Source organism: Alexandromys fortis, unplaced genomic scaffold (assembly GCF_014885135.2).
Source record: "Alexandromys fortis isolate MF-2015 unplaced genomic scaffold, M_Fortis_MF-2015_v1.1 scaffold_25, whole genome shotgun sequence".
NCBI lineage: Eukaryota > Metazoa > Chordata > Mammalia > Rodentia > Cricetidae > Alexandromys > Alexandromys fortis.
Window position 1 is genome coordinate 3558014 of NW_026067904.1, and position 134774 is coordinate 3692787.

A 134774-nucleotide genomic window follows, 5' to 3' on the forward strand; every position below is an offset into this window, starting at 1 on the left:
GCCATGTTCAGTGAGACTGTCTCAGAAACTAAGGTGACTGCTGGATAGGTTTCACAGTGCGAGATGCTATGCAGACCACTGGAGGAAAAGCCATCAGTGGTCTTATCTATTGACGGGCCCCGCATGCTCCGACACTGACTGCCAGGCAAGATGCACCAGCCACTAGTAGAGCAGTGGCATGGGCCTCACAGGCTCCAACAGGAAACCAGCCCCTTTCTGGCTGCATCTGAGGCCTGCTCCACAGGAGGCAATCCATGCCTGGCAAGCTTGGTCAAAAGTCTGTGACCCTGTGGGGTGACCCATTACTATTGTTTGGCTAACCGGATAAATAACTGCCTTATAAATATGATTATATTATAGTTTAGTGCCACTTTCAGTGGTGGCGAGGGCTTTTGGCAAGGGGCAGTAGTAAATGGAAAGACTGATGACTGACCAATGAATGCACTGAGACTAAATGTCTGTGGTGCTCTGAATAAGAACGGCCCCCAAACGCTCATATAGCATGGCCTTGCTGGAGGAAGTGTGTCACTGGGGAGTAGGCTTTGAAAAAGTCCATGTCAAGCCGTTTCTCTTCCTTTCTCTGCTTGCAAATCATGATGTAGTTCTCAGCTACGGCTCCAGCACCTACCTGAATGTCAGGTTCCCCACCAGGATGATGATGGATTCTGAAACTGTAAGCCCCTAATTAAGTGCTTTATTTTATTCGAGTTGCCTGGGCTGTGCTGTCTCTTCACAGCAATAGGACAGTGACTTTAAGTGCTTACTCCTAAATGGGACATCTATATCACATGCACACACACCACAAGGCTCAGGGAGCCTGCAGAAGCGCTGAAGGATGGGAAGGAGTGCTGGGAAATGCTGTGAGTGCATGGGACGCGCCATGGTGACTGCGCCAGAGTGCCTCACACAAGATCACTCCAGCATGGATGGGGGGGGGGCAAGGAGGAGCTACTGGCAGTGGATGCTGCCAGGGAAAGAGTCATCTTCTGCAGTTGAACCACTGGTGGGTTGCCCATGCTTTTGCCCACACCTATTTGCATACGAACCCAATGGGTTAGAAAACAGGAGGCATTAAAATGGGAGGGAGATTTGTTGTAGAGGTCTGGAGAGAGCTGGGGGCTGACATGATTAAAATACATTGTATACATACATGACATTGTCAAGGTAAAATTTTTAAATATTAAGGAAATAAAGCGGAGAGCAATAAAAATACCCAGTGTTTTTATAATATACTCTCTGCCCCTCTGCACACATGCGCGTTTCTGTATGCACACACACAGAGAGACAGGCAGTAGGGAAGGAATCAAATACAAAATAAACTTACCAAAAGAACTGAAGACTCGGGCTGTGAAAACTATATAAACGCTGTTGAAAAAGGTTTTGTGAGACCCATTAAACAGACACCCACCATCACAAGAACTTAATCATCAGGACAGCAATACTCTGCAGACTTATCTATGGATTTAATGCAACTCATATCAGAATAGTGTCTTTTGTGGAAACCGACAATCTGATTCTGAATTGTATTTAAATGAGACTCAGAACAAGCAAAACAGAACTGAAAAGCTGAAGGCCGGGCTTCCTCATGTCCACACCTTCCTCCTGGGTATGTGTCCTAGGTTGCTTTTCTGTTGCTTTAATAAGCACTCTGACCAAAAGTAACCTGAGGAGGAAAGGGTTTATTTGGCTTACAGTTATGGTCCATCATCCTGGACAGCCCAGGCAGGAACTCAGAGCAGGAGCTGGAAGCAGACACAGCAGCAGAGACCGCGCAGACACATTGCTCACCAGCTGGCTTCCTATCACTTTCTTTCTTATATAATCCAGGGCTGTCTGCCCAGAGAGGCACCACGCACAGTGGGCTTGGCCTTCCATTGTGGAAGTGCCTGCAGGTCGATCTGAAGGAGGCAATTCTTCCCCTGAGTTTCCTCTTCCCAGACGACTTTAATTTACTTCCCACTGATACAGAACTAACCAGCACGCTGCAGTAACCAAGATGTATGGTGCCAGCACAAAAACAGACATCTCCATCGGTGGGAGAGGATCAACACCCGGCACTGAGAAACAATCAACTCACGAGAGATCAGAAGATGAAATGCAATAGAAAAAAACTATAAAACCTTAAACTTTGAGAGCTCAAGTCAGGCAGCACTCCTTAGAAAAGAACCCGAATGCAGCAGAAGACAGCAGCCTGAGGAGCTGGCTTGGAAGACAGCACCTGCCCTGCAGCAGGAGGACCTGCCTGAGCCTCAGAACCTGTATTAAAAAGCTGGGCACGGTACTGCACGCTTACAATCCCAGCACTGGGTGCTGGGCAGAAACAGCTGAATCCCAGGAGCTTTCTAGCCTAGTGAGCTCCAGGTTCAGTGAGACAGCTGTGTCAAAAAGGAAAGGCAGGGTGGCTGAGAAAAAGACAACTGACATCAACTTCTGGCTTGTGCACGCATACATGTACACACACACACACACACACAAGTTCTTAAAAACTTAAAACAAGATAGCAATCGCAGGGAGGTGAGAATTCTCGCAGCCCTGGCATTTGGCAGCAGTCAACAGGGGCAGCACACAGGCAGCAGAAGCAGCATGTAGCAGCCCCTGGTGTTGTAACTGCAGTCTCAAGAACTGTGTTAGCAACTTTCCCCATTGCTGGGACAAAATACCTTTAAACAAGTTAAGGAAGGGGTCTACTTTGGCTCCCAGGTTCAAGGGTACAGTCAGTCATGGCGGCAGGACCAGGCCTCAGTCATGGCGGCAGGACCAGGCCTCAGTCATGGCGGCAGGACCAGGCGTCAGTCATGGCGGCAGGACCAGGCGGCAGCTGTTCATATTGCTGCCACAGTCAAGAATCAGAGGCTGAGCAATGCTGGTGCCCGGCTTTTTCCTTTGTATTTTAGTCCAGGATCCCAGCCCATATGATGGAGCCAAGTATATGGGGTGGGTCTTCCCACAATTCTCCCAATCTAGAAACTTCTTCCTAGACAGACCCATGGATGTGTCCTCGGTGATTTTAGTTTTGGTTGTGAGCCCAGCCTTTAACGGCTGAGCCATCTTTCCAGCCCTTCTAGGTGGTTTTAGAACCTCTCAAATTCATGATCAATACTAAGCATGCAGTACTAGCCTGTAGCGTCGGCTTGCCTCGAATTACATGCACCAATTGTAGAGAATTGCAAATGAAGTGACCCACGTGGGAGGAGCCGCCCCCAAGCGTGGCTCCATCTCCTGTGGCCTGGATCTAACAGAGGTGTGGCTGCCCATAGAGGGAGGGTCACTCACCCTTTGCTGGCTGACCTTCCCTCCTGCCACCAGCCTTCTTACCGATGCTGCCGATTCCTTTGCTGAGATCCAAACCAGCATTTGCAGGCTTCCATCCCTACGGACCAAGAGCTACCCAGGATCCTCCCACACACAGTTTTAGCTCCGCACTGAGATGCTGAGGCACTGAGCCTCACGGACTGAGCGACTCTCAAGTGTGGACTATTAAAACCTCTCAGGTTGTCAATACTTCAAAGTAAGTTAAGTTAGCTTAGTCAATTTCCATCAGTTCTGTTCCTTTAGAGAGCCCTGACTTATACAGAGCTTAAATTCCATTTGTTTTTATACTAGAGAAAGGAGAGCCCTGAGACATAATTATGAGACAGGGAACTCCGCGGATGCCATTGAGTTCATTTCCTGTTGGCCATCTACTGCTGGGCATGGGGCCTACCCGTAAGAGGAGTCTGTTTCCCTTGGAGAACACTAAATTTTCATTTGCAAGTGGCTGTCAGTTGGAGATGGCTTCTGGGTGAGGACGGGAATATGCGTCCACTTCTCCTTCCAGTTCCAGGGCCCACCAATTCCATTTTTTTAAACTTATTCAGCAGAATAAAGACAAATGTGCCTTAAATGGTATACCTTTTATATACAGAAATGATCCACTCTCAAAAAGTTTGAAACAAACAAAAACAGTCTTTCTTTCTTTCTTAAAGCCTGGGCAACCCACGAAGGCCGCGTCAAAGCCCTAACACTGATAAGTTTCTCAGCAGTCAGTCAATAGGTCTGCATTAGATCAGCAGCAGGAGAGGACATAGACCTGGAGAGAAAGACTGAAGTCTTTTTTCAACCCCGATCCAGGCAGTTACTTCAACTGAGTAACAGGGTGGGTGTCACTTCCTAAAGCGTTTGAAAAGTGGGTGCACGTGCTTGGAGGAAACTTTGCTTCGGGAGGAGTGGTATTCCATATACACAGTGTCATCTGCCCCAGACATGGAGCTCATGGTGCCAAAGCGTCGGGATGCCTGTGGGAGGAGGGAACCAGGCGAGGTTAACCACCAAAGGAAGGGCCTCTTACAACATTCATAATCAAATTCAATAGTGTGTGTGTGTATGTGTGTGTGTGTGTGCATGCGTGTGTGCGTGTTTATGTGTATGTGTGTGCGTGCACGTGTGTTTACACACATGTGGTGGTGGTGTGCATGCTAGGTAAGCACTCTACAGCTAAGCTGAAGCCCCAGTCATTTCAATATACTGTTTTTAAAATAACACTCTGTGGCCTGGTGAGTGGGTGAAGTACCTGCAGTGCAGACAGGGCAACCCAAGTTTGATACCCAGAACCTACAAAGAGGCACAAGGGGAGAAAAGACTCCAAAGACTGTCCTCTGCCTCCCAGAAATGTGCCCTCCATACATACAAACACACACACCGTATGCGCACAGATACACATAACAAATTTTAAAACAGCCTTCTGCCTTCCACTTTCTGTGTCTTAGGCACTGCATATATACTAACTCCCCTGACCCTGCAACAATTACAGACTTAACCTACAGAACAGGAAACCGAGGCACAAGAGCATCTCTTGAGCCAGCTGCAGCTCCTAAGAAAATTGGGACTAGAACACTGCCCAGGCACTGACGGGACAGAGCACTACAACGGCTCCCTTAATGACAACTCTTCTTTCTTTTGTGGTTCTGAGGGCAAAACCAGGGCCTGGCACTGTAGACAGACATTTTGTCACCGAGGCACATCCTCAGTCCCTGAACAGAATCTTAAAGTTAGGGTGGCCTGGGACTGGAGAGGTGGTTCAGCAGTTAAGAGCACTGGCTGCTCTTCCAGACTAGGGGTTGAATTCCAGCACCCACTGGAAGCTCCCAACTGTCTGTACCTCCGATTCTAAGGGACCCAATGTCTTCTTCTGGCCTCCATGGGCACCAGGCCCACATGTGGTACATAGACACACATGCAAGCAAAACACCCACATACATTAAATAAAAAAATAAATAAAAAGAAAGTTAGGGCGGGAGTCTCTTAAAATCTCCTAAGACTTGATTGAAGGCTGTGAACCAATGGGAAAGCCAGGAAATCCTGGGTTGACTCAGCTCCAAAGCCATGGGCAAATTTGAGTGTCTGTAAAATGGGGGTGGCCAATTCTGCTCCAAAGCCGGGTGTGGAGCTGGCGAGGGAGGCACACAACTTTAATCCCAGCACTTGAGAAGCAGAGGCAGAAGATCTCTCTGAGCTCCAGGCCAGGCAGAGCCTGGCCCAGAGCCAATTTGCACCGGCACCTGAAAACTCACCCCACGTCCTCCGCAGGCTCATCTCAGGGTCACCAGGACTAAAATCCAAAACTCACCTTGGCAACCCTGGACTAACATGCACTGCCTGGCATGAGAAAGGTCTCGGCTGGGCCTTGCTAGCACTTGCCAAAGCAGAAGCTGCTGCTTCCTTCCCGTCATGCTCTCGCTAACACTTCCCTGTTGGCTTCACTATCACTGATTTCTGAAATGGGCATTCCTGCAGCAGCTGATTCAGTTGCACTCCCCTCCTTAGAGGGCCAGACTCCTCCTCATGATGATCCACTGATTACACTGCACTCACGCCTGGGCCCAGAGGGTGCTTACTAATGTGTGCAAAGAAAGTCTTTTTAGAGAACTCTAGGGTTTCCCATGCACTGAAATTATGGTTTGAGTTCAAGACTCATCTTGAAGGCTGAGCTCTCTCTCACTGAGGAGGAAAGCAGGGTGAGCCAGGAAACCCCAGGACAACAGATAGAGCACTCACTAGCTTGAGAGCCTGCAGGACTGTCATCCCAGGGCCCAGTTACCAGGCTGTCGTATGGACAGACGGGATCCCAGTCACTGCTGCAGTAAGCCCCTCTATCTGATGATACATTTACAGGAGACCCACTTAAAAAATAATGGGGTTGTTTCTTCAGAATTTTTAGCTTTCCCCCAATCCTACTTGCTCACATGCTCACAGGCTTGTGTGTGCGTGCACGTGTGAGCATATTATGTATATACACATGTGCCCACATACAGTGGATATCCTCCAGAAGGACCTCTCTCTCTCCACTCACCTGGCCGGATCTAGAGCCAAACTCTCCAGCCACCACCTCTTCCTCTGCATCCAGATCAGAGGCCGCCAGGACCTTCTGCAGGAGCTGCTGCTGCTCCTCTTTGGTGGAGAATGCCAACTCTTCCTCCTCCATGCCAGCGAGCTTTGTGATCACCTACAGGAGCAATGGCAGACACTGTGCTCACCTCCCACTGCACCTGCTCCTGGTCTCCTCTTCCCACCTCCACTGGTCCAACCAGAGCTTGACTACTGGTTAAGACAGAGACTAGGATACTCCAAATAGGTATACCACAAGAGGAATCTTTGAACCAGGAAGGGCAGGAACACACGGAAAGGTACATGCAAGGCCACTCCAACCACTCACTACCTGGCACCTGGGCTTCCAGCAAGGAGTACTTTATTCATACAGGATGTAAAGAATTCACTGACCAGGCCTAGAGATAGCTCAGGAGACAAGAACACAGGCTGTTCTTCCAGAGGACCTGGACTCAGTCCCCAACACTCACATGGTGGCTCATAACCATCTATAACTCCATTCCAGGGAACCCACATGGTGGCTCACAAACCTCTACAACTCCATTCCAGGGAACCCACATGGTGGCTCACAAACCTCTACAACTCCATTCCAGGGAACCCACATGGTGGCTCACAAACCTCTACAACTCCATTCCAGGGAACCCAAAACCCTCATCTTGCCCCTGTGGGCACTAGGCACACACATGGTACACAGACACACATGCAAGCAAAACACTCATAGCAAAAATTTAAAAATAATTGACCAGATTTTCTCTCAGAAGCAGAATGTCCTCCTGGTCTCATGTCTGTTGCTTTAATAAACCCCCTGACCTCAAGCAGCTGTGGGGGAGGGAGGATGGGTTTATCTGCCTTACATTCCAGGCCACAGTCCACCACTGAGGGACGTCAAGGTAGGAGCCTAACGGCTGGCCTGCTTGCATTAACTCTGACCAAGGAACTCACTTCACAGCTAAAGAAGTGTGGCAGAGCTGTTCTATTGAAGGCTAATAATGGAAATCTCACCCATGCTTGAAGAGACCAGTGAAAATACATCTGAATAGTGGCTGCTTCTGCCCTATTTTAAGAGCAGACACACAGAGTAACAGATGTTGCTATTTTCTTTCTTTGCTTATTTATCATCTGAGATAACAGCAGTGGTGAAGAGCTGCAAATCTCTATCAGGACATTTGTCATGAACACTGAAAAACAGCATTACTAAAGGGACTGCCATCTATTAAAAAAAAGACACAATGTGTGTGGTATGTGGCCACACATGGGTGGCTGATTACGTTAGGTGGAGTCACTCCTTTGGAACTTCAGTGTGGCACAAGGAGATGTGACTGAGTGTCAAGCTGACACAGGGACACCTGTCAACTTGACTACATCCGGAACGAACTAAAGGCAAGCTACTGGGCACTCAGCTTATTTGAAGCTGAAAGATCCACACTAAATCCAGAAGATGCGGACCTTCTAGTGGCAGCTCAGAGCAAGGGGCATGGAAAGGGGAACTTGCTTTGGCCTGCTTGCCCTCGCTCTCACTGTCCAGTCCATCTGTCCCACTTCTGCAAGTCAGCACTAAATAACCAGGCCAAGCTGAGCCCGCTGAGACATGCAGCTTCGATGAACTACCCAGACCACACAGAGCAAGCCAATCTAGTGATAAACACACCTATCACATCAGCTCCGTTCATGTAGAGAACCTAACACTAAGACCCTGGAGCGTGGCATCCCGACGGCAGCTTATTCGTAGACTGCAGTAGGGCTTTTCTTCTCTGCTTCTAAAGACATTCCATTCGTCCCTCACAACAGAACCTTGGACCAGGCCTCTCCAGCTAAGGAAGACATCTCAAAAAGGAGCCCCAGGTGTTCAGATTCTCAGTGACTGTAGGGCTTTGGAACCTCAGGACTATTAGTTAGTACAGTGTTGCCCCAGCAATTTACAGAGACGAAAGAGCAAGAAGCCTGCATGAGTGTTGTCCCAGGCTGGTGCCCCCATCTTTGTCAAAGTCTAACCAAAAGTAAACAAACACATACCTTAAAGCTGTAACCTTGGTCTACTAAAAATCTCTGTCGCTTGGTAGAATAAGCCATCTCCTGTGTGTCCTGGGACACCAGCGAGTAGAAAAAGGCATTGTATTCCTCCGCAACCATCCCTACAGGACAAAGGTGAGATGAAATCCACATTAGCCACTGAAACACGGGGTCCCGGCTAGAATCCAGCACTGCAGTGGGCAAGCTCTTTATCCAGCCTGTGATCGCCCTGACTGCAGGGGATGTCATCAAAATTAACATTCCGTCTGCTCTGAAGATCACCATCAAGTGAGGGAGAAAAGGGCTGAGGACATTGCTTGGCAGCAGGAAATTTGCCCTAGCATGCTTAAAGAGGGCCTGGGTTTAATCCCCAGCATGGCAAACCTAAAAACAAATAAGCTTAAAAAGAAACAAAGAGGACAAGGAGATGGTAAAGCGGATAATGGCACACAAGTTGCCAAGCTTGGTGATTCGAGTTTGATCCTGGAAACCTGTTAAAACAGCCATCAAAGGGCCACAGTGATTGGTCTGCAAAGGAAAGCAAACACGCAAGTTCCTTTCAGAAATGAGGTTTAGTATAACGAGAGAGTCTCAGGCCATGGCTGCGTCTCAATGCGTGTAGGAACCATGCAGTTGCCTCAGCCTAGCTGTCTTGAGAGGCATGCATCCGAGGTTTTTTCAGGTTAGAGACCCTGACATGGTATGGTGGAAGGAAACAATCAGACAGAAACGCTACAATATATGGTGGTAGAAACAGGAGGCCTTAAAGGGAAGAAGAAACTTCCCTGAAAGCCTGAAGAACTGCAGCGAGAGTGGGAACAGAGAGACAGCTGTCATGAGAGGACCACAGTGTGGAGGCCAGAGCAGGGTTCAACTTTAAACTTTGTTTCTGATTTGACGTGTATGTTTGCATGTCTGTGTGAGTAGATGCCACGTGTATGCACTTAAAAAGACCAGAAGAGAGAGGGCTGGAGAGATGGCTCAATGGTTAAGAGCCCTGCCTGTTCTTCCAAAGGTCCTGAGTTCAATTCCCAGCAACCACATGGTGGCTCACAACCATCTGTAATGGGGTCTGGTGCCCTCTTCTGGCCTGCAGGCATAGACACAGACAGAATATTGTATACATAGTAAATAAATAAATAAATAAATAAATAAATAAATAAATAAAATAAAAAAGACCAGAAGAGGGTGTTAAGATCCAGTGGAGCTGAAGTTACTAGTAAAAACAGTCATCAAGCCAGGTGTGTTGGCGCAATGCCTTTAATCATTTGGGAGGTAAAGACAGGCACATCTCTGTGAGTTCAAGGTCAGCCTGGTCTACAGAATTCCAGGACAGTCTCCAAAGCTACAGAGAAGCTCTGTCTTGAAAAACCAAAAATAAAAATAAAATAAAAGCCATTTAAAGATACCATGGAGAACATGGACCCCATGGCATGAGAAGTCATGAAGATTCTGTTCTGGGCTCTGAGTTCTGCTTTGGGCCCTTCCCATCAAGGTTTCCAAGCTTGAAGCAAAGAGCACACTGTGACTGGACACACCAGCAGCTCACCCCCACTCTTTCTAACCTGCCTGAGGCAGCAGGGGAAAGGCAGCCTTTACCTTTTTTGGCTCGGAGTACGCGCCCCAGCCTCTGGGCTTCCTGCCGTCTGGAGCCACCATGGGAAGAGATCTGAATGAGGACGTTTGCTTCTGGCAGATCGAAGGATGTGTCACCGACCTGCAGAAATAAGTAGCTTTATACAGGGAACGGTGAGAACAGAAGACCATTAACTAGTCCAGATTTAAGTTTTCGATTTCAGTATTCTGGGAATAGAATTAGGGCTTTAGGCAGGCCAAGCATGTGTTCTCCCACTAAGCAACCTCCCCATCCATCCCTGGGTGAGACTTGAAGTTAGTGTTGGGGATAATTTAGAGAAACATCCTCTTTTCCTCTTCACAGTGGACCTCTCCAGAGCCTAGCCATAATTTTCTCTTTGTGCTGCAGAAATGGATGGGTCTGTACAAAAACTCGTCTTACTTGTAGACAACGGCAGCAGCACAGGTGGGACAAGACAACGAAGGGCACCACGCACACAGACCTCACTGAGCACCAGCTCCTCAGCTGGGGTCTCAGCCCAGAGAGGTCCCTAGTCACAAACAGGAAGACCGTTCCCGGCCACGACCACCTGAATCTAAATGGCAGCTTCTGAAACTATGGGTTATGGTGTCTGAGGTGCTTGCCTCCCAGCCTGAAGACCTCGTTTCAATCCCTGGGACCCGTGGAACAAAAGGAAAGAAGCAATTCCCACAGGTTGTCCTCTGACCTCCACACATACAACATGGCAAATTTGTGCTACCCCTCTCCCAAATAAATGAGTGAACAGGTGTGAGTAAACACTTTTAAAGGTTTCTGAGTGTTTATCAAGTGCACACTCTCACTACAGACAGCCTCGGTTCCAAACACACAACGCACACACTGTGCTCTGTGCTTGTCCTCACCTTGAAACACAAACAAAAGTTGCTGAAAACCTCGACTGTGCGTACAAACTTCTCTGTTCTTCTACGATGGTGTACTTACAGAAAACAAAGGCTTTGGTATTTTCCTACAGTCATCCCCAAGCATGTGAGTGTTGAATTAGTACATCTTTGTATTAGAATGTTTAACTTTAAAAACTGTTGTTTTAATGCTTAACTCCTGAATTTCATTTAAAAAAAAATCATTCAGTAAATTTGGGTTTAGGATTAGAACAGAATTTCCAACAATCTCTGAAATGGCTCCAAGCACACTTCTGCTGTTTTGAACTATGTATTTATGCAAAACTGCATTCTCAGCACTGACAATTATAAAAAAAAAGAATCCATCAACTCTGAAAAACACTGACAATGTTCTACAGTCTACAACAGAATCTTCTATATCCTGCGGTGTCCGCTGAGATCTAATCTTCAGTAAAAGCAGCAAGCAAGTCCACCACACTGATGGGAGAATTCCCTTTCATCTTTAACAACAGTCTCACTGCTGTAGTTGGTTCTGGGATGCTGACCACTACACTACAGAGACAGATTCCTATGTGCTTATGAGTTTGTAAACCAGGAACCCAGATTCCAGGACAGTGACAGGTGCCATTCTTACTTCCCAAAAAACACAGACTTCAGGATGTCAGACTCTAAAAACTTGAGCCAGCTTGTTGAAATAGGAGCAGCGGGGCTGCATCTCCGGCACCCGGCCGCCCGCCCGCATGGCTAGCTTATGTCCAGAAATAATTACACGGAAGCTGTATTCTTTCAAACACTGCCTGGCCCGGCTAGTTCCAGTTTCTTATTGGCTAGCTCTTACATATTGTTCTAACCCATTTCTAATATTCTGTGTAGCCCACGAGCTGGCTTACCAGGGAGGATCTTAACCTGCGTCTGTCTGGAGCGGGAGAATCATGGCGACTCCTCCACCAAGCCTCCTTCTCCCAGCATTCTCCTCTGTTTTCTCCACCCACCTAAGGGTGGGCCTTATCAAGGGGTCTAGGCAGTTTCTTTATTAATAAGAAATCACTCCCACATCACCAGCTAACCGAACAAATGTATCTAGGGCTACACCTCCCTGGCCCCAGCAATTGGACCCGCCTACTCCTCCCTGGCTGCGGGCTTGTTGTGGTGTGAAACTTTCTTCCAGGACTCCCACCCTGCCATGCTGCGGCCATCTATGTGTGTGCTCATTATGTAGGGGCTCTCCTAACAAACAAAAGAACACCTACTGCCGTCTCTGCTGAACCCCAAGCCCCAGACCTTTCCTTTCACACACATAAAAATGTCTTGGGTGAAGAAATCACGAGTGAAAAAAGGTTTAAAAGACTTGTTTTACACCACTGGGTCAGACAGTGGTGGCACAATCCTTTAATCCCATCACTTCAGAGGCAGGAAGATCTCTGTGTTTGAGGCCACCTTGGTCTAGAGAGTGAGTCAAGTATAGCCAGGGCTACACAGAGAAACCATGTCTCAAAAAGCCAAAACAACAACAGCTAAATAAATAAATAAAGACAGGAAGGAAGGAAGGAAGGAAGGAAGGAGGGAGGGAGGGAGGGAGGGAGGGACGGAGGGAGGGAGGGAGGGAAGGAAGGAAAGGGAGGGAAGGAAGGAAAGGGAGGGAAGGAAGGAAAGGGAGGGAGGGAGGAAAGGAGGGAGGGAGGAAAGGAGGGAGGGAGGGAGGGGTAGTGTATGCCTTTAATCCCAGTGCTTAGAAGGCAGAGGCCAGCCTGGTCTACAGAGTGAGTTCCAAGACAGTAAGTGCTAGAAACCAGACTATAATAAACAAACAGAAGAAAAACCCTGGATCATATGGTGTCAGTGACACCACCCTGAAGCTTGGTCGACCAAGTCCACTGTGGCACTGGCCACCCACCATCAAGGCACATCAGGCACCAGGACAGAAGCTTCCCAAAATCCAGCATCTCCAGCTCCAAAAATGAAGCATCAACCAAATACCTGCTTTTGCCACAGTAGGTAGCACACATTAGTGCCTTCTATAAAGGAAATACAATTTAAATCTCTACTTCGCAGGGAGATGTAGGACAAACCCGAGGAGCAAAACGTCCCCACAGATAACCTGTATGACAAAAGAACCCTCTGTTATTTCATACCTCCCAGAGCTGCCACTCCCTAACCGTCATCCTGGGCTGGAAAGTAAGCACAGGAGGCCTTCAGCAGGTATGAACCATGTCCAAGAGCTCAGGTGCACCTCACGGGCCCAGCATCCAGTGCCACATACCTTGGAGATGAAGATAGTGTTGATTTTGGGGTTGTGCTTGAAGTTCTGGAGAATCTGCATCCTCTCTCCCTGGGACGTGGGCCCATAGATGAAAGGTCTAGAGAATAACAAGGGGTTTTAGAAACAACACAGGATCACACATGGGATTAGAAACTACTTTTGCTAGCCTGGCGGTGATGGCACACACCTTTAATCCCAGCACTCAGGAGGCAGAGACAGGCGGATCTTTGTGAGTTTGAGGCCAGCCTGGTCTACAGAGCTAGTTCCAGGACAGGCTCCAAAGCTACAGAATTCTGTCTCGAAAAACAGAAAGAAACCGCTTTTGGGAAAAGCACTGACTGCTTACCTGGGCCCACAAGGTAACTAAAGCAGGGTGCAAGCTTGGCATCTTTGGTTGCATTTCATGTTTGTGTCCTCTTCTTTCTCCTTTTTTCTGTATACCAGCCCTAGCTGTCCTGGAACTAGCTCTGTGGACCAGGCTAGCCTCAAACTCACAGAGATCTGTCTACCTGTGTTCGTTCTTCCTTCCTTTCTTCCTTTCTTTCCTTTCTTCCTTTCTTTCCTTTCTTCCTTCCTCCCTCCCTCCCCCCCCCCTCTCTTTCTCTTTTCAGTTTTTCGAGACAGGGCTTCTCTGTAGCTTTGGGGCCTGTTCTGGAACTAGCTCTTATAGACCAGGCTAGTCTCAAACCCACAGAGATCTGCTTGCCTTTGCCTCCAGAGTGCCGGGATTAAAGGCGTGTGCCACCACCATCAGGCCTGTATCCTTTTCTTAAGGATAAATTCTGCTTGACTATACATAGACATGTGTGGTGGTTTGAATGAGAACGGGCCCCACAGGTGCGTATGTTTGGACATTTGGTCCCCAGTTGGTAGAACTGTTTGGGAAGGACTGGGAACTGTGTCCTTGTCAAAGGAGGCGGACCACTAGGGCGGATTGGAGGTTTCAAGTCTCCTATCATTCTTAGTGCCCCCTCTGCCTCCTACTTGAGGATCAAGATAGGCGCGCTTAGCTGTTCCTACTGCCGTGCCTTCTCCACCATTATGAGCTCTCTCTTTTTGATTCCATTAGTCCAAATTCAACACTCCTTTTATAAGTTGCCTTGGTCATGGCATCTTTTCACAGCAATGGAACAGTAACTAAGAAACCATGACAGTTGCTTAGGAATGTCTGCCTACCCGACCTGTCTCATCCTAGCAAAGGATGAAGGCACACTTGTCCAGCCTGTATGTCATGGCTTTTGTTTTATTTTATTTTGTTTTGTCATGTTTGGTTGTTCTCTCAGAAGCCTGTTCTTTTCTAATGAAAGACAGGAAGAGAGTGGATGTGGAGAGGAAGGGGGAGCTGAGAGAAGAAGAGGGAGGGGAAACTGTAATAAGATATATTCTGTGAGAAAATAATTTATTTTCAATAAATGTAAAATACTCAAGAAAAAAAAAGGAACAACAACCAAAAAGGACGAAGTACATACAGATGTTACTGTCCTACACTCACATTCTCCTTGGATTAGAGAAGAGCGAAGCCTGTGGCAGGACAGACAACCCCTCCACACATGATTGTGAGCATAATTGTCTACATGGGAAGACTACATATCCTAGAACTGGTGAGCTGCAGGAGCCAGGTATAACACTATTCACAGCTTATCAGCCCACCATGGAGGACGCAGGCTGATCCAAGGATGCTGGGTCATACCTTGGCCAGAACTGCTTAAGTATGTGTGCCTCAGCCCTTGTCTCAATGCATCAAACTCTTAGGTGGATGAACCTGGGGCCACTGGACACCTCCTCCTATTTCTCTTGCCAAAACACGCTGACTAAATAAACCTGTCTCTGTTTTTTACCAATCCTTGTCTGTTAGGACCGCTGAAGTCTGGCCTTGTGCCCTCAAAGTCCAGCTGCTAACACCCGAGGAACTCCTGTCATGTCGGCAGGTCAGCAGAGCTGTGACACCGAGTGCTGCAGACCTCTCTTCTCACCAACACCCCTCCCCCTCCTTCCCCCGGAGTACAGGCCCAGGCTCACCACTCTCCACAATTCCTTCTCTTGTTTGTTTGTTTTGTTTTTCTGGTTGGTTTAGTTGTGTATTGTTTTGTTTTAAGATATGGCTTCATAGGTACTGCAGGCTGGTCTGGAAATTACAATGTAGCCAGGCTGGCTCAAACTCATGATTCTCTTGCTTGTCTTCTGAGTACCAACAAAACTTGTGAGCATCATGAATTCTAGCACCTTTTCAGGTTTGCTTTTTCCTGCCTCAGGGTCTATAGCTCGAGGCAGAGTCTATAGCAAGCAGAATCCTTGATTTTACAAAATGGTGGGAACAACCAAGAAAAACACTGTTGCACCTAGCCAAAGGGCAGCTGAGAATGAAGACGCTGGAGTCCGTCCTTCAAGAAGTGAGCAGAAAGGAACCAGCCTTGAGCTGTTCTCTCTTTTGTTTTCAGCTTTCCACCACAGGGCAAAGACTATCTGACAACCTTGCCGTCTACTTCCCCATGCACTTGGGAGCCATTCCCTTGCTTCCTTTCTGGGAATACTGGTGGCCTGTTTCTGGGGCTTCTTAGTGACAGTAATAGCTACGACAGGCACAAGGCACTCTGGACACACCACTGAACTGGATACTTCATAAAACAATACAAAAGGAAGCCTGCAGATTCCCAATTTCTACATGGGAACTGAAGGTCAGGTCAGGAGCCCTAGAGTAGCTGTCCAAAGCCTGGGCCCACAGCACAGCTGCTGCTGCTTCTGTCTCATGCACTGTGTCCCATAGTGTGCCTACAATCAAATTTCTCATTTGTGGGGAGGCTGGGCAGGGCCTGAACAGCTGCACAATCAGACAGGGGCCTTTGGACAGCCCAGATGTCCCTGGCACTGTGAGGATCCAGGGCCCTGCATAACCCTAACATTTTCTGCATATCACGCTAGAGAAAAGGCTGGGAAGGTTTAGGGCTTCCTTCTGCCCACTCCCACTGTCACACAGCATCAGTGTCCTGCAGTGGACTGCAATGAAGAAGAAGAGAGAGGGGCGATAAGAGAATGGAACTGGAAAGTGAAGATGGGTCCCAGAGTGTCGTGGTTTGAAAGAAAATGGCCCCCAAAGGGAGTGCCACTATTGGGAGGTGTGGCTTTGTTGGAGGAAGTGTGTCACTGTGAGGGCGGGCTTTGAAGTCTCACATATGCTCAAGACACTGCCCAGTGTGTCAGATCACTTCCTGTTGCCTGCAAGATACAGAACTCTCAGATACTTCTCCAGAACCATGTCTGCCTGCACACCACCATCTCCCACCATGATGACAATGACCTGAACCTCGGAACTGCAAGCAAGCCACCCCAATTAAATGTTTTCCTTTATACAAGTTGCTGTGGTCATGGTGTCTCTTCACAGCAATAGAAACCCTAACTAAGACACAGAGGGAGACAGGTAAGAGAAAGGAAATGAAGAATTCAAAGATGACAAAGTTTCCCTCCTTCAACCTGCCAGATCACGTGCCCAGCTTTGAGACTGTAGATGAAGCTCCAATGCAAAAACTGCTCTGGGGATTTCTAAGATGTGTCTACAGACAGGATTTCTAAGATGTGTCTACAGAAAGCTCCACGAGGGCAGCAGGGACAGCTCTCGTCCTACAGGCCAGAGAAGAGTGGAAGAATGAGGAGCAGGAGTCCAGCAGGAAAGAAAAGTGAGAGGTCCATGTTGCTACTGAGAGGGGGTCATGCTTACAAAAAGAATTTGGGGAAGAATTAATATGCAGAAAGCCAAAGCAACAAAGCAAGTATAATTTCCAGGAAAAACAAAACATGTTCATTAAAAAAAAATGCAATCAGAGCATACTATAGAACCCTGCCTGGACAATGCTGGCACAGTCAGAACAACGTAACACTGACTATTCGTTTAACCCCCAGCTCAGACTGTTATCATGTTAGGAGGGAGGAGTGCAGAATGTCATATGCAAGAAACCTAAACCTCAACTCTCACACTAGAAGTCAATAGGCAATTTCTATAACGACAAACCAAAAATTGACACCAAGCTACCAGCTAAAAAGTAAAAAAAAAAGTAAACACAAAAGAGTTGAAAGTGGCTCCTTCAGGGAACTGGGTAGGCAAACAGGTACCAGAAACTGCTCATCTATCACAACAGACCACAGCCCTGAAACATGAGCCCAAATGAGCCTCTCTTCCCTTCAGTTAAGTCTATCAGGTCACAGAGATGAGAAAAGCAAGTATACCTGGGATACGAGCCACTCCACCTTGCCCTATTGACCCGGGACCGTACAATCTGGCTTCAGCTCCAATCCCAGTTCTCACTTAGCCTGAAACGTTGACTCATTGGTCTTTGGAGTCCAGTACTGGGAGATCAGACTCCTCTTTTCTACAACTGCTAGCCTCTGACCCTCACTATATGCTCCTATGTCTTGCCAGCTACTGAGAAAGGGCAGAGAACAGAAATCCTTAGATCCCAGAGAGTTCTTGAGAAGTCACAGAAACAGGCACCCCCATACTCTCAATGGCAAGGGGATTTGGAGGCAAGTCAAAAATTTTATCTCTTACTTGTTCAACCGAATGGCATATTCCTTCAAGGCAAATACGTTGTCGGCAAAGACAATAATCTTGTCATTCCTCCGCTCATGGAACTTGATCAGAAACTGGCAGGCTCGGAACTTGTTGGGATTCATGGTGTACAGCAGGATGCGCTTCTTAGTTTTAATTGCCACATATTCCCGGTAGAACTCAGGAGACATCGGGCACCAAACCTGAGACAGTAAGAATGAGGGATAAGGGGATCATTTTGCAAAACAAAACATCACACCATTAAGGACCTTTGATGCTGTTTATTTAGCAGAATCAGCTTAGAAAAAAAATTCAAGTATCAGTGGCTTGGATGGCTCAACAAGCAGAGGTACTTGGACTTGCAAAGACTAGTGATCTGAGTTTGATTCTCAGACTCCAGAAGGTAGTAAGAGAGAAACAATCCCAGAGAGCAGTCCTCACCCTACACAGGCACACTGAGGCACACTGAGGCATGTGTATGCCTCGTGCGCGCGCACACAGACACAGACAGACAAGAAATACTTTTTTAATTAAAAAAAAAAACAAAAACAATGGTAGGTGAATTTTTATCTCAATATAAAAGTCATTCTTTATTCCATGACTCCAGTTTCATACAATCAAATGTCTAAAAATACTAAATGGAAAAATCCACCATACACACAACTCACAAAGTTTAAACTGACACCATTTGAGTAATGAAATCTTATGCACACCCATTCTACTACACCCAGACTGTCAACCATCTCCTGCTCTAATTATCTGCACTGCACTTGATTCCTGCTCATGAACCGCTGTCTTAATTACTGCACCGCCTGGCCCAGTACTTCGATGCTTGTACTTAAGTAACACTCGCTTAGGAATACTACTAATAGCCTTAAAGTACACGTGCAGTGATGTGGGCAGCTTAAATATACCACAGAGATGCCATGAAGTTCCTCCTCTAGTTGAAAGTACTTGACTTAGGAAAAGAAAAGATAAAACTCATGCTGAGGTTGCTAAGAGCCACAGCAAGTGTGATTCTGATACCATTAAAATGTAAAGAAGAAAAGGAAACTCCAGCTGGGTTTTCTGTCAAGCCTCACAGAGCAGAAGTTAATTACATAACAAGTGCTTAGTTACAAAGCAAATGCCATTAAGTCAGGAGATTCAGACTATGCAGTATCTGACATCTAGTGAGGGTCTTAGAAAAACTGACCATGGGTAGGAAGGGAAAACCAGAGTACAACTATTAATCAAATTTAATACACAGGGCCATATCTTTAATCTCAGAACTGCAGAGGCAGCAGCAGGCGAATCTCTGTAAGTTAGAGCCAGCCTACATCCTATATATAGCATGTTGTAAAACCATGTCTTGAAAAACAAACAAAAACCACAAATAGAAAAAGACAGTAATTAATACAACCATTTCAAATAATAACTTTTAATATTATTGGCCTCTGAGTGGGTGAAGAAACAGTCATGTTAAAGTACTAAGATGGATGGTTTTGTCATTCGTTCAAAAACTTACCTTTGACTATGGATTTTAGCACACACTCATGCAGGTATTCACTAGAAAACAGTATTAGAAAAATGTGTCCTCAGAAATAACACCATAAGGACCAATCTATTTTCTTAGGACTTTGGCACTGGAATTAGTTTAAGAGGTTGCCCACTCAGGCTGCTGCAGCAATGCTGCAGGGCAGGAGTGGACAGAGTACCCAGAGTTCGTCACAAGAGGAGCAGAGACATGGTCTGTACTGGCTGGCCTACTTTACCACATGGCAAAGACAGGATTCCACGGCACTCTGCTCTGAGGTATGGCTCGCCTATCAAGGGACTATGGTAGGGCATGCTCATTTAGACTGGGTCCTGACCTGTTTGTCTGCCCATGAGGAATGGGAGACTCCTCCCACTGGAGGAGTCCTCACTTTGCAAACCTCCCAGGAGTGCAAATACCTCGGCACACTGGACTTTGGCGATGTACCCGTTGTTCTGCAGCTCCATCCAGTTGGCTTCGTAAAGCTTGGGCCCAATCAAAAAATTTAAGTCAACAATTTTGTCGTCTTCCCGAACAAGGGTTGCAGTCAAACCCAGCTTACAGTGGGCCTGCACAATGGTCAAAACCCGCCGGAACATTTTGGCTGTGGATAAAGGGAAGATTCACGTCATCACTTCCTACACTGAGAAGGGACCACACACAGCTTGAAGCTTGGCACTGATCTGCCGCACCATATGGCTGACCCTGGGACTAGAGAGCTGAACTCTGGTTCCAGACAAGAACAACAAAGCAAGAGTATTTCAGCATGGCTTTTAGAACTGCTCAAAGATAGAAAGAAGAACAAGGGATAAATGACTTCAAGGAGTTCCAAGTTCACAAATGCCAGAATTCTCCTACCAACACTGTCTAGAGTCCAGACAGCAGTAGCAAATATGACTTGACTTCAAGCCACACAAATCATCCATCCTGAAGCTTGTCGCCAGGTTACAGCTAGGGAAGCTGGGATGTGGGGGTAGAGAGGAAGCCAGCTCTGCTCTGCCTTCTACCATTCCCCCTTAAACTACAGAGCAAACAGAGCTCACGGAAATGATGAAGCTCAGTCACTAGTTTGCTTGAGCATCCTTCTTCTCTGATTCCCACAAAGATACCACTTAAATCAGGCATGGTGGTACATGCCTTTAGACTCAGCACTCTGGAAGCAGACACAAGAGGATCATTCAGAGTTTGAGGCCAGCCTGTTCTATATAGTTAGTTTCAACACAGCCAGGATTACAGAGTGAGACCCATCTCAACAAAACACCCAACAATACCAATGAGACTTACTTCCATCAAGAAGCAGCTTTCATTTTCTTCCTTTTTTTTTTTTTTTTTTTTTTTTGGGTGGTTTTTCAAGACAGGGTTTCTCTGTAGCTTTGGAGCCTATCCTGGAACTAGCTCTTGTAGACCAGGTTAGCCTCAAACTCACAGAGATCCGCCTGCCTCTGCCTCCCGAGTGCTGGGATTAAAGGCGTGCACCACCACCACCTGCCTATAATTCCTGATTTTATCAAATAAACAAATAAATAGGAAACAACTTTTTAAAAATTTTGTGTGGGTATGCTTATGTGTATGAATGCAGCTACCCACATGCTACAGCACACGTGTGGACATTAGAAGACACCTCATCCTCCACCTTGTCTGAAGCAGGGTCTTTTTGTGGTACTACTGCATATGCCAGGGGATTCTGTTGCTGCCACTTCCTGTCTTCCCACAGGACAGGAGTGCTAGGATTACAGATAAACCTTAGCACATCTAGCGTGTCTGTGGGTTCCTGAGACTTGAACCCTGGTCCTCCAATTTGCAGGTTTCCATGGCCACAGCTTTTAAAACTTTTAACACTTTGGAAGAAGACTAAGATGTTTTAAGTTGGGTGACCAATGAGATGGCTTAGCAGGTGAAAACACTTGCTGCCAGACCTAATGACCTGAATTCAAAGTCTGGAATCAACATGGTGGAAGGAGAGAATCAGCTCCTGCTGACCTCCAAACCCTGAACATGGCATACACATGCTCTCCCCAAAAGTAAATATAAATTTTTTTTTAAAGAGTTTTGGGCTGGGCAACACGTTTTGAGGACAGCCCACCCCCACACCTCACAGGGAGCTGTTACTCTACTTCTCAATAAAACCTGCCTTGCCTGCTTTTCCAAAGGAAGAAAAAAGTGTTTAACTCATGGAGTCGGAGCTGTAGCTCAGTGGAAGCTTCACAAGCATAAAACCCTGGCTTCAATCTTCAGTACACACAGTGTCATGTTTATTCTATAATATAATTAAAGATGGGGCCAATGATTCTCTAAAAAGAAACCCAATTGTTGGAGAAAAGAGGCCGCTTGTTGGTTCCCAGCTGCCCGGCTAGCTTAGACCCAAAATAATCACACAGAAACTGTAATAATTAAATCACTGCTTGGCCCAATAGCTTTAGTTTTTTATTGGGTAACTCTTACATATTAATTTAACCGATTTCTATTAATGTGTGTATTGCCAATGGCAGTGGCTTACCAGGTAATGTTCCCAGCGTCTGTCTCAGGTGGAAGCTCCATGGCTTCTCCCTGACTCTGCCTTCCTTCTCCCAGCATTCAGTCCAGTTTTCCCTACCTACGAAAGTTCTGCCCTATCAACAGGCCATGGCAGTTTCTTTATTCATTAACCAATAAAAGCAACACATAGAAGGACCTCCCAATCCACCCAATTGGAAGATGAAGAGGACAGAATATTCCAAAAGACAAATCAAACCAAAGAGTCACAGAAGAACAGAATGGACAGACTCCAAGTAAATGATCAGTTTTAAGTATCATACACAAAAACAATTTTTGAAAACTTCTATGTGCAAACACAACAAAAATGATACCAAAACACAAAAGGAGGCACAAGCAAATAAAACGTTCATGTCATGGTTATCTCTGAGCAATGATTGCTGACCCAAACAAGTAACAGCAAAGGATCCCAGGCTTTCCTTTCTAACAGGAGCATTGGAGGCCCAGGCAAAAAGTGCAACACAGTGTGGGCCTGGGAGGCAGAACAGCTAACAGGGACAAAGGAGAACTTGATCTGAATTTTTTCGAATCTGCATCTTCTAGGCCATTTCTGGCAGCTACCACAACTGCCCCAGGGGAGTGAGGCACACTGTACCGAGAGGACCCTTCACAGTCACAGATGGAGCACTGAGCACATCACCCCTCTGTCAACAGAGACCACCACCCTGACTTCTGCTGTCAAAGAAGTCTGCCTTCTCCTTGAATTTCACATAAATGGCATCACCTTCCTCCCTCTGGGTGAAGTTTGCATCATTGTTATGTAAAGCTAAGTCTACAGTTCATTTGGGATGTCTCAACTATACCTCTGAATCTCTAATGCCAAGGAAAGTGCTCAATAAATGCTTGTTAAGTCAGGAGGACTGGCCGGGTGGTGGTATATGCCTTTAATCTGTATGAGGCTGGGAGCAAACGTAGAGGTGCATGTGTTAGGCAAGCACTGTACTAACTAAGCTTTTCTAGTTCATTACAACACAAGAGTATTAATAAATTGCCCCAACAAGGTTCCTTCTTAAAAGACCAGTAAGAGAAAAGCTTATCTTTTGAGACCTCAAAGATAAAGCGCTTTGCTGGATCCAATGTAATCAAAGTAGGACGTCAGGAAATTTCCTGATTTGCTCACATCTCTATTTAATAGCAGCTCTTGGGGCTTGACTGCCAGTCAATAGGGCTTGCAGTGTTACTAGTTCATCCTCTGTTGTCAGAGCAAAATGAACACTAAAGTACAAGACTAGGTAGCTCCACTTGTGTGGACTCTTGTGAGAGCCTCACAGTAGATACAGCATCACACATGCAGAAAAGCTCCCACGGAGTCCGGAAGCCTTGCTCTTTTATAACCACTTGCTCTTGCAGGAGCTAACTGGGATCCCGGGAGAACAGAATTAATCCCATCTGCCGGTGATACACACAACCAAAAGCCTTCTCTTAAAGACTCCACCATCTTTGAGAATTGTCTTCAATATATGAAATCTTTCTCTCTCCTTCCTTCCTTCCTTCCTTCCTTCCTTCCTTCCTTCCTTCCTTCCTTCCTTCCTTCCTGTTGTTTTGTTTGTTTGTTTGTGTTTTGTTTTGTGAGACAGAGGTTTCTCTGTATAGCCCTGGCTGTCCTGGAACTCACTTTGTGGACCAGGTTTACCTCAAACTCACAAAGATCCACCTGCCTCTGCCTGAGTACTAAGATTAAAAGCAAGCACCACCATCACCTGGCTCAACACAGGAACTCTTACACAACACACTCAAAGGCCTGAACTCAAAGCTTGGTTTCACTGTTTTACCCAAAGACAAACCAGTGATGTTGGGAACCAGACCAGAGAACAGAGACCACACTATGAACTTTAGGACTATGACCTGATACTAGGCTCCCACACGCTTGAATTTGAGATTTTAGTTAAGAACAGCAGTATTCATTAAGTACACTCTCAGGAAGAGTACACTCTCAGCCCTCCCAGGCTTCATACCCAGCCCAAGGGAAATACTTTAGAACAATCTTAAACTCATTTAAAACACGACTTTCTACACCATCAGCTTTAATCCTGGCAGACTTGACACCCATACTCTTGAAGGTTGAGCTTCTAAATTATCATAAAATAAATGTGATAGGGAAGGGGTATCAGTTCCATGAACTGTAATATATATATTTGGATAGATAGATAGATAGATAGATAGATAGATAGATAGATAGATAGATAGATATTTCTATGTCTACACCAAAATCAGGACATAGATCAACTCATTGCTCCCTCATAACTGCCTAATATGCTGGTCATTTGTGTCCTCCTTGAGTGCTGCCCCAGCAACCACTGGCCTGTTCACTAACATGTGGTATCTTTTTGACAATGTCATATACGCGTAACCACACACTTCTTTCAGCACCATGCCCCTGAAACTTAGACAAGCTATTGCATGTCCATTCCTCTTTACTGACAAGTTGTGTTCCGGTGTACAGATGTGCTGTCGTCTGCTTATCTAAACATCCCCAGATGACCACTGAATTTTGGAGATTATGAATAGAGTTGCTATGGAAACATTTAAGTAGAGATATTTCTACATAAATCTGTTCTCATTTCCAACAGTGTACAGAAAAATCATGTTGTGATTTTACAGTGGATGTCGATTTGTTCTACAGAGCAACCATCAACTCTGCAATGCCTCTGATATAAAACCTCCTCTGCACTGATCATGCCAGGATTCTCATTTTAGCCATTCTATTTGGAGTAAAGTGACATCTTGTGTCTTAACCATCATTTCCCTGAGGGCTAATGATGCTTATACCGTTAGTGCAGACACAGCATGTAAATATCCTTGCTAATGTTGTTTCCTAACGTTCTGAATTCATCTGACAATGCAAATCAGTATGTCTAAAGTCTAACAGACTCCCGGTTGTCCCTTGGTAGGTAGCAAGCTGTCTCCAAAGCTATCTCATTTCAATGAATGCCCTGCTGAGCTTCCTTCACTCAAACTAAAGCCTTAGTTTCATCCTTGATTTCGCCTTCCTTTCTGCCCTCATATTTAACCTGTTCATGGGATCTCTGTGGCCTGTCCAATCAGATTGTCTTCATCCTACTGTCTTCTCCCTGGCTCAAGCCTTCTCTTGGGACTCCATAAGTCTACTCCTTTCATTGCTCCCAAAGTGCTTATGCTCAGTAGCCAGAGTGATTCCTATTGTAAGTCAGCTCAGGTTACTCTCTGTTTCCGATCCTTAGATGGCTTCTTCCTCAGAGATGAGCGGTATAAGCCACATCTCCACCCAGGTCTATGAGCCCTGAAGCTGCTCTGGCACCTGCACCGGGGCAGCCTTGACTGCTCTCTCAGAACTTCTCTGGGGACACTGTCTGAGCATGCCAAGGTCTTTTTTGTTTTGTTTGTTTTTTGAGACAGGGTTTCTCTATGTAATGGTTCTGGCTGTACTGGAACTCACTTTGTAGACCAGGCTGGCCTCAAACTCAGAGATTTGCCTGCCTCTGCCTCCTGAGTGCTGGGATTAAAGATGTGTGCCACAACCTGCCAGTGCATGCCAAGTTCTTTACCACAAGGCCAGTACCTTGTCGTTTTCCCTTCTCAAAGACATCCAGTCTCTGCTGGACCATCTATAAGCACCTCTATTAGCATCTCTAGTTATCCTCAGACATATACAGACCCTGGAAAAGCTCTCATTATATAAAAACGACACCAGTGGTGGGCAGCCCATTTTCAGTGATCTGAATAGGTTCTCTGTAAAAAATACTGTTGTGTTTCATTAAATGAAGGCTGAAGTATCAGTTGTCAGTATGTAATATAAATCCAACTTCTCCAATTGCAGGCGTATCTTTTTCTTACAACAGTGTCAGTGATACAATCTATCAATCTGCTGTAAAAGTCACCCATTTAGAGTATAATCCAGCAGGTTTTAGTAAAGTTCTAGAGCAGTGCAACCCTGACTGTGGTCTAGCTTTAGAACATCTCCTGCATCTCTACTTTCAGTCAGTCCACATTTTCCTCTGCATTCTAAGGCAACCCACGCTGCGTTCTGATTCTAAATCAGTGGCTCTCAACCTTCTTAATTCAATGACCTTTTAACACAGTTCCTCATGTTGTGGTGACCCCCACAGTAATAATATAATAAAATATTTTATAATAATAATAAAATTATTATTACTACTATTTCGGAGAAAGGGTTTTTCTGCGTAGCCCTGGCTGTCCTGGAGCTTGCTCTTTGCTAGTTAGTAGATAGAATACACAGCAGTCACCTGCAACCCCCAATGGGTCAGCTTTTATCTGCATAGACAGTCAGCGTCCACCTCCTTACCTGGAATGGTGTGTACCTCGTCAAGGATCATGAGGCCCCACTCCTGGGTTTTGAGCCACTCCATTACTCTCTCAGCCTCCCAGGACCTTTTGGTGGTGTGGCCCAGCATAGAATAAGTGCTAATGGCAATCGAGCAGCCGATGGGCTTGTCCTTGGCATCCGAGGTGAAGCGGCAGATCTGGCTGTCATCGATGGTTGACCACATCTTAAACTGGGCTTTCCACTGCTCCACAGACACAGCCGAGTTGCCCAGGACCAGGCAGCGCTTTCTGACAGTACACGCAGCAGTCACACCAACCAGGGACTTCCCAGCACCTACAAGCAACCAAAGGGTGATGCTACCCAGCAGCAGAGTGAAACAAAGGTCAGGAACAGATAGAATGGTCAACAGGACCAGAATCTAGGCACAATCCATAAACTGGTCCTCAGAGACAGTATCTATAAGGCACTCACTGCTTCAGGCTGCGTTCTTCATAAAGAGATGACCCACTTAGTACTTGTTTATGAGACTTAGTAGAAGGCCCTTCGATAGCGCCTTATATGTATCTCACATAAATGGTAAAATGTTAGAACCACCAATGAGAAGGATGTTCCTGCTATCATCAGTTTAAAGAAGGGAAGGCTGGAGCGAAGAGCATTTGCCCATGGTCATAGGTACCCAGCACACAGTGTAGGCAAATGACAGCTTTAAACTAATAGGACAATCAAGGCTCAGGAAAGCACAAAGTGTGCACGCTCCTGGCAAAGTCAGAGAAGACAAAATTCTTTGAACTTCTTGTTAGTCCCCAGAAGGCCCTGAGCGTAGCTCGCCTGGGGAACTACATTTCCCAGGAGCCCCTAGCGTTCCACGCAAAGGCTGCGCAGGCAAAGAACGTGGTGTCTGACGCACGTGCGTGGGGAACCCTTTAAAAGGCTGGAAAGCCGTCTGTTCGTTCTCTTTTCCCCTTCTCTCCCGCACAGAAGGCCCTTGTGCGTAACTCGCCTGGGGAACTACACTTCTTTAGTTTCCCCTTCCATTAGAAGATTAAGATGAAAAAAATCAAACTGTTTAACGATTTCACCTTTATCTCTGACATGATCCATGAAGCTTTCTGAAGATAACTGAAGGCAGAGGCCCATCCCTGCAAACTGTGTCCAGGTTGGAGTTCCCGGATGAATCTGTAATGGCCTCTGGTTGTGGACCTAGGTAGACCTGACACTGATTGTGAACTCTGACGAAAGGGGGTGTGTGTGTGCAAACGCGTGTGTCTGCTGCCTTTCCGCAGACCCATCACAAGCCATCCAGAAACAAGCAACACTTCTGGAGAGGCAGCCTCCAGATTACATTTTACAAGACTGACTTCTGATGTGGGAGTGATTTCTTATTAATAAAGAAACTGCCTAGGCCCATTTGATAGGCCAACCCCTTAGGTAGGCGGAGTAAACAGAACAGGATGCTGGGAAAAAGAAGCTGAGTCAAGGAGTCGCCATGATGCTCCCACTCCAGACAGACGCAGGTTAAGATCCTCTCTGGTAAGCCAGCTCATGGGCTACATAGACTATTAGAAATGGGTTAGAACAATATGTAAGAGCTAGCCAATAAGAGGCTACAGATAATGGGCCAGGCAGTGTTTGAAAGAATACAGTTTCCTGTAATTATTTCTGGGCATAAGCCTGCCATGCGGGCGGCCGGGTGCCGGGGACGCAGCCCTGCCGCTGCTCCTAATTCAACAGATGGCGCCCAGACGTGTGGCTAACTGAAACCACAAAAAGCCTGAGAAAGCTTGGGAGAGAATGGAGTGAAGCATGTTTTCTTGGTAGCAGAAATTTCGGGTCTACTCTGCTTGCTAGAGGCAAGCAAGCACTCTCATCTAAGAGAGGCTTCCTGACTCAGCTTTAGCTGCAAAACCCTGCAGCTCATTAAGAGGTCCTGCCACGAAACACTTAAACGGTTTTGATGAAAAGCTGACCGCATGCTTTTCGATTTTCAGCTGTAGCAGGAAAAAAGCTGTGCCGTTTAAAAATGCTGGCTTTCTGGGCCATCCTGCTAGGGCAAACTCTGACTGAGGCAGGAGGGCCGGCTACAGAGAGAGGACTTGAATGTTGTCTGTTGTAGCTCGCTGGCTGGCAGGGACCTTGAAACGCCATAGAATTGTGGCTATAAATATGGCTACAGCCTGTATCTCCGCCATGAGGCTGGAAAGCTAAGGAATGGACTGGATCTAGCTGGCAAAGCCACGGCTTTAATCCTACTCATATTGCTCAGTAATTTAAAGGCTCGTGTGGTCAGAAAAAGAGAGATATACAGTAAAGAGATTCAAAGATAAAGAAAATGTTTAAATGATTTACAGTGTGTTAAAAATATATGCAAGCTAAAAGTTAAAAGTTTTAAAAAAAAAGTAAGAAAAAGAGAAGTTGTGTGTGGTAGTACACGCCTTTAATCCCAACGCTTGGGAGGCAGAGGGAGATTGACCTCTGTGACTTCAAGGTGTGGTAGCACACGCCTTTAATCCCAGTGCCTAGAAGGCAGAGACAAACAGATCTCTGTGAGTTCAAGGTGTGGTAGCAAACACCTTTAATCCCAATGCCTGGGAGGCAGAGACAGGCGGATCTCTGAGAGTTCAAGGAGAGCCTGGTCTACAGAGTTATTCCAGGTCAAAGAGATACAGAGAATATAAAATAAAAGTAAAAATAAACGAAATAGAGGTTAAAATAAAGCGTACAAAGATGGAAAATACACAGAGAATCTTGATACTGTATACTATTATGCTCTCTTTGAATTGTTTGAATGCTGAGGAAGGAGCAACAGATGCTAAAAGATATTTGTTTATAAATGCTGCTGAACTAATCCATCGTAGAGATTTTGATGCCTTGACTTTGAAATTTGGATCTAAGGACATGATACTTTGGAAAGGAGTTTCTTATTTTGTTTTCACAGAGGATGAGACCCTGTTCATTTCTTCTATTCCGATATGGTATGATGGACCACGCCCTCCTGAACGGTTGCTGTGAATACCTTCAGAAAATTGCTTCGCTCAACTGCCAACTGAGATGAAACTAGCACACAGGTTATACCATGAAAGACCTAATTAACGACGCCCCCATTCAGCAGGAAGCAGTTTGGAGAGAAAAAACTGCGCCCATGTTCCCAAATATTGTTTATAAATGTTCTTTTACATTTAAAGGGGGAGATGATATAGGTATGAATAATTTACATTGATATGGATTTTGCTTTAGTGATTTAAATTTAAGGTTAATTTTGTAATGTATATAGGTTGTTAATGAATAATCATTAATAATAGTTAAGTTTGTAGTCATGTTAGTTAAGATTTTCTAGATGTGCATAGATATATTTTAGATAGGCATTCTTCATATTTTTCAAAGATTATAGAATATGGCATTTTAAATGTTTTAATAACTTAGGACTTTTCATGACAATGAGACAGTCTGCTCCTGGCATCACCAATCTACTTCAAGAGGAAGATGGGCATCGAAGAGGATCCTTATGGAGTTTGATAGCCATTTGGGCAAGAAACTGCTCTTGCCTGGACTGTTGCATAAACTGGACACAGAGAACCCGCAGAGAGAGGACTGCTGAACTTGCCTAAAGGTGAGATGACCTTTTGGGGTTCCTGCTTCATGAAAGAGTCTGTGAGACATTCTGCAGGACACAGCAAAAAGTGACTGAACTGTCTTTGGAATTTCTTGCTTGATGAGAATGTCTGCTGGATACTATGGGCCTGTAGGCCGAAGATGGATGCCCCAACGGTACAGAGGAACTTTGGGTGACTGTCCAGGCAGCGAGATGTCTCTGTCATTTCTAGAGTTTTCTTATTTCTTGTTTGATAGGTAATATTATATCCTTCTGGAGTCTTTGATGGAGTTGAAGAATGATTAGTTATAGTTTTCCTTAGTTATGATAAGAGATAAAATAGATATAAATATTGTAACTGTAATTCTTACTTGATAACTGTTTTGTTATATGTAATTTTACTATGTTAAAGTTAAAGCCTTTCTTTTTTGTTTAAACAGAAAAAGGGGAAATGATGTGGGAGTGATTTCTTATTAATAAACTGCCTAGGCCCATTTGATAGGCCAACCCCTTAGGTAGGCGGAGTAAACAGAACAGGATGCTGGGAAAAAGAAGCTGAGTCAAGGAGTTGCCATGATGCTCCCACTCCAGACTCAGGTTAAGATCCTCTCTGGTAAGCCAGCTCATGGGCTACATAGACTATTAGAAGTGGGTTAGAACAATATGTAAGAGCTAGCCAATAAGAGGCTACAGATAATGGGCCAGGCAGTGTTTGAAAGAATACAGTTTCCGTGTAATTATTTCTGGGCATAAGCCTGCCATGCGGGCGGCCGGGTGCCGGGGACGCAGCCCTGCCGCTGCTCCTAATTCAACAGACTTCACTGGGTAGGAACTGTGCTACATGCCCAGCGGCCCCGCCAGCACTGCTGTCTACCCGTACAGCACGCTCCTCCATTATTAGTCAGGACTTCATGGGTTCCTTAGCGAAGCCATTCACAGTCATTCTCTGTGCCAACTGAATGAGCTCTGATATACCCGCAGGGCCTTGACTAACGGCGGCACAAATCAAGCACCTCGATAAATATCAGTTCAGTCCAGAACCAGGAACAGGCAAGGGGCTAGCAGGGAGACACACCGAGTAGGGCCGGAGGCAGCCAGCAGACAAAGGCGGGGCCTCCTCCACTCAGGCCTCACTCACCACAGGGAAGAACGATGACTCCGGAGCGTGCGCGCCCATTTCCAAACATCTTCCGCAGGCTCTTCTCCTGATAGGGTCTGAGCACGGCTGTGGGCTTCAGGTCAAAGTTGATGTCAGGGTTGAGAGAGTCATTCCGGAAGTCATACTCTGCCAGCAGAGGGTACTCTAAGTAGATGCAGCGCTTCTGCAGCTCCTCGATCATTTCCTAGGAGCCAGCAGAGGACACTTGAGAATCTCAACTCCAAAACGCATTCGAGACAACATTCAAAAAGGCCTCATGATCAATATCTGGAGTTTAGATGAACACAATTTCAGATTTTACTTGCCAACAAGAAGGTTAGCACAGAAAAACAACACAAACTAGGAACACGGGCAAAACAATTTTTTTTTTGTTTAGTGGGTTGTTTTTTCTTGTTGCTTTGGTTCTTGTGAGACAAGTGGCATCCAGCCAGGGCCAGTCTTAAATCCACTGTGCAGTCCAGGATGACCCTGAACTGCTGACTCCTCCTGGCCTCCGCCCTTCCAGGCTCAGATTTCAGACACACACTACCACACTATTTATATGGTGCTAGTGACTGAAACCGGGACTTAGACACACTAGGAAATATTCTACCAACAGAGTACCATCCCTGGTCTCCTCAAAATGAACTTTAATCAGAACCAAAATGGATCCTGTGGAAACCAGCCTCCTAGCCCCAAGAAGGACATTCAGACCATAATCACCTCAGGAGAATATAAGGGGCCAACTGGTAAGAACAAAACCGGAAACGTACAGGGATCCCTTTCTCTCGGAGGAGAGGGTGCAGACACATGGCTGGACTGGTAGACAAACCAGGAAGCATTCACTAACCTGCTTGACTTCAAAGGAGACTGTCTGGGTCTCTTCTTCCTCTTCCTCATCCTTGTCCATTTGCTCATAAAAATCAAACAGGTCTTTGGGGATGTCAGATTTGGCATGTGGATCTACCACCTGGGAGGTAGAAGGCCCACCACTGCCTTCTGCAGTCTTAGAAATCTGGAAGAGAAAGGCAGTATGGGACTCTTGTTACCAGCCATGAACTGACGCTGTAAGGGGCAACAGCAGCAGGGCGGCTAGCCTGTCATTGCTGGGTTACAGGAGAACTGAGGTCCTAAGTTCCCAGCCCCAGGTAACCCAGAAGCTCACGCACAGCAGATCTGCTTGTGAAGGTCTCTGTGATGAGTTCTGTAGACTCCCCCTCAACGTTCCTCAAGCGACATTCGCGGATCACAGGGTCTTGAAGAAGATGCTGGATGACATCAGGGTGGGAACTTTCAACAAAGTATCTACAAGCAGGGAGAAGGGAAGTCCCTACTGACGGGCACACCATTTCCAGAACATTCTGCATCTAATTCAATTAGATGATCTGAAAATTATAGCCTCATGACTTCCCACACCTTTGTCAGATCAAACAGCTACAACTGAAGACATAACACGCTGAGAATCACAGGAAGGAGCACAGCTGAACACAAGGCATAAATGCGTGCAGTCCGAGTATGATCACTGCTTTGCTAACGTTCTTCTCTGAAACATCTATATAGAAACTACTATTGTATGTGGATAAATAACACTGCAATTTTAACTTCTAGAATTTTTTTTCTTGTTTTGTTTTGTTTTGTTTTTAAGTCAGTGTTTCTCTGTGTAGCCCTGGCTGTCCTGGAACTCACTCTGTAAGCCCAGGCTGGCCTCGAACTCAGAAATCATCCTGCTTCCGCCTCCCAAGTGCTGGGATTAAAGGTGTGTACCACCACGCCCAGCTAGAATTCTTGATTATCAGCTAGAAGTCAACTGGACTACAGGGTGAGGGACTCCTTTCCCTTCCTAAGTCCTCTCAATTTTCCATTTTTGTCTCAAGCAGAGCCGGAGCCCAGCCCTACCCACAGTCCTCCCTCCTCCCTGCCATCAGAGGGCAGTACGTCTACCTCCTCTTACCTGTTGTGCTTCAGGACCAGCTTGACTTTCCCATAGCTGACCGTACACAACTGCAAGAGAGAACACCAGCAAATCTCAGTCCCCAGGACGCCATGCCTTAGCACAGCCACGTGGAGAGTTGACTTGCTTTAGGAAAACCCCATGTGCAGTCATATCTGCCTAAAGGGAGCTGTTTTAGAGATGAAAGAAGCTCCTCCTACCTAACTCACATGCCTAGCTAAAAAGCACTGCTGTGTTCCCCGTTTTACTTCCCCCTGCTTGTCCACAGCCCCCATCCTGATCTGGAGGCTCATCCTGCCTTATCAGAACTAAAGCAGCTCCCAGAAGTCATCAGGCACACAGTGAGTACTCCGCAGTACCTGCTTACAAGGTAAGTTCAGAAGGTTAGGCCTTCCCACCAGTGTTCTCATTTTCCCAACTGGGCGGGGTGGCACACGCCTTTAATCCCAGCACCTGGGAGGCAGAAGCAGATCAATCTCTGTGAGTCCAAGTCCAGGCTGATCTACAGAGGGAGTTCCAGGACAGCTAAGGGTACACAGAGAAACCCTGTCTCTTGGCAAATGAACTCAAGACCATGAAGCTACATCCCTAATCACGTCCACCTCTATTTTTAAATTTTGAGACAAGTTCTAATAAATCCACCAGCCCAGCCTTGAACTTTCAGTTCTTGTCCCTGGACAGCTGGGATCAGAGGCATGTGCCACCATGCCCAGCACAATGTAAGCTTCTTGGTGACAGGGAATATAGTGTAAATCCTCTCAGGTTCCCAATCTGCTGGAAGGAATCCTGTCATTTGTGTGTTGGCAATGGTAACTGGCAATCAGATTTCGAGCTGCCCTCAGACCGCCGCAGCACTGCCCCAATGCCATCATCCTGGTAGGCAGCTCCCCACCGAGACCGGACCTAGCTCTGCTGCATTCTCCTTGGGCAACCCTCTACGTCGCCACAACACGGCAGAACTCTGCGGAGTCCAAGGCTTCTCTGGGAGTGGATACATGGTATTCTGCTTACAGACGTAAAATCCAATGTGGAGCCCTTCCAGATTCGCTAATGGTAACAAAACTACTTACCGCCCGCTTCTTTGATTCAACTGCCACGCACCTGGAGCCCTCCTCACTTCAACATTTTAAGTTCTGACTTTCCCTAGTACAATTCATTTACCATGGGTCTAGAGTAAGTATTTAACCTTAAATGGAGCTCACTACCTAAAACACCATACAGAGATTCATTTTCTCAGAGTTCTAGATGTTCATGATGAATGGACCAGGCCCAGATAATTGAGACTGTGGCAAGGTCTCCTGACTGGTAAAGAGCCACCTTCTCTCTACAGTCCATGAAGAAGGGATTTATGACAGCTGTATGATGTCTCCTAATAAAGACAAGCATCTTCCTGATTGTGAGGTCTTACTCTTATGGCCTCATTTAGTCTTAAAAAAATTCAGGTATATCGGGGTTAGAATTTCAAAAAATAAATTGTAGATATACACACACATACATGCATACTTATAAATGTGATCTCTAGCACCACCCATTCAGAGCTGGTTTTCCAAATAACCCTTGTTAGTAGACTGGACCTGAATTATTATTTCAGGGCTAGGAGTAACTCACAGGAAGCATAGCCTCAGCCAGAACCACAACTGGATCCAAAGCAGCAGCAGCTAGGCAATCAGCTACTGTGCTACCAAAGGAGATACAAGCCAGACATTTTGATGGCAATATCAGTACCTGAGCATACCACTGCCACATTATGAAGACAATTAGAACTGCTAGCAACTCACCTTAATAAACTGGATGATGCCATCGGGAACTCCAGTCTTACTGAGCTTTCTGAGGTACTCAGTGATGTCGCTGGTCTGCAGCCCAACACTGACAGCTGCGTAGAGGGAGTAGGCAGTTAGCTTGTATTCATGGACATGAGTAGGCCGGCACACTGGCTCTGCAATTGCCACCAGGAAGTCTTGGGCATACTTGTAAACTGGAGAGAAGGCTTCCAGAAAAATGTGGCCATCAGGAGCCTAAAAATATCAAGTAAACACAACAGGCAAGGATATTAATGGGCTGCAGAGACCACTAGGCTCTCATGTCATTATCAAAAAGGGTAAGCTGTCCACTGCTAAGATATCCTTGAAACCAGTCCTTCCGGCAACCGCAAGGGTCCTAGTACTTTAATTAGACATAGAAGAGTAGAGAGAAAAGGTTCCCAATGTTCCATACACAGAAATCCTTTTTTTATCTACACGGGAAGTAGAAAAAGACAAGATTGACCTTGGGAGAGGGTTGAAGGGGAGGGGAGAAGCAGGGAGGGGAGCAGAGAAAAATGTAGAGCTTAAAAGAAATCAATACAAAAAAAAAAAAAAAGAAAGAAAGACATGCTACATTGAATGACTGACTGTATGTGGTGTAAGTGTGAGTACATGCATGCCATAGTTCCAATGTTGAAAGTCAGGGGACAACTTGCCAAAACAGGTTCTCTTCTCCTACCATGTGGGTACTGGTACAGACTCAGGTCTCACTCTTGACAGCAAGAGCCTTTACCTGCTGAGTTATCTGGCATTCACCACTGTGTGGTGGGCTGTGGAGAAATGGAGAGCGAACGACCAGGTCACACCAGCTATTCCAATGTGCACGTATAGCCCCAGCCACTTAAGAAAGCAGCATTCCTGACTCTTGAATTTTGGAGGTGTGAGAATGTCCAAGATTTAGCTGCCACCCAGACTTTTCGGCTATGCTTACCACCCAGAGGGGCCTGGAAGTATGGTCGCCCTTCAGCGGCATCTGCTGCCTGTAGTCCTTGGCTCCATACTCATCCACTTTGGTGCTGGACTCATCGACCTGTTTCCCTGCCGCTGAGGGCACCGCCTCCTGAGAGTCGTTCCCAGGCGTGTCGTCTTCGTCTTCCTCTTCCTCCTCATACTGCCTCTTTTTGGACTTCTTCTTGTCTGCGACAGAAGACACAGACGTGAACCCAGCAAGGTTTTACAATTCCCTCCGCACTACACAGGGAACGCTAAGTTCTCCTGAGCCAGCGCTCTGCATCCCGGCATCACCCCCGGAATCCCGCAAACGCTTCCCACCCGGCTCCACAGCGCATCTCCTGGACCCAACAGACCGGAGCAAACCCTGAGACAAGGACCGCTACAAAGAGTCCGTACCGCGGTCTACTCGGTCTCTTTTGCCCATAACAGTTCCAGGATCAGGGAGCCACAGCGCTCCACACCGCGTAAATTCCTGAAGAGTAACTTTTAGAGGAACTTCCGGTCTATACCGGAAGTACAACCCCAGACCATCGGAAATCCCACCTCTGAAGCTTTGGACCGGAAGAGTCGCTACTCTGCCATAGCTAATCTAAAGTGAGCCGTGACTATGTATTGTTCATCCTCCGCTCATAAGTTTTGCTTTGAACCTGATGTGGTTCTAGGGGCCTTGCACTAACTTGCCCTGTAGACCAGGCTGACCCACAACTCAGAGATCTGCTTGCCTCTACCTCTCGAGTGCTGTGATTCACTATGCCCTGCCTTCGCTCTGGTGTTTGTTGAGGCCACTGCTTAGATCGCTAAGGTAGGACAGTGAACAAACCTGGTTTCCTCAGGCCCCTATGAGCTGGGATTACAGGCGTGTTCCACCACACCTCGTGTCTGGAAATTAAATTCTAAACGCGAGAGGTGAGAAATACACATTGTTTTAAGGAAAATAAAATGGGCAGTAGCATTCTAAATGGAGTGGCCCTGGATAGAGGGTGTGGCTCAATTTTTTCTATACCAGAAACCAAAGAATAATCTTGGGGCCTCACCAAGTATGATACGAACAATAGCTCGGCAAGAAAATTCTTTTTGAGAACCCAAAGGGACTAACAAGGACACCAAGTAGTCAGTTCGCGCGGTTTTTAAAAAGTTTGGTGATTATGTCTTTTCCCCCATTGACTGGGGTCAGATCTCACAGCTTTTGACAAGTGTCCAGTTTTAAAACAAGACACAAAAGAAGGGGGGAAAGGGTCGGGTCAGCTGCTTTAAGTCATCAAATTCTGGTCAGCAGTCTCTCTCTCTCTCTCTCTCTCTCTCTCTCTCTCTCTCTCTCTCTGTACGCACTGAAACAATTGTAAACAACCTGTGTGCACTTGCAAAACAATTGTCAGCAGCCTGTGTACGTGTGTGTGTGCGCGCACACATGTCCTACATCACATAAACCAAGTGTGGTAGCTCATGACTGTAATCCCAACACCTGGAAGGTGGAGGCAAGAAAAGTTCAAAGAAATACTTGGCTACCTCATAGTGTATATACATGCTTCCAAAAATAATAGTAGAATGGTCCTAGAATTGCTCTAAGTAAACAAAATGATGACTGGTTTCATTCTGTGCTTATTTTGAAAGAGAAGTGGATGGGATTTGCTGACTGAGATAATATGGGAAGGGGGAGGAAGGAAAAGTAACATCCAAGATGTTTGGTTTCAGCAGCTACTAAAATGATGTATCTGAGGCAAAGTGCAGATTCGGAAGATGATTTGCAGCAAGTAAGATGTAAGTGGCAAGTCAGTTTGCTGTTCCAGAATACAATGTCAGAGGTGGCATGATTTAAACAGCAAAACTTAGATAAGAAGGTAGAAGGGTGTGAGAAGGGGACCTGAAAGAGGCAAGAGGGAGGAAAATAAAGCATGCCATAGTATGAAAATGTTACAATGAAACCCATTATGTTAACAAAGTGAACAAGCAACCAAAAATTTAAAAGAGAGCTGGGAAGATAAGTTAGCGGGTAAAAGTACTTGAGCAGAAGCACGAAGCCTGATGCAGGATCTTCAGAACCCGCATAAGTGGGGCAGGCGTGATGTTAGTGCAGGCACGACGTTAGACTGCTGTGGTCCTGGCGCTGAGGAGCAGAGAGAGGAGGCTCCTTGGGGCTTGCCAGTCTCGCCAATGAGCTCCAATTAGTGAAAATTCCTGTTGCAAACTAAACAAGGTGAAGTGGAGCTGTGGGGAGATGGATCAGTGAGAAAGCACTTGCGACAAAGATGTAAGGATCAGAATTTGGAGCTAAGGAAGACTCATGGAAAAGCTGGAGAGATAGCTTCATGGCCGAGAACACTTGTTGCTCTTCCAGAAGGCCTGGTTTGCTTCCCAACACCTACATGGTGGCTCACAGCCATCCCTACATCCAGTTCCATGGGATCCAAGGCTTTCTTCTCACCTCTGCAGGCACCAGTCACACATGAGGTGGACATGCATTCATACAAATAAATCTAAACAAACAAAATTCAAAAACAGGTAAGCCAAGTAAACTGCTTCTAATAATGACATGAAGGAAGCAGACAGTAGGCTCCTGGAGCAAGCCCAATCACTGGGCTCTGAATTTAAGTGAGAGACCCTGCCTCTATAGGTGAAGAGGAAAGGAGGACAGTAATAGAGGAAGACACTGGACATCAGCCTCTTGCATTAATGGGTGTATACACACACACACACACACCAAGCAAGCATGGGGAAGTAAAAGTCAGCAGAATTAGTGGATTTAGTTCCCTTTGGTTTATACTGCTACTGCATCTATATTGAAAATGTATTCACAGGACTGGAGAGATGGCTCAGTGGTTAAGAGCACTGATTGCTCTCCCAGAGGACCCTGGTTCAATTCCAGTACTCACATGGCAGTTCACAACTGTCTGCAACTCCAGTTCCAGGGAACCTAACGCCCATGGAAAAACACCAATGCACACGATATAAAAAAAAATAATTTAAAAAATGTGTCCTGTGTCTATGAGAGCAGTCTTCACAGTGGCTATTTTCCTTCTTTGTGCCTCTACCAGCTTTGCATTCTATGGGCTGAGCAAGGTCTCCCCCCTTTGGAGACTTCCTGATCATATCCTTGTGGGGAGGGAGAGGATCCTACATCCATTGGGAGTGTGGAAGTAGGCATAGCACTGAGATCGATCCAGACGGAGGACCTGTCTTCATACTTTCAAAGCCACTTGAGTATTATTGATCATACTGTTGGAGGAACTCAGCTGTGGCTATCAAATGCATCTAGAACAGTGAACCATAAACAGATGTTTCCAAAATTTGATTCTCCCCACTCCAGGGTTATTGCTAGTTGAGATCTGCTTTCAGACCACCATGGACAAAGCTATCTCTCCCTTCGCATTTTCCCACCTTCATCAGCCTCCTGTCTCCTGTCCCCTTCAGTTTATTAAAACCCAGCAATAGAGTTCCTCTCAGATAGTATCCAGAGTCATACAGTGTGACAAAACTGGAATTCACTCTTATGCTGGCCCATCTGCCAGAGGAATCACTACCTCACCAAACCCCACAAATGGAGTTGAGACTCATGAGGGCTGTAGGACTGCCTGGTTTTCACCCATCTTTCCTTTTGAAGTGGCATCTGAATCCCCTTCCCCTTCTGCTTTGGCTTTTCCCCCACCTCTGAGGATTGGACTCAGGTCCCCAGGCTTGTGGGGCAAGCACATTAACCCACTGACCTGGCTCCCCAGCCTGTTGTTTGTTTTTAATCACTGCTACATTCAGTCTGGGCCATCTTACCTCCACAAGGATCTACTAAAGAGGCTTTGTGGGCATTACAGGCTCAGACATTGAGAGTTTCTAGGTAACTGTTAGGTGTTCCAAAGAGCAAGCAAGCAAGACAGAATTTTTGTAGACACATTATGTCCAAGAACATATCTGTAGACACAAATCACAGTGGGAATAAATACCAGCTTTATTAACACTCAAAGTGCCATCATTTATGTCCATCCCATAGTCCAGAAGGTTACTGAGAGTAAGCCTCTGTACCACAATCCGTCCAAAGATGAACAGGAAAGAAAAAGTATGTCTCACTGTACTAAATATCGCAGGCCTTCATGCATGACAAATCTAAATAAAGATGTGTCAATAATACACAAATTGCCATATAAACAAAGTCATTATCACTAACAAAATATAAACATGGTTTCTTTTATATTAAATTTTTAAAAAGCTATTTACCAGCAAGAGAAAAATACATAGAAATTATAAAACTCAAGAAATTTTACACATTTTTACAAGCACAATTTTGAATAAACAACAAACCCAAAATGTGTGTGAAATGTGGTACATACTACACTGTGTCTGGCTTCTGGTAGGTTCTAATCACATGGGTTCCTTTCAACTTAATAATCTTAGTGATAGTCAACTTCAACCGTGGGCTTTATTCCTAACACAGATCATTTATAACACCACATATTTTAGAAGGCTTCCATTGAACACTGAATACAGAAACACTGTCAGATGGGAAACCTAATTTCCAACTCTTTTTCTGCCAGTTGCTTAAAACACACAGTACAGTATAAAGACATACCGCGTATTTTGAGATTCCTAACAATGGTAGTCAACTGTGAAGAATCACAATATGCCAATGCATTGTCTTATACACTCAGTCTAACTTTGCTCAGTAAGAGAAAAATTAAAACCTGAAAACTTGGAAATAAAGGAAATATTCAAAAACAAAAGCCGGACAGGCCTAAAGTAATGGAAATATAAAAATCTTGACATGTCTTCAAGACAATTTAATTTCTTACATTTTTAACAGCTCCGAGAGGTCAAATGCCATATTTGTGGAGTGTGTTTTGCTACTGTTTAACAATCCCCCACCCCAACCCCCAAAAGAATGTTAGTTGCAAGAGTATTTTAACTGAGCTCTAAGCAAAATCTGTATCTGATTTTGGAACTACAAATGCTTAAATGGTTAAAACCAAAATTTAAAAAATAATTTTGACCAGCCAGATGAAAAATATAGTATATATATAGTAAATAATTTTTGAGAAAGCCTTTACATATATTTAATTATCATAAAGTTCTTTAAATTGTAGAAATGAAATGAAAATAAGAATTTACTAAGATATATACATGTGCCTACACACAGAAAAGGGCATCTCCAGACAAACACATATCTCTTGATACAGAATACTTTCAACCTAGGAACTGATTCAGAATACAGGATAAAATTAGAACGCAACACTGAACTCCTGAGTTCCTCGACAAAGACAGAACCACACAAGGTAACTCTGCAAAAGCAAGAAGGTCCTACTAAGTGTTGTAGCAGCGTAGTAACTGAGGGCTACATCTGGGAAGAAGTGCAAACACGAAGACAGTAGTTCAATGCACACACACATGATCCTCAGACACTCAACAATTATTGGTCATATAAATCAGTGTACAAATTAAATGTTTGGAAAATGTGCAAAAAAGTCAACATTGATAAGAAACATAAAATATTTATACATAATTATAAACTGCCCAGTATTCAACTGAGATTAAAAACATTTGCTGAAAATAATACATTAAATATAGAGAATTTAATGGATACATTTTAAATTTACATTAAGTCAAAGGGTAAATTTACAAATTGATAATCGTAGTTTGTAAGATAAAAGTTTATTTTCAAATTTATCCAAGTTTATTTACAATGAGTAAAAACAACCACATGAGATATAAGAGATGTCAGACATTAAAAGTATTTTTTGGTATTAACTTGGTTATGATATTTTAGAATGCAGGTTAAATTTAAAAATCAACAGCAATAGAAGAAATGTAAACCTTTTACTTACTAATTATCAAAAAAAAAAACCAAAATTATTTGTTTTAAAGAAGTTTGGCCCACTTCCTTTTGCCCATAAGCCTTTCTGGCTTGTAGCTTCCCACCAGTCTACTCTCCTTACTACAGGTGGGAAAAAGACTCTTTGGAAAAATGAGAACCTATCAAATACATCCTGGAGTCGAAGCATCTACTAGAGTTTAACATACAGGTACTTATCTTCCCTTCTAAGTAATGCTAATGCTAAAATCACTGATTACACAGGGTTGTTTTTTTTTTAAGAAGTTATAAAATATACAAATAAATGAACACAAAAGTGGTTTTCAGAATAGTTATAAACTTTTCTCAACTGGCATTACAAGATTCAGAAATTCAAAGCAGGGGACAAATTCTGTAAGCTTTAAAGAACAGAGAGCAGATGCTTCTGTATGTTCCAAAATGTCTATGGCACAAAGCAGACTTTAGTTCATAACCTACTTTTCTTCACAACATTGTCGAAATGTCCCTTTAAGTCAAACACAAGCTCATAAATGTTAAGAGACTATAAAGAAAATAAGCCACCAATCTGAGGAATCAGATGTCAATGCTAATCTACATACATCAGTGGTCAAATGACATTAATAAGATTGGCACACATACGAACTTAAGTCTGCAGTATCTATACAGCTTCATGATAGTTTAAGGAAATTCTGCATGTCTAAATGCAAACACTGAGCACCTGTCCTTTTCCTTGAAGGATTGGCATACAAAGCCTACTGGCGTCTGCTCTACCACTTATCTCCTACTAGTTTACTCATGGGCAGATTTACAGGACTAATCATTTTGGCTATATGTGCAGGGAATACAAAAGCTTTGGTTTAAAGTGATTCTGGTAATACAGACTGAGATACAAACAAACATCATCAGGCAGAAGGACAGGAGTATTCTCTTGTTTAATGTCTTTGCTGTTAGGAAACAATACCTTATGACTAATACCTTATGACTATGAAAATGCACAACACAAAAAGCATGAAGAATTATATAAGACTGTATACAGGCAATGGATACAAGCTATGACTCCTCCCTTGACGCTCAACCTTGACTACACTTAGTACCTCTATCAAAAGACCTGTCTAGGTTCTCCTGAAAGCTTGCCATCTCCAGTTCTGAATGGATGGTCCTGGCATTTCCACAGCTCCTAATGCATCCTGTCTAGTTGATGAGAGAAGTCAAAGCAACACTAAAGATGACTATGAAGTAGGAACAGTGACATCACAGCACGCCTTCCTTAGCCAACCAAAAAGAGGTATAATAATATTTCCTTTTAATGACTTGGTAAGCTAAGGAAGCTGGTTAGGTTAGATAATGCCTGGCAGAATTTCTATTCCAAAAAGTTCATGAAGAAATATCTAAGATTGAATATTTTCTATTTAAGAATTATATATAAGCTAATTATTATACACACAAGCACACAAATTGAATTTTCAGCTACTTTTAGCAACTAAGAGCTTGGCAATTTACAATAAATACCTTTATTAAACAATCATTTGTACTAACTACTTACGGAAAATATACTGGCATGCCTACTTGAGGATGATTATTCTCACCCCAAATTAGTAGATCATACATTTTCAGTTGTTCTTCCAAGAATAGAGACAGATCTAACTGAACAACTAACTACACCTTCCTTCCTACCCCTGCCCCAGCTCCAAACACACAAACACACACACACACACACACACACACACACACACACACACACACACACACACACCACGCACTTCACATAACAGTAAGCTAGAGTATTAGTCAAAATACTAAACACTAAGGATTAGAATTTGCTGTCCCTGGATTTCTTGCTCATTGCCTCAACTTTTGTTAAAGGAGTTCTTTAGGGCAAGACAACAACCCTAGTTCTATGAAAATCATACCAAATAATAATACACAAAAACTTGGACAGTGCCAATATGACTGAAAATGAAGTAACCAACCCAAAAATTAATTTCCTATGTCGTTTAGAATGAGAATACTTTTCTGCAGTTATTTCAGGACTTCACATCGAGTGGAGATTGCAATCAGACACATGCTGCTGTTTCTCTCCTAACTTTTTTAGAGGAGGTAGAAAGGGTAAGAGTAAGAAATAAGCATTAAGAAACACATATGGACCAACACACAGTCTAACGCCAAATAAACTCTTGAGGCCTAGTGATTTTGGAAAACTTCATTTTGTTAGGTAATTTCGATTACAGATATAAAATAAAATTAAGGCATACAGAGAAAAAGGCACTACTAAAAATTAACAAATTGCTTTTCATTGAAGTTTAACCAGTGTTAAAGTTAAATAAATATGAATGTTACATCTAAAAGTAAATGCCAAACTTAATGATAAAACAATAGGGTCTCAAAAAATCTGATCTAGCATAATAAACACTTGGCACGAGTTCAACCTCTATCAAATATTTTGGATATTTCAACACCCCAAAAGAAAGTTTGGGTTTTCCCCCCTTAAAACCAAATTAAAACTGTAACAACAGCAGGGTCAGAGAGAACCCCAATACAGTGTGGTAAGGAATAAATATCCCATTGTGGTGGAACAGTCTGGGTTTGTGTTGTATAGTAAGAACAGGTGCTGACAGAGAGGTTGTCTAACCTGGGATGTGGGGATAGTCTTACTCTAATCCTTCTTGTTAATGTCTTTGGAGTCTACAATAGCCAACAATTACCCAAACAATGTCTTCCTTATTATTCCATATAAAAATGCTAGCATTTTAAAGGGCACTGCTAAACTTTCAGAGTTAGGGTATGCCATAAACTGTCTGCCCATACGCATCCTCGACTGTAACTTCCTGAAGGATATTAATTTAATATGACATAACACATCACAATTATTGAGGAAAAAATGAAAAAGATTGACCCTATTTTTTTAAGAAATGGACAAAGCTGGGTACAGTGGCACATGCCTGTTTGCCCAGCACCTGGAGGTGGAGGCAGAGCACTGAAGTTCCAGACCAGCCTGGAACCACATAGTGAGGACCCTGACTTCAAAAACAAATTAAAATAAGACATATATTTGTACACCTGGTTGACTCCAGCTGAATTTATATAAAAGTTCTCAGACCCCAAATAAAACCTTTGGCATGAACTGTGCCATTAGCCAAGGAGTCTGCATCATGCTGGGTCACCTGCCAATCTATTCAGGTTTGATTTTATTTTCTTAGCGATTTCACATATTTTATAGCAACCCTATTTCAGAAACAGTACATATCAGACCTGAACGATGTCAGAACTTAGTAGCAGAAAGATACTCTAAAGATGTATCTTTACTTTTATGTAATTTCTATTGGGAACAAGGTAAGACTCAAATGAAAGTCAATTCAGTTTAATCTGGAATGAAAGTTTTAATTTCTTTTATAGTCCAGCATGTGCATTAATATTTGACTTCTCACATGTTGTAGATTGTGCCTCTTAATACTTTCTAAGGCAATAGTTATAGATGTTTCTAAAGTTAGAGATATATTTTTGTAAACAAGGAAAAGTGCTGAAATTGTTCAAGGCATTCATTCTGAAAACCTCAAAGTACATAAAACTTCAATACATTTAAATACCAATCCATCCAAAATTGTATTTGTTATGTTTTCCAACTCTTTTATTCAACTACTTTTGTTTACACTGCAAAATGTCTTCCACTTGACTCAGTCCTGTCATGCCACTTTGAATCCCTCAGGGTCTAAGCAGAAGGTGCTTCCTGGAAGCACACCTGACGCTGCTAGTGGATCTGGGTCCAGCACCAGAAGTCTGCTACTGGCAATGCAGAATGCATTTAAAGGCACAAAGTCAGCAGTCTGGCCATTTTCCAGCCACAAAGAAACATTGCCGTACCAAAGAATCAGTTGTACATTAAAAACACAAAAAAGATTTAGGCATGAAAAAAAGGAGTGTAATATTTTACTTCCTTTGACAAAACTGTTTCCTTTCAAAAAAATTCTTTTTTTAAAAAAATTTACTATTGACCTTCCATGTCCCATACCCCTATCATCTACTTCGAGCTTTTTGGCTCTAGCAGGGTTTGCTTTTACACACAAACACACACACACACACACACGGAGCATTTGCTTTTATATACACACAACTGTGTGTGTGTGTGTCTGTACTTTTATACATATGTATGTGTATGTATATACACACATACATGTATATATGTGTGTGTATATAAACTTTCATTGTGTTTTTGGTACCTTCATAACTGGTCTGAAATAAATTCACATCATATTCCATATAATAACTCTGTAAACTATTAGTCTATTTTTTAAGTCTTTATAATTTTATTTTTCTTATAAAGCAAAAGTATTCTGATACAACTATTTACTATTGAATTTAGAAAAGAAATAGAAGACTGTAAAAAAGCTAACAATTGCTTTGATTTCCAGTGTGCAGGTATCTTTTTGAAGAGTGTTTGTCTCTCTTCTGTACTGCACATTACCCTGATGGACCAAAAATGAGCCAAAGGGAAATCACAACCAGACTAGAGACAAAGAAACAACAATACAAACAAACAAAATAAAACCCCAGCAATCCAGGTACCATGACTTTGCTCAAGTAGAAAAGATGTCCTCACTCCTAAGAGATAAAGAAATTACAACACACCCACACATTAGGTTTGCTGAAGTGGGAGGCACCTGACGTTTAGTCTTTGTAAGGGCTTCCTTTGCTTTACAGTGTGCAGGAGAAGTGTTAACTAATATTTTCTGCTTTGACTCTTACACTACTTCAAATTTCAAAAATTATTACAGGGTATGCCCGATAGGCTCTTGATACATTAATGCCAGATCTACATAATTTCAGAAGCAAAGTACTTAAAAGGTATCTAAATGAACATAATAACAACAACAATGAAATCAGAATCTTTGTCTCTTCTGATGAAAAGAATTCCATTCAGGGTCTCCTGGAAGAGTGTTAGCGTCTAGACTTTGGAAAATAAACTACTTAGCACTTGGTTTAATACGCTGAAATATTTAGAAGTGGCCAAATTACTGACACCTTCATGTTTTTTAAATCTCATAATTCTACTAGACAGCAGGATCCTCTCCAGCTCAGTCTTTCTATTTAATGGCATGGCTCTCATAGGGGCTTACACTGGAAATACCTGGCAGTGTTTTAATCTTCCCACTGCTAGTAAACACTTTGTTTTGGTGTACTTTTCTGGGCCTAGAAGGATGAACTGACTTTTAGGAAAGAATATACAGAGATGCTAAATTCAAAAGGTTCAATACTCAAATTCATTATTTCTAAAGTGAGAGTTAGTGATTCAAGTGCAATCAGCAGCTGTCAAAGGATCGTCTGTTATCTGCTGTGATGAGGCTGTTCATCCCTGACTCTTTTGACCCTCATTTGCCCTACATCTTTTCTCTGAAATGTTTTTACTGATTTGTGAATGGCTGCTTTCAGCTTATAACTGGGTTTTTATTCTAGGCACTTATGCCATGTGTGGCAGAATCATTTCTGAGAAGGGAGTCCTTGTATACTACAGTCTGTTTAGCAGCACCCCCAACCCCTGCCCACCAGGTAGTACCTTGCCAAATGCCCAGTGAAATGAAATGACTCCCCACCACTGCCCTCGGTGTTACCTGATGTTTGCTCTTTTGAGGGGCCTCTGGCTTAGCACTCTGTGACCACAAGAACAAGGGTTTTATTTCATGACAGGAGCTTTAACAGATGGGTATTTGAGCTAAAGACTGCAAATATGGGAAACCAGGGACTTGAAATAGAAAGATATGAGACACAATTTTTATTATTTCTCAGTTCCCTTCATTTTGGGAACTTTCCTCTCAAGTAAACAATGTTTAAAATATACTGAATGACACTTGGTTGTTTTCCCATCATTCCAACTGTGGCAAATGTGGTCTCGTCTGCTGCTCAGATGTTTAATGAGCAGTCGTCTGTGTTTTAGTTGAATTTAGTCGTTGGCTGCACGTAACCTGCTTTCAAATACAACAGTATTTTTAAGCAAGAAGCTATCTCTCAAGGTTTATAGATTCCAGTAACATGGATCTATTATAGTGTATTTGGCTATCATACTGCCTAGGATTAACAAACATACCTCTTAGAGATTTTCATCTTCTAGTCAAGATTCCTACTGAGCAAAAGAGCTTGATAGACAGAGGTTAGGCTCTAAAGAATACAGATATAAGAAGGAACCTATATTCTTTAAGTTGAGTACCTACCTAAACCCAAGTTTAGGCTCAACCCCACAAATAAGGATCTATTTAAATACTATCACTAAAAACTACAAATTGTACATCACTTTCTTCTCTTGTCTCCCATGTCAGTGATACAGGGCAAGACTACAATCTTTATATATTCCAAATGATTTGTTTGTACTAAAAAGAGCAACTATGTACTAAAGTGCTTTATATCTCTGAACCACATCAGTACATTATAAAAATTTAAAAAAAAAACTTTCAAGTTCTTGTAAAGAAAAAGATTAAATATAAAAAATTTAGTTTACTATTATTATTAAACAAATTTAACCAAGAATCAAGAGAAATATTTTCCCTCTTGTCTTTTTCTCCCCATCTCTCATTTTATAAAAAGGAAAGTGCAGTAAGAGAGAAGGTGAACTCGAAGATGGAGCTGGTGGAGGCACAGAAGCTGCCGGCTGCTAGTGATAATGCACGAACATGTGCCGCAAGAGCTCCTCAGCTGACGGTCGCAGTTTGGCCTCTACAAAAATCCGTTTGAGAAAGTCTCGAGTATAGTCTGAGACATGAGGTGGTAGCTTCGGGTTTGTTGGCTGAGTGGCAATCTTAAAGATGGCAGCCATTGCTTCAAATTCAGCCCAAGGTGGCTTTTCAGTTAGCATTTCTACCACAGTACATGCTACACTCCTAAAAAAAAAATAATAAAATAAACAAATAAATAAATAAATATAAAAAGGAGCATTACCCAAGCAATAACTTTAGGAAAGAAAGCTGGTTAACCAGAAAATGAAAAATTGGGAAAAGTTCCATAGAGTTTAATATTACTCATTTCAAATACAAAGTTTCACTCAAAGGTTAATTAAATAAAACTGTAATTCAAACATGAAAATCAGTAAAATCCTGGAGCAATATATACATTTCAATGAAAATATATCATAATTATCTATGATCACAAATGTGTGGTTAGGCAAAAAAGTTTATTATTTTGTTTTAAATCATTCTCTAACATGATGTTAATAATTTTGTTTCCATCCTACAAAGACTAAAAGTATTATAAATTATTTGCCTTCAAATAAAAATGAATATATTTTTCTGGTTAGGAAGTAGGAAATGGCCATTTTATGATCTAACTTAAAATTATCATGTAATTTATTAATTCACTTTTAAGACACTAACAACTAAACACACAGCCCCTGTCATGACAGAGCCCTTGCCAGAGGTATAGGCACCAGCATAATTTCTCTTCTTCCTTACCTGGAAGACTTGCAGATACCTTAAATCATCCAGAATCCAAAATGTATTTTCCAAAAACAACAGAGCTAAGCATATTATGAAAATACCACATCACACCACCACCACAGCAACAGTTTTTATTTCTGTAAAGCAATTATCAATTTATTGTAAATAATTATATGACTGACATTCAAGATCCTTGGAAAATCTGATGTTGCAATCAAAACTAAGTCAGCTATTAATGAAGATCTCCTTGTTCTTCAAACACATAAACAGAAATTACATGATGACTGCACTGCTTCACTGTACGGTTTTAAAATTTTAAGTAACTATTCCTGCAATGGAAAGTCTGAAGAGTCTGACATGTCCCAGCCCACGGTGGTGGTGAGGAGTCAAGATTCGAGTTAGAGTGGGTAGGTATGACATGATCAATTAATCTCATAGCCCTTCTTACCCCAATCCTACTTGTAGCCTCACCCTCATAGAGGTAGCTATTATCTGTTTTCAAATGTTTATAAATATACCTTTGTGCCTTAAAAAGGATATCACTGATTTTTTTTGTTTGTTTTGTTTTTAAAGACACTGACAATGAAGAGTACTCTACAAGTTACTCGGGGAAATAAGACCTTTCTAATGTTGATTTGCTTAAGACAAAATCCTTCCTAAAAAGACTCAAGTATTTAGTCAAGTTAGCATTGATAAGGTATAACTGAAATGACATTACAATTCATATATCCTGCTTCCAAAGTACACAGGATAATTTAAATCTGGCAATTTCAAATGTGAGTAGAAATAAGAAGGTAAGTTTCTAGGCAAATCTGACATCCAAACTTACCAGATATCTGCTTTTCTGCCATAGCCTTCTCCACTAATGACCTCAGGACTCATCCAGTAAGGTGTACCAGTGACAGACTTCATTCCTGTGCCCGAAAGACAGATGGTCTGAAGCCGTTTGCTAGCCCCAAAGTCTCCTAATTTGATATTGCCCGTGGAATCCCTTAAGATATTTGCTCCTAAAAAAAAAAAAAAAAAAAAAAGAAAGAAAAAAAAAAGAAATGGTGTAATTTCAATGATTTTATTGGCATTCTAGAATGTGCATAAGTGGCAGAGAATTACTTTGAAGATTCTAATTTGTCCCCAAATTAGGTTGTCTGTTTACATCCTACAGTGCATTAACATCTGCTGTTTATACATTTACCCAGGTGTTTCAGAACCTGGATTGAATGGGGGCAGGTGAGGTGGAAAGGGGCTAAGAACAAAGCTTGGTGAAGCACCAAGAAAGGCTCTGGCTCCATTTGTTTGCTATGAAGCAAGAAGTCCATAGCTGAAGATCCTTTTCCTGATAAGTCAGCTTCTTCTCAGGAACTTCCAACAGGACCTTCATAATCAAAAATTTCTAGCATCATTCCCCTACTGCAATATTATTGAAGCATTACTTATCTGTATTTTAAGGTGTTCTTTTGTTGTTGCTATTGTTATTTTTAATTCAAGGCTACACTATATAATTCAGACTGACCTCAAACTTGAGATCTCCCTGACTCGCTGCCCCAGCATTGGGATTACAGGTATGCACCACCACTTTTCTTCTTTTAATGACTTCTACGGAGGAGGCTAAATAGTGCAGACAATCTACATTACAGACCATTGAGCATACACTCTCCATCTTCACCATGGGCTTCTATTTTTGCAGAAATCTCCCCAGCCTTAGCAGCTGTAATTTCCAAAGGAAAGTCTAGGATCCTTCTCAGCAAAACCTAGTAATCTAATGTAGCTCTGCTTGCTTATTATTTCCTACCATCTAGTATGTAAAAAAGGACTTAGAAAAAATCCAACCATCTCTAGAATATTTAATCAGAAAGAAACAGACCTCATTGTTTGCTTGAGATGTGGTCTTGCCATGCTGGCAACTTGAACTCTTGGGCTTAGGTGAGCCTCGCGGTCCTACTTCAGTTTTCCTAAGTAACTGAGACTACACATGCTTACTAAGCCAGATTTTACTGGCTACAAGCAGACGACACTTTCCTTACACATACATGTGCATATGTACAAAGGGTCATCTTTGGGGAAGTGGTATCAATACTGAACCAATACTTGCTCACAGGAGAAGCTGGGGAAAAAATAGGCAGTCAGGTTCCCAACAAAGTTTTCTGGTTTTTAAACATTATTTTAGTAAATTAAAAATAAGCCCTTTCAAATATGTGCAAGGGTAGACAGAATTGCTTATGCTCCCATTACTCACATCCAACCAAACAACTAAAAGCTAAAGCAGAACAAAAATAGTAAGGATAAGAAGATGACTTATCCTTACTAGATAAGAAGAAGAAGTGGGTAAGGGTACTTTTTGTTCAAGCATGAGGACCTGAATTCAGACCCCCAACAACACATAAAAGCTGGGTGTTATCTGCATGCATCTATAGTGTCAGTGCCTGAGTCAAGGACATAAACAAGAGGATTGACTAATACTCCTGGCCAGCCAGCTTAGCTGGAAAATAGTGAGTTGCAGATTCAGAGAAAGATCTGGAACCCCCCAAAAAACCATGATGGAGAGAGACAGCAGGCATTCCCTGTTCTCTTCTGGCATGCACGCTTATGCGTGTGTGTGTGTGTGTGTGCCTGTGTGCATGCGTGCATGTGCACAAATAAAATCATTAGGAAAACCAAGTGTCCTTTTATTAAATATGTGGTATTTAATAGTATAGTCCTCCCCAAACCCAGTTGGCTTTGAACTCATAGAGATCCACATGCATCTGCCTCTGCTGTGATTAAAGGCATGCACCACCAAGCCTGTCAAGAGTACAGTTCCCTGAAAGAAAAAAAAGATAAAGAATAGGGCCAGAGAGATGGCTCAGTGAGTAAAAGCCGTGATGTGCATGGTGGAAAAAGAGAACCAACTCCTTCAAGTTGTTCTCTGCGTGTTGTGCATGCTCTATGGCACTGGCATGCATATGCATACACACACAAATAAAATGTGATGAATTTGGGGGGGGGGGGAGAAGGAGAGGGAAAGGAGAGGAAGAATGGAGGGAATAAACTTTGGAAAAGAATGAGTTCCCAAACAGTAATCATCTTCATCTTTGTTATGATCCAACAGCTCTGAAATTACAACGAATCAATTCTCTTTACTTTTCCTTCTGCCACTAAAAATTGTTTATGAAAAATAGAAGACAGAACAAGTAAAGAGTATACTGTATAAAACATATACTACTATGTTGCCATTTGGTGGCCATCATTTTCCTCCTACCACACTTAAATTTACAAATTTGATACTTATTTTTCTATCTTATTTTTCTCCTTTACTAATATATTTGTCTGATAATATTTATATATCAGCTTGCCTCCATCCCCCTTCACTTGACCGAAGTGGTTTGTCATACTTTCTGGTAAGAATAGAAAAATATTGATCTACACAGAAGATGGCTGCCTCTGTTTCTTTTCTTACTTCATTTTGAGGGCCAAAGAGAAGTTGGCTTGTATAGGAACAGTTATTCCTCATTGAGTAATTTCTTTAGTTATCAATCTTCATACTTAATAAGCCCCCCACTAGTGCATGTGATCTGCCTCAGGAATTCTGCATACTAGACTCATACTAGAAATTCCTATTCAATTACCAGAAATGATTGGCAATTTTCTTCTTGGCCTAATCTGGACACAGTTAAAATGTGTCCCCACCATATGAAAAAGCAGAAGTCTGGGAACTTATAAAAGGGACAACAAGATCAATGAGTAAATATTATACAGACATACTTACTTTACTCAGTGATTTTCTAAATTTTGGGTCATACCCCAGTTTTTAAAGACTCATGTAGGCTCCAAAGTAAACAGTTTTTGACACACTCAAATTTTATACATCTTTACCATTAACTCACTTCATGTACTCATTTCTGTATCTGATCCTGGGGAGGAAAGCTCATTCTTGGGATCTTTCCTTTCTTCCTCTTTATTCTTTCATGACATCTATTCCCATGACTTACTTTATTTATTTATCTATCTATCTATCTATTTATTTATTTATTTATTGGTTTTTCAAGACAGAACAAGTAAAGTTTTTAGAAGACAGAACCTGTTTTGGAGCCTGTCCTGGAACTAGCTCTTGTAGACCAGGCTGGTCTCGAACTCACAGAGATCCGCCTGCCTCTGCCTCCCAAGTGCTGGGATTAAAGGTGTGCGCCACCACTGCCCGGCTTCCCATGACTTTAAATATAATTACAACACACAGTATGTCATCACAGTAGCTAGGTTTTAAGTGCTGAGCACCAGGCATTGTTTTTTTTCCGATTAATTATGCAAGCACACGTCACTCACAAGGCACACAGACAGTACAGGCACAGAGACATTCACACACAGGCATTGTTTTAAACATTACAACATGTTAATGCATTAGATTCTTTTAAGAATCCTATAAATTGAGTACTATTATGACCCTAACTTAAGAATAAGTAAAAGACAAGACGGTGCATCTCAGGGGTAGAAACCTTACCTATATGCAGTTTCCTAGATTCCATTTCCAGAAATTAGGGGTGTGAGTCATGAGGAGGGAAGAAAACGAGGGAGGATGAAAGAGAGAGGGGGATGGAAAGAGTAATGAGGACTGAAGATACAGAAAGATTAACATGTCCAAGGTTACAGTTAGAAGCAAATGAAGCCCAAGTTTGAATCCAACTTTGTGATGGCCTAACCCCAGCTCATTGCCCTAATGCCTAGGAAATACACTTACAAACATGGTTACATTATTCTAGGGTATTTGAATGAGACTGATTCTATGGATCCTTACACTGAAGCTAATCATTCATGAAGGTTCCAACTTGAGAACTGGTCTGACAGGACATAACAAAGTCCATGAGAAAGCTGGAAAACTGTTTCCTGATGGTAGTTTACAGTGTAAATGTCCAATGCTTTGATGGTATTTCTTCATTCACACTCACAAAAAACTGTGTATTTAAAGTAAAAAGTAATTCATGACTTACCTTTGATATCTCTATGGACAATCATATTACTGTGTAAATAATGGACTCCCTCCAGAATCTGACGGGTGTATTTTCTAGTCACATTCTCAGTAAGAGCTCCATATGCTTTTAGTTGGTCCTTAATTGAACCCTAGGAAAAAAGAAAACAACTAAATCTCCTGTTTAAAATGAAAACTGCTACTAAATCTTTATTTTTAGAGAATCCTACTTCATAGCTAGGAGACTCTAAGTAGAAAGGGCAGGAATTCTTAGTAAAATAAATATGCAGAGTTTCTTTCTCTTCTTTCAGATTATTTATGTTGAACTAATCTCCTTGAAACTAACAAATTACAAGTCTTCCATATTTGTAGGACCTTAATAAAACCCCAATTTGTTTTCCAAAAAAAATAATGTTTAGGCCAAGTTACACAGGAAATAGAATATTTGAAAACATTTAAGTAGTAGCAAATAAATCCAGTGAGTAGCAATGGGGTCATGATAATGAGCTGTGCATAATGGTGAGAGTAAACTGCTACTGTATGCCTAACTGATGGCCAACAATGGCACTATCAGGTCCTGGTTGATCTATAAGCTCAGATGGCAACCTTGTACCGTCAACATGTAATTCTGGCTATCTACTCCCACAAAGCTCCATGAATCAAACTTCTTTTTCCTAATAAATTATGAGAATATATTTTTCTCTCCCACCCTTTTTGTTGGTTTTTTTTTTTTTTTTTTTTTTTTTGAAGACAGGGTTTCTCCATGTAACCACATTTGCTGTCCTAGAACTCACTCTGTAGACCAGGCTGGCCTCAAACTCATACAGATCCACCTGCCTCTGTCTCCCAAGTGCATACACCACCACTGCCTGGATACATTTTCTTTTTTTTAGGTTTTTTTTTAAGTCTTTTTTTTTTTTAATTTCAAAAGTCTTTATTTAATTAAACTGGTAACATGTAATAATACAAGAAACATTCTTCTGTGTATATATTTATAATATTAAGAGTTAAAAGTAGAAAAAATGTATATGGAAAAAAAGTGAAGATTTTAGTCAAGTCTAGATTGGCCTTGAACTTGAAATCCTTCTACCTCTACCTCTTGAATGCTGGGATCACAGATATATGTTATTAGCCTGGCAGAAGGCACCTATCTCTGAATGAGTAATTACCATCTTGAAGTATGTTTAAAAATGAATTAAATATTCCTATTTTGGCTACAGAAAAAAAAATCAAATTTTACAATAATGAGTCAAACCATGACTATTCTCCTCCTCCTGTGAGCAATCAGCACGGCTACAGTGGAATCACCAGACATCCTATGTCTCCTGACATCAGCACATCAGGTTCAAAATTTCATCTCTGACACAGCAGATCAAAAAGGCTGAACTAAATTCTCAACTATTTTTTTTTTTTTGACAGTGTAGCCCTGGTTGTCCCAGAACTCACTTTGTAGACTAGTCTGGCCTCAAACTCAGACATCTGCCAGCCTCTGCCTCCAAAGTGCCAGAATTAAAGGCGTGAGCCACTACCTCCCAGCGACCTCAACTTGGCATATACCCCATAAAGATGCATGGACTTACCCCTGGCATATACCCCATAAAGATACGTGGACTTACCCCTGGCATATACTCCATAAAGATGGAGAGTGTTTTCTCCTGAGGATCCCTCAAACAACCATAATACTGAACAATTCGCTCGTGCAGCAAGTTTTTCAACAACTGAATTTCACACTCAAGTGCATTTACTTCCTGAAAGACAGAACTCCTGCTAAGTCTTTTTAAGCAGTAAGTTACTCTATTTGTTTCTTTGTGTGTGTGCAGGTTCATTTCTACATGCAGCATGAAAGACAAGTGGAGGTTAGAGAACAACTTGCAGGAGTTAGTTCTCTCCTTCCACCATGAGGGCCCCAGGAGGCGGATTCTGGGTATTGACCTAAGGTTGACAGGCTTGGTGGCAAGTACCTTTACTTATTAGACAATTTCAATGACCCTACATTAAGTCTTTATCCCATAATAGTAAACACAAGATACTCTTCGTTCATGGTCAAAATGTTCACTGAACATAGAATATTTTAGTCTCTAATTGATAATTTTTAAAATTTTTATTGTGTGTGAACTTGCCTGAGCTTATCTGGACTGTGTGTATGTGTGTGTGTGTGTGTGTGTGTGTGTGTGTGTGTGTGTGTGTGTGTGTGTGTGTGTGTGTGTGTGTTGGCATGCGTGCACACGCAGCCCTCAGAAACCAACAGAGGATGTTCAACACCCCTGGAACAAGAGTTAGAGACAGGTGTGTGTGTGCACTTAGCATGGGTTGTCCGAAAGCACAACAGGTGCTCTCAATCACTAAGCCATCTCTCCAGACCCCCAATACCTTTTACTTAACAGTCCCCGAGGGTTTGCTAAAGTTACCTTATACAAATGAAGCACTAAAATAACATTTACTACAACCCACAATCCCACCACACTGTTCTATTACATTTTAAAACCTTTTATGTACATTTAGTCTGGCTCTGGGTATGGGGGCAGAGGGTGAACACACATGCCACAGCACAATTGTGGAGGTCAGAGAACAACTTGTGTGACCTGACTCTCAATTATCATGTGGGTTCTGGGCACTGAATCAGGCAGGCCTTTAGGCCTGGAATAATCTCACTAGTCCTGTTTTTGTTTTGGTTTTTTTTTCCCCCTCCAAGAAAAAATGCTTTACAATGGCCAAGTGAAGCAGTCTGCATGGTGACTTTTACCTTGCTGGTCTCCGGGCTATCAGGGTTAAACTGAACTTGTTTAACAGCCAGTTCTCTTCCGGTGTCAACATCATAACAGAGGTAGACTCTACCAAATGCTCCTTGGCCAAGCAGTTTGCCCAATCTCCAGTTCATTGGAGCTCGAGGAGCTGAAAAAGAATATTTTCTTAAAATGGAGTAGTCAGGTACTATAAAATGACATCCTTAACTGAACATTGTAGATACAAGGGAAAATTATGATCATCCAAATTTATAATGGTCTCCATCTTCCAAGAAATGTTCTCCTTATTCTTCTAAGAAGTCTAACTAAAAGTTTGCATCTTGTGACAAGTTTTTTACCCCTTAGGAAGATTTTCTTTTCCCCACTACCAAAGTGACAGCCATTTTTCACTTCATTTAAGATGTAAGATACCCGATTTTCCAATTTACTGCAGCAAATTAAAATATTTGTAAAGACGGTTTTCAGTTCCATCTATAATACAGAAATCTGGAAAAAGTATCATTTCCCACTTCTGTAGGAGAAATCAGGCAATCAATAAAATTATAGTTTTATTTTATGTATACGGGTGTTTCCCCTGTATACGTGTATGTGTGCACCACATGCATACAGAACTGGAAGTCAGAAAAGGGCATGGGATATCCTGGTACTGGAGTTACAGATGGTTGTAAACTGCCTCCTGAGTGCTAAGAATCAAATCTAGATCATCTAGAAGATCAGCCAGTGCACTTAACCACTGAACCATTTCTCCAGCCCCCATAACTTTTTAAAATTGTTGTTTTGAGACAGGGTCTCACTATGTAGACTTGACTGTCCTGTAACTTGTTGTGTACCTCAGGTTGGCCTTGAACTTCTGGTGCTTCTGCTCCCAAGTACTGGAATTATAGATGTGTATTGCTCTCTCTGGAAAAAACTATAACCTTTACTGAACATTTTGGAGCACAGATTACAGGGTATCAAACTAACCTAAAATCTAAGGAAAAGGAGGCACTCCAAGGAGAGAAAGGAAATGATGAAGCATATAAACAAATCCATTCCAGCCAGCAAGGAAAGCTAAGCTCCACTGTGAACAAGTGTGTTTGCTATGATAGCACTGAACACAGCTTCACTCTGTACCTCTTCCCTGTACTCATAGAGCCAGAGATCATAGCCTTGATGGTCAAAGATAGGAAATGGAATGGCCCTGTGATAGACAGCCACACTGAAAAGAAAAAGCCACTGCTGGTGACACACACCTTTAATTCTGTCACTAAGGAGGCAGAGTGAGGGGATTCCCTTGGAAGTTCTGAGCCATCAGGGACAGAGTGAGATCTGTTACCCGCCCCCCTGCCAAAAAAAAAAAAAAAAAAAACAGCCTAAAACTTCTTGAAGAAGAGTAACAAGCCCTGTTATCACTATTTTAGAGCAGTAGAAAAGGAAATGAAACAAAACAAAAACCAAGCTGGGCAGTGGTGGCACACACTTTTAATCCCAGCACTCGGGAGGCAGAGACAGGAAGATCTCTGTGAGGGGAAGCCAGCTTGGTCTACAGAGCTAGTTCCAGGGCAGGCTCCAAAGCTACAGAGACACCTGTCTTGGAAAACAAAAAACAACAAAGACAAAACAGAACAAAAAACCCTGGAGAATAAATGAGGCCTGGAAACCTGAGGCCCTGACCATTAAGAGTTTTTTTCCTCCAGAAAAGGGTAGGATCTGTGATAAAGCCCATCTGAATGGGGCCTGCTCAAGACTAAAGTCACAGACTGTCTCTAGCAGCCCACGGCTGAGGAAGCAGGATAAGGACACAGGGAGAGTTTGCCTTTCAGAGAAGCAGGCACAAAAAAGTACCAAATGCTGGGGCTTGAGCAGGATCACTTAGAAACCATCTAAAAAGCCAAGTTGGCAAAACTCTTAGAGGAATTTTAAGCCCATGGTACACAGGTATGGGAGCACGCAAAATAACCAACCCAGATTGCTGACTCAATCCATCATAAAAATGAATGAGGTAGAAGAGTTGTGCATATGCCCAGGTATAAATTTTATTTACTTCAGTCTTCATGATCCTATAAGTGATGTCTGGCACTCCATGCAAAATTGTAAAAAAAAAAAAACATGAAAAAGCAAACTTAAAAAACAAAAAAACTAGGCATAGTGGTGTATACCATTAATCCTAGCACTTAGGAGGCAGAAGCATGAAGATCTCTGTGAGTTCAAGACTAACCTCGTCTATGTAATGAGTTCCAAGCCAGTCAAGACCACAGAGATCCTGCTGGGTCTCCTTTAAGTTGTTTTGGAAAAGTATTGCATCTGACACACACAACTAGCAAATTTTTGCATGTCAGGATCTAACAAATGTTATACTGTAATTTTTCTCCATAAACCAATCTCCTCACTAGGCTATTTCTTCGAAATTGCATAGAGAGTCTCAGTGCTTAACACAGACATGTAGACTAGAATAGATAGGAACAATTAGTAACAATTTTTCTAATAAAAGTGAAGAAAAATTAGTAATTATGGCTACAGTAATTAGCCCTAATATACACTTATACCTGAATGTCTAGTCACTTTTAAAAAGCATGCTATTATTTCTTGTGAAGAGTGTTTTTCCCTGAGTTTTGACTTGCCATTTATTCCTGTTAACATAAAACTATGCAAATGTTTTGCTAAACATTTCTATTACTTACAACGGCTGGGTGGGCTGATGTCTGTGACAGTCAAAGTAGGATTGTCTATGTCACTTCCCCTTCTTCTTACTCGACCGTCGTCACACTCTGGGGTGAAGATGCTGCTTCCACTACTAGTGCTTAAGGAGTGATCGGTAGGGCTGAAACTCACAGGAGACCGGAAGCTGGTGCCCTGGGTCCTTCTAGCTCTTGGAAAAGTCTTACGACCTACAACGTGAAAAGAGAATTAACTTACTCCTTCTATTAATGTACTACAGTTTCAGGATATTTAAACGTCTATAATGTAGAATAAGAATCAGCCTTGAAATATAGGCTGAAAAACCTGAAATAACAATGATTACGTGTGCCCTGCTATGGAAAAATGCACAAACACTCATGTGCATAAGAAAGCCACAGAAAAAATTCTTCACTTTCACAGAAAAAAAAAAAAACAATTTCATTTCCAATAATGACTTTAAAATAAACATAAAAAGCAAACTGGAGAGTTATAGGTAGCAGAGAGATACTGTCGATCCTGGTAGGCTCTTTTAGTTTGTTTTGTCAAGTTGACGCAAGCTGGAGTCATCTGGGAACAGGAAATCTCAATCAAGAAACTACCGCCATCTTATGGGCCTGTAAGGAAGTCAGTGGGGCACTTTCTTAATTAATGACATGAGTGGGAGGGCCTAGCTTACCATGGGTGGTGCCACCACGGGCACATGATCCTGGGCTGTATAAGAAAGCATGCTCAGTAAGCCATGAGAGCAAGCCAGTAAGCAGAATTTTCCCATGGACTCCGCTTCAGTTCCTACCCTGACTTCACTTCATGATGGGCTGTAGCCTGCTAAGTGAAATAAACCCTTTTGTGACCAAGTTGGTTTTGGTCATGGTGTTTACCACAGTAGCAGAGAGTAAACTAAGACACTGACACATCTACGTTTATTCATAAGAGCAAAGAAATGCAAACAGTTTAGATATCCATCAAAAGGTAAATAGAAAAGGAAAATGTAATGCACATACTGTGGCTGTTTGAATAAAAATGCCCCAGTAGACTCATATATCTGAAAGCTTGGGCCCAGTTGATGTACTTTGAGGTTTCAAAAGCCCACAACAGGCTCAGCTTTTCTGTCTGCTGTCTTTACTTTCTGGAGTATTACTTTTGGATCTCTCATTGAACCTGATGTTCACTGATTCAGCAAGACAAGCCAACCACCAAGCTTCAGGAATCCTTTGCTCCACATCCTCTCCTCCAAGCTCAGTAAGAGACATGCACTGCTGTGCCAGCTTTTCTTGTGCTTGAGCAGCATATACTTTAGTGACTAATACACCTTCTCTGACCCAATTTGTTTTCTTTTCCTTTTCTCTCTGAGACAGTGAGTGGTGTAGGAGTTCCTGCTACTTTCATAGGATAATGAATAAAAAAGAAACTGCCTTGCCCTAGTTGATAGGGCAGAACTTAGGTAGGCGGAGAAGACAGAAATGAATTCTGGGAGAAAGGAGCAGAGAGAGAGCCGCCATGGAGCCACCAGGTCAGACATGCTGGATCTTTCCCAGTAAGCCACGACCTTGTGGTGATATTCCAGATTAACAGAAATGGGTTAAATCAAAATGTCAGAGTTAGCCAATAAGTGGCTAGAGAGAATGGGCCAGGCAGTGACTTACATAAATACAGTTTCTGTGTGATTATTTCAGGTGTAAGGTAGCCGGGCTGTCGGGACAGAACAAAGGGACCCCTTCTCATGCAAAAAGATAGGGTTTCTCTTGGAGCCTATCCTGAAACTAGCTCTTATAGATCAGGCTGGCTTTGAACTCACAGAGATCCACCTGCCTCTGCCTCCCAAGTGCTGATTCAAGGCATGTGCCATCACCACCAAGCCCAATTTACTTTCTTAAAGGGACAAGAAAATATGAATTGTACCCTTAGGCACTAAATTTCTGATTTCTGATTTATACCATTTCCAATTATCTCTCTGTAATTAAACATTTTAAGTATCACAAGATGGCATAAAACTACTATATTATTTTGCTTTACTTATAACCTGATATTCTCAAAAGATGTTTTTTGGAGGGTTGACAGAGGACAAATTTGGGACTTTGGGCAAGTACTTTACCACTAAGCTGCAGCCCCAGCAAAAAAGGTTTCTTGGGTTTGTTTGTTTGTTTGTTTGTTTGAAACCTGGTCTCTCTATGTACCTGGCTGTCCTGAGACTCACTATGTAGGTCTTGAACTCATAGAGATCTGCCTGACATTGCCTCCTGAATATTGAGACTAAAGGCAAAAGTTTTTATTTTATTTTTCCTGGCAAAAGTTTTTATTTATTTATTTTTAACCAGAAACTTAAGTGACTCAAGAACAAATTATTTGGTCATCATAAATATGAGACTTTTTAAATATGTGGTCATTTTTAAAATATTGGCTAATGTTAATCTGTTTTTATAGTCTCATTGTTCGAAACTTACCATCATTATACTCTTGATGATGATATGAAACATGATACCTTCTTGGATATGTTCCTCCTTTTCCAAACTTCTCAAATATAGGGTTATCATAGTCTGTTAAGATATAAAAATGTTATCATTAAAAAAGGAAAATATTTTTAATAGTGAAAAGCATATTTATCATTTTTAATTTTTTTCAAAAATTTTTCCCTCCCAGCTAAAACATGACATAAACATTCAAGCACATAGAATTTGTAGTCTAACCTGAAAACTCCTGATGATTATCCGGGTAACTCTGTGCTCTAGGCATCCGTGACTTTGGATAGTTTTCTCTATAGATAGAAAATGTATGTAAGATTAAATTAAAAGAAGGTATTTAATAAAATGTTTAAAAATTTTTAACCAATATCTGTATTTGTATGTGTGTTAATATCGTGGGGGGGTGGGGGGGTGTGTGGGTGTGTAAAGGAGCTCACATAAGCACTAACATAAAGTTTTAAAAAGAGAAACTTCTTTGAAACACTCATTTAGTACACACAGACAAAAAGTCAAGCTTTTAAAAATCAGCTACTAGCCAGGCAGTGGTGGTGCACTCCTTTAATCCCAGCACTCTGGAGGCAGAGGCAGGCGGATCTCTGTGAGTTCGAGACCAGCCTGGTCTACAGAGCTAGTTCCAGGACAGGCTCCAAAACCACAGAGAAACCCTGTCTCGAAAGAACAAAAAAAAAAAAAAAAAAATTCTTTCTTTTCTTTGGAGGTGGGGTGGGTATGAGTAAACAGAGTAGATTCCCCAAGGCAAGCACTGACAGTCAAGCTTCCTAAGGTATGTGTAGAGGAAATTATAGGTGATTTCCAAACGTGTATCTGGTGTCATAAAGAAGCCTGGAGGAAATAACAAGTGAAGCATCTCATACTAACTGTGCTACACAAGACTGTAAAGAGCAATCAATGTCTTCTGAGAACAAAAGAGGGCGCCCTCACAAATGCACATCATGCATACAAGGAACAAATAAAAAAAAAATTTTTTTTAAAGAAACTGCCAAAACCAAACATGAGAAACTTTGCAACAGTTTCAAGAGCTGTCTTAAAATAAACGTAGTCTAAGTTTGCACTTGCTACAAACAAGATTTTGAAAACCATAAATAGAAAAAAAAACAATAAGACAATGAAGTTATTGAATCTCATGAGATTACAGGATTTATTCACTCCAGGAGCTGTGGCGCACGCCTTTAATCCCTGCACTCAGGAGACAGAGGTAAGTGAATCTCTGTAAGTTCAAGGCTAGCCTGGTCTACAGAGTGAGTTCTAGGACAGACTCCAAAGCTATAGAGAAACCCTGCCTCGAACCAAAAAAATTTATTCACAATATATAAAACTTTACTTAATGCCAGCGTAGACAATTATCAATAAGTTACATTTTTCAGAATGTAGAATAAAAGAATTATTGATAACTCTATATATCAACATGAACTAAAGGGCAGACCAATAATCATAATTACCCATCCAAAGGACTGTCGAGTGATGGACAACTTCCTGAGCCAGAATTTTCAGGGCTGCTTAAAGACAATGGATCCAGCATCTAGGAAAATAAAGAGTTCCACCATGATTCTGCCTGATAACAACCAAAAGTTACTTTAAAAAAAAAAAAAAACTGCTTGTGACATAACATAAACTTCATGCGTTTAAAATATATGATTAATGGCTTCCAGCATATCCAGAAATATACACACTTTCCCCACAATTTCAGAATCCTTTTAGGACCTTCCAAAGAAACTCTGTAACAAACAGCAGTCACTTTGCAGAATTACTCATTTATAAACATTCTGAATAAACAAGCTGTGACTACAAAATTTTTTAAGGCAAAATACAGTTTTTCTATAGTCAAGTAATTGAAGCTGAAATAATTTTGCTTATTAAAAACTGGACAATGGCCCTGTTCAATTGAGATGAACCATACAGTGACTGCTACATTAGATTTAAAATGCTGCAGTATGTGGGCACCAGTGCAGGGTAAGGGCCTAACAGCAACTCCACAAAAACATCTGATTACTACAAACCTGAAGTGTTCTTAAAATGGAATAAACAGTTCACAAACCTCAGCTTCATAAAGTATTTATAATTTCACTCCATCTTTAAATTGCACACTAAGCAGGTAGTGGTGGATCTCAGGAGTTCGAGGCCAGTCGGATATACAGAGTGAGTTCCAGGGCAGCCAGAGCTACACTGAGAAATCCTATCTCAAAAGTTCAAAGAAGTAAAAATAAATAAACAAAATAAAATGTTCATTTTAAAAATCTGAATGATAGTTAATCTAAGATTACAAACCAAATGTGTAATGGATGATCAATATAAGAAAATCAGATTATGGGGCTGGAGAGATGGCTCAGACATTGAGACCACTGGCTGCTCTTCCAGAGGTCTGAGTTCAATTCCCAGCAACCACAAGGTGGCTCACAGCCATCTATAATGAGATCTGGTGCCCTCTTCTGGCCTACAAGCATTCATGCAGGCAGGACACCATACATATAATAAATAAATAAAACCTTAAAAAAAGAAAGAAAATCAAATTGTTTCAGTAATTTTACATACTAATACAAAAAGGCAGATGTAAATTAATGAGAAGCTTCTAATATTTTTTCACTTAAGATAGAGGATTACAGAAAATGTACACACACACACACCCCACCCTAGGTATCTGCCAAATCACACTGGTCCTGATCAGTGTGCATCTTCACATATAGTGAAAAACAGCATCTATCTGGCTTACTTGGTCCATGCTCTCTGGAATGAACTCTCCTTCACTGTTGATGCTAGTGAATGACCCATTCCGGGCGATCTCATGTAGCTCATCTGGAATGTATCCTGGGGGAGGGGAACTTCTATCTCTATTAGTGGTACCTCGAAAAGAAAAATTGTAAGTTTTATTACTGTCAGCAAGGAAACTAATTTTTGTTTCAATTTAATAGGTTATATTTCTAACCACATAAAAATAAATTAGCAAGAATTCTAGTGCTTATAGAAACTTAATCAGAATATTCAGGCTTAGAGCTTTTATAGCCTCTCTAAACTCTAAATTAACATTCTACAACCTCACTCGAATATTCTAATTTATACTAAAGTTTTTCAGACTGATGACAACCATATCATGAACTGATAACAAACAAGAGAAACTTATATTAATGCCACTGCTTCTGAATTTCCAAAGATAATTTGTATCTGCTAGTCTTTGATATAATTTGTTGCTGATATCATGGTATAGTTAAAGGAATAAGGGCTCTGTATTCAGGCACGGCTTAAAGTCTAGGGCAAGTTACCATCTTAGTGTCTTTGGCAACTGGTTTGTTTTACTATCAAAGTACACAGTACTACATCACTTCTTGGTAAGAATGCTATGATGGTAAATTCATTCACCACAAACATATGTTGTGCGCATTTGGTTCCATGATATTCTTTCTGGTCACACTCTTTTAATCTTTAGAAACCTGAAGTGAGATTGCTTCCTAGTCATTGGGGTCCTACTTTATATTTAGTATCCTATATCTTATTTTTTATTACTTAAAACTATGTTCTTGTGGCAAGCTATATTCCTTTCATATTTAAATGTCTTCATAATTTCCCAGGTGTGCTGGCAAACACCTTTAATGCCAGCACCCAGGAGGCAGAGACAGGCAGATCTCTTAAGTACAAAGCCAACCTTATCTACATAGAGTTCCAGATGAACCAGCCTATACAATAAGACTCTGCCCTATCCCTCTCCTCCAAAAACTTCATACTTTAAGAAAAAATGGAGGAGATCCTGACATTCATTTAGATGGTTCGTTTAACTATTCACAACTCTTATGAAACAATAATCTGCCTATTTTTACCTGGTTCATAGGAAATGATACTTTATTAACATAGTTTTCTGCTCTCCTTGCAGGTTTTTTTTAAAGGTAAATAGATACATAAGTGGTGTAAGCATTTAAATTCTATTTAAGTTTAAAGGAAAAGAAGCATATATAAAGGGGCCCTTTATTAAGTAGGGAGAAGGAGCAAGAGAACACCTATTAAACGTGCAGAGACCTCATCTGCTGTCTGAAAAGAAGTGTGGGCTGATTTCAGGGTTCATGTCGGCTTTGTAATAGCTATGGTTACAGTTATAACTGCATCCCTGATATTTCTACTCTTTCTGAATATTCCCTTTTTTAAAAAAAAAATAAAAGAACAATATACTCAACTACTAACTGAGATGGAAGGCAGCTATAAAAGTTTCTCCATCCGATTACCTGACAACACGTATTCTTAACATTGACTGTAATGGGCATATTAATACACTCATAGAAATTCTGCACAATTTTCAGTTTTTGTCTTATCCTGGCACCAAGTCAAATAACAAAAATACTTATTAGTAGGTTAATAATGGAGAATTCAAAATTGCATTTTAACTAGTGCATTTAAGCTTTTTGTGTCTAACAACTGAAACAAAGTGGCTGATTTTACTTCTACAAAGAAAAACTATACAGTTAAAAGCAACTGTGCCTCCAGTTTGAGAAGTGAAGCCTACTTTACAAGTATTCTGTTTGTGGCTTTAATCTACTGCTTCAAAGCAAGGGAAAAGGCACTGGCTTCATAGTGAGAGTGCCAGAATTTGAACTCAGTTCAAATAGTCTTTCACTTTTTTTTAAGTAATATCAAGTACATCTGCATAAGGATAAGCCCTGTCTATTTATGTATCATCTCTGTAGGTCATATCTCTAGTTCTCTGAAACAGACTCACATGAGACAAGACACTTAAAAAGAGAATGATCATAAAGCAGCTTATTCTAGAAAATAAAAGAACATAAAAAAACTCCTCTACTTTCTCACATGCTAATTTAATCTTTTCATTCATTGTTAACACCCTTCTTCTACTGAAGTCATTTCTAGATTTTCACCCAAATGTTTTCCCTTGCCCTGCCTGCTTTCTCTTTACTTACCTGTATCCTCTCTCCTACTTTCCTGTTCAAGGCTACGCCTTCAATACAAGAGTTCATGCTACCTGGAGTGACTCCATTCTATTCCCTATCTGTTAGAAACAGCTGTTCTTTAAGCAACAAACACTTTAATCTTGTCTATTTTTTTAAAATTTTTAATGATAATTTAAGAATTTATCTTGTTAGCCAGGCGGTGGTGGCACATGCCTTTAATCCCTGCACTCGAGGTAGAGGCAGGTGGATCTCTGTAAGTTCAAGACCAGCCTGGTCTACAAGAGCTAGTTCCAGGACAGGCTCCAAAGCTACAGGGAAACCCTGTCACGAAAAAACAAAAAACAAAACAACAACAACAAAAAATTATTTTATTGCCTTTATTTATATGTACATGTGAGTCAACATGTATTCATGTGCATGCCAAGTGCCAGCAGAGACCAGAAGATGGTGTTGTATCCCCGAGACCAAGAGACACAGATGGTAGTGAGCCACCTGACACTGGTGCTGAGAATCAAACACCACTTTTAACCACTGAGTCATCCCTTCAGCTCCTTGTAAATGTCTTTTTTTTTTTTTTTTAATGGCAACAAGCATAGAGGGTTTAAAACACCTCTGCCTACCCAGGCTCAATAAGGCCACCTCACAAGATAGCACACAGGATCCTTATTTCTTTATATCATAGGCTTAAGTATAAGGAATTCATTATTCATGATAAATAAAACTAGATACAAGAAAAAATAACACAATCTAGTTATTCCTAGCCATGTTTATATTGATAGACAGCATACTCTGGCAATACCTAAAACCTTAGAGAACTTAGAAATGAGAGTCCAGTCATAATGTCTTAGTTACTGCCTTTCTTTACTCATATCATTAAAACCTCTTCGAAATTTTACTTGAATTCCTGAATATTAAAATACTCTGTATAAACAAAAATTTTTAATTGGATATAGCTAGTCCTACAATATGTAAAATTAATTTCTCAGGAACAACAGTTAAGACAAAGTAGTTCAAGTATGTGATTGCAGAGAGCACAGAGACAAGGTGCTACTTATCAGGAATATATTTCATGTTACAATACATTAAAAGATGAGAAGGATTTGAGAAATCACTCAATTTCCTTATTCAGACCCTGGCTTTCTCACCTACTACAGATAGCCGCTTTTTCCTCTCTGCACCAAGTTGTGTATTATTCAAATCTTCTGATGATGGTGATGGTTCTGAATTAGTAGCCTAGAAGAGAAAAGAGCAATTAATGCTATTCTTCCTATTTGAGGCTTTCAACTGAACCCTCCTCTCACTACAACACAGCCTAGCTATTCTCCACTCTTGTTGGGACTTTTCAAATCTACTCTTACAAATTTTAATTTACCAGAAGAGTGGCATAAGCCTAATTGGAAGGCGAGAACAAGAAGATCTCTTGCACCCAGGTACAGAAAGGGATGGAGGGAGAAAAACAGGTGGTTGAAGGGAGGAGAGGATGAAGAAGACAAGATATTTCAGGGCCAGTAAGATGGCTTAGCAGGCAAGCGTGCTTGCAGTTCAAACCCTGGAACCAACATGTGGGAAGAAGAAAACTGATCTTCTTCATACATGTGCCTGTGGCAATGTGCACACTTCACCCCATCCACACAAAATAAATGTAAAAGGTAAAAATAAAAAATGGACATTTCAATTCTAACATAATTTTTTGCAAGTTGCCAGTTTCTATTAATTTCACATGTATAATATATTCTTATTTGTAACTCTAACTGTATAGTTTCGGGGGAACAAGGATATTAAGTTACAGTAATGCAAAGTATGTAAGTTCAATCTTGTAAACTAAACTTATAAATTAAATAATTTATAAAACTTAATTTTATAAATTAGAGTATATTAAATGATTACAAGTCTTAAAATCTTCAGTGAGAACTACAACCCCAATTCATACCTGTGTACTTCCGTTCATTACAAGTAATATCTTGAGACTCTTCATGTGAATACTCCGATCCAGCAGCTCCACGGCTTTGTCTAAGTCATCTTGGGTAGTTAACGGAATTACCAGCTGAACAGAAAGATAGAGGAATCATGCAAACATCACATCAGGTCAAGCTCTTCCATGAGCAGCTCCATTACTGGGGAACTGCAAATCTCAAAACACCTTGTACTCTATTACTACAATGACAGTTTAAGGAGTATACACATCTCTGTCCTCTGTTCCAACACCACTTAAAGTCTCAGAAAGAACATAAAGAGTCAAAATATATTTCTTATTAATCCTTACATTCTTCTAGTAAATATAACTAAAAATTAATTTTCTGTGATATTTTACAACTGCTAAATTTAAGGTACAGTAAGTATATTCATGCTAAGAACAGTGAAAGGTAAAAACACACAAATTATATAAAATAAGGTACTCTTTTCACCTGCACAAATAAAATTCTTAGTTCTTTTTCAATAGTAACCACAGATTTATACTCTGTCTGATGTGTTTGCAATGTAACAAACCTTGAGTATCTGTGACAGCTGCCATGGGAAGTAGCATCAGCTACATATCTGCAATCTACAATTCACCTGTATTCATCTCTGGTCCTGGTGACTGACCACTACACTCTAGAACAAGCAAGCCAAATGAACGATCATCTCAGGAAACCCTCAAAGTGACGTCTACTTTCATTAGGACTCACTCATGGCTAAGATGTTATAAAAGACAGAAGCACCCAAGAGGTCTATGAAAAAAAGTAGGATTCACACAATTTACAAAAATCAGAATCTTTTATTTTTTTAAGTAAAAAATTTGTGCAGCTTAAGGAAACTGTCAATGATATAAAAGTATGTATCATTTCAGTAGAAGAAGAACACTGTAAATAAAAGGACATATGCCACACTTACTAACCATCTCTAAAGAGCAGAGCATGTGAGACATATTTAAATGTAAAGTCTACTTAGCTGAGAGTCCTCTGCAGTATAAATCCATGAAGCTAGGATCCCTTCCAGCAGAATACAGCAGAGAGAAGGTCCCTGGCAAATGTTGTTCAGTACGTGAGCACCAGAGATGTGCCCAAACCCAGGAACTACTATGGTATGTAATTATACTCTATAGAGTGTTTTATGAAAACAGTGTCTTTCTTTTTAAGATTGACAGAAGTTTAAGGTCATCCTAAGAAATATAGTGAGTGCCAGGTCAGCCAAAGTTACATGGTAAGATTCTGTCTCAAAATTAGTATGTTTTTTAAAAAGGGAAAGCTGCCAAGTGCAAATATAAACCAAGACTAATTTGAACTCTGTTTACATCTGTCTACTCTCTACTTAAAAGTTTATTACCAATTTCTATTTGCAGCTAGTTTTGTGCTAGTACACATCAACTTAACTCCTCTTGCCTATTGCTGACCAAACACCCTGGGAGAGAGAGGGAAAGGAAGAACGGGTGGACAAAGGGGTTGGAAGGTAGAAAGTCTTTGTTTCCCCGAGAATCGTACTAGGAGATAATGACTCAAGGTCAAGTTATTTCTATGGGAAAAGAATCTAGATAGGTAATTTGGAAAAAGGGGTGAGGGTATGTGAAAACTGCATTATCCAGAGAGCTGCCTTCAGGACAGCTGATAATCATATTCCCTCTACGTCCTTCACCCCGTGCTTACATCTAGAAAACCCCAAGAACCCTAGGCTGGCTGTTGAAAACCTGGCCAGCGTGAACCTATGATACAGCACCCAGAAGACTGGGTAGGACAAATGCTTATGGGTAATAAAACCACAAATGAACTGAAAAGTACAATTTCAAGATATTGCTATAGTACAATACTCGTTACTCTGTTCAGAGATCCTATTTAAGACACAGATTTGTACTTATGAAAGCATGTTCTTCTTGGGACTCCTACCCAGGTCCTGCTGTGGCTCTGTGTCTGTAAGCTGGTGCAGGCAGAAGGGGCTGACACAGGTTGGCTGGTGTTGCTGTCGGCCCTGGAGCTCCCAAAGCAATGAACTATCTGGTATTCAGCACAAAAGTACTCTATGTTGTGAATAAGCAATCAGACTGTGCTACTGTGGTCATGAATTCTGTGCCTTTTATGTTTAAAAGAGTATTTTCTTCAAATACTCTATTAAATACATATGAAGAAAGTGAAAAAAAGTATTTTCCTTTCAGAGCTATTCTGAAATACTTTATTTGCACAGGCTTCATGTATTTTCTCTGCTGAAGTTTTAGGGTGGCCTCTCTGGTCTCTCCATCTCCACCGGTACACCTGCTGTTCACACTGTTCTCAAGCTGTTCCATCTTCTGTTCTTCCCCTGAAACTCTTTGTAGGGCTGGCTTTAAATATTAAATCTCGGTATAAATATTATCTCAGCTAGTTTTTCCTTAATAGTGTAAAGAGGATACTCACAGACCTTTTTTGTATGGGTTTTTTGAGGCAGGGTCTCTATGTAGACCGGCCTGTTCTGAAACTTACTGTGCCTGCCTGCCTCTGCCTCCAACTTGCCCCTACTACCAAGTACTGGGATTAAAGCGGGCACTGCCACTCCCATCTTTGCCTTCTCTTTTATTCATTGTCACAAGAGTTTATGTATTTCCTTAAAAAAAATTTTCAACTCCTCTACTGTCTGCTTCTTCTACAAATCTGTAATGCCTACCCCATAAAAGGCTGCAACTCACAAATCATAACATTAGGCCAATAAAAAGCATTTTCCAAAGATTAAAAAAATTGACTAAAAATTTTAAGATCCCACACAGAGTAAGAAAGTCCAGTTCTTTAGAGATTAGAACTATCTAATACAGTTCTAATCTCAAGATTAAAAGGGTTTCCCAAAAACATAGTGAGCCTCAAGACTATATGTACTGACCCCAACATAAATAACATAGGAAAGGGGCATGAAGAGATGCCTCAGTGATTAAGAGCACTAGTTGTTCTTCCAAAGGACCCAGGTTCCATGCCCAGCATCCACAACTGTCTGTAACTCCAGCTCCAGGAATCTGGTACCCTCACATTGACACACATGCGGACAAAACATCCATGCACAGAAAAATAAATAAAAATATTTAAATATATATAGGAATAAAAAACCATCCAATGATCCTAAGTTTTAATGAAGTTGATTCCCAAAGCTCTATAGGCCCAAGGAAAGTAAATTCACTGCGTACATAGAGTAAAAGGGAAAAAACTAAAGCAGAAAATGGCGAGGTGCTGCCTATCCTGCTACTGTATATTCTCACTCAACTATCTTCACACAAACATGTCACATCAGGCATCTAATGGACCACTCTTTTCCTAGTCACCACATCAAAGTACAGGCTCTTACATGAACACATGAACTGTCCAAAATAAAGACTACTAAAGTGAAATGGCACACATTTACCTCATTGTTGGTATAGTGTAGATCCATAGACTGTCCAAAGGCAACTTTAGACTTAGACCTCAGATCTTCTAGTTTAACTGGTCTGGTAACCTGCAGGATTCTATAGGAAAATAATTTTAAAATATTTTATTTTCTTTGTAATAAACAATATACTTACAACAGTTGTTTCATTATATGAAAAAATTAAGGGCTTGAGAGATGGCTCAGCAGTTAAGAGCACTGGCTCTTCCATAGGACCCAGGTTTAATCCCCAGCACCCACATGACACCTTACAAGTGTCTGTAACTCCAGGGGATCTGACACCTTCACACAGACATACACGCAGAGAAAACACCAGTGCACATAAAAAACACATAAGTTTAGAAAAAGAAAAAAAAGATGAGAGGTGGTGGCACACACCTTTAATTCCAACACTCAGAGGCAGAGGCAGGTAGGCAGATCCCTGTGAGTTTCAGGTCTACCTGGTCTACAGAGCAAGTTCCAGGACAGTCAGGGCTACACAGAGAAACCCAGTCCCAAAAAAATCAAACAATGAAAAAAAAAGTGAAAATTATAACACACTTTTAATAAAATACAAAAAATTATTTCAATATAAAATTTAAAACAGAACCACTAAAATTTGTTCTGTGCTAATTTATAATTTTTAAAAGATTCTCGAAGTTTAATTCATAATCACATAAATACTAAAAACCAGTGTAAAGCATCCACTTAGGAAAGTGAATTTAATTAACTATGTGACATATTTGTAACAGAATGCAGTGAAATTGATAAGAATAGTTAAGTTATCCATTCTGTGGAGATCAAATTTGATTTCTGGATCCTTATTAATTCAACATTTTAGCATATTGACTATCTAAGCAACTCTAAGACTCTAAGGGACTGAAGTGAAATAAAATTATGATATTTGCTTCTATTCCTGAGGCATGGCCGGCGCAGAGAACATGCACTAAGTCTAGAGAGAACCGTGTTAGATTAGCTTCTCAGGGGAGAAGCCACTTCCGTGCTCACTTTTTATAGTATTAGGGCATATCACATACAAAATCCAGAGCTGAGGAAACGGAAAAGCTAGCAAAGACCCAGAAAGTAAGGTCAAACAGGGAATACATTACTAGACAATAGGTTTTAGTTTGTTTGTTCGTTTGGTGTGGTTTGATTTTTGGTTTCTCAAGACAGGATGTCTCTGTGTTCTGGAACAGCTCTGGCTGTTCTGGAACTTGCTTTGTAGAGCAGGCTGGCTTTGAACTCACAGAGATCCACCCGCCTCTGCCTCCTGAGTGCTGGGATTAAAGGCATGCACCACCACCTCACAGCTTAGATAAGAGTTTTACAGTTTGTCAAGTACACTTTTTTCCCCCATTATCTCTGGTGAATTGTATTCACATCTTCGAGTTATATGACTTATGAGCCATTTTAAATTCTTTAAGACTAACAAGCCTTCATTAACATCATGAGTCACTAATAACAACAACAACAAAAATTGTACCTCCTATTAGATCTTTTTGTCAGTTATTTCGCCCTGAGGTACAAATACTAGTCGGACAGCAGGCATAGAAGGCTAGGCTTACAATCATGCAGTCACCATTCCAACTCACTGTACAACATTATTAACAAAACACATGTCATGGCATTGAAATCTCTTGAGAACACTCAAAAATTGAACTCAATAAAAATAAAAGAGTAAAATTTTAAAGTGTGTAGTATGAGACAATTTTATTTACTTCCCGATATTGCAAAGCAAGCACATTCAGTATTTCCAATGGTCAGCAGGCACCTGACATATTCTATTTCTCTTCAGTCTAGGTGAGTGTCACACATTACCAAAGACTATTCCATTTTTAATTTTAAAATCACAAAACTTCATTCAGATCTAAAAAGAATCTTTAATAGCTTAGCTGGAACACATGTTTTATTATATGATTTAATTGATGTGTAACATTTCCTTACTTACCTTTTTTCTCCTCTGTGTTCAAATTTGACTCGGACATCGTTCTATAATAAAATGAACATATTAGTTATTAGCCTACTCATTGGACACAGAGCACAAGAGAGGGGGTTTTATTTTCAAAGTATAATTCTAATCACCTGATGTCTGTCAAAAAGCTGAAGTGAGACTACACTGTCAGATCTGACAATAAGGAAAGAGCACCAATGTACTCGAATGACCTGAACCCAAGGACATACAGAATGCTATACTATAGATCTTCTTCATCTGTATGTTTCAAGGCTTCTGAACATATGCTTGTTGTTTGGCTTGGTTTATCCTTATTAAATTCAGAACTTTCTCCTTTTTTCTTAAAGGAAGTACTTTAAAGCTTCTTTTCTGAATGTTCAATTTGTCAGTCTCTTTTTTCTCATATTTCAGTAGTCATTCCCATAAGTTAAATAGCTTTTAAGTAACAAACATGGATACAACACACACAGAGGTAGAATTCCTGTCCTAAGAAAAGTAGGGCAGGATAGTGTGAGATTTCACTGTGCTACTTCAAATGGCATGAAATTTAAAACTTATGATCTGCTTATCTATACAATATCATACCTGTTATTTTCTGACCTAAGCCAACCATGAGTAACTGAAACTATGGGAAGTAAAAACAGACATAAGAGAAACTCTAAAATTCTACTTCCCATGCTTTCCACCTCATACTAATCTTGTTTATGGGAATCAAAATCATCACATTTCTAAGTATCCAGAAGAGACTTCTGGGAAAATAAATTGTTTATCTTAGATGCTTGAAGAACAGGTGAAATAAAAACTTATGCAATTATCATATAGCTTTTAAACCATGTATTCATTTTTTGTTATTTCAATATTCTACCTATACACAGCATTTACACTGTATCACATTAAATGTTGTAAATAAGACAAAATTAAAAAAGCAAACATACCAGATAATTTATTAAAAACAACATTTGATTTAAAGTATAAAAGAAGTCTTTACAAGATCAGGCTATGAAATGAAAGTTATGAAACAACAAAATATACTTATTAAAATATTACTGATCTTGGGACTAGAAAGATGGTGCAGTGGTTACTACATATTGGTCTTGCAGAAGATACAAGCTCAACTTCTAACACTCATGTCAGACAGCTCACAACCACCTCCAACTCCAGCACTAGGGAAGGGGTTCCAGTACTGCTGATCTCTACAGACACCTACAATTTCATCCACATACCCACACAGACACACAAATACACGTAATTTAAAAATAATAAAAATGAAATATTTTAGGCATTATTGAAATAGATACCTGTTTTTTTGGTGATGAAGGTTTTGTTTTTCTGGTTTCCTGTAAAGATAATGCTGGCCGACTAGCCTTATGAAGGACAGCCAAATCTTGCATGATTGAATTCAAAGCTTGCTGATCATCTAGGTATTTTTTAAAAGAACACATACACAAAACTGTAATTTCAACATATATTCATCATAGACAAGAAGCAAAATTTATAATGTAATTGAGTTTAAAGATGAATTAGCTGGACTAGAGAGATAGCTCAGCAGTTAAGAGGGCTTGCTACTCTTCCAGAATGTTCAAGTTTAGTTCCCAGTACTCCACTGAGCAGCTTACAACCTCCTGTGACTCTAGAATCCTGTACACTCTTCTGGCCCTTATGGCCACCTCCAAACATGTGGAACATACTCATAGATTATATAAATTTGTTGCTGCTGTTGCTGTTGGAGACAGGGTCTCTCTATGTAGCCCTGGCCGTCCTGGAACTCATTATGTATATCAGGCTGGCTTTGAATTCACAGGGATCAACCTGCCAAATGTTGTGTTATAAGTAAATACAAAATACCACCTCTGAGAACAGCTAATATCAATCTGTGTAAGACTCAAGTTCAACATAAACTAAGTATCCACACATGAGACATTTATTTTTGTTTTAAATATTTTACTTGTTATTTTATATTATTTCTATTACTTTTAACTGAGTGTATGTATGTGTTTGTGTGTGGATAAGTATATATGAGTGCAGGTGCCCATGGAGGCCAGAGGTAGAGGTGTTAATCCCCTAAAGCTGTGCTCTTCGCTGCTGAGCTCTCTCCAAGCCCTCTATACATGAGACATTTGTAGGGAAAGGAAATGCCATTCTAATTCATTTACTGATGTGACACCTTGCATCAAAACAGCTCAGCTGGAACAAATTCTTTTCTATGACTCCCAAACGAAACATCGGGCATCAGAAACCTTACTAAAAGTGAGTAAAAATATAAACCTTATGTAAACATTTTCCTTTAGCATTTATATATTAAAAACACAGACTTCACTTTAGAGATGTGTTCCTAGATGTGATACTTAGAACTATCAGAAAAGTTCTCTCTGGACACTGCCTACTAATGCTCTGAGGGTTCTCTCAAACTTCTCCCAAAGAGTACAAACATAAAAGTATTTATCAGGCTGGAGAGATGGCTCAGTAGTTCAGAGCACTACTTCCAGAGGACCAGGGCTCAATTCCCAGCATCCACATGGCAGCTCACAACTGTCTGTAACTCTAGTTCCAGGGTTTCTGACACCTTCACAGACATACATGCAGACAAAATATCAATGCACATAAAACAAACACATAAATTATGAAAACAAACAAACAAATAAATTGAAATATTTCTCAACAAAGACCAATAACAATGTGGAGCTGAAGAGATGGCTCAGCAGTTAAGAGCACCAGCTCTTCCTGCAGAGGAGTGGGGTTCCATTCCCAGCACCCACACAGTAGCTCACAATTGTAACTCCAGACAATTCCATAACCTCTATTATCCACTGTAGGCACCAGGCACAAAAAATTTTTATTTAAAATCAAAAATATAAAGTAAATTCATTTCTTAGAAAACAGAGGCCAGCCAGGAAGTGGTGATGCTGCCTTTAATTCCCCCCCCCACACACACACACAAAAACCAACAAAAACAGAAACAAAAAGTTAGGATCCTTAATCCCACACTGGAATGAGAATCTAGTACTTAAATGTACCTATCTTGTTCTGCTTATTTTGATTAAAAAAAAATCTTTAGCACTTGAATTTAGGCATTTTTATATACTCAGTAACACAGTGGCCAAATAAATATCTATAAAATCTCTTTTCATGCCCACATATATTTTTATTTCCATGTTAAGCAAACAAATACTTTTTATTATATATAAAAAAGGAAAAGATCATTTAACAAAATTCAGGTCTTAAGAAGGTCCTGCCAAGGTGGAACCTGGAGATTCTGACAAGACAGATGAGAGCTAACAATTCCACAAACTACCAAACATAGTGTGCACACACTAACTAGAAAGGGACTGTCTTAACAACTCTAGTTAGGAATGCCTGTGATAGCCATGGGATGCTAGGCAGATGAGACAGGTAACAGGTGCCAGAAGGGTCATGGATTGATCCAACAGGGGGTGAAAATATCTTGAGGATCACAGACTAAGCACAAGCACAAAAAAGAAGCAGATGTTTGACACCTGCACTCAATTGAGCATAAAAACAGAAAAGGGTTGGGAATTAATTTCAAATAACTTTTATTAGGAATGCGTATAGGAATGTCAGGCATGGGGGCACACACCTTTAATCCCAGCGCTCAAGAGGCAGAGGCAAGGAAGATCCTTGAGTTTGAGGGCAGCCTGGTATAGAAAGTGAATCCCAAGGACAGCCGGAGCAATACAGAGAAGCCCTATGTCTAAATAATAACAAACAAACAAACAAATACTGAATTTTGAAATGATAGATTGTATACATATTCATTATATATTAGTATTCTCAAAAAAATTCAAGTATCTGTGATTCCCATTTTGTGTGTGTGTGTGTGATTTCTTTGTTTTAAGACAGGGTTTCATTATGTAGCCTAGAATTTTATGTAGTCCAGAATGGCCTTGAACTCAGAGATCCCCTCTCCCATGCTTCTCAGTGCTGGAACTAACTACATGCTCCAAGACATCCATCCAGCTTGTGATGGCCATTTTTATTTTATTTTATTTTATTATTATTATTATTTTATTTTATTTTATTTTTTTTTGGTTTTTCGAGACAGGGTTTCTCTGTGGTTTTGGAGCCTGTCCTGGAACTAGCTCTTGTAGACCAGGCTGGTCTCGAACTCACAGAGATGATGGCCACTTTTAAACAGTCATGACTGTCTGTGAATACTCCAGTATGTATTTTTTGTTTGTTTGAAATAATAATTATACCATTTCCCCATTCCTTTTATGTATCTTTAGGCAATGACTGTTCTTTGTCTTGTAACTAGAGTGTATAGTGTTTCAGAAGGGTTATAAAGACCAACTTAATATATAAGTCACAATGCAAATGAAAGAAACAAAAGTGAGATGCAAACAGGAGTCAGTAAAAGTGTGCCCGATTTGGAGCTACCAGAGACCTACTTAGAGTGGAGAACCTGGACTATCAGGGGACACTGAGTTCAAGGCTACAAAGAAGAGGAAGAAGAATTTTAAAAGTGATAATGTGAAGCTTTGGTTTACACACCTAACCCAACCTTACAAAGAGTGAGAGTATGCTGAGCCCTCAAAAACTAGACTTTCTAAATGTCTTTTTAACCTCTACAATCTGTGTGTGTGTGTGTGTGTGTGTGTGTGAGATACTTCTCCCTAAGCCTTAAAATCCATTAAGTAAAATGCTAGCTAAATCTCCTATATTACAGGTATCAATCTACTATATCATAAATTTCTAAATAAATTTATAAGATAAATATGTTCTCCCTCATCCTATTCTTTAGTCATAAATATTTTAAATGCTTTTAACTTAAACTTACCCATTATGACGACCAGCTTAATAATTTGGAAATTAGGAAAATGGTTCTCCCATCAACATTATTTATTGCCTGAAAAGGAAAGAAGATGGACACATTAATTAATAACAACCAGAAGAGGTAACCACAAAAAGAAAAATAACAGTATAACTGACACTAATGAAGGATATGTGTGTGTACACTAGAAATAATTTCTGAGTTTTTCAGAATACCTAACATTAGGACCTGATTGTGTAGGTACCCTGCCCCAACACACTACACTTCCAGGATCCAAAAAAAGCAGGTGATCAACACCAAGCATATTGTTTGTATAAACAGCTCAGATACAATGAGCCCTTATCACAACCCTCCTCAAATCTCAGCTCCCAGGTGGCATTTTGTAATCAGGCCTTTCTAACAACGTGCGGTCTTCCTGCCACATAAATTCTTTTCTATGAAAACAGTAACAGAAAAATAATACATTGTTTTAAAGAAACTTGCATAAAGAATAATTATAACTGTTGCTTGGCATAAATTTTATAGCAATATAATTTGTATAACTGTAAGGAGAGAGGAAAGATACAATTATATATGTGTTTGTGTATGCTCTTGCAAGTAGGTTGGTATCAAATCAACAACAGTTTGAGTTCTAAAGATAAACCACCAAAAAGCAAATATAAAATAGAGCAAAAGAGACAAAAACTTAAAACAGCACACTGCAAAACATATACAAAAAGAAGGGAGAAAATGAGAAGAAAATGTGACCCACAAAAACACAGAAATAACATATACCTTATATAAATTATATAAGATATAAATAGAATAAAAACAAGTTAAAAGTAAACAGATTAAAAACAAACTCTAATTTGTAAACAGACAAATTTTAAAACCAAAGGCAGGCCAGCCTGGGCTACACAGTGAAAAAAAAATTCAATAAAAGACTAGCAAACATAACCTAGTACATAAAAGAAGGGTTACAGGGGCTATAGATGGCTCGGTGGTTAAGAGCATTTTCTGCTTTTGCGAAGGACCCAGGTTCATTTCCCAGCACTCATGTGGTGGCTCACAACCATCCCTAACTCCAGCTCCAAAGGATCTGACACCTTCTTCTGACATCCCTGGTGGCCAGGGAGGTATACTGTGTACATACATACTTACTTACATACATACATATATGCTGGAAAAACTCATATACATAAATCTTTCCTAAAAATTTTAAGAGATTATATAGCATGACTAGATGAGATATATCCAATAAAAACAAAGTAGATTCAACACACAAGAGTCAATACAACAAACTGCACTAGTGGAATAAAGGATAAAATCCACGGCAGCACCTCACACCAACAGGTCAGAAAATTCAACCCCCTTTAGCACAGTGAGAATACCAACATCAGCGGTTTCACTGTCTTTGTTCTAGTTGTTTTTACTCGCTTCCAGTCAGTTCTATTTGTATATATTAACAAATGATATTGTGGAAAAGAAATTAATTCTACTGTCAATAACATAAAAAGAAAAGTGTGCAGGAATATACTTAAATTTAAAGCTTGTATAGTAAAAACTAAAAAAACACTGTTGTGTGAAATTACACTTAAAGTCTGAAGTGATGACACACGCATCTAATCCTAGCACTGGGAGGCAGAGGCAGGTGGGATCTCTGAGTTCAAGGCCAGCTTGGTCTATACAGTAAGTTCCAGGACAATCAGGGCTACACATTGAGAACCTGTCTCACACACACACACACACACACACACACACACACACACACACACAAATTAGATGCACTCTCTTTCAAAATTCTAATGGTCATTTTTCAAACATGGAAAAGCTAATCCTCAAATTCATATGGCACTCCAAGTGGGGCAAAAGAATTAAACAATTTATTGAAAAGAAAAGTGAGGGGACTTACACTCGCTATCTTTAAACTTGTTACTATAATCAAATAGTGCAGAGCTGGACAGGTCAGTGGGGTAGGACTGAGTCCACAAGTAAACCCACACCAGGGTCAACTGAGTTTTCACAAAGACATCACAGCGATTCAGTGTACAAGCTAATTTAATATAATCTTATAAGTGAGTATATCTATTTCTTTATAGCCTTAGGTTAGGCAACTTTCTTAAGTATCTTATGATACCATAATCACAAACCATTAAGATCAAATCATAATGATAAGTAATACTAGAAAAATAAATTGTACTTCCACCAAAATTTTTTAAAGTTCCGCAAAAAATGACATGAAAATAATAAAAAATAACCCCAAGGACAGGAGAAAATAAACTATTTTATTATATATTAATATGTATTTATTTAATATATAATATTAATAAATTTACTTATTTATATAAATTTATATCTAATAAAGGTCTACTTTTTATATAATATACATTATATAAAAAATCATTATAACTCAACAATAAGATAATCCAATTAAAGGATGGACAAAGGATTTCAATAGAGATTTTTTCCAAAGAGGATACACAAGGGCAGAAGCACCTAGATAATGTTGAGTATCATGAATTCATCAGGAAAATGGAGACCAACAGCAAAGTGCCAGCCCACTTCACTTCAGTAGGACAGACATGGGCAAAAAGACAACGTGAGTGGTGGTGGAAATGTGCACAGCAGGAAATCACCATTTCCACTTTACACATACATACAACACTTGAAAACAGAAGCACACAAAGTCTGTTCACTTGGCTAGGGAGACAGCTCAGTCAATAATGCACTTGTCACGAGCATGAGGACCTGAGTTCAATTCCAAGTCACATACAAAGTTAGTCACAGAGTCTGCTGGCTCGCCAACCTAGCTTAATCTAAGAGCCCCAGGTCCAAGTGAGGAATTGTCTCAGAAGACGAAGTTGGGGTGGGGGTGGTGTGAACAGAAAAGAAAACCAAAGTGGACAGCTCCTGAGGAAGAACATCCAAGGTTGAATCTGCTCTCTACACACATGTGCATGAACACATATACTCACATTAACAAATAGAGACATCATTTTTTAAAGTATCACATGGGACCTGGGGAGATGCCCAGTTCACAAAGTTGCCACACAAGCATGAAGAACCAGAATTCAGAAGTGCAGCACCCACACAAAACAACAAAAAGCTAGGCATGAGCCGGGCGGTGGTGGCGCACGCCTTTAATCCCAGCACTTGGAGGCGGAGGCAGAGGCAGAGGCAGAGGCAGGCGGATCTCTGTGAGTTCGAGACCAGCCTGGTCTACAAGAGCTAATTTCAGGACAGGCTCCAAAACCAGAGAAACCCTGTCTCGAAAAACAAAAAAAAAAAAAAAAANAAAAAAAAAAAAAAAAAAAGCTAGGCATGACAGCAGTGGTTCCCAACCTGTGAGTCACAACCCCTCTGGGAGCCGAACAACTTGCATATTAGATATTTGGGAACCTGCATATTAGATATCTTGCATATCAAATACTTGCATTACAATTAATAAAGTAGTATAATTACAGTTGTGCAGCAACAACAGAATAATTTTATGGTTGAGGGTCACTACAACATGAAGAACATATTATAAAGGGACCTTGACAGGCTGTCCTATAACTATGTAATCATTTATTCTCTAACTTTTGGCAAAGACTGATATAAAAATAAAATCAACATAAAAAGTACCACAACTACTACACTTATCACCACCATAATTAGCATTGTATATTATATAATCACCCACTTTAAAAAGAAGGATGTTTAGCTTCTAGTTACCTGCCACCTGCACTGTCTCCTCCTGCACCACTCAGGACAGGCTACAACCTTCGGGGAGTAAACAAGCTCCTTTTCTGTGGTATGCGTGGTCACACACAGTTTCTGGAAGGCAGTGGAGATTATTGCTAGGCAGAGCATGAATTCTATGGAGAAAGTGAGCTGTAGAAATTCACTGCTACTCCACCAAGAAGCCCCAGGAGAGTGGATAACCTGAACACTGAGCTAAAATTTTACAAGAGCTCAGGCCTGGGCAGAGTAAACCTCAGTGTGTTTCTTTTATAATGCTTCAGTGTTACTAGACTGAAATCCCTGCTTCCTGTTTCTTTCATTCCCCCCTTCTTCCAAGTACATACTCCAAACACTGAAATTTTCAAGTAGAATTCTGAAGTAGAATTCAGAAGTGGGTTTAGGTTTTCTGCATCATTTCTGCAACTGATTTTTAAAACTCTTCTTTTGTAACCCTACTAGATGCCTTCTGGTTTTTGTTTTGTTAAACTAAATTAACATGGCTTGAATGAACTGTCCTGGTTACACACAATCCAACCAATGTGACCTTAAGTTTATAGAGGAATTTAAGTACAGTGCTGGCCTGGCCTGGTGCTACAACCCTTCAGAGGCAGGCAGATCTCTATGAGCTTGAACCACCCTGGTCTCATTGCAAGTTCCAGGCCTGCCACGACTATAAACTGAGACCCTGTCTGGGGTAAAAAACAAACAAACAAACAAACAAACAAAACACGTGTGTGTGGTGTCACCACAATAGTATGAGTACGTAGAGCAACTTATTACTCTGGCGGAGAAAGAAGGCACTCAAGTTCTGGGCTAGCCTTTTGATGACAGACAGTATACTACCATCCAACCAGACTGCTGATGACTTTGTGAGGAGGCTGGATATTTGACTGCTGTCCACTATACTGAAGGTCTTGGGAGAGCACCAGTGCTTGGGCCTAGCATTCAATAAAGGTGGAATGAAATAAGAAGATGCAAGTATAATTCATTAGTGCAATTCATAACAACAGGAGAATGAAGATTTTAATAACAAACAACTTTTGCATCTGGAGACGTACTATCCTTAAATGTGGCATCACTGCAAAGATTCCAGTGGTCACAGAAATAACTACTGTTTCAATAAACCTGGGGTGTCAGCTGCCACTGACCTAAAGTGGAACTTCAGGTAAAACTTAATTTGTTGTGCATAATTAGCCAGTGTGTCAGCCTGCTGAATGTGGCTATTGACGTTTCCATGGAAACGCTAAAGTCGAATTTCATCAGCCACAAGTTTGAGTGACTTGCAACCTATGTTTAGATTATGACCCATCTATTTAGACACTAGCAAAAGTTATCTGCTGTTCAATGTTTAAAATGTACTAATTTCTTTATCAATTGACCTTTCCTGAAATCAAATTGCTCTGAGTTATGTCTTTAAGTGTACCATTGTGCCAGAACCTTACCAATACATATGAAATTTAGAAATATAGGCACCAAAATACTCAGCATACCAAGTCTTATGATGATTATTTAAAGACTTTATATGCTCATTCTGTGCTGTTATGAGAAACTTCCATTTTGAAAATCTACTTTGTTGCCGGGCAGTGGTGGCGCACGCCTTTAATCCCAGCACTCGGGAGGCAGAGGCAGGCGGATCTCTGTGAGTTCGAGGCCAGCCTGGTCTACAAGAGCTAGTTCCAGGACAGGAACCAAAAGCTACGGAAAAACCCTGTCTTGAAAATCAAAAAAAAAAAAAAATCTACTTTGTTACATAGAAGTACACATCTTCAATAATGTCTCCAAACAAAAAGCCTATATAGTTCTGGGCATGGTAATGCACGTCTTTAATCTCAGCACTTAAGAGGCAGACGTAGAAGGATCTCTATAAATTTGAGACCAATCTAGTCTACAAAGAAAGTTCCAGAAGAGCAAGGTCTACATGGTGAGACCCTGTCTCATGGTGGAGAAAAAGCTTATAGTATGTTTGCACTCAGACTGGAAGAGGGCTATTAAATATTTTTATTAACTGTCGTAGTGGTGGTTTGAATGATAATGCCCCCTATATACCCATAGGGAGTGGCACTATTATGAAGTGTGGCCTTATATGAATATGTGTGGCCTTGCTGAAGGAAGTATGCCACTGGGAGTAGGCCCTGAGGTTTCAGAAGCTCAGGTCAAGCCCAATGTCACTCTCTCTTCCTGCTGCCTGCTGATCCAGATATAGAACTCTCAGCTACCTATCCAGCACCACAGCAACCTGTATGCTGCCATGTTTCCCACCATAAGGATAATAGACTAAACCCCTGAACTGTATACCAGCCCCAATTAAATGTTTTCCTTTGTAAGAGTTATTGTAGTCATGGTGTCTCTTCACAGCAATAGAAACCCTAAAACAGCTATCTTTATCTTGTGCAGATTGTGTTGAATATGCTCTTCAATTTAGTAAATATTTTTAAAGGTAGAAATGAATAGTAGCTAATTAAATTATTTTATATTTTAAGATTAAAATATAATTACATCATTCCCTCTTCCCTTTCCTCTGTCCAAGTCTTCCCATGTAACATCCCTCCCCTTTTATGATTCATGGCCTTTTAAAATAGTTGAGTGTACATGTGCATGTGTGTGTGCATGCACGCGTGTGTGTTCATATTCCTATATACAACCTGCTCAGTCTGTATATATTATTTGTATGACTGTTTTGTATTGGATAACTACTGGGAGTGAAACTGAACCAAGAATTTCTCAGAAACCCAGATGAAAGGACAAAAGGAATGTTAGTTCTGAATCCTTGTAGAAGACTAGACTTGGCCAGACCAGTCTGGGTATAAGAACAAGTATTTAGAATGCTGTTAGGGATTGTGCTGGTTTAGCAGAGTAGAGAATTAGGTTCTCCTCCAAGATCTATGATTTCACTAGCCCTGAGTAGCTGGTTAGGTTTCCAGTACATGAGTTTCTATTTGTTGAGTTGGTCTTAAATCCAATTAGAGAGCTGTTGGTTACCACCAACGTATGTGTGTCACTACTGCATCCTTAGGGTAGTCATACCATGCTGGCTGTTGTCATGGTTCATAGACACTGGTAGCTAAATTGTTGGGGGTCTTTATGGAGGGGTTTGATATTTGGTTGGTTGGTTTGGTTTTTCAAGATAGGGAATCTCTGTGTAGCCCTGGCTGTCCCAGAACTCACTTGGTAGACCAGACTGGCCTTAAACTCAAGGGATCAGCCTGGCCTCTGTCTCCTGAGTGCTGACATCAAAGGTGTGTACCACCACCATCTGGCAATAATTCTTAATCAAAACATTTGAAACTCGTGTAAATTTTTCCAAACTATTAGAAGTTCTTTTCCAACTTCTTGTTTGAAGTATAATTTCCCACTTCTTTTCCCAACCTCTCAAAAAACAAAGAAGGAAGGAGGGAAGGAGAGAGGGAGGAAGGAAGAGAGGGAAAGGGATTCTGCAAATGAACTGAGCAGATATCTACTATCTACGTAACTTAGTAAGAGGGTAGTTGATTGCTGTGAAAACTCCTTCAGCCAATAGCCTTTAAGATACCAGCCCATTTGGGTGTGGTCTCTTGTACTTAGATGTAGATATAAACTTTGCATGGTATCTCTCTCAGCTGCTGGATTCAGTTCCTGTTCCCTACTTGTGCAGAGGACTGTGATCTGTGAGTCTACACCTAAATAAAGAACCCTTTATTATACTCAATTCTGAGCTAGTGTGAGATTACTTTATAGTGTACATCTTTATCTGGTGCCCATGTGAATCCCAACTCCACACCTATCAGGACCAGCACAAAAGGTCCACGGCTAGAAGGTCTCCCATCCCAGCCCACCTGGCTTGATTTCATCTACTAAGTGGTTTTTTGTCAAAACCCTGCCACAGTGGAACTACCATGCAGTGATTTGGCAATTTCCTGGGCTCACATAAGCTCCCCACTGCTTTCCTTACTATGTGGCAACTTGTGCAGCTTCTGGTTTGTGTTCCCCAATCACGAGCCCTAGGTTCCTTGATATTCTGGCCACCAAAAAACTCTATGTACAGAATCGATTTAATTGCCCTTAATTTGTCAAGCAAAGGAGACAGTATTTAAGCAGACACCAACTCAGAACCTAAAAGTTGTGTCTCTCAACAATGCGGCAGCAACTGCAACACATGCTGGTCAATAAAGATTATTACACCTACAACAATTTACTGAGATCTCATAACAAAAGTAGCTTTATTTGATTAATAAATAAACTTGAAAGGTATATAATGACAAACAATATCACCATCCAGCAATTTAATAACCATTTGCATTCTGCAAGGCTTATGTGGTTATTCTAATGCATCCATTTATCTGATATTGGGACTTAGCTTTGTTTTTCATATTATATCCTTAAGAAAATGGTTTGATAACAGAGCCAAGAATCAGACACTTTTAGAAATGATACAGTCTTTACAAACTAATAATGAACAACTAGCTGACAGGATTAATACCATTGATTATCAAAAGTTACCTGAAAAAAATTAATATCATTGAAAAGGACAACATTAATTTGACAGACAAAATTCAATCTATGTCAAAAGGTGCTGAGAAGTTATCTAAAAGATTTGACAATCAATATAGTTAAAAGTTATAAGTTAGCAGATAAGTATCTCTCCAGGAAGGCAATACGCACACCATCTAAATAATATCCAAGAATGAGAAGTTACCCTTAATGAAAAATTTCATACCATGGAATGACAAGAGGTTATGTGAGTCAATGAAATCACTGTAAATATTCACAGATCAAGAGATTTAGGCTTTACAAAAGACAGTGGTATAAAGATTTGAAACGATTGAGAAAATTAATGGAACTCATGAGCAGAGAGAAAAAAATACAAGGACAGGATTTAACATTGCCAGTACTTGTCAGAATCAGAGATGACTTAACAAGAGTTTTAGCTATGTGATCACCTCTAACAAACTATCAAATACTAAATAACCAAAATCATACAAAGACAGTAGATGGAAACGTATAAGTATGAATGATATAAAAGAAACTAAGCAAACAGTAGTATCTTTTATTTATTTATTTGTTTGTTTGTTTGTTTGTATTGGTTTGTCAAGACAGGGTTGCTCTTTAGCTTTGGAGCCTGCCCTGGAACTAGCTCTTGTAGAACAGACTGGCTTGAAACTCACGGAGATCTGCCTGCCTCTGCCTCCCAAGTCCTGGGATTAAAGGTGAGCAACACCACCGCCTGGCTCAGGCAGTAGTATCTTATAGCTTACATTCACCATTTGTTGGGAGATGCTAAAGATGTGTGGTTTAAGCAATAAGGATACACCACATGATTGGCTTCAATTAATTTCAGTGGTCCTAAGATTGGCTGCAACTAAAATGCAAATGCTACTAGTGAGAAGAGGCAAAAATTTTAGACAACAGAGGAAAAAAAAGGATCTGAGGCTTTCCCATGATCAAAATCTTGGCAAGGGCCTTTATGCTGACCCACAGGTTCAAGCTCTTTATGATGAACACATCTTGAACCTATGCCACAGAGCAGCATTAAATGCTTGGGACAGGATTTAAGAACCAGCAAAAATAACTGAATCATATATTAAGGTTAAACAGAGCCAAAGAGAACCCTTTAGTGCCTTTTTACAAAAATTAACTAAGGCTGCACAGATAAGAATAAAAAACCTAGAAGCTAGACAAGTACATGTTAAATCACTGGCTTTTGAAAATGCCAACGTAAAATGCAAAAAGATACTTATATGAGAAGACAATGGACCCTGGCAAAGAGCTTGTAATAATTATTTAGGAGAGATTAAGAGCAAGTATCCCAAAAACAATAGAATTAACCATATAAAGAGAACTACTTGAATCTTACCCCCATACTGAATGTGGCACACCAATTAACTGGAACCAATACATTCTATACTGATGCAAATAAATCAGAAAAGGCAGGTTGCAAATCATTAGATTTAAGTGAGGGGAAAAAACCCTTCTAATTCTGTCTAAAAGCAGAATTATATGCTATTCTCATGGTACTAAGGAATCTTAAAGAATCTCTCAATATAGTTACTGGTTCACAATATGCAAAAAGAGTTGTTTTGCATATTGAAACCACTGAATTTATACCAGATTATACAGATTTGACTTCATTATTCATTCAGGTTTAAAATATAATCATAAATAGATTTTGTCAATATACATAACACACATCCAATACCATACAAGTCTGCCAGTTACTCTAGCACAAGGTAATGCAGAAATTTATTGATTGATGCAGAAAGGTGCTGAAGGCTTCATAATTTAAAAAAATCATGTCAGTAACAAAAGTTTAAAGAAACAGTTTTCTATTACATGACAACAAGCTAAGGAGATTATAAAGAGATGTCCTACTTGTTCTTTCTATAACCAAACACCATTACCTGCAGGAAGTAACCCAAAGGGTACTCAAAGGAATGAAATTTGGCAGATGGATGTGTTCCACTTTGCAGATTTTGGAAAATTAAAATACATACACCACACCACTGACATTTATTCAGGTTTTCAATGGGCAACTGCTTTGAGTTCAGAAAAGGCTTATTCAGTATTAGAATTTCTTAGAAGTTACAGCCATCATGGGTAACCTGCACAAATACAGACAGATAATGGTCCAGTGTATGTCTCTAAGAAAATGAAATAACAAAATTTACAAAATTTCAGGTAAATGGATAGAGCTTTAAAAAGAAAAGTCCTCAATCAGTAACCCAGAGCCAAAAAGACAAATACAGTATATTGCTGCGGGAGGTCCTTCCGCCCCTCCAACCAATAGCTGCTGTGATACCAGCCCATTGGGGTGTGGTCTCTCTCCCTTTAAAAAAGCAGCTATTTCCTCTGCTCGCTCTCTTCACTTCCTGCTCCGCCGGAGACTAGACTCCCTTCCTGGTTGTGCAGATGGCTGTTGTCTGGGACGGTGATCTGTAAGTTTTCCCCTTTAAATAAATAACACCCTATTAATCATAACTCCAAACTGGTGTGGCCTTGTTCGTGACTTACGCCTTCAGTATATATTCATTTATATGTGGATATTGGCTGCTAAGTCTTTGATAAGCATGCTACAATCCATACAACCATAGAGGTCAGATATAAAGGATTATGGTGGAAGAATTTTGAGGAAAGATAAATAGAATATTTATGAATGGACTTAGCATGCTGAGACCTTTTAAGTTCAAGCCACAATACCAAATAAATGATATTTTTATTATATGAGGTGAAAAACCTCAGATACACGCATACATCATATAAACTGTATGATTCCATTTATATATAAGTCTAGAAAGACAAAGTAATTTATAGAGAAAATAACAGATCATCTATTGCTGGAAAGCCATGGACAAAGAGATAAGAATATAATGTATAAAAAAGCCTTTTCGAAGTGAAAGATATGACCACTGTCTGGAAATGGGTACTAATTTCACAGGTAAATACACACATAAAAATTTAATAAATAACAGGTTTTAAATGTACAGTACATGCAAATAACTTACCAATCAAGTTATGAAGACATTGCTATCTCATGCTATCAGACCCACAACTCTAATAAGTCATACAAGCACTCCTTGTTGTTGAATTTTTTAAAATTATTACCTAAGCTGGTGATCCCTTGATTTAGTAGGCTGTAAAAGAATTCTAAGTTTTTAAAAATAAAATAAAACTGTCTAATATTGGTTAAAAACTTTAGTGCATACATCTGCAAGTAATTTCAAAATATTTTCCTATTAAAATCTTATAACATTTAAAGGGAAATTTAACTGTTTCAAATTTTTTATTTATTTTGTCTACAAATGTGTGTGCATATGTCAGCCCAATGTATACTACAGGTCACAGAGAGGACAACTTTCAGAAGTTGGTTCTTTCCTTCCACTATATAAGTACTAGGGAATGAACTCAGGTTGTCGGGTTTGGTGGCAGGCTTCTTTACCTACTGAGCCTATATTTTGTCATTCCTTGGTTAAGTTTTAATAATGCAATAGCCATACTTCATCTGTGGGGTCTGTCTATCTGTCTGTCTTTCATATTATATTTTGTTTTTTGAGACAGAATATCATTCTGTATTTCAAACTGGCCTCAAAGTGACAATCCTTCAGCCTCCCAGGCAGCAGAAATACAGGCATGCATCACCATGCTTGGCCCATATTTTAATCTATAACACTTTTTTCCAGTCATCTACATTTCCTCTCTGAATGGGTCATGATCCCTTCAAAAGTAAAGACAGAAAGTATGGTAGTAAAAAGCTTAGGTGGTAGGCCCAAGCTGTCTGAGTTTGACAGTAAATCTGACTTAACAAGTATACAACCGTATGTAAATGACTTAATATTTCTTTGCTTTAGTTTCCACACTTGTAAATATGGAGACTGTGGCATGATACCATAACCAAATTGTACTGGAAATGAAATAAGTATATGTTCCTTTGTGGCTTGTGTTTTGTTTTAATTTTCTCCCAGTACTGGTGATCCAACCCAGGTTCTTGTGTATAGGTAAGAACTATTTGTGAGTTACAATCCTAGCCCAACAAGTAAATATCTGTAAAGTACTTAACTGAAGGTTTACTATATAGTAATAATTATGTTAATAATTGTTAAGCAAAACCAACTTGCGATACTGCTATGGCTTGAATATATCTTTGAAAAACCATGTTATTGAGCTTTTCCCAATAAAACAGTATTAAAACATAGATCCTAAGAGGTGATTATGCCAGGAGGGCTTGGCCTTCCTGCATAGACTACTGCTGATAATAAAAGGGCTAGAGGCTATAACTTTGATCTGTTGCTCTAGCCACCATAAAATGTGCTCTACCATGTTATAAGAAAACAAAATAATCCTCTCACCAGCCATAATCTCTCGATTCTGGATTTCAGCCTGTAAGAAATAAATCTTAAATCTTTGTAACTTCCACAGTCTATGGCAATCTGTTTAGAGAAGCACAAACCCAGCTTCTCTGGAAGTACATATTTACAAGTTCCTCCTACTTCTGTTCCTAAGTCATAGAGGCAATGCTATAGAATGTATGTGTCTACTAATCTTGTTTTCTGTATTTTATAAGACAGCCTTTTAAAAAACTTTATCACTTTATATGTATAGATGGTGTGTCTGCATGTATGTCTGTGAACCATGTACATGTATATGTGCAGTGTCCAAAGAAGCTAGAGAGGCCAGAAGGAAGCTTTAGATCTTCTGAAACTGGAGATAATAGATGTTTTGAGCTACCATGTATGTGGGTGCTGAGAATTGAGCCTGGTTCTGTAGAAGAGCCGACAGTGCCTTTAACCACCAAGCCATCTCTCCTGCCCCACTATAAAACAGTCTTAAGGAAAATAAAAGTAGCTTTTAAATTAGCACTCTAATAAATTTAGGCTTTTGTCAAAACTCCCAAATCACTCTGGACAAACGTACAGAGCATAAACATCCTAACCGTTGTCTTTGGGTGTTTTTATGAGGTATTAAAAAAAGGAATAATTTCATAAATGGTTTACCACACATATTACTCAATGTTCACTGACAGTAATTACAATAGTGGCTATCATAATGAAAATGGGACAAAACTGTATCTACTTCATGAATATTGTGAGAATTAAAGAAAAATTATGTATAAAATATTTTAAATACCAGATCATAATACATACATCAGAAACTCAGTTATTAAGTTCAGCTTTAAATCTAATCTTGTTCAGAATCTACTCATATACACTACTGTATTGCCTTTAGTTCATTTATTTGTTCTAGAAACACAAGTCTTTGGTATAACATCATAATTCCCTCAATACTCTCCCATATTGAAAAATGACAAAATAAGGCCAGGTCTGGTGGCACACACCTTTAATCCCAGCATTCGGGAGGCAGAGGTGGGTGATCTCTGAATTCAAGGCCAGCCTGATGTATGAGCAAGTTCCAGGATAGCCAGGGATACACTGAGAAACCCTGTCTTTAAAAAACAAAGAAACTAATAAAAATTTTAAAAACTAAACTACAAAATTTACTATCTTTTTAAAATTCTAAAAAGAATATCTTGTTAAAGTTCTAAAATCAGGACAGTATTAACTGGATTCAAAAGTGCTTGCCACCAAGCCTAAGTACCTGACTTCAATCTATCTCTAAAATCAGGACAGTATTAACTGGATTCAAAAGTGCTTGCCACCAAGCCTAAGTACCTGACTTCAATCTCTAAAATCTATCTGATGGAAGGAGAGGACCAATCCCAAAAGCTACTCTCCGATCTACACACACAAGTACACACTGATAAAGGCCACAGAGTGCACACACAAACATATATGCATACACACACAATAAAGTAAATTTTTAAAATCTAAAATATTTCCAAAGCATAAAAGTAATATTTACAGAACCAGTTTTAAAAAAAAAGTGTGCCTTAATACTGGCCTTAAAACAATACCTGGGCCTACCATGAAAATGTGTTTAATGTTAAGAATACTCTTACTTTACTGGTAGTTTAATACTTTCTGCTGTTTATTTTGAAATCTACCTATCTTTTATGTTTTGTGCACCATATGCATGCCTGGTGCCCAGAGAGCAAAAGTCACTGGATCCTCTGGCACTGGGGTTTCAGAGGATTGTGAGCTACCACATAGGTGCTGGGAATCAAACCCAGGTCCTTTATAAGAACAAAGTGCTCTTAACTACTCCAGCCCTCTTTTTGCTACTTATTATATAATTCAAAAGTCCCAAATAATACCAAATGCTGAACTGTTCCATCAAAACTCAGAGGACACATTACCAAAACCTCAACCTCCAACAAAAACCCTATGACAAACCACTAACATGCTTCCTGCTTTTCTCCCGAAAGGGAACTGCTAGTTTACTTCCTGGGTCTACTTTTGTATCCCAAGTGCCTATCTCCCTCTTCTCTTTCGTAATCCTTACTCCTAAACACATAGCAATTATTAAAGAAATGTTTCCCTGAATATGAGAAAACAATGTTTTTCTAAGTCAAGTTTATGAAAACTGAATGAAATTTATGCCCTGACAATGCTGAAATATGCATGAACAGCCTACATATGGTGGTTCTGTTGAACTTGTCCATATTGGGTTTCATGGTCTACGTTGGTGAGGAAGACTGACCAGGTCTCTTCCTCAAGAGGGCACAAGATGGCTGGAGAGATGCCTCAATGGTTAAGAGTGCTGCCTTCTCTTCCAAAGGTCCTGAGTTCAATTCCCAGCAGCCACATGATGGCTCACAACCATTTGTAATAGATCTGGTGCCCTCCTAAGGAAGAGCCAGTCATCCTCATCCAATTTAGACCATGAAATCCAATATGGACCCCCCAAGTCAAGCTTATATCTTATTTCAATTAACATGATGGTCTCCAGTCAGTCAATTTACTGCAAATAAAGTCAATTTTCATTATGGATGAATAAATAAAACTCTGTTGTGTATATACTGCCCCCCCTATAAAAAAAGAAAATGTTTTCAATTAACTTTATTGCCACTCTGAGCACTTTTGAATCCCATTTTGGGGCTTAGGGTATGATCTTTCAATATGGAATTTATTTTTATTGGCCAAACTGAGGTTTTTGTCTATTTACATCTTGTTTCCATTAGGTGAGGTTGATATTTAAGTACTTCATTTCTAAAATACCAATACTACTGACATCATATATATATATATATATTTAAATGCTTACTTTTTGCTATGAGCTTTTAGAATATAGTTGCTGTGGATTATGCTCATTGCTAATAAAAACTGGTTGGCCGATAGCAGGGCAAGAAGAGATTAGGAGAGTCAACCTGAAACATAGAGAATGATGGGAAGAAGGAGGAAAATGAGGGGAGTCAAAAGAGATGCTAGCCAGCTACCCAGGAAGCAAGACATGCTAGAGGACAAGTAAAGCCACAAGCCACATGGCAACACATAGATTAATAAAAGTGAGCTAATTTAAGAGTAAGAGTCAGCTAGTAACAAGCCTGAGCTATTGGCCGAGAAGTTGTAATTCATATTCAACCTCTAAGTCAGTTATTTGGGACAGAGTGATTGGGACAGGAAAACTATGCTTGCATATGATGTTTTATAATAAAGATTCCCATGGTACTTTGCAAATATTTCATTGTATCACATTCGTTTTAACATACACAGGGAAATCATACACTTCAGTTTGCTAGTGGTTTTTCCAGTTTATTTTTATTAATAGAGATAATTCATGCCATGGCACATGGGGGTTAGATATCTATAAATGATATGTCTGTATCTGATCATATCTATAAATGACAGTAGGAAGGAATTATCACCCGGAAACACCAAGCAATATGTTAAGCACTTCATACACCACTGCTCTACACTAACCACTTTCAATGACAACACTTGGGATCTCTCTAGCCCATGTCTCCATGTGTTCTTGTAGCTAGATTGCAATATCCTCAAATATATGAACTTTATATTACATTCTTGTATCCACTCATCTCCTCTCCATCTATCTTTCCAAAACGTGCCCTATTTCTTTCTTGCCATTACTACTGTAATTACTACTAGTAATAAAAGCTACTAATTACCATAGCTTGCATTATACTTGTAGGGTAAAAAGTCCATGTGCAATTCTAGGTTTGGAAAACCCACCAATCCCTGAGCTCAAAAAAAAAAAAAAAAAATCAATCCCTGAGTAAAAAATCCCACCAATCCCACCTTGGAAATTTCCACCCTGGAAAGTTTTGCTGGCCAAGAGACCCTATATAAAGCCTGCCTCACACACGGATCTCTGTTGCTTCTCACCCAAGCAGAGGCAGCCACCCTCTTGTGTCTTTCTTAATAAATCTCTTGCGTGAGGTTTGCTGTGCAGTGTGACTTTGTGGTATTCGTAGTTGTTAACTGCCAGGACACTGCTCCCCTAGGAGCTGTAACACTTCCCTTGAGGAAACCTTTCCCCTCAGAGCTATAACACTTATAATGCTGACTCTGCTAAATGCTTTTCACGACAATCCCATAAAGTAGATAAGGAAACAGGTGTGGGAAGATTAAGCAATTGGCTTTATCAGATTGGCATGGGCATAGTCTGCAGACACCTATAACTTCAGCATCCTCCTTTGTGGAGTTTCTCCCCGCTCCCTTAACTGTTATTGAAGTTGTACTAGGTCAACTTGATTAATTCAAACCACATTTCCCAGAATCTTATTCCAGGTTACAGTTGCCCAAAAGGGCAAATTACTCTCAAAAACATAATTAGACAAAGAAGAATGCTGACACCAGACTCCACCATATCTCTGGTCTCCCTGCTCCACATGTAGCTGTTCTTCCAAGTACAGGTCTATCGCGGAGAAAATGAAGAGGCTATGCAGAAATGTCATACTGCAGACTTTCCACCAGCTCCACCCTGTGGCCACACAGGTTCACCTATCATCTGCACTGAACCACCACTTCAGACAAGCTTTTCTCAAATCTGCAGAGTGGAGCCTGAGTCTCTCCACAACCATATCTGCTTTGAATCTCTTCTTCCATATACCACAGTAGCTGTATGTCCTTGATAAAGCTCTCACATGGTGCAAGCACCAATTCGTCTCCTAAGCTACTGAAATGTCTGAAATTTTTCTTTCCGAGGTACTTGGTCCTGCAATCAAATCACTTCTGCAATACTCATTTTTGCTTCCCAAGAAGCCACTTCTCCTCCTTGCTCCTTTTATTAAAAAAGAGCAGAACTTAGTGGTGAGAATACTAGTTAGTACATCTACAGATTAGCAAACATCAATAAAAGCATGACCAAAAATAAAAGCAAGTTTTACTTACGGGAACTTTTGCATTCTGGTTAAGATGGAAAGACAGAAAAGGAATACAAAAAATATAAGAAAAATGTTTGTAGATTATTACCTCAAAAATCACTTTTTATGTAGTAATGTTGGACTTACCAAAGTATCTCCCTAAAATTTTAAATTTCTACTGTACCTAAAAGATTGCATGTAATTTTCTGATACTTTTTTTTTTCTTAAAAGATCCCTAACTTTTGGCTATTTCCACAAATGTATTTCACTCGTTTGGTTTCTCCAGAATAAAATGAGAATAATTCATTTCTGTGTGATTTTTCTGGGACCCAATACTTCTCAATTGCCTCGCAGATGACTATGACTTCTGGCTTACTCTTTCAAGAATCCACTGAGAGCCTAAAATTCTGCACTACTAGGTATAGGAAGACGTCTAGGTATAAAATGGTTTCAAAAAAAATTTCATTCAGATCAATTAATTACATTTTAAAAAGCTTATTTATCCTGTTTCTAAGTGCTGTCTTGAAATAAATCTACCCTCATATTATTGTTGTGTTCAACAAAATTAAGTTTCTTCTACCTCCTCTACTTCTATTAAGCTGTGGTTCTCAGAATCATACACTAGACAGGCCTTTTATACAAAAATGCCCAGACAAATGCACTTTTATAAATCCGGAAGTCAGGGCTGGGGACATAGCTCTATGATAAAACACTAACACAGCAAGGCACTGAGTCTGATCCTTGTGTTGAAAGCATTCTGCCACAGTTCTAACAAACAGCCAATTTAAGGCTGCATTCAGATTTCCTACCTGCAGTTGTATAGCAGTTTTCTGATGAAATGAAACATTCCATCTCTCAGGGAAGCTACAGAAGGTAAACAACTCAAAATAGCTTCAGGAAGTACCAGAAACTGACTCCATTCACTAGGTTCCTCCCCTCCGAGTAAGGAACAACTGATGAAGAATCACTCTCAGCCAAAGAAGACTTTGAGACCAGACCAGGAGCCTGGAGAAAGGTTAGACCTACTGAGTCACATATAAAGGACACTCTCTAACCTGGCAAGCTGTCTGTAGGCTGTGCAGTGTGCTCCAGCTTTTGTGAGGTGTTGCACATGCTTGAGTGGGCTCAGGTGATACAGCTATCTTTGAGTCATTTCTTCTCCTTTAAGTAACCCTTCACTCCTACTCCTGTAAGTAACCCTAACAAATAAAACTAAATTGTAGATGGAAGTTTCTGTCCTACCCTCAGTCATTCAGTCCTAAATGTTAACTATAAACTATTTGGCCTATTAGCTCAGGCTTATTATTAACTAGCTCTTACAACTTAAATTAAGTAAATTAGGTTAATTAATTCTTGCCTATGTTTAGTCATATGGCTTGGTACCTTTTTTCAGTATTCTCATCTTGCTTCCTCTGCATCTGGCTAGTGACTGCATCTCTGCCTTTCCTCTTCCCAGAATTCTCTTAGTCTGGTTGCCCCACCTCTACTTTCTGCTTGTCTAACGGCCAATCAGTGTTTTATTAAACCAATACAAGTGACAAATCTTTATAGTGTACAAGAGAATTATCCCACAGCACTCAATGGTTTATCAAGTTTGACTTCAGCGTTATTCATACTTTGTTTCTGTCATGGGTTCCCCATCTTGGGTGAATAGACATGTGTGTTGTGTCTCCCCATGAAGTCACACAACACAACACCTGCCTAGCCTCTAACTATAAGATAATAGAAAACATTTTGGGGCTTTGTTGTTGTTGTTTTATTTTGTTTTAATCTAATAAGAAAATGAGATTAATGCCACCTGTTTCAATCTAAACAGAAATCAATTAATATAATTTATATCAGAGCTTCTTAAACCTTTTCTACTCACATCCATTTTTAAACAACCAGGTATACAAAATAGATACATAAATTAAACATTTACTGATAACTGTAAAAAAATTTATTTCAAATGAATTTTAAACTATTTTAATTATCATTTTATATATGACACAGTATTGTGTAGGCATGCACATACCATGGCATGATTGTGGAGTCCATTCTCTCCTACTTGTACAAGGGTTCCAGGAATCAAACATGGATCATCAGGCTCACACAGAGCAAAACACCTTTACTTGATGAACCATCTTGCCTTCCAGATTTTTATTTTAAAATAATTCTTCAGAAGAAATGTAATTTTAACATTCAATATAGATGAAGGCAAATATACATTTGGTAAAAACAAAAGGCTTCACTTGCTGATTTTTACATTTTATATTTATTGTTGAAATAGGAGCGGCAGGGCTGCATCCCCGGCACCCGGCCGCCCGCATGGCTAGCTTATGCCCAGAAATAATTACACGAAAACTGTATTCTTTCAAACACTGCCTGGCCCGGCTAGTTCCAGTTTCTTATTGGTTAGCTCTTACATATTGTTCTAACCCATTTCTAATATTCTGTGTAGCCCACGAGCTGGCTTACCAGGGAGGATCTTAACCTGCGTCTGTCTGGAGCGGGAGAATCATGGCGACTCACTGACTAAAGCTTCTTTTTCCCAGCATTCTCTTCTGTCTACTCCGCCTACCTAATTTTCTGTCCTATGAGGGCCGAGGCAGTTTCTTTATTAGTAAGAAATCACTCCCACATCAATTTATAAAATGCTTTTTTAAATAGATTGTTTCAAGCAGCTGGATGAAAAGTATCTTCAAAATTTTTCAGAGTTGACTAATATTTACTTTTGTGATTATCAATGTTCAGAGTGCCATTTCATATAAACATGTAGTACAAAATAGCAGTAGTACATTTAGGGCCCTTTCAGTAATTGCTAGAAATAATGCTTTAATGTCAAACCAAAATTCATTCAACAATTTTTTTAAAAAATGAAATTCAAATCAGTAAATGAAACAATGTGTGTGACTGATCATTCCTCGGGAGCCATCTACTTTCTTTTCTAAGGCAGGATCTCTCATAGGTTTGAAACTTGTCAAGCTGTCTAGGCTAGTTGGCCAAGAACCTCAGAGGTTGACTTGTCTGTATCTCCCCAGGACTTCCCAGTGCCACCACACCCGACCTTGAACACAGATTCTGGGGGCTGACTCAGGTCTTCATGCTTGTACAAGTATTTAGTCTACTGACAGAGCTATCTCCCCAGTCCTCAAACAGCATTTAAGAATGAAGCATTCTAACCATCTAAAACTAAATTAGTTTGTTATTTATCCTGAGGAAAGGCAGCTAAAAAAAAAAGGACTCTTTGTTTTCCATAACTGAATCATGCTTCTATAAGAATAAATTTGTATGTACAGTTAAAAACACCACAATTCTTAATATGAAATTATCTAGACTCTAAAACTAGGCAGTGTTCCCTAGTATTGCATGGTGTGACAGCACACGTTGTATGTTCAGAAACAAGGTTGTAATGTGCTCTCTCCAAATTCGATGAGGAGAGTAGCACTGTCAGAAACACTTCGGGTGTGTTACACGATAGATTTTGAATTTATTTTATTACTGAGTTCAGGTACCTTTTACTGTTGCCAAAAATGAAATTAGGCCTGTATTATCTTTCACCCTGCACAAAAATTAATTTCAATCAACCAAAGACTTTAATGTAAGACCTGAAGATTTGAAACTGCTATAGAAAAACATTTCAAAACATATAACTACATGTAAGGACTATCTGGAAAGAACTCTAATAGCACAGAAAGTAAACCCAAAGGGCTGTCAAATGCAGTTTACAAGACATTAAAAAGTGTCTGCAAAGCAAACAAACACCAGAAAATCCATATCATTCATCCAATAAATGGGCTAATTAAATTAATAGCTCTCAAAAGAAGAATACAAACAACCAATAAATATTTGAAAGTGTTTAACATCCTTGGCCAAATACAAATTAAAACTACTTTGAGAATCCATTTCATCCTAGTCAAAAAACTACAACTGCAAAAAGAGACGATGGGAACTGATAACCAGTGATGGCAAGGATATGTAGGCTGAGAGGAATCCTTACATACTGCCAACAGGAATGTAAATGTGTGGTCACTATGGAAATTATTACGAGGTTTCCCAAAAAAACTAAAAATAGCACTACCAAATAACTGAGCTACATCACTCCTAGGCATATACCTGAAAGATTCTGTGTTAGTTACTTTTCTCTTGCTGGAATAAACACCATGACCGAGGCATACAGAAGAAAGAAGTTATTAGGGCTTATGGGTCCAGAGGTGGGAATGCATGGCAGAGCAGTAGGCATGGCAACCAAAAGGAGAAACTGAGAGCTCACATCGTCAACCATCAGCACAAAACAGAGGGAACAAAACAGAAGTAGGATGAAGCCTTAAACTCTCAAAGCCCACATCCAGTTACATACTTCCTCCAGCAAAACATGCACCCAACCAACATTAACTGTTGGAATTTCTCATTCAAATCACCAGAGTCCCTTCCCTGGCCCCAACAATCTCGTAGCTATATCCTAAGGCAAAATGCATGTCGTCCAACTTTAAAAATCCCTATAGTCTTTCAGTCTTGAGATCCCTACTGTTGGTTCTTGATTACATCTGGAATCGACAAAAGCCCAGGCAGATAGGGAATACCTGTGAGGAAAGGAATTTTCTTGACTGGATCATTTGAGGTAGGATGATCCACTTTAAATAAGACCACACTTTCTGTTAACAGCCCGTATAAAAGGATATGGGAAAAGGAAGCTTTTGTTTTTGCCTGCTTGTCCTTGCTCTGCCTGGCAAATGCATTCTTCATGTTCTGAGGCATTCCTTTGCTAGTGTAGAACCTACATCTCCCAGATTCCACCAGACTCAAGACCAGCAACTCCCTAGGAATTCCTGAGGAATCTAGCACCAGATCAAGACTGCAGAGACACACAATCTCCTGGACTAGACTCTTGGCCTTTCCAGAAGACCACCATTTTTGAACTTGTCATACCACAGCCTGTAAGTCACTCTAAAAACTTCCCTTTGTTTGTATATATACATTTTTTTCATTCTATTGGTTCTGTTTGTAATGGTCTGTCCTGTCCCTTTAAGAGACAAGCCATGCCCACTCCCTTCCCCATCCACTGCTGAGGCAGGCAGATCTTCCTTCCTGCTTACAGTCTGAGCCCCTTCCTTTCCACTCTCCTGTCTCTCTCCCAAAGAGGTAGCTGCTGCCATGGCTCTTCCCCTCAACCCCCACCCTCTCTTTTTCTCCTTATCCCCCTTCTCCCTCCCTTCCTCTCTCCTTTCCCCTTCCCTTCCATAACCCACTAAATAAATATCCAACCTCACTCTGCATGGTGTACCTATACGTCTTGGTCTCTCACCTGCCATGGCTGTAGCTCCTTGTAGGACTGGCTGCCCCGCATAGGTCTCTCACTCGCCACGTGGCTCCCTGCCTGAAACTCACTGCCCCTTGGGGAAAGGCACCATTTTATTTTTACCATTATGGTGCTTGTGCCAGGCTCTTCACATTCCCTCCTGCCCATGGGCAGGCTGGCTGAGGACATGTGGAACCCTTGTAAGACTTTAAGACAATCCTGAAGCCATTTTTGACAATTCTGAATCCTCTCAGCCTCTGTGCCATAGTGCTTCCCCTCCTCCCCTGGGAACCAAGGACCTAACAGCTACACTCACACGTACTCAGTTTCTGAACAATTACCCATATACGTATGCTTTGGTTCGGTCCCCTGGGAAACGGGGTCAAAATGACCTCTTACCTCATCTGATCTGGCAACAGCTCTCCAGTCAATTATTGGTAATAGCCCTTTCAAATAAGCCAATCAGAATAGTCAAAGAACCCCCCTTGCTTCTGTGGCCCCTTTAAAAGTAGACTATACCCGCTATTCGAGGTCCCTCGGCTTCCCGAATGCTGGGGGACCATGTCATGACAGAATTAATAAAATCCTCATGCTTTTGCATCGGCTGTAATATATGAGATGGTCTCTGGGGACGACTCCTTCTCGGTGTTTGGACGCTAGAGTCCAACACCCTGGGCTCTAGAACCAGGTTTCTTTACAACAGCTCTGCACTCTATCTGCCTGAACACTGACCTCTAAGCACACCAGTAGCTTTGGTGGTGAGTTTTCCCCTTCTAGCCCCCAACCACAGCCTTCACAGTGATGGTTGAGCCCTTCGCTAACATTCATCTCTAGTTGCTTCCCATAGCTAAAAACATGACCGGGCTAACCAGGTTGGTCCTCCCACGTTAGCACTGCACACACTGTGTGGTGCATTCTATTTGGGGGCCCAGAGTCCCTCTAATTTTTCTTTCTCATTTCTTTTTCTTTTCTTCTGGACCACTTGTAAGTAGTTCCCGCAGTGAGAGACAGTGCAGAGCAGCCTGTAGCCTCTCTGGCTTCTGAGTAGCCCTGACTGGAACCAGTCAGGCTTTAACTCCCTACCTATAGAGAGAGGATGCGCTTCTATTGTTCGCAGGTTTTCATGTTTTCAGCTATGGTATAAACCCTCAAACTATGCTCCGCTGGTTTCCTGCAGGCTCCATTTTTCCTCAAACTATCCCTGCCACTGATACTGCTGCCAACAAAATCGGCCAGATCCACAAGGCAGCTGTTTTCAATTCCAGTCTTTGCTCCCCACTGCGGTTTATAGCATGGTGGTTCGGCAACAGGGCAGATCAAGCCTCTAGCTCTCTTGCTATTATGTTTAAAACTCTCACGGCTCAAAAAAAAAAAAAAAAAAAAAAAAAAACTGGCTTCTCCATATGACATGTGACTGCCACCATTTTGACTGAGGTCAGGTGACTTCACTGCCATCTTAAGTGAGAGTCAGGTCAGACGACCAAATCCCACCATCATTACTAAGGTATTCCCTGCCTGGTTCCCTGGTGTTGACTCTGCTGTCTCTATGTTTTACGCAGTGGCATGCCTTTGGTAGGGCCTACCAAAAGCATCAACTTCTCCCGATTTCTGTTCACTCTGTGTGTGTATGTTTATGTACATAACTTGAATGCACCTATGTGTACTGTTAAATGTTCTAATTGTCCATTGTATCTCATTATAGACTACAAAGCAATTAAGTTTCACATTTTTAATGGATATGTACTTTTTAAGTCTCTTACAGAAAATACTATATATGTAATCCAACCCTGATTTAAAATAAATTAAGATGTTCTTTATTATTGTCTATTCTGCCGTTAACCTTCTATTACAAGCAGATTTTTCTTCTTTCTGTCTTTTTACAAGTGTAAATCTTACCTGTTAAAAGTCAGTACAGTCAAGCTCAGACACAACTCTCCAGGCAGATTATATACTGTTGTTATACCTGATAGACAGCCCTCAACTGCTCAGAGATCTGGGCATTTAAATAATTAATTATTAAAAGACTTTTCATAACAAAAAGACAGGTTGGCTCCTAGCAGCAATACTCTATTTCCTCCAAAGAAGACAGAAGACAAATGGACACAAAACAATGTCCATCCACAATTTGTTTCAACTGCTAAACACTGGCCACTGGGAAACTGCCTTTCATCTAAACTGAAGATTTCCAGACATAGACAGAATCACTGGGATCAACATCCTAGCTATTCAGGTCAAGGTAGGCTTGTCTTCCTACAGATTTCTTAGCCCACAGGATCTTCTGGAGCCTGGCAGGTCCTGTGATAAACAGCAGAAGAAAAATATAACCCTCAGCAACCATGGAGGACCCTGAGGAGTAGCTCTATGTGCCAACCAAATAAGTTCTCTATCATTTTTTAATCAATAACTCAAGTAAAATTTTATCCTTCTTAAAGATCTCTGATGCAGTTTGACAGCTGAGAGATTTTGTCAGTTTAAAAGGACAACCTCACTAAACAAATTTTAGTAAAACACAAATACAAATTATTAAGGTGTGTAGCTACTAATTATAAAGGTGTGAGGACAAATACAAGTTAATCCAATTTCTCTCACACACTGCCTCCCATAGTCTTAAAAATACTTTTCGTTCTGCAAAAATATCTGTCACAGTCATTCTGACATAATATGTTACTGTTTATACAATACATATGTTTTTTAATATTTATTTATTATGTATACAATATTCTGTCTGTATGTATGCCTGCAGGACAGAAGAGGGCACCAGACCTCATTACAGATGGTTGTGAGCCACCATGTGGTTGCTGAGAATTGAACTCAGGACCTTTGGAAGAGCAGGCAATGCTCTTAACCTCTGAGCCATCTCTCCAGCCCTACAATGCATATGTTTAAAACTTATGTTTTCACAAACCCAAAGAATTTTGGTGAGTTCCAGAGAGCTGAATTGAAGTATCCACCTTAAACAGGTCAGATACACCCCTCTCAATTCCCTGGTCCAAAATATTTTTTTCCTAAACTTAAGTTTGTCCTCTGTTCTGTCAATACCTTAAACAGGTCTAAGAGACACCAGACATTTCCATACCACAAACACCAGACAGGAACAAGCAGATCAGCTATGCCAGGATGTGACCAGTACCCAGCTTTCTCAGCCCCCCTCCCCAAGACAATGCCCACAAATAAGCAGGAAGCAGTCTTAAGAATACATCGCCCCAATTCCTTTAACCTGTTGTACCTAACCTCCCACCTTTTTATTATATAAAAGAAATGAGAATGCAATGGTCTGTCCTGTCCCTTGAAAAGACAAGCCCCACTCCCTCCCTTCCTCCCTCTTCTGCTGAGGCAAGCAGAGCTTCTGCTTCCAGCCTGAGTCTCTTCCTTTCGGTCTCTCTCCCAAAAGAGGTAGCTGCTGCCATGGCTCCCCCCCCCCCTCTCTCTCGCGCGCTCTCCTCTCTCTCTCTCTCTCTCTCTCTCTCTCTCTCTCTCTCTCTCTCTCTCTCTCTCTCTCTCTCTCTCTCTCTCTCTCTCTAAGGATGCTTAAAAGAAATCCCACACTAGCTCAGAATTGAGAAATAGATGGTTATTTTTTAGGGGTAGACTCACAAATCAGAATCCTCTGTTTGAACGGTGATCAGAAACTGAATCCTGCAGCCCAAAAAGAGCAAACACATGCTCTACATGGGCTTATATAAGAGACCACGCCCCAGTGGGTGGGTAACCACTGGCTGTAAGACTTCCTACAGTACCCCCCTTTTGTTTAAATAAAGAGTTCTAAGCCTAATACAAAATTATATACAATAAGAACAAATATATTCAATAATTATCCTATCCTAACTAGTTTAAGTCTTATATGATAAATAACTTGGCCAAGTCATGAGAGGAAAGTAACTACAACTATCTAGTCTTCAACCCCATCGAAGATCCGAGAAGGGAAATAATATTAAGCAGGAAGTCCAATCAAGCAACTTCCAAAATGCGCAACAAAATACAGGGACAACTGGCTACCTGGGCAATCCCCAGAGTCTCATTTGCAATGTTGAAGCAACCAACTTTGGCTAAGGCGTAGAATAACTGACAGACCATTTTCAGAGGCAGGAAAATTTTCAAAACCATCTTATCCTGTCTTGGCAAGATTTGACAGTCCTACTTATCCATTTCCGGATACCATGTATTTTGTCATTTGTTGAGAAATGGGCATTTCTTTGACCAAAGGCCAGTTTTGCCAAGAAGAAAACAAGCTCCAAGTGGAATGTCTTCAGTGCTCACCATTCTCTCAGGAATAGAATGGTGCTGTCAAGAGCAATCATGTCTCACTTCAACAGAACCCTAAATTATTTAAATGTCATATTCTACAGCTCTTTGAAGTGGGTGAAGATTACCTATCTATGCAGAATATAATCTCTATATATCTAAAGATTAGTCTAACTATAAAACATATAGACAAACATAGATGTAAGGCTATCCCTAAATAAATAACCATCTATTTCTCAATTCTGAGCTAGTGTGGGATTTCTTTTAAGCGTCCTTCTTCAACTCTATGTTCTTTTCCCCTTCTCCCCTTTCCCCTCCATAACCCACTAAATAAATATCTAACCTCACTCTGCATGGCATGCCTATCCATCTCGGTCTCTCAACTGCTACGCAGCTCTGTGCATAGGATCTGTTGGCCCTCATGGCCCATGGGCCACTTGGGGGCTTCCAGCCTGGGAATGACTGCCTTCATGGCCCACCATGGTCTCATGTCCGCTGCCCACTACAGCCACTCAGGGAACAGCACCATTTAACTTAAACCATTATATTGTTTCTTTACAGAACCCTAATACAGTCTTAACACTGTTTAAAAACCTGAAGTCTCTTCTGGAACCCAAGGCCAGTAGTTCTCAATCTGTGGGTCACAACCCCTTGGGTGAGGGGTATCAAACAACCTTTTCACCTAAGACCATCCTACATATCAGATATTTACATTACTAAGGTGGTCTGAATAAGAATGATTCCCATAGGCCCATAGGGAGTAGCATTATTAGATGTGACCTTGTTGGAGTAGGTGTGGCCTTGTTGGAACAAGTGTCAATGGGAAGAATTTTGAGATCTTAGATGCTCAAGCCACAAGCAGTGTGGCATTCACTTCCTGTTGCAAACTCTCAGCAACCTCTCCAGCACTATATCTGCCTGCACACCACCATGCTTCCCTCCAATGACAATAATGACTAAATCTCTGAAACTGTAAGCCAGCCCCAATTAAACGTTTTCCTGTGTAAGAGTTGCCATGGGCCGGGTGGTGGTGGCGCATGCCTTTAATCCCAGCACTCGGGAGGCAGAGGCAGGCAGATCTCTGTGAGTTTGAGGCCAGCCTGATCTACAAAAGCTAGTTCCAGGACAGGAACCAAAAAGCTACAGAGAAACCCTGTCTCGAAAAAAATCAAAAAAAAAAAAAAAGAGTTGCCATGGTCATGGTATCTATTCACAGCAACAGAAATACTACCTAAGACAATTACGATTCCTAACAGTAGCAAAATTACAGTTATGAAGTAACAATGAAAATAATTTTATGGTTGAGGGTCACCAAAACATGAAGAACTATATTAAAGGGTTGTAGAGTTAGGAAGGTTGAGAACCACTGCTCAACGCAACCTCTTAATTGTAACCTCTGTAAAATCAGAAAGCAAATTAAATATATCCAACATACATTGACATTCCAAAAAGGAAGAATGCAAAACAGTAAGGAAAAAAAGGACTAAAGCAAGATCAGAACACAGCAGAACAAACACCAGTTGGAACCACTCCCATTCCAACTCCCACCCTCTCAGAAAGCCCAAAAAATGCTGGCTCCTCCCCCAGAACTACTCAGGTCCATGCCTACAAGGTATTTAAACTGCCAATGTTTTTTCCTGGTCTCCTCTCCAGTCTCATCTCTTAGGGACCAGGAAAATAACACAGGAATGTTTTGTCCAATAAACTTGGTCTTTTATTCTTAATTCACCTTGATTAGGATTACTGCATCAGTGGAGAGACTTAATATCAGGATACAGAAACCTTTCATCTTGGTGCACTGTAGTGATATTTCATTTGTATTTTAATAAATAAAACAGTCACCCTGGTCGCTCTACAGACCAGGCAGTGGTGACACACACCTTTAATCCCAGTTGCCACACTAGTTTGCCATAGAAACAGGGCAGTAGTGGTGCACGCCTTAATCCCAGCCTAAGAGAAGAATATAAGACAGGAGGAGACAACTCTCAGTCTCATTCTGAGGATTCCTGGAGGCAGGATCCTCATTTTAGACTGTAGTAGAAGAGGCTGTGGCTGGCTGTTTTGCTTTTCTGACCTTCAAGTCATCTTAAAGGGGATTGTAAAAAGGGAATCCCTAGAAACAATGTTTTGAATAAGCATAATCCAAACAAAACGCCCCTCCCATCTGGATTACGCAGAAGGTATGGCAAAGGCAGGCATTGGACTAATGAATGTAAACCAACAAGGGACAGTGAAGGTAACCATTTGCCAACAGGAAACTCCTTGAGGAGCCTCTAGCAGGTCCCCATACCAAATCAGGTTGAGTTTTTTCCTATGATCGTGGAGAAAACTCCTTCCCAGAGATATTAAAGAACCTAATGTCTATTGTAAGAAACCATACTTCTCTGGTGATAGAACAGCTATAAAAGAAAGAACAAAAAAAATCAGGAGAAACCATAAAGTTGAGTATTTTGATAAACTTCTATAAATGAACAAAGACCAAAATTAAAAATGCAAATAAATGACATTGTCACATGGTAGACACAGATGTGGATTTAACAATAATTTCACAAGAATCTTGGTATCCAAACTGGCCATTTCAGGATGTAAATGTTCAGCTTTTATGGACTGGAACTTTATCATTGATAAAAGAGCATGAGATGGGTCAAATATATAGGGCTAGAAGGACAGAGAGAAAAATTAAAGCCATATGGGGCTAACATAGCAATGAATTTATGGAGATATGATTTGTTACAGCAACGGAATACTCAGATTAACATTTCCCCAATCTTAGAAACAAACCATAAATATATGCTTCTGGGGAAAATATTGCAAGGTATTATATTTTGTATATTGTTGTTGTTTTTATTGTATATAATTTTTTCATATTAATCATAGCCTTCTTTTTTATTTTAGATAAATGGAGGAAATGTAGTAATATTTTGTTTGTACTCTAACAAATAAAACTTGCCTGAAGATCAGAGTTCAGAGCTAAGCCACTAGTTAACCATAGAGGCCAGGCAGTAGTGGCATACACCTTTAATCCTGGTGTGGGAGAATTGTCTGTATTCTGTCAATCACGTTTTAAATAAACACTGATTGGCCAGGCAGGAAGTATAGGCGGGTCAACCAGAGAAGAAGTAGAGGCAGGGTGATGAGAACAGGAATATGCTGGGAAGCAGAAAGCTCCCTCCGCAGTTCTGCCCAGACCACCAAAGAAGCAAGATGTGAGCTGTACCGCTGAAAAAGGTACCGAGCCATGTGGCTAACATAGATAAGAATAATGGGTTAATATAAGCTACAAGAGCTAAGAAGTAGCCTGAGCTAATGGGCCAATCAGTTTTATAACTTATAGAGATCTCTGTGTGATTTTCTTTGGGGCTTGCCAGCTGTGGGGAACTGGGCAGGACATAAACCCCAACAAGCAGGCCCCTTCATGTTACATAATCCCAACACTCAGGAGTCAAAGTCAGAAGAATTTCTAAGAGTTCAAGGCTACTCTGGGCTACAGAAGATTGATCCAGTCTAAGAGGGAAACAAAGCCATGTGGTAGTGGCTCTCACCTTTAATCCCAGTACTTGGTAGTACACACCTTTAATCTCAGCACTAGGGACGTGGAGAAAAGAAGGGATATGGCTGGGCAGAGAGAGAAATATAAGGTGGGAGAGACAAGTGTTCAGAAGCAGTCTGAGGATGCATATGCAGCCTGAGCATGCAGTCAAGGATTAGTAGAGAGAAGATTGCCCCTTCAGTCTGATGATTCTGTAGCACTGCTTCTCTGATCTTTCCAGCTTTCATCCCCTAATATCTGACTCTGGGTTTTATTTATTAAGAACAATCAGAATTTGTGCTACACCTTCCTGTCCCTTCCTCTTTTGGTACCTATAGTGGTATTTTATTTATGTTTTAATAAACAAAGCTTGCCTAAAGATCAGAGTGCAAAGCTAGCCACACTAGTCAGCCATACAGACTAGGCAGTAGTGGCACACACTTTTAATCCCAGCAGCAACATTAGTTAGCCAAAGAGGCTGGGCAATAGTGGTGTATACCTTTAATCCCAGCACTAGAGAGGAATATAAAACGGGAGGAGACGTAAGCTCAGGGTCTCTGTTTGAGTATGAGGTTTGGTGGAGAGCAGTGCAGTCTGAGGTTCAGTGGCTCACCCCTTCAGTCTGAGCACTGTTAGAAGTGAGAACTCTCTAGTGGATGACTGCTTTGCTTTTCTGATCTCCAGCTTGAACCCCAATATCTATCTGTGGGTTTTTATTATTCATGCTACAGGTTCCTCCTCTTGCCCCCACCCAGAGGCTGTGGAGGCAGTACACTCACCTCAGCCTGGTCTCCTATACCAAACTCTCACAAACCCCCAACTCACCCTCTTTGTTGACAGAAGCTTTCTTATAGACAGATCAGGAAACTGCCAGGCAGCATATGCAGTGGACTAAAACAGTTGATTGACCCACCTGCCAATGGGAACCTCTTCACAAAAGGCCAAATTAATTGCCTTGACTAGAGAGCTTCAGATAGCCAAGAGTTAACAGGATAACATCTATACTGATTCTAAATATGCCTTTTTAATAGCCCATACCCATTCTGTCCTCTGGAAGGAAAGGGGCTTCCTCACTACCAAGGGCTCTCCCATAGTTGACAGACTTCTCATAGTCAAGCTCTTTGAGGCCCTCCAGCTCCATGCAGAAGTGGCCATAATCCACTACCAGGGACACCAGTCCTACAAGGACCCATTGGCCTTAGGTAAAGCCAGGGCTGACTTAACAGCTCAGGGACTGGCCTTCAGTTCCACTGGAACAACAGAACATATTTTGTTTTTGATACCCTCCTACCAATCCTGCTAACAACCAGACAAGAGGGACTAACTCCTGAAAAAAAAGGGGGCCTTGCAAACAAAGGATGGATGATTCTTCTTAAATAATTTCATCCTCCCTCAGGACCATCATTTCAGACATTCACCAGACCTTATATATAGGCCCCAAAGCTTTGTTCCAATTCTTAGAGCTCTTCTTTGTGCACATGCATCTTCAAATTTGTATTTTACAGGCTCACTCCTGCCAGATGTATGAAGACCAACCCGCAAGGGGCTTTCCAAATACATCAGCCCCTGCACCATCTTTGAGGCAGGTTAACTTTACCCACCTGCCCACTCATAAAAAGTTTCACTATCTTCTAACTCTTGTTGACACCTTTGCAAGATGGCTAGAAATGTTTCCCACCACCAGGGAGACAGGAGATATGGTGGCTCAGGTACTCCTGAACCACATCATCCTTTAGTTAGGCACGCCAGATTAACCAAACAGACAACGTGCCAGTTTTCACTTCCAGGCTCACAGAGCTCTTAGCAGAAGCTCTCAGCATCTCCTGCAAGTTCCATATCCCCTACCATCCACAATCCTTGGGAAAGGTGGAGAGGGCCAACTGACATTAAAAGACAACTCATCAAGTGCTCCATTGAACTCAGGTCACTTGATTGCCCTTCTCAGTATGATCCTTACATGCCTCTGGGCCACCCCACCCTTGCCTACAGGCTTAAGCCCTTTTGAGCTCCTTTACTGGAGGCCCTTCCTTGTCAATCACCACCACCCACTGGCCAGGTACCTATTCTACCTCTTCCTTCTGAGGCGTCTCCATTCACATGCTGACAACTATCTCCCTGACTCCTAACACCCACCTTCCATACCAACAGAGAGGAGTCAGACTTGACCCAGCACCCATATATCCATAAAGGTTGAGATGTTTTGTTGTGGGGAGGCTGCTAGTTATTCCTGGCCACTTAGCCCTGAAATAATCACAGAAAATGTATTAATTAGATCACAGCTTGGCCCATTAGCTCTAGTTTCTTATTAGCTTACTCTTACATATGAATTTAAACCATTTCTATTAATCTGTGTCTCGCCATGTGGTTGTGGCTTACTGGCTAAAATTCCACCTGGTGCACGTCAGCAGTGGGGCTACATGGCATCTCTCTGACTCCACCTTCTTCTTCCCAGCAATCAGCTTAGTTTTCCCCGCCTACCCGCTCCCTGTGCAGGCCCAAGACAGTTTTCTTTATTAACCAATGGTATTCACAACATACAGAGTGGAATCCAGCATCACCTCCCCTTTCTGTTTAAATAAAAAAGGAAGGTTTTTAACTTTAACATGGTAAGATTACATATAACAAAACAGGTAACTATAACTATCTATTCTTCAACTCCATCAAAGACTCCAGAAGGATGTAATATTACCTAAGTAAACAGCAAATGCATTGTAAGTAACTTCCAAAACTCTAGAATTGACAGGAACATCTCGCTACCTGGACAATCACCCAAAGTTCTGTAATGTTGGGGCATCCATCTTCAACCTATTGGCCCATAGTATCCAGCAGACTTTTCCATGAAGCAGGAAATTTCAAAGACAGTTCTGCCTATATTAGCAGTTGGTCAGTCACTTTCTTCTGTGTCCTGCAGAATGTCTGGCAGATTTTTTTCATGAAGCAGGAACCCTAAGGACTATCTCACCTTCTTTAGGCAGCTCCAGCAGTCATCTCTCTGTGGGTCGTGTGCAGTCATCAAGCAGGCCACTCAAGAGCAGTTTTTTGCCCAAATGGCTAACTAACTCCATAAGAATCCTCTTCGATGCCCATCTTCTTCTTGAAGTAAGTGGTGCTGCCTGGAGCAGATATGTCTCACTGTCATGAAAAGTCCTAAATTCTTAAAACATTAGATACCTCTGGAGAGATGGCTCAGTGGTTAAGAGCATTGCCTGCTCTTCCAAAGGTCCTGAGTTCAATTCCCAGCAACCACATGGTGGCTCACAACCATCTGTAATGAGGTCTGGTGCCCTCTTCTGGCCTTCAGGCATACACACAGAAAGAATATTGTATAGTAAATAAATAAATATTAAAAAAAAAAACATTAGATACCATATTCTGAAGACCTCTGAAAGATTTGAAGAATACCTATCTAACTGAAATATATCTCTATATATCTAGAAAACCTAATTACAAACTTGACTTAACCTATATTTCTTAATTATATATTAAAATTTGAAATGAGCTATACAAACACAATACCTTAATCAAGAGCATAAATATACGTATACACAGTATTAACAAAATTGACCTTAAATTTGTATCAATAAACCAAGATCCATACCAATGCAATTCTCTATAGCATATCCCCACTTTAAATGTAAAGAAACATTTATAAACAAAATTTGGGAATATGAGCATAGTTTTTTCTCTCCAAACTGCTTTAATGCTTTTTGTTGGACAAAGTAATTTTTTGAGTGGAGTTCAAGGTGATCTTTCATGAGATTCTGGTCCATCAAACCACATTAGTCTGGAAGGATTCCACAGGTTCTCATCCTCCATGGAAACAAAAGGACCTTTTTTCCAAAGCAACATATCCTTAGATCCATATTTTGAAATCAAGATACCTTTAAAGTATATATGTTGGTTTAGCTTAGCAATCCCCAGAATCAAATGTCTCTCTGCAGTCAAAAAATTCAAAGAAAACACAATAGTATACATAATCCAGACTCTCTTTGCATAGTCTATCTTTACATGGCTTATTTTTCTTTACTTCTTTTAATCTATGACTGTCTGTACTCTTTAAAGACTTTACTTTTTTTTAACCATTTACTTCTTTTTATGACTGTCTATATTTTTTTTTCTTCTCTCTCCCAAGCCTACGTGCATTTATCCAACACTGTGAACCATTTAGAGGTCTTTTCCATCTGGATTTGTCTTTATTGCGTTATCTGTAATTATTTTCTGACCAGAAGCACTTCTTAAAATGCCAAGCCCTTCTTATGAACTTAAACAGCACCACTGCCAGGGGAAATACGATACTGCCTGTTGCCCTACCCAGTCTAGCATGGCGGAGCTGCTTGCCGCCTCTAAGAGCCATGCACAATGCCCCATCTCTAGACACACAGCAGGTCCATGTTGCCAACAAGCAAGTCATAGCACGTTTCTCACAAACCCTACTCAATGGCTCCATCTCCTGAAAGAGCCAGAGGTTGCGCTGGCAGCACATCCCAGAAATCTGGCATTCCAAACCATGGCTTTTTTCCTGCTACTGCTGAATCAGGAAAACCTCTCTTAAAGGAGCTGCAGCATGCCGCCAGTAAGTAAAGCCCATTTGGGAATGTAAATGTGGCTAAAGTTTGTTTTTTAGTGTCTAGAATTCCTTTCCAAGCCCTCTCAGGTTTTAAGTGGATTTTAGTTGGCCACATGGGCACCAATTTGCTGTGGGGAAGCTGCTAGTTAGTTCCCAGCTGCTTAGCCCCAAAATAATCACACAGAAACTGTATTAATTAAATCACTGTTTGACCCATTAGCTCTAGTTTCTTATTGGCTAACTCTTACATATTAATTTAACCCATGGTAATCTTCATATCACCATGTAGCTGTGGCTTATTGGCTAAAGTTCCATCTGGCATCTGTCTAGGGGAGGACTACATGGCTTCTAACTCCTCCTCCTTTCTCCCAGTATTCTGTTTAGTTTTCCCTGCCTAGCTCTGTTCCCCTATAGCTCTGCTATAGGTCCAAAGCAGTTCCTTTATTAACCAAGGATAGTCACAGCATGCAGAGAGGAATCCCACATCAAGGTTTAAGTTGGAAGCTCTGCTCCAGCCTCACTGTCCCCCATTCCAAACCCCACTCCCTCTCAGAAAGCCCACCAAGTGCTGGTTCCTTCTCCAGAGCTATTGGAGAATGTGCCTACAGGGTATTTAAACTGCCTCCTATAGAGCAGTCAAGTGGTCATTCTAGTCTCCTCTTCTGATATCATCTCTGAGTGCCAGGAAAATCACCCAGGAATGTTTTGCCCAATAAACTTGGACTTTTATTCTTAATTCGGCTTGATCCTGCTTACTGCCATCAGTAGAGAGATTTAACATCAGGGTATGAAAACCTTTCACCAACAAAACTTAAATGGCACCATGCCCCTTGGGCTGTTTCCATTTCCTGTATAAAGCTTTCCTTCACAGAAATCTCATGACTCTGGAGTTCTTGAGTTCTCCACAGCCAGTCAGGCTTCACTTTTACAGCTTAATACAACAGCTTCTCACAGTCTCTTGCCCTCTTATGGCCTCATGCAAAGACTCTCTCCATACACTGCCTAGCCTCCGTAGCTCTCTAAAACAGAGGCTACAACTCTTTCACACTTAAAGCCATCAGCACATGGATAACACTGCCAAATTTTGCTGCTAGCTTGGGATGGAGCCTGGGCTCCTTAAACCACATTAGCAGCAGTTTTTAGTTGTTTTGTAGGAATAACTACTCTCTTTCACGGGGACCACTCCCTTTATTCCAATGCACAGGATTCTCCTGAATCTTGATCCTAATCTCCATCTCTTTCAGCACAAGCCTTGGCCAAAATTCAGTTTAGTGGTCCTCTTTCTCTTAAAACTGAACATTTTGCATTTCTTTCTTCCCCACTTACTCTTTTTCTCTTAAGATCTGCGTAACAGTCATTAATAACAACCCTGCCAGATCCAATATCACACATTACTTTGAAATTCTCTCTGCCAGAGAAATCAGCCCACTACTTTTTAATTTAGCCGACAAGTTCTTAGGATAAGGGCAGAAAGCAGCCAGACTCTTTGCCAAAATATCATAGGAATGGATGGCCTCTAACCTGGAGGCTAATACTGTTCTTCTCTGAAATCACTTGAGCTGATCTCCATAGTTCAACTACTCTCAGCACTACTGTCTTCCAAGTTTCTACTAGGACAATCCAAAAGCTCTGAAGATAGCTTTCAATTGCTTTTCTAATCCAAAGTTCCAAAGTCTTCCAAATTCTCCAAAAAAGCATGGTCAGATTCCTCACAGCAGCAGCCCACTCTCTAGTATCAACTTCTGTGTTAGTTACTTTTCTGTTGCTGTGATAAAACACCATGACCAAGGCAACTTACAGAAGCAAGAGTTTGTTTGGTTTAAGGTTCCAGAGGGTAAGAGTCTGTCATGGCAAGAAAACATGGCAGCATGCAGTAGTTAAGAAGGCCAGAACAGGAAACTAAGCACTTATGTCCTCAAATGACATCATGAAACAGAGAGAGCACAAGAAGTAGGGGCGGCCTTTTACAGTGTTACCAACTGTGATCAATTGTTCCAATGACCAAGCCTATGGAAGCATTTCTCATCCAAGCCACCACAGACTCTTAAAATCAACACACCATTTTTTGAGATTTTCATACATACATTTATATATTTTGGTCAAAATCATCCCCCTCCTTCCCTCCAATTTCATCCCTATCCCTATCATCACTTTTCCCTCTCAATTTCATGTGTTTTGTTTTGATTTTTAACTACTGAGTTCACACAGGGCTGCCTTGTGTGCACGGTTATAGAACCATCCACAGGGACAGTTGTTAACCTCTCAGGGACCACATCCCTAGACAAAACAGACTCTCCATCCCTCAGCAGCCATCAACTGCCAATGGCTCCTTGAATGGGGGTGAAACTTCACAAGCTGGAGTTTTGGCTGGCTTGAGCTCATGCAGGTCTGTGCAAGCAGTTACAGCCGTGTGAGTTTAAGCACAGGGGCTGTCACATGCAGCAAGGATTGTTTTGCTGCAGATGTTCACTACCATTAGGCTCTTAAAATCTTTGCACAGCCTTAACAAACAAATGTAACAAATTCACTGCCTCCATTCTCTCTAGAAAAGTCTTTTAATAAATTCTCAGTATGTGCCACTAGTAACTAAAAATCACATAAACCAGTGGGAGTTAAGGAAGTCAGGCCAGGCATGGTAGCACATGCTTTTAATCCAAGCACTCTGGAGGCAGAGGCAGGTGGATCTCTGTGAGTTTGAGGCCAGCCTTGTCTACAAAGTGAGTTCCAGGAGAACCAGGGCTGTTATACAGAGAAAACACTGTCTCAAAAAACAAAAAAGTTGAAACTATGAAAATGAAGACAAATAATCAGACAAGTCACAAAAAAAAAAAGAAACTTTAATATAAATAGGTGGGCCATGTACTCAAAATGCTTTACATTTATCTTATAAAATAATATAAAATATTTAGGATAAAACAGGTCATTTTTATTTCGTTTATATTATTTTTATTAAAATGAGTATCATCAGCCCTAACAATATTAATTTTGTTTCACTGTACATATATAGACATGATCTTCGTGACTGTAGGTTTCACATCAACTGATATATACACACACATACACAAATGATAGGAATTCTCCTGAACATGCTATCCCGCTTACACATAACAAATCTCTGGGTCAGGCTCTATAATCCTATCATACAGATAAGACAAGTAAAGCTTGGAGCAATTAAAGAGAAGCACTAGCACTAATTTAGGTCTGACTGTCAAGCTCCTTCCTTTATCAGTGGTTCTCACCCTTTTGAATATTGCATCCCTTTAATACAGCTCCTCATGTTGTGTGAGGAACTGTAATTTTGCTACTGTTTGAATCATAATGTAAATATCTATGTTCTCTGATGATCTTAGGAGACCCCTGTGAAAGTGTCATTCAGTCCAAGAGGTCATGACCCATAGGTTAAGAATCACTGACCTTCACCTTTGTCTTCTGCATTTTCAAATATCTTAGTGGGTACTATAAACAGTAGTTTATATAATATCTACTATGTCCTTAGTAGGTATTATAAACAGTTCACATCTAGAATTTTTCATTTGGTTCCTACTGTTGCCTACTTTTCAAGGCCTTGGAAAACACCCTGCCTCAGCTTAGTATATGCTCAATGACTAAGACCTACTTTTTGGTAAAGCAACTCAACAGAGAGGCAGTGTGTGAAAGCAGAAATTCTGGAGCAAGACTGTCTTAATCCAAGTCCCAGCTCCACAAGATAATCTAAACATGGGCAAATTACCTATTATCCTTTACCTACAGTCTGGATATAGTAATAGTTGCTAGCTCACTGACTGGTGTTGTGATTAGCTGAATTATGTTACTTAAAGTAGTATTTACATCAGTATACACCTATAACAGAAAATTATGCTCTAAGTAAGCCACATAAAATCAAATAAATCACATAAGAGAAAAAGGAAATTCATAAAACTAAGACAAAAATTACTGTATACTACAATGATTTTGGGTTCTCAGGCTTTTTAAGTAGTCTTAAACACTGTAAAAGGAAGCCTCTACTGTTTATTAGGCTAGACTTCAGGGTACCAAAAATCAACAAAATACTACTTCTATTCTTGAACTTCCCTCTGGAGGACAGATGTGATTATAGTGTATTTGGTTAGGATGATGATAGAAGCAGATGTATAGAGAGCACTAGAGGGACATTATGTTCAGGGCCAAATTACCTCCAGAAAAAAAAAATCCAAAATTTACGAGCTACAATACAACTTTTTAAATTTATGGTACTAAGCACATATAAGAAAATCAGTCTGGCCAGGCCATGGTGGCACACACCTTTAATCCCAGCACTTGGTAAGCAGGGGCTGAGTTCACGGCAAGCCTGATCAACAGATCAAGTGCCAGGACAGCCAGGGATACACAGAGAAACCTTATCTGAGGGGGAGGGGGGGGACAAAAAAGAAAAAATAAAATCAGTCTGATGGGTGTAATGATGGTTAAAAAAAAGAGGTTGTAAATGGGGGGGGCAAGGGAAGAGAAGGAAGAGAAAAATTATATAAAAGTATTTTAAATTAAAAAAACAAAAAGGAAGAAAGAAAAGCAGTCTCCTAGTTATAATAGAGAATCTTAAAAAAAAGATTCTGTCCTTAGCTTTCCATGTGTTGAAAGACACATACACACACAAAAGCATGTCTTGGGGCTGGAAAGACAGCTTAGCCATTGAGAGCAAGGACCATGCTTGTGAGAACCTGAGATGGTTCCAGCATCCACATCAAGTGGCGCAGAACTGCCTGGTACTCCAGCTTCAGAGGGGTCTGAACTGTATTATGATGCATATGCATAATATTTAAAATAATAATAAAACATCAATTTAAGTTAAATAACAACAAAAGCAACAATTCAATAGATATCACAATACAAATATGTGATTAGCCACCATGAGGAACATAGTCAACCAATGTTCAAAATAAAGCCAAGGGATCCAAGACAAATTGTATATTTCTTTTAAGCCTGCAGGCAGAGGTATGTAGATATATAGATATACTACAAAAACATTTTAAAAATAATAGTAAAGCTTTTTATTTCTGTGTACATAGACCATCTTAATCTATAAAAATATATGCAAAAAAATCTTCAAAACTGTTTCAAGAGTTAAATATTTTTAATGAAAGAATGTGCTACTTAAGGAAATCTTACTATGAAACTATTGAAACAAATACTAAATTCATTGAAAAATAAATCTGATACATATTACATATTTATTTATATCTGGCTTAATAAAAATGAGGTCCATCTAAACCATATGATCAAACAGCATCAAGAAGTAAAGGGACTAGCCAGTGTGAAACTCCTGATGGGAAGTAATACTAAGCACATGGCATCATTTACCAGGTATTCTTGTTCTTGGACTCTTTAAAACTAGTTTACAATCAACAGCTAGTTTAAGTGGGGCAGAGAAAAGAGCCTGTACTTGATTCCACCGGAAGGAAAATTTCTGACAAATCCAGAATGTGGGTCATTTCTCTCTTCCTCTCTCTCTCTGAAATGTCACTTTACAAAGAGGGGTTGGGTAGTCTAAATTAGAAGAAATCAAAAGAGTTAAACAAATGCAAAGAATAATCTCTGATGAGTTGCTGGTTGGGCAAGAAATGCTGTGCACAATGGTCTAGAAGACCTTTTCAGGACAATTGGGGAGATATAAATATATGTATATTAAATTGCACTGAGGAGATACCAGAGAGATGGCTCATCAGTCAAGGGCACCGGCTCTAGCAGAGGACCCAGCACCCACATAATGGCTCACAACTACCTATAACTTTAGTTCTAGGAGATTTGATACCCTCTTTGGACCTCCACTGCCACCAGACATGTGCACATACACATAAGTTTGTTTGTTTGTTTTTAAGATTACACTAAGGAATTACCATGTTGAATAAAATGAACAATAATATATTTTACCCATGTGAAAAAGTGTCCTTGTTTTTAGATAAAGCAAGCTGACATATCAAGGGTAAAGTGTCACACATCAAGAGATTAGCTTCAAACGGTTCACCCAAAAAGAATAGACATTTACAAACAAAGCAAATACAGCAAACTATCAACAAATGTTGAATGGAGAAGATCAATACATGGCTGTTTAGCACTGACAGATTTTCTTTATGCTTAAAGTGTTTTCATGATAGAAAGCTGGAGAGAGGGGAACTAGAGAGCTTAGTTTCCCAGACGGTGAAAGACGTAACCTAAAAGCTCAAGTGCAGAAAGCACAGTGCACTACCACAGTGCAGTACCTACTAATATGGGTTTGTCCCTTTGGCAGCAACTAAGGAGCAACACTCCACCTAAATCACCACCTAAATGATTCAATCTTAATATGTAATTATTTAAGATAAGCCCCTTGACAGCTAGTTCCCTCAAAACAGACAAACCAGGGGCATGACTAGGCAACCACTCTGCAGTAATACCAAATTCAACCTACTTCAACAAATGTTTGTATTCTAACCAAACAGCAAAACAGTCTGCAAGCAATTTACCTGTTAACGCTGTAAGTGTAACCTCTTCCCTAAAGGTTATTACAAAGACAGTCAACTTGGGGCTGGAGAGATGGCACAGTGGTTAAGAGCACTGGCTGCTCTTATAGAAGACCCAGGTTCAATTCCCACCACCCAGATGGCAGCTCAAAACTGTCTGTAACTCCAGTTCCAGGGGATCTGACACCCTCACACAGACATAACACAGGCATAATGCCGATGCACATAAAATAAAGCAAGTAAGTTTAAAAAAAAAAAAAAACTTTGCAAAGACAGTCAATTATGAGTTTCCTTCAAGGTGTAATACACCAGTGAAATTTGAATACTATAATTGAGTATTTGTGGTTACATAAAGCTTCAATTACTCTAGAGAAATTTATCAGTATTTTCTTCTGTAAAGAGCTCCTGAACGGCTTACTAGCTAATCACACACTACAGTGTGGTACTAAAAGGAGAATTTTCTGTCATCTAGGAGAATTTTCTGTCATCTTATTAACTGGTTAGTAGCATTTTGCATAGGTACATAAATCATGACAACAAATGACTACTTCCTGTAACATTCTACACAATGACTTTTGACATTAAACTCTGAGGTACTGCATAAGATAATACAAAATCACTAAATATTACCACATAATCCAGCAACAAAGTTTGCAATAAGGAATTCTCGAGCAAAGAAAATAACCTGTGAGTTCCCCGTATATCACAACAACAAAATGCAAAACTAAAACATAACTCAAGAAATATGAAGTCTTATCAGGTATTTCTTCTTTTCAGTAAGCTGGCAAATTTGTGTTTTGTACAGTTCAAACACATAAAAGGATGCTCAGAGCCACTTTTTCACAAGTAATGTCTTTGAAAATTAAAATGACTGAGGACAAGGCTGCAATCAAATACATCCAACGAGGTAAGTCAAAAAGTGTAAACGCTATCTACCCAGGTGTTTAGCATTTTCAGCCGGGGCAAACTATTCAGCCAACCTCATTCTCTAACGCACTTATTTTTGCAAGACGGAGAAACGCAGTCCTCAGAAACAAATCTGCATCTGTGAACCAAGGGCTTCCTCGATGACCACTTCCATGACCTTGGGAAGTTACACCTTTATCTCGCTGAGCCTCAATTTTTCATTTTTATAGCTGGCTGACTGCACACTCGTCTTGTGGAGCTAGGAAGACGAGACGAGTTAACATAAAAGTACAGGTGTGTGTGCACCTCGAGAGCTGGGCCACCTCTCCAAGATAAGGGGAAGCCAGCCACCTTCATCAATAACCTACCGCACCGACAACCCAAAGACTTTGGGGACTAAAGGCACCTCGGTGCCAGCTTCCTCTGCGATCAGCTGATTGCAACCTTCTGGTTAGAATAAAATCCCCGCGGAGTACGAGTCTGACAGTTTCCCAGCCCACATCGCACTGACCAGGAGGCTCTGAGGTCAGCCCTAGCCTAGCAGGGCTATCCGCCACCCCGACCCCCCTCCAGTGGAATTCCCGTCTCTGGGCCCAGTCGCACGCTGAGCCAGAAGCACTTACCGGCCGCTGGGCGGGGATCGCGGAGCCGAGGGCCGAGAGGAGGCCACCGAGCTGGCCCCTCCGCCCCCGCACGGCCTGTCACCGCGCCCCCCAGGAGCGGCGCCTCACTGGGCCCCGGAGGCCCGAAGGGACGCAGCAGAAACCGGGCGCGGGCCGGGGAGCAGGCCCAACCTGCTTCACATGGGGCAGCGGGCGCGCGGCCCGGGGCCTCTTTACCGCTTCAGGATAGCTGCAGCCCCGGGGCCCGCGGGGTAAGCTGGGCGATGAGGAGGAAGCCACGGGCCCGCGTCGTCGGGGGCCGGAGAAGCAGCGAAGCGGAAGCGCCGACTCTGCCACTGGATCGTCCGCCGTGGGTCGTCTTTGTCGCCGGCTGCGCCACCCGCGAACGCCGCGCCACCCTCGCCAGGCGATGCAGCTGAGGACAGCCGGGCCGCCACTACACAGAGACCCGTGATGTCTGGCGTAGCACGGCGGAGCACGTCACGGCGGCTCGCTCGTGTGCGCGCAACCCCTCGGCCCGCCGGGAGCGGAACCCGCCGCATCCGCGCGCCCGGCTGAGGCCAGGGAGCAGGCGCCTGCGCAGTGTCGGCTCGCCACAGCACAGCCGGCTCCGCCCACCGGGGCCCGGCCCACCGACGGCGCGACGCTCCCAGGCTCCAGACAGGGTGCGCGCGCAGCGGAGCCTCTGTGTTCTGCGCCTGCGCAAAGCGTAAACTGCCAGAGACGCGCAGACAGGGTTTCTCCAATGGATGGCACGTCGCGGAGAGGCAGTGACTGTCCCCCAACCCTGGCAACCGTCTGCCTCCACAGATTTCACAAGCATTTAAAGATCATTGGCCCTGACGTTAGACCACCGCCTAAAAACACCGTCGCAAACCAAATTTTAAGCGTTTTCTGGTTAGCCTAGTACGTTATCACTTTTCCGATTTACCCCGAGATGACTTGACATCACACCCCCAGACCAAAAGATAGTGAAATCCCTTTCACCAAAGCCTTCCCTTTCCCCCACTTAGCCCAAGAGATAAAATACAGACTAACCAGCGGGCTAGCTAGCCCTGGAGGCCCTCTGTGGTGTGACCTGCACCCTGAGGTTTTTACACCACTCAGAATGGCGAAACACCCTCTCCGCCCCATCTCCTCTTCGCCTCTAGTACCCTTCCAGTTTCCTGTACCATTCCTCTTTGGTGATCAGTACAGTCTGATCTTTCCCGCTTGAGGCAGATCACGTTTCCACATCGGTATTTGACATGAGAGAGATGGTAGCTGATACACTACCCAAATTATCGAGGGAGCTGACCTGACCACAGGCTCCTGGGAGCAACTGTTGAGTATTATCAACATGTCTGTGTCTCCTTCCAGAGATAGCAACCGCAGAAAAGCAAGGATGTTTGCTCCAAATATGTAGAGCTAAGTGGAAAATCAGTCTATTTCCATTACAACGTTTTGTTTTTCAACTTATGTATGGTCGGAAGCATCACCTCAGCTCCCTAACACCCCTTTATACAAAAAAGTCTGGATTGTTTCCTTTGGGGGCTTCACCCCAGCTCCTGACATAAGCTGGGAGTTGCCTCAGTCAAAACTCCACCTCCGAGAAAGCCCGCCAAACGGTAACCCCTCCCCAGGGAAGGTCAAGACCACCCCCACAGTCTATTTAAACTGCCCCCCCCCCAAGGAATAAACACATGGTCTCTGGATTTTGCGTGGTCTCCCCTTCTCTCTCTCTTCCCCTCTCCATGTTTCCCCCCGGGCCTCCTAGGAGCACTCCATAAAACATGGGCATCTTTAATTCAATCTGATTGAGTCTGATTGGGATTATTTACAGCGGGGGGGGGGGGGGCTCTCGTCTAAGAGAAAATACTTAAAAGTGTTTGCATAAAACCAAGTCTTTTTGTGGACCAGAGCAATGGCTCGCCCGTTAAAGGCCATGCCAGCCTGACAACCTGAATTCGATCCCCAAATCCATGGTGGGTTGTAGATATGCGTGTGTGTCTGTGTGTGTCTCTGTGTGTGTGACTTTTCCTCTTAGATATTAAATCTAATTCTTTTGGGGTTTTAGTATATATGATGACAAACTAAATTCAGGTGTGGTGGTACATGCTTGTAGTTCCAACATTATAGAGGCTGAAATGGCGGGATCCTTCAGGATTGAGGCCAACCTGTGACATATAACAAGTTCCAGGCTGGCCTTGGTTGAATAGTAAGATCCCATCTCAAAAGAACACAATTTGTTGGGGTTGGTGAGATGGCTCAACAGCTAGTAGCTCTGGCTGCTCTTGCAGAGAGGATCCAGTGTTAATTCCCAGTACCCACATGGTGGCTCATAGCTGTCTGTAACTCCAGTCCTAGATGACACCTTTGGATCTCTGTGAGTGCCAGGCATGCATGTGGTGCACAGACATGCAAGCTGGCAAACACCCATCCTCATAAAAATAAATTTAAGACAAAGAAAAGATGAGATAATTGTAACACAGGATTACTTGCACCGTGGCAGAAGGCATCACAGGTGTGCCTGGGGAAGTAGGGGAAGGTTTCAGCCAAAAGGCATGATACCTGAATCTTCTGCAGCTGTATGACAAGTTACCATAGACTGCCAGAGGTGGTATTTTATACCTGTATCCAACTACTCAAGGAGAATTCAAAGCCAGCCAGGGTGACATAGAGAGATCACATTTTAAAAGAGAGAGAGAGAGAATAAAAAAGAAAAATGTAGATGGGAGTTTCTGTCCCACTCAGTCCTGCAGTCACACAGTCCCAAAGAAACACACAGAGGCTTATATTAATTATAAACTGGTCTATTAGCTCAGGCTTATTATTAACTTGCTCTTACAACTTAAATTAATCCATAATTCTCGTCTATGTTTAGTCGCGTGGCTTGGCACCTTTTATCAGTGAGGCATTCTCATCTTGCTTCCTCTGCGCCTGGCTGGTTACTGTGTCTCTGCCTTTCCTCTTCCCAGAATTCTCCTAGTCTGGTTGCCCCACCTATAATTCCTGCCTGGCTACTGGTCAATCAGCATTTTACTAGACCAATATGAGTGACAATTTTTTACAGTATACAAGAGCATTATCCCACAGCAGAAAAAAACAGACTTGATGACTTCATTTAATACCTGTTATTTAGCTCACAGTGTTGAGGTGAGAATTTTCCACCAAGAGTGTCCCAATTGCTCGTCAAGATATCACAGGCTAAAATTAAGAGATCAACTGGACTGAATTCTCATTTGAAAGTCTTGCAGAAAGGCTGCATCCCTTATCAATGCTACGGGCAGGATTCAGTTCCTTGTGGTTCCAGATGGAGACCCTCATTTCCTGGGATTTTTCTTAGCTCCATGAAGTCACTTGCATTCCTACCCCCTCTTCCCTGGCTACCAACAGAGAATGCTACGTGTTGAATCTCTTCCTGACTTCCTCTTTTGCTACAAAGCAAAGGAAACTGTGTGTTTTGCCTTCTTTTCTGTTACTGTGATAAATTATCATGACCAAGGCAACTTAAGAAAGGAAAAGTTTATTTGGGCTTACCACTCCAGGGGGATGAGTTCATCCCCATCAGAGACAGCAAGCATGGCGGCATGGGAGGCCTGGAGGCTGGGGCAGCAACTGAGAGCTCACACCTTAAACTGCAAGCAGGAAGCAGACACAACAGATTCAAATGCTTGAGAGTCTTTCAACTCTCAAACCCTCTCCCAGGGACACAGATCTCCCAGCAAGGCCACATCTCCCAGGCCTCCCCAAACACCACCCAACTGGGAACCAAAAGTTTAAAGGCCAGAGCCTATGGAGGACATTCTCATTCAACCCACTCCACTTGTGCTTTTTAAAAGGTTAGTATATCTGGGGGTATGGTTGATGGATAAATCCCTGGCTGCCAGTGTTGTTATATAATAATAAAATTGTAAACAGAGTTTTTATAATTAGGCTATGCTTATCTAAATAATATTCTATTAAAGACAACTTAGTCACAGAACTTCCTCAGATGACTATGCATTACGTTCACGTTACTAGGCATTATATGGGGTAAGTACGCCAGTAGACAGGATCTTCAGATTCTGTCCTGGGAATGGCAGAGGCTGAATTTGGGGAGACTGACTAGGACTCCCACATGCTACAATGGTTAAATGACCTAGAGCAACTCTATCACGATTTTTCCCAGAGCAGGTGACACCTGCTCTATTGTCACAAAATATTAGTAGAATGAAGCTTATTTTCAAATAAACAATAAACTACAATGCTTCCTAGAGGGAGACTTGCCCACAATTTTTTTAACCTAAAAATCAAATAATTTAAACAATCAAGTAAATTAAACTTAAATTAATATTTACAATGTTTCTCTTTCCTGCTCTAGAAGCCTTCTGAGGGGAACTGCTCACTATGATTCTAGCCAGTCCACCAACTATCAAAGTGCCTGAAAAGCAGACCCTGGTTCTCTGTTGAGTTCAGCCTCTCAGGAAAGCAGGAGAAATGAGCAGGAGCCCAGTAGATAGATGTTCGCCCATCAGGAAGCTCTAGTTTACCTTGACATAGACACACCCCTTCTCTGTCTCCTCTGGATCCTCAAATAGGCTAATAACTCTTGTCTTCCTTCTCACACCATTTTCCAGACACTAGACCAGGACTTCCTTTTCTTTCTACATCTGACAGTGTAGATACACCCTCTGGAGAGATACCCCAACTGCCACACTAAACACCCCTAATTCACCTGGAAGAAGCCACATCAGCTTTTCTCCAGTTCTACAATGACTCTTGCAGGGCAGAGGTATAAATTGGCTAGACAATTTTGGCAGTTCAAGAAAAGTAGCCAGTTTCTTTGTTAGCCAAAAACCAAAATTTTCCTTAGATCTCCTTGCAGTCTCATCCTTGCTAGAGACCAGATATGCCAAAAGTGCTTTGGGGGCCCAGGTCTCTGATGTGGTTAAATGACTCTAAAACCATCTTAGACCATCACTTACCATAACAATTTATGGCGGGGCTGGTGAGGTGGCTTAGAGGTTAAGAGAACTGGCCCCTTCTCTAGAGTTCAGCTCCTAGTATTCACATGGCAGCTCACAACCGTGTGTAAGCCAAGGTCTGGGGAATCTGATGTCCTCTTCTGGCCTTCACTTCCACCAAGCATGCAAGTGCTGCACAGACAAAACACCCACAAACATAAAGAGGCTTCAAATGATCAACATCTACTGTCTGCATTTGGGAAAAAAAAAAAACTGTAAAGAAGAGGGAATTTTTAGAAAAAGTCTTTTTCTATCAAAGTTATGTTTTTTTTTCTATCAAAGATACTTATCCTGACAATGACTCATATTTCCTGGAACTCTTCCTCTTTGTGCCAATTAACTAATTGTGTAAGATTGTGAAGTCAAGCTCCGACCAATGGGTTGAGTCACCACCTATGTCAGAGATTAAAGACTGAAGCCATTTTAACCAAGTGTGCTTGTCAGCTGTGCTTGGAATCTGCGGTCGTTTGGATGAGAATGGCCCCAACAGGCTCATATGTTTATTAAATACTGGATCCCCAGTTGGGGGGATTGTTTGTTTGAGAAAGATCAGAAGGTGTGGACTTGTTGAAGTAGGTGTGTCACTGATGGTATGCTATTCCCAATGTGTTCTGCCTCCTGCTTGTTATTTGAGATATGACCCCCTTATTATGTGAGCTGTGGACCCTCAACCTCTCCTACTGCTGTGTCTTCACTCTGCCTTCATAGACTCCAGCCCTTTGACAATATAAGTCCAATTAAACACTTCATTTATAAGTTGCCTTGGTCATAGTGTTTTATCACAACAACAGAAAAGAAACTAACATGGAAGTTGGTACCAGAAGTTGAATGTTGCTGTGACAAGCCTGACCATGCAGGTGTTTGGAAGAATACAGACCTGGGGACTTCGGACTAGAAACGTGATTGAATTCTGTAAGCAGGGTTTACTGGGCCATCCTACCAGGAGCTTGGCCAACAGTAGGACTAAGCACTGTGGACTGTGGAAGCCCAGCTCAAAAAGTTTCAGTGGGGAACAATAACAACAGCTGGGCAGGAGACTATTCTTGTGACACTTTGGCAAAGACTGTGGCTGGTTTCTGCCATTTGTCCTAAGATTTTTTTCATGAGACTAAATTGGAAAATAATGGACTAATTTCTTTGGCAGGGGAGATTTTAAGATATCCTAACATCAAATCTATTTCACAGTTATTAATAATCTTATGCATTGTTATCCAAGGAAAAATAGAGCAGGTAAGTTTGAAGAGAAAAAGAGCATTGGAAAATTTAATGCTGGATCCAATGCTTGTGCTGAAAGAGGTAAGGAGATTAAGAGACCAGATTGGAAATGGAATTGGGGGTGTTGCCCTCAGGGAAGACCCCACCCAGATAAGCTTCCAACCTGTGAAAGGAAAAGACCTATGGGGTTTTCAGTTCTTATGTCATTCAAGGGAGCTAGGCAGACAGGCAGACATGGCAATGTTGTTCTCGTGGTTCTGGCTTTAGAGTCATAAAGGGTACAGGAGTAGAGAGGTTGTGAAATCTTCCTCTGTGGTTAAGGTGTGAATCCCTGCAACACGTGGCAGGCTGGCCTCTGCATGACCACCCCACCCAGAGAGTCCATTTGTAAAGCTGTGAAAGTGGAACCTCGATTACATTGGAGACCACAAGATATTCGAGGTGCCAAAGGCATGGGATACCTGCAAATGGAAGCTGCAGCCTGGTGTAGAAGGTCCTGTTCTCAATTTTTTTGAGTGCTCAATACTCACATATCCACTGACTTTTTTTTTTTTTTTTTTTTTGCGGGTTCCTCACGTCTGGTCACTTCTTCCTTGATTTTTTGGGGTTTGTGGATTAGACTCATGCTCTCCTCTGTACTTCTGGTCCCTTCTCTAATATTTTTTGGGGTTTAGTGGTCAGCCCCACATTGGGCACCAATTGTTGAAAGGAGTGGGGGCCTTTTGTTTGTCCTGGTCGCCCCGCCAGCTTACACCCGAAATAATCACACAGAAATTGTATTAATTAAATCACTGTCTGGCTCATTACCTCTAGCCTCTTATTGGCTAACTCTCACATCTTGATTTAACCTGTTTTTATTAATCTGTATAACACCTCAAGGTCAAGGCTTCCTGGGAAAGATTCAGCATGTCTGATTCTGGCAGCTCCATAGCGGTTCTCTGTCTGCCCTTCTTCCCAACATTCAGTTCTGTCTTCCTGCCTACCTAAGTTATGCCCTATCACCAGGTCCAAAGCAGTTTCTTTATTTAACCAATGAAAGCAACACATAAACAGAAGGACCTCCTACACCAGCAGCCAAAGAGTGGAACAAACCTGAGGGGGGGGATGTGACAGACAGAAAAGCTGGAGAGGCAGAGCCACCTAAGCCCTTTGACATCAGCCCGGAAGCTACAGGTTTTGGAATTTGCTCTGCTGGATTTTGGTTCTTCTTTGAGCCAGTATTTCTCAATATGCCCTCATTCTTCCTTTTGGAATGGTAATGTATATACTATGCCATTGTATGTTAGAAGTATGTAATTTGATTTTTGATTTTACAAGTTGTTACAATTAATAGATTGTCTTAAGTTTCAAAAAAACCTTGGACTTTTAAACTGTGTTGGAACTGTGGAACTTTGGAGTTGGACTACATGCATTTTGCATTATGATATGGTCAGGAGCTTAAGGGAACTAGGGAGAGAGGTGTGGTGGTTTGAATGAGAATGACCTCCTTAGGCTCATATGTTTGAATACTTGGTTCCCAATTGGTGGAACTATTTGGGAAGGATCGGCAGGCCTGGCCTTGATGGAAGAGGTGTTTCATTTGGGGCAGGCTTTCAGGCTTCAAAAGGCACATGCCATCCCCATTGTTCTTTCTCCTGCTTGCTGTTTGAGATGTGAGCCCCCAGATGTTTCTGCCACCATGCCTTTGTTCTGCTATCATGGAGTTTAGCCCTCTGAAACCATAAGCTCAAATAAAAGATTGTATTTATAAGTTGCCTTGGTCGTGGTGTTTTATCACAGCAATATAAAAGTAGCTTATACATGTTCTAATGCACTCTTTTTACAAACGCGCGCACACACACACACAATTGCATTACCAAAGAATTTTTGTTTTGTCTATATTTTTCTTTGCACAACAAGATTACTCTCTGTTTCTAACACAGAGTGGAATAGTTGCTAGAGTTACGAAAGTACCTGGAAATGTTGAGGAATGAAGGCATGAGCAAGGTGTGACTGGGAACAGCTGGAGCAAGGTGTGACTGGGAACAGCTGGAGCAAGGTGTGACTGGGAACAGCTGGAGCAAAGGGGTGACTGGGAACAGCTGGAGCAAGGTGTGACTGGGAACAGCTGGAGCAAGGTGTGACTGGGAACTGCTGGAGCAAGGTGTGACTGGGAACGGCTGGAGCAAGGTGTGACTGGGAACAGCTGGAGCTCCTTAGCGGTTATTTCAATGGTTATGTCCAGAATTCTGAAAGAAACACAGAAAGTAGTAAGCAATCTAATGATGTAACAGATGGAAATAAGGAATAACTGGTCAGAAACAGACATTAAAATCATCCTTGTTGGGGCTGGAGAGATGGCTCAGTGGTTAAGAGCATTGACTGCTCTTCCAGGGAACCTGGGTTCAATTCCAAGCACCCACTACGGACTACAGTCTGTAATTCCAGTTCCAGGGGACCTGACACCCATGGCAAGACACCAATGCACATAAAATAAAAATAAAAACTTCCTTGTTAAATAGAAACAAGAATGAGGTTGCCTCACGTGCCCTGTGTCTTTATGGAAGCTAGAATAGGATTACTGGTGAAATAAAATTGTAAGCAAAATATAGGAGAGCTACATGGTTACTTTGGTCGGGGTGGTATATGTGTATGTATATATTCATATGTGTGGGTTGGCACATGTGTGGCGGTGCACATGAAGATCACAGGGACAATCTCAACCTTCATTTCTCAGACACCATTCATGTGGTTTTTGTTTTTTCTTGTTATGAGGGGGGTTCTCTCACTGGAGCTTCCCAAGCAGACCAGAGTGGCTGGTCAGCAAGCCCCAGGAATCTGCCCAACTCCTACTTTCTAGTGACAGAGTTACAAAACCCATCCCCCCTTTCCTTCATCCTTTTAAATTTGCATATTTATGCGGGTTCTGAGAACAGGCCGTCAGGCTTGCGGTAAGTTTTACTCAAGGACTTAGCTCCCCAACCATTTGCAGCTGCTTTTTTAACCACTTCAGTTGAGATACAAGAACAAAGGGATGACCTAAAGATGTCATTCACAAATAAAGGGAAAAAAAATAAAACTTTGCAGACTGGCATGCGGGGGAGAACGCTGAGAGCGTGGCCATGCTGCCCTTTATTTAAGAGCTCAGTATCAATTCCAAAGTCGGCTTTTCCTCTTCATCCGGAGAAGAGACCCTCAAAACACGTCAGACATCCAGGCTTCTCTTCCCATACCAAGTTCAGAACGATGGGCCTTTAAGGGCAAGTGCTCACTGCTTCCAGGCTACCTGGAAGCTCAGCTCATCAAATTCCAAAGGAGAAGTGAGCTGCACCAATCACGGCTCAGGCAGCAAGGAGCAAGCAGACCTTGCTGGTGTCTATATCCACATGATGCTAATTCTGCAGGGTGTGCCAAATGCAAGAGCTCAGAGGACTCCCTCTAGATTCCAAAGGATGTACTGACTAGTTTAGGAACACAGGGATGGAGCCACCACATAAAACTCTTAATAGAAGGTTCTCACAGGAGCTGTGAGGATAGTGTTGGAAACAAATATTCTAGGTATCGCACAAAGAAACTCATGAACAAAAGGAAAGTAACTGGGCAAGGCAATTTTGTTTTGAAAAAAAAAGGATATGCTAGGACCTAAACCAAGCTAGCAAGGATGCCAGGTACGAAGTTCACTTAGTGTTTACTCTAACTCAGTATGACTCCTGTTTTCCGCATTGACTGTAGTTCAACTTCAGTCTTTTGCCATTGACTAGTTGTTTTGTTTTGCTTTTTAATTGGGGCAAAGGAAATGAAAGAAAGGGGTTGGTCACTCCAGGCCATCAGGTTCCCAGAATACACCTGGGCCTTACACAAAAGTTTTACTAGATGAGGGATATTAAAATATTTTCATTAAAGTTTTACAAGGCAGGGGAGACTAAAATGTTTGAATTCCTTTTCAGGACAGTTTTGCGGGGTGAGGGAGATTTATGGAATCTCAGCACCTAGAGGGTTAGCTCTCTTTGACAGAAAAAAATTCAAAGTATGATTACTGCTTTGGTGCTGATACATCAGAATGGCAGTGCCCCTAATGGGGTGCAGTGCCCACCTGGGAAAGCTGCACACTCCAGTGTGGTGCCAACCCAGAGAGCAGCCACAAAGTGCAAGCTCAGCAAAGTCTTAGAAGTGGGGTGGCCTAGCACCTTAGAAGTCCAGCCCTAGCCCTCTAAGGAAGGAAGAACTATATTCCAGCTTCAAGGCTTACACTTTTCCTACAGGGTTTCATGCTTGCTTTGGGCTACTTACACTGGCTTCTGCCTTTTGGACTAGAAATGGCCCCCATCACTGTCCCGGTTGATACTGGGAACGGATCATTTGATTTGGATTAGGATTGGACTCGGGCTGTGGAGTAGGTGTTGGGATGAGCTTGAGACTTTGGAATTATAGAGATGGTGTAATCGAATTTTGCACTGTATAAGGACATGAGTTTAGAGGACCCAGGAGTGGGTGCTATAGTTGAGATATTGTTCTTAACAAAGTTTGTTTATTCTCTCTGTCTCTCTGTCTCTCTCTTTGGTATTTTGAGACAGGGTTTCTCTGTGTAGCCCTGGTTGTCCCAGAACTTGCTCTGTAGATCAGGCCGGTCCTTGAACTCGAAGATCCTCCTGCCTCTGCCTCCAAGTGCTGGGATTAAAGATGTGTACTACCACTGCCAAGCTTTTTTATTTATTTATTTTTATTATTTTGGATCTCTTTAACAAATGTAATTGTTCATGTTTGATGCTTTAATGAGAACGGTCCTCCTGGTTCCTGTTTGAATGCTGGTCCCCAGTTAGTGGAACTGTATGGAAAGGGTTAGGAGGTGTGTCACCAGGACTGGGTTTTGAGGTTTCAAAGCCCACACCGTTCTGAGCCACACTCTTTTTACCACATGCTAGCGGATCATATGTAAGCTCTCAGCTACTGTTTGCCCCAGTGCCGGGCCTCCCTACCTGCTCCCATGCTTCCCATCATGATAGCCATGGATGCATCCTCTGAAACTGTAAGCAAGCCTCCAACTAAATGCTTCCTTTTACAGGTTTCTTTGATCATGGTGTCTCTTACAGCAATAGAAAAGTAGCTAAGACACCAGGTAACCATACTGGGACATGTGGAGGTGTGTAAGAGGTGCAGGTCATTAGGACTCTGTTTCAAGTACTTTGGGTTTTGTTGTTGTTGTTGTTGTGTATGTGCAAGCAATGTGTTTATACGTGTGCTGTATGTGTGATGTGTTGATATGTGTTGTATGAGTGATTTGTGTATATGCATGTCATACATGTAATGTATGTATATGTGTGTTGTACATGTGATGTGAATATATATGTGTTGTAAGTGTGAGGTGTGTATATGTTTGTATGTATGTGCAATTGGGTGCAAGACCATGTATGTGGAGGCCAGAGGTCAAGTACTTCTACTACTGTTCATCTTTAAAAGAACTAATTTTATTAGGTTTTTAATTAATGTGTGTCACGAGCGCACACATTCACACACTTGAATGCACTCGTGCATACCTACAATCCCAGTACTTGGGAGTGGGGAGTAGAGGAGACAAGTGCATCCCTGGAGTTCATTGGCCAGCCAGCCTGGGCCAGTCAGTGAGCTCCAGGCTCAGTGAAAGATGCTGTCTCAAAAAACAAGGTAGAGGGAAATTGAGGAAATATCCAAAGGGTAAAAAGATCTCAGTCTGGCAAAGCTTGTGAGTCACCAACCAGCTCCCAAATCATGACCCAGAGACTTATTAGTTATGAATACTCGGCCTTAGTTTATGCTCATTTCTGGCTAACGTTTTTTCTTTAACTTGTATTAACCTGTTTCTCTTTAACTATGTGTTGCCTTGGAGCTTTTTGCCTTTCTTTTCTTCTGTATATTTTGCTTTCATTGTTTCTTGTGTCTGGTTGGCTGGAGGCTGCCTGGCTTCTGGCCCCAGGAGTGTCCCTCTCTTTCTCCCTCATTTTCTTCTCTTTCTTTCCCTCTCTCTTTGTCTCATGCCTCCTAGATTTCTCCTCCTACCCATTCTCTCTGCCTGCCAGTTCTGCCCATTCCTCTCCTGCCTAGGAGCAGCTATTGGCTGTTCGACTTTTTACTAGACCAATCAGGTGCCTTAGCCAGGGAAGGGAACAAACACAACACATCTTTACATAATTAAACAAAGGCAGCAGAAACAAATGTAACACATCTTTGCCTAGTTAAAATAATGTTCTCAAGAGTAACTGCCGTAACAGATAGTTCCTATCTGAAACTTCAGAAGCAGGACTAAGGCCAGAAACTCACCGACTAGCTCGCCCTGATATATCCTTCCCCACTTCAAGCCCCCAGTGCCACTGTGCACAGCCTCCACTTCCTCTAAAAGACTGCGGTTCTTCAGTTCCGATCAAAAGAGCAACCCTGCTTCTAGAGACGCCTGTCTTCTATCTTTTACTTCTTCATCACCTCCATCATCCTAATCTAACAATACCCAAGGCAAACCTCTAGCCTGAATACACATGTGCACACACATGCACCCAAGGTACATGAACACATATTCACACTAACACGTATATACACCCCTCACTAACAACACAACACACACTCAATGTTTAAAAATCAGTTAAAAAATCAATTTAAAATCATTAATGATGATAACCTGTATCATAGACATTGACTGTGTGCTGTAGGCTTCCTGGCATCCTCTGGGTACCACTGTATCTTAGACACTGACTGTGTGCTGTAGGCTTCCTGGCATCCTCTGGGTACCACTGTATCTTAGACACTGACTGTGTGCTGTAGACTTCCTGGCATCCTCTGGGAACCCCTGCAGCTTCTTCTCTTAGGGGTCTGATGGTACACACTTCACTTCCAGTTTCTATGTCTCAACAGTAAAATGAGGATTGTCTATTTTTTCCTTTTCTGCTCTTTATACATCTTGTTATTCTCTGCCCGGCCTAGTTAGGATTATTATGTTGTGATGAAACACCATGACCAAAAGTAAGTTGGGGATGAAAGGGTTTATTTGGCTTATGCTTCCAAATCACTGTTGAGTATTGAAAGAAGTCAGGACAGGAACTCAAGCAGGGCAGGGACCTGGAGGCAGAAACTGATGAGAGGCCATGGAGGGGTTCTGCTTACTGGTTTGCTCCACATGGCTTACTCATCCTGCCTTTTCCTCCTCCTCCTCCTCCTCCTCTTCCTCCTCCTCCTCCTCCTCCTCCTC

At 41.2% G+C, this 134774-nt stretch overlaps 2 protein-coding genes across 3 annotated transcripts; both read right to left on the reverse strand.

Annotated features, from left to right (window-relative positions):
- Positions 1-3878: 3878 nt before the first annotated feature.
- Ercc3 (ERCC excision repair 3, TFIIH core complex helicase subunit) lies at positions 3879-35920 on the reverse strand. Its single transcript, XM_050134935.1, has 15 exons — positions 35791-35920; positions 35372-35577; positions 34417-34653; positions 32639-32688; positions 31857-31992; positions 31538-31702; positions 30688-30892; positions 25979-26293; positions 19584-19768; positions 17649-17851; positions 13109-13205; positions 9973-10090; positions 8377-8495; positions 6329-6481; positions 3879-4274 (listed from the first exon to the last, which is right to left on the reverse strand). Exons 1-15 carry the CDS (start codon positions 35816-35818, stop codon positions 4143-4145), a joined length of 2349 nt encoding a protein of 782 aa, XP_049990892.1. The 5' UTR covers positions 35819-35920; the 3' UTR covers positions 3879-4142.
- Positions 35921-39307: 3387 nt separating this feature from the next.
- Positions 39308-121529, reverse strand: Map3k2 (mitogen-activated protein kinase kinase kinase 2). Of its 2 annotated transcripts, none has more exons than XM_050134936.1 (17): positions 121383-121529; positions 78382-78450; positions 74885-75003; positions 73584-73624; positions 71636-71735; positions 68235-68348; positions 67450-67537; positions 64126-64256; positions 62858-62937; positions 61623-61690; positions 61380-61472; positions 58941-59147; positions 56280-56428; positions 55153-55284; positions 53559-53688; positions 49430-49607; positions 39308-48048 (listed from the first exon to the last, which is right to left on the reverse strand). In XM_050134936.1, exons 2-17 carry the CDS (start codon positions 78383-78385, stop codon positions 47823-47825), a joined length of 1860 nt encoding a protein of 619 aa, XP_049990893.1. In that variant the 5' UTR covers positions 78386-78450; positions 121383-121529; the 3' UTR covers positions 39308-47822. The 2 variants fall into 2 exon arrangements, with proteins under 2 accessions (XP_049990893.1, XP_049990894.1); XM_050134937.1 differs by lacking the exon at positions 39308-48048 and adding an exon at positions 48079-48737.
- Positions 121530-134774: the final 13245 nt, after the last annotated feature.

Excerpts from the sequence above, each read along its gene's own strand:
- Ercc3 (XM_050134935.1), bottom strand. The coding sequence starts at position 35,818 with ATGGGCAAAAGAGACCGAGTAGACCGCG. Across the intron at positions 35,578-35,790 it reads AAGAGACCGAGTAGACCGCG|ACAAGAAGAAGTCCAAAAAG; the intron begins GTACGGACTCTT and ends CTTCTGTCGCAG. Across the intron at positions 19,769-25,978 it reads CGAGGTACACACCATTCCAG|CCAAAATGTTCCGGCGGGTT; the intron begins GTAAGGAGGTGG and ends CTTTATCCACAG.
- Map3k2 (XM_050134936.1), bottom strand. Across the intron at positions 67,538-68,234 it reads TAATGAACGGAAGTACACAG|GCTACTAATTCAGAACCATC; the intron begins GTATGAATTGGG and ends TTTCTCTTCTAG. Across the intron at positions 61,473-61,622 it reads TAATCATCAGGAGTTTTCAG|ACTATGATAACCCTATATTT; the intron begins GTTAGACTACAA and ends ATATCTTAACAG.